The sequence below is a fragment of the Esox lucius genome, chromosome 21 (assembly GCF_011004845.1).
Source record: "Esox lucius isolate fEsoLuc1 chromosome 21, fEsoLuc1.pri, whole genome shotgun sequence".
NCBI classification, from domain to species: Eukaryota; Metazoa; Chordata; class Actinopteri; order Esociformes; family Esocidae; genus Esox; species Esox lucius.
This window is the reverse complement of record NC_047589.1, coordinates 13,944,264-14,046,969: the sequence shown is the minus strand read 5'-3', so window position 1 is coordinate 14,046,969 and position 102,706 is coordinate 13,944,264. Positions and strand designations below refer to the sequence as shown.

Genomic DNA, 102,706 nt, shown 5'->3' with positions numbered 1-102,706 from the left:
ATATTTATATTTATTTATATTTTTGTTTTACTTGTCCTGGACCAGCGTTAATGTCAAGCCCTTGAGAATATAGCCTAGGCCTATGGGCGAGGTAAACCTAGGCGTAATAACCTTCTGTTAGTCAGGTCAAGGTGCCTAATAAATTTCCCTGCCATGTAGGGTACCACAAACAGGTTTTGTTTCTGTAAATACTCTCTCAATACTTTTGTTATCAAAGATGTGACATTAATCTGTTCAGCTGTATTTTCATGTTCCGGTGACTAGAAATTAATGAACTGGTATTGTGTGTTTTTAATGTTGCACATACTGGAAAAATTGTTGAAGGAAACAAAATGCGAACATTTAATTTTTAAATTATGGGGACTAATGCTGAAATTATTTTTCTTTTCTGTCCAAGTTCATGTATGCTGTGCACCTTGGGACAAGGCATGGATAGAATTAATCCAAAAAATAAACATCTCTCAATTTGAGAGTACAAAGAAATTATTAAAAAATATTCTGCGGTTGTCGATTTGAGGATTGGTCAATCAACTGTGAGACCTGTTATTCCTTTACCCTCGTTCTCAAATCCAAGTTGACTGGCACCACCTTTCACCATAGAAATCAAGTCACTGATGTTATCCTCAACCTGACATAGTGCTGTAGTGTGGCCCTTTGAAGAATTACAGTGGATTAGTAGGACGGCGTCCGATGAAAGTGATGACTGGAGATGGGCCAAAGTATGACTGCCTGGTGAGCAATGTTGGATGAGTTGCTAATTGTCTAATGTGATGATAGCAACATGAGAGCTTTAGGACCCCTCCCAAATGGCACTTTATTCCCTATACCAGTATGTTTAACAACTGTGTTGTTGTTGAATGATTATTGTATCGCCTTGGCAACCCAACCCCTCCTAATCCCTCGGCCATCACAGGCCATCCATCCTTTCATAATTTGCCTCCTGACTGATCTTGTTATTTTTCACCTGGGTTTGATTATCTTTACCTGCCCCCAGGTCAAGCCAACAACTTTTGACAAGGAACTGGTAGTTTCTCTCTCTGATGTTAATTAGCTCGCAGTAGCGCCATATTCCCTTGTGTCCCATATGGTGAAGCTGCTCCCACAACTGCTCAATAGGGTTGAGATCCGGTGACTGTGCAGGCCCTTATAGACAATACCAGCTGGCTGCTTTTCCCCCATATAGATCCTGCATGGTTTGGAGCTGTACTATGGGTCATTGTCCTGTTGTAGGAGGAAATTGGCATCAATCAAGCGCATACCCATTGGGTATTGCATGGCGTTGCTAAATGGAGTGATAGCCTTCCTTCTTCAAGATACCCTTTACCCTGTACAAATCTCCCACTGTACCATCACCAAAGACCATCAGATTGGCCACTAAACCATGCTTGACAGATGGTGTCGTTCAATTCCTCCAGCATCTTTTAATCTGGTCTGCGTCTCCCGAATGTTCTTTGCGATCTGCACACCTCAAACTTTGATTTATATGTCCATAACACTTTAAAAATAAAGTGTTCTTTTGCTCATCTTAATCTTTTCTTTTTATTGGCCTGTCTGAGATATGGATTTTCCTTTGCAACTCAGCCTAGAAGGTATTATTACAAAACTTGGTGGTTACTGTTTGGATCATCTCTATCCAATCCAAGGATCAAAACCAATTGGATTTCTGCTGTATCTAAGGCTACCTACATGTGGCCTGTCTTAGCCTTTCTGTCCACTTTGTTCACAGTTACCACTTTTATATTTCTTCTGCCAGGGTTACATAAAGTCTGTTAATGTTACCTCATTGTTTCGCATTTTGATGTTCATAGGGGACAGTGTTTGGGGGAGACCTCACCCTCCCTTTCTCTTTCCACGGCGTGTTTGAATGTTTGCTCTGTCTCCTGTGGGGTAAAGAATGAATCCCAGTGACTGTGGATGAAGAGAGGCTACAGCTGTCTCTAATAGACACAGCAGATACAGTAAAGCTGGCTGATGCCTTGATGTAGTTCACTACAAGGGGAATAGCTCACTGCATAGGGAATAGATTGCAATTTGAGGCTTTCTGCATTTGGTTCTGATGTAGCAACGCCATGAACTGGATAGCATAATGTTTTGGGTTGGCTTTGTTGCCACGGCGTGCAAAACGTTTCTCAACATTTTTGATAGTGTAATCCCTCAAAACAACTGCACCGCTTTTGTCTTCTCCAAAAGTCCAACTAAATACTGTGTGTATGAATATTGCTACAGCAGGCCAGATGGAAATGCTGACGTCTCCCCCAGGGATTTGCAACTTTGTGAAGAAAGTAATCTGTTTAAGTGAACCACAGGAACAAAATTGTTTTGATGCAAGTATGTTGAGGAATTGCATGGAGTTCCAGGATATGTCTGTGAGATAAGAGGGTTTTCCTTGAGACACTTTGAAACTCCTGTTCAAGCATCAGCATTGATGTTATACAGTTTTAAAACCTTTTGCGGAATGGAACGTGTTTCTCATTGAACATATTTTTGAAAGCCCTAGTTCCAGAACAATCCATGGGTACAGTATTCTCAGTATGGGAATGGAAGTTGATGACCTCCATAATCTCCCCACGCCACAATCTTTCTGGAGTTTTGTGCATTCTTAAGGTCTACTCTAGGTGAGGTGCTCACTGACATGATGGATAAAGTCAAGGAAGTGATTTTTGTCTGGCAGGTTTTTCATTATCTGCTTGCACTGTACATATAGCTGGTTTTGTCTGCCTCTGTTCAAATATACCAGGCTAAAAGCTTACATCAGTATTTAAACATCAACTCATTGGAAAAAAGTACAGGCTCTAGTGTGCACAGCTTCCCCACTATTCCCTTGTGGACCGTCTACTGTACTTAAAAATGGATGGCCTAGGTCTACCTGGAAATGCAACAATAGATTTATATCTTTGGACAAATCCTGATTTTTGTGGGTGTTCCAATCTTTCATATTTTCTGTTAACGCATAAAACCAGAATTGTATCCGGTATCTGATGAATTACTTAAAACTTTAGTTGTGGGTCAGGCAGTGTTCATTTCAACTCTGCAGTGACCTAGGACCAAGGCGGGGCGTCAGCCCATGAGAAGACGGCTCCTCTTGCAGTGGTGGAGGAAGAAACTACGTGCCTCACCGTGTTCTGCAAGCTCAAGGGCTCACAATAGGAAGTTGTTTTAATCATCTAGCTGGGGTCGCAGCTGGCTTGAACCCTAGACGTTCTCTGTGTAACTTTAGGTTTCTTCTCTGTCAGTCAATTGCTACATTATTCAATGATGTCATCGTAGCATGTCTCGGCAGCAATGTGGTCATTGGTTTAACATCAGACCTCACCATGTGGACCAGGCTTCTAAACATTACCCCTGTACCATGGCAACCACCGCTGTGGGATGTCCGTGGTGGGAGGAGGGGGTGTCGGTTCAGAAGGTGTGCGTGTGTGCGCCTCAGCCCCATCCAAGAACTTCCACATGATTTTTCAATTACTACATCCTCCCGAGTAGAAACAGCTCGTTTTGGGTGTCGACCAGACCTACACACGCCCACTATCCACAAACGGAATGCATAACTCAGCCCCTTAGGATTCACCTTCCCGCCTTCCATGCTTAAAGGGACAATCTGTGATTGAGCCATCCATTTCTATTGTAATTATTTGTATTTGCCAAGTGCAACAGAGCTCAATGGCATCTTACTCGCTGTTAATTCCAACACAAAAAACCACAGAGCAATAATAACTGAGAGGTTAGGACAACTGTACTAATTCTTTCTCGATGCGTATTTGTAATGCCTTATGCTCCTACCTCCTGCCGTATCGTATCGGAACCAAAAAAGGCCCTCATTTTACCCCAGGGCTTGTGAAAAGGACATGCTATGGGATGGGGGGTTTTGTGTAAGGGATTGTCCTGTGTAGCCAACCCTTACAGCCATCGTCAATGGCAATAATGCAAACAGACCTGAGACTGGCCTTATGTCTGACCCCCTGACGGGTAATGGCTAGGGAAGCTGGGAGGTAACCCAAACCTCTACTATACTGCCCATCAGGCCTTTGACAGAACAAATACCCAAACAATAAGCCGTGTATGCCCACTCCCACTGACCTGGGAGAAATCATCTGGCCTATTGTTAGCGGTTAGATGGATGAAATGAGGGGCGATATAAATCTGTCTAGTTGGTTATTGGTTTGGGGGAGGCTTTACTCTGGATTGGTCTGTCATGGTGACTCATGGATGTTTAAGAAGAATGACGGATACACAGTCTGAAATGACTCACTGTTCCATAAGCAGTGGACTACTTTTGACCAGAGCCCCATAGCCTCTTGTCAAAAGGAGTGCCCTATTTAGGGAATAGGGTGCCATTCCGATTGCTATCTGTTTGGGAACAAGGAGGGAAGAGGGTGTCGGGAATTCCTGGTTTCCTCTCTGTTCTTGTTTTGCACTTTGCTTTTGCAGGAAACGATGCGTGCATCCTCATCCTTGCTTCATCTTTTGGTTCTTCCCTTTCCTAGACTGTCAGTACACTTTCACCTTTTCCCCGTCTCACTCTTTCGTTCTCTTTTAACTGTGTAATGACTCTTTTGAAGGACCCTGTTAAGCTATGTTTTATTGAGCTGCTCCTCTTATAGGTCAGGGTGACATAGCACTACAGTACATGCCAGAGTAACTGTTGTGTCCCAAATGGTTCCCTAGTCCCTATATACTACTGACTTGGGTCAGCCATGAGGTGGGCCGCTGAAGCCTCCGTTCTGATTTCCCTCTTTCTCTCTGCTGAGGGAAATGTTTGTTGGTTTTTAACATTATGTGGGGAACTGGACACGTTTGCCTGTTTTTTTTTTTTTTTTTTTTATTGGTGGTACTTGGCATCCCTCTCTGCTGTCCTCTCTTGCACTTTTTTTCTTTTTGTAGCTTTCTCTCTTTCTCTCCCCTGGACTGAATGGATCTTGGCATCCCCCTTCCCTCCTCAAAGCAAGACCCCCGAGGTTGAGAAGTTGACTGCTTGTTGTTTTTTTTTCTTGCCAGCACAAACCCCTCATGAAACACAAATAACTTAAGTCAGTTAAATGTTATGGCACAACATCTCAACTTTTCTGACATGACTGTTGTTATACCACCGTGTGCACATTTATCATTCTCAAACTGTGACTAATCATTTGATTTCTCATTCTGTTTACACCATATGACACACTGATTTATTTATACTTCATTCAAATGACAAGCTTTGAGACATTGATTGGGGCCTGTAAGTATTATAGTGTGTACAACTACTGCCATCACACACACACACACACACACACACACACACACACACACACACACACACACACACACACACACACACACACACCCAACCGATACTCAGGCGTTTGTGACTGGATTAATTGTTCATGTTAGTGAAAGGCAGAGTGTATGGGACATGAGACACGACACTAATGGACTCAGCTGTTTGTCTTTAGACTACAGCTGTTCTCATCACGTTCTACTGTTTGCCCTGTTGTCTTGTCAATGACTGATTGGTTCAGCAATAACTGCACTCTAGTCTCAGATCAGACTATACACTTACTTGACCAAGTTGTAAGGATACTTTTCAGTGTGTTCTCTAAATTCTCATTTACACATTTGAATTAGCTTTTTTATTTTTGGAAAAAAGCTATTTTAGAAAAAATCACAACGTTTTCAAAAGTTGACAGCATTATTGGAACCCTTTGGCTGCCTCAACACTGCCAAACCTGTTGGATCCAGTGACAAATGAGAGTGCAGACCCACACTACTTTGAATTATATCTGCTGACAAGATTTCTCACAGGCTCCCGCTGCTTAGCTGGCCTCATGTATCCCTGCCCCAAGCATAACATAATTGCTCCCCAGATCACCCATTCCACCACAGGGAATGTTCAGGACTGACTGCTTTGGTTACACCCTGGATAGATAGCTCAACACTTCTCCTCCCCATCCATCTGTGCTAAACGAGGAGCAGATTGGGCCCCCGACACTGTGGTGTTTGGGGTTCGTTGCTTTTGAACGTGTTTGTACTTCAGTGTGTATGCTTTAAGAGAATATGATTCTCAGGGCTGCCATACTCAGAACTAAGATGTGTTTGAGCATTGTGTGTGTGGTGGGACATAAAAACATGGTTCTAGTCTATAATTTCCTGTGTGCTGCTCGTGTCCATCTTCAAGCCTCGACTTTCTCAGTGGAGTATTTACTTAATGCCTTGTGAGTCAGTGGTAAGTTAGGAATCACCTTTCAGTCATGTTTGACTCTCATGACACACAGCGTACCTGTTTGATTGAGTAGATGCATTAGTCATGCTACTAAAACACACACACACCTGGCCCTGTTCATCGTTGCCCTTGGTTCCCTGCCGCCTCCAGCTTGCCTTTTATAGGAAAACGTACACTCACTGAATTCTCGGGATGCCAGATGTGTGTTTGTGTTTGTTTGTGTTTCTGAGAGTGGGTTTAATAAAAACTTCTACTTAATGAAGTGTTGCTGTAGAGTCAACCAAATTCTTATCTATGCCTCTTTTTCCTACTTCACAGCACCAAATATAGTGATGTTTTTATGTTTTGGGAAACCATTTTTTCCCGCTGATTCTTGACTTTGTCTTTGACAAGCTGTCAGCTGAAGATAAAGCTTAGGTCTTGTGAAGTGTTAGTTGTGTAATGCCCTTGTTTCCACAGACAGCAAAAGTGTTCATATTTTCATATTGCCTAAAGTAGAAAGAGATCTACTTGTTTTTGATTCTCTGATTGCTGCTCTCTGCTCTCTTATCTAAAAACCATTCCAGCAAGTCCGATAGCCCCTTAAGAATGGAGACGTAAGGTATTCTGTCTTCAGTGTTGCCAGGTCAGGATACAAGGCTTTTAGTGAGCGGACTGCCATGTTCATAAACTGTTGCAAACATTTTGTTTTCTACCAAAACGACTGTTCAATAACCTGTTCCCTTCTCCTAACTTCATCCCCAGGCTATTGCACATGGAAGTGTTCTGCTGAAAATAAACTCCTTTGTGTTAGATGTTTGAATCAGCATAAAATTTGCTAATCCAGTAGGAGTAAATTTAATCCATAACCTAGCCAACAGAAACCACAGTTAACCTTGAACCTGGAAGATAAGCTTTGTTTGCAACTGACGAGAACCGTGTCTGGAGACCATCTTGTCAGTTAGAAGTGTTGGCATCACTTCGTATGGGAAAGTTGTTTTCCCCGCATTCGTTAATGTTTTTCCCTTCTCTTTTTACTGTCCCTCTGTTTGGCTCGTCCCCTCCTACAGTTGACCCAGATGTCTCCTTCCCACTGTCCCTCCCCTCCCTCTCCATGAAGATAATTCTAGCCTGAGTCCTTTTGATATCTGTATTCAGTTCTCTGTGATAACAAGTTCCATGGGGCTGACAAATGAACCAATCAACACCTCCGTACTAAGTCAGGCCAGAGGGACACACGCAGCGGATTAGAATCCTGAATGGCATCCTATTCCTTACATGACTTTTGTCAAATGCAGTGCACTACATAGGGTGCCATTTTGGGTGCAACCAAACCCCTGTCACCGCCAAGCCCCTGTTACCGGCCTGTGGCTTGGTGGCTGGTGGAGGCCTTGGTTACAGGTAGACAGCTCTGGCCTGGCTCCACAGAGCCATTCGCAAATGGCTCATACTGCTCTGGTCAAAAGCAGTGCACTATATAGGGAGCAGGGCGCCAGTTGGGACGCGTCATGCTACAGAAGCGGCAATAAGTGTCTCTTCCAGTTGGTCAGGGGACCCAGTCCCTCCCGAGTGTCTCTCTCTCATCCATCTGGTTGTGGACACGGTCATATCTTCAGCCTGTATTGAAACGATGGCATTATAAAAGGTAGGCTACAGTCTTTCTGGTCACCATGGTTGCCGGGCATGGCCTCTTCATGCCATTCATAGGCGCCCTCCTGCTCTGTCTCTCTGCGTTACTTCTGTCTATATTTTGAGGCGAAATTGTGGTGCGCTGTGAAATCCGATGGATTTGCTGTGGCTGTTTCGGGGACTGCTGATCAAAGCAGAAGGCTGTGGTAAGATAGGAAGGGGGATCTGGTTTGTAGAACAGCGCTTTGGCCTCTTTTGAGTAAGCATTTGGGTCAGAGAGGGGCAGGGATGGTTTTGGGCCAGAAGGGGGGTTGTACAGTGATAAGTGGGGAGAGATGGATAACGAGAGCAGTTGGGCAGGTCAGGCCTGGAGTACAGCGCTCTGCCCTGGTACGTCTCTGACAGACATGGCTCCTAACACCTTCTTTCTCTGCCTCTTATCTCTGCAGTGTCAGTAGTCATTAGTGGTTGCTGTGTTTTTTTTTTTTCTGTTACCCAATTGTGCTGTCCACAGCATTTTTGTTGCTGTAAATGGTGAACTTACACATACAAAAAGTCCATCATGAGAGGTGTGTTATTGTTGTTCAGATGGGAGTGTATTAAGAATGCTTCGGCTCCCTGGTCGCTGAGTTAGCAGTCTCTCTAAGTGCACTTTCGAGTCATGATGGAAATGCTGTGTCATAGTCTTGATTTTAGTCTTAAGAGTAGTGTGTTTTCCATTGCATGTTAGTGGTTTATAAGTGCAAATATTTCCGCAGTGTCTTTGTTGTCATCTGCTTTGGGGTGGTGTTTGTGGAACCAAACTGAAGGTTAGCTAGGTAGTTGCTGTGTCTGTACAGTTTTTCTGCCTTTGTTGTACTGATTGTTGCTGTGTGGTCTACTCAACGTGTTTGTAATAAGTATTCTGCGCCAGCTGCCTTACAATAAAGCTAAATTGAAATCACATTTATCCCTCTGCCCACCATCTTGTGTCTCTTAGTCTTGATTAGCCGCTAAGGTGCTAATGCTTTCCCTCCACTTGCCGGAGAGTCAGTAGCTCTCCACTCTACTCTCCTGTCTCTTAACTGTTGCCAACCCACTGAAAGGAACAAAGCAAAGCACCTCACCGCTGAACAGCCTCAAAGCAGTGGCCTCATGCCCGGTCTCCCGGTTCTCAACCAACCAACTGACAAAACATAAATCACCTTCAAGGTTTGCTTTCATAACACGAGGATAAACAAATCAATAATGTCTGTTTTCCAATTGATGGGTTATTTTATGCTTGAGTCGGCAGTTGACCATAGAAGTAACGTTGAGGTGATTAGTCGTGTGAAGTTAGGAGTGCTGTCTCTGTAGGGGCTTCTCAGTCAGTACCTTTTGGTGAACACTAGAGGTTGCTGTTTATTGATAAAACAGTTGTTTGGAATGGCAGGTGAAAGAGATCAGTTCTTTGTTCTGATGAGTATGTTGTCTGTGTTGCTTGCTGAGTTATTTTCCTGGGATTAAAAGCCCTAACTTCATTGGTCTCAGTCATTGTCATCTTTGTTTCACCCCCCCACCCCCATGCTGGTTCATTATGATATTGGGATGAGCAACTGCCACTTCTGTTGGGTGGTTTTGAGGCTGGCATATTAGTCAATGTGAGTCTCGTGGTCAAGGCATCAATGCTTGGTCATTGGCCCACAGTCTGCCTTGGCAACAGGAAACATTTTCTGCTGCTCTACATCCAGAATATGCCCAAAACCAAATAGAGGACTGATTTAACCCACTGTAACAACCTGATACACTAGCTTCCATCATTTCCAATATGTAGATTATAACCAAAAATGATTCAGTAATTGAAATTACACAGAGCAAAATATAAACACAACATAAAAAGTGACAAGCTCATGTTTCATGAGCTGAAATAAAAGATACATGACATTTTTCCTCAATAACAAATGTTTACATTGTGTTGAGTCTCCTTTGGCAAGAAAATCTGTCCAACAGATAGATGTGGCATATCAATAACCCAGCCACTCCAAAACGTGTAGTTTTGTCAACTACCAAATACAGCAGTTTTCTCAGGTTTTGAGGGAGCGTGCAATTGTCATACCCAACTGCCAAAACGTTTACCAGATTTGTGGAAAGAGAATTCATGCCAGAGGATTGAATGTTAATTTCTGTACTATAAGTCGCTTCCAACATTGTTCAGACGATTTTGCAATACGTTCATCAGCCCTTGCAACCACAGACCACGTGTGACCACCACAGCTCAAGACCTCGTCATACTGCTTCTACCCCTGTGATATTGTCTGAGACCAGTCACACAGACTGCTAATGTAAGTCTCAGGGAAAATCATTTGCATGCTGGTCTTGACCTGACTGGGGTTTGGTGTTGTAACTGACTTCAGTAGGCAAATGTTCACCTTGGTTGGCCACTGGAATGCTGGTTTTTATGGCTGAATCTCGGTGTAACTGTATCGAGCAGTAACTCCTTAATATCTTCCATGGAAATTGTTGCGTTTATTTTCATTTAGTATTTTATCTGAATTTGTGAGCTTTAGCAACTATTTTGTTTCCTGCTGTGTCAATATACCGTATGTGTGCAACATTATTCTGTTTGGCTTCTTACAGTACTTTGTGGTTCTTATTAAAAATACATCATAAAGAAATCATAAGTGTTCTGGTACAGAAATCCTGTTTGTGTTCATTGGCTTGTTTTAGAAACATGATCCATTAACCTAACAGCGGAGGGTGAGAATGATGTGGGAGATCTGAAATGCGTGCTAGGGGGTGATTAATGCTACTCAGTGTCAGCATAGACTTTATTAAGAACCTTGCTTCAGCAAAGTACATGTAATAAAATCCTCATTCATGCCTCCAATCCCTTTTAGGGAATGTCCCCATTATACAGACATTTTAGAATGTAGTAATTGAAATATAATTGTAAAGGACTATACTATGTATATTACGTCATATTTAAACGTACCGTTTGCGGATAGTTTTTGTCTATAGGCAAACAAGGCAAGGCAAGGCAAGGCAAGGCAATTTTATTTATATAGCACATTTCATACACAATGGTCATTCAAAGTGCTTTACATAAATATCCATTTGACAGAGGAACTGTTACAGAAATAAGAAATAATAAAAACCATTAAGAATATAAAATCAAATACAGAACAGTGAAGAAATAAGAAAAATTAAAACCGTTAAGAATATAATGTCAAATACAGTTTAGAATAAAAAATATAATAAAATAAAGGACAGTGAAAACAGTCAGTGGCACAGTGCTCATTCATTAAATGCAAAGTAAAATAGATGTGTTTTGAGTCTGGATTTGAATGTGACTACTGTAGGAGCACATCTGATCTCTTCTGGAAGCTGGTTCCAGCTGCGACTGGCATAATAGCTAAAAGCAGACTCTCCTTGCTTAGAGTGAACCCTTGGTATTTCTAGCTGATGTGATCCTAATGATCTGAGTGTTCGTTTGGGTTTATATTCATTGAGCATATCTGCAATGTATTGAGGTCCTAGGCCTTTGAACGATTTATATACCAGTAGTAATACTTTAAAATCGATCCTATATGTAACTGGCAGCCAGTGTAAAGACCTGAGGACTGGTGTGATATGATCATATTTTCTGGTTCTGCTGAGAATCCTGGCCGCGGCGTTCTGTACGAGCTGCAACTGTCTTATGGTCTTTTTGGGAAGGCCAGTGAGGAGTCCATTACAATAATCCACCCTGCTGGTGATGAAACAACAACAAAATACCTAATTTAGGTTCTTGAATGCGCTAAAGTCCTTAAAAAATTTTCTTACATTTCACATGCAACTCTGAATTGTTCATTTTCAATATACCTACATTTTTATCCATTAAATGGTTCTGCAGATCTGTATAGTACTAAGAGCTTCCTTGGCCATGGAATCATGGTTTGAAAACCCCTGGGGTCATGATAGTGGATACATTTGTCAATCATTTTGTTTATGTGGTTACATTGATTGGGGTTCCCTTGTCACCCTCTCTCACCCTTAGTGTCACTTTTTGGAATTATTTCATGCTCTTAGTCACATGAAAAGGTCACCTGTAGGAAGTTAGTGCAGCCATTTTAGTCAAGCCACCTGGAAGCAAGCGGGAGGAAAAATGTTTCTGTTAATTGTAATATTTTTTGTAATCATGTTTGTCCAAAGAGAAGCTTTACTTTTCAGTGTTGTAGGGTGTATTGAAGAACATGTTGCTCAGAACCACAAGTAAAAAACGTAAAATAAATTTCCTGTCGTGGATCTTCTTTGAAGAATCTCAATACTACCTCAAGTGTTTAGCCATCGGGCCTTGTATGCTAAGCAGCGAATGATGGGGTCAGAATACCTGGTCCCAGTGAACTTTGTCAGAACAGACGTGATATCCCTGTCATCAGCCATATAAAAAAATGTCCCCCCCTTGACTTCACCCATTACATCTTTGAGTCTCATTAATGCTTAAGGCCTTGACTGATTTCAGCAACTTCCAGCCGGCTTGGGAGACTCTTAAGGTTGAACCACGGTCAACAACCATGATTGAACCTACGTGTGCCCAACCTGCAATTAAGTGTCCCTAGAGAGCAACGAGGCGGGGCTACCCTTGTCTGACACCATCCCGCAGACTGCTGTGCCACTTTGGATCGACACTGGCTAGGCCCCCGGGAATTTGTCGGTATGCTGTGATCGTCCATTAGCTTCTACTAGTCATTAATACATTGTCTCAGTCTTACACACTATCTAGTACTTAATCATCACAACATTGCTATAAATTACTAGATAGCTACTGTTGCTCTTTAAAGTGTTGATGGAAAGTATGTGCATTTTGGTTTGCATGTGTCAAGCTAGTTGGTCATCTGAGAGGGTATTGTTGTCCTATGACAGCTGATTTGATCCCTTTGAGTTGAGACTCATTGGGTGGGAGAAATCTATTTCTGGGAGATTGAGTGTTATCAAAGTGCCAGTGTTGAAGCCATAAATGGATGCTGGTGTATCCAGTTACACTACCTCCTGCTGCTTCTGGGCAGGGCCACTGTCTCCCCTGAACTGGAAGTAGCTGACCTCCAGACAATTTTGTCATTTGTACTTCTAATTTACTCTTCTTTGGCATGACTTGTTAGTCTAGGTATGTTTTGTTGTGTCAGGTGTATTTTGTACAATAAGTTTATGGACATTCCCAATTAGAAGTCCATGAACAACACATTGTTTGAATGATGTTGCTAAAAAAAATTACAAAAAATCTGCTCTATACTCTCATCTGCTTGGTCTTTCTGTGTTTGATTGATCTGGCCTGGCGTTGCCAGAGTGGGAAAGCACCGTTCTAAATTTATCGTCTCCCTAAATCATGTCTGCTGCAAATGAAGCTGCCACACGTGTTCCTGAGAGGGTGAGGAGGGTGGGCGTGGCAGGGTCTCCACTGGTGCTGGCAAAGCCTGCTTCATTTCAATGCAGTCAGTTGTGTTCCATTAGTCCTCCCGTTCTCAGCTGTGACCTTTCCCCATACCAATTGTGGAAGTATCCCCCCCCCCCCCCACACACACACACACACACACAAAACCTACACATTTACCACTTGAAGACCTACACCAACTCTAAGAGTTAACCCTAGAAGAACTGCTTCTACCAACAGACCTGCCACAACCCAGGCTGCTTCTACCAACAGATCTATACCTACACAGCTTGATTCTACCAACAGATCTATACCTACACAGCTTGATTCTACCAACATATACATACCAATGCAGGCTACTTCTACCAACAGATCTAACTGACCCAGACCTACACCAGAAGGTTTACCCCAAGCCCCCTGAACGGATCTGTTGCATCTAATATAGCCTAAGAGAGATACTTCAGCACGGTAAGTCATGAGTTGACTTGGGTGAAGTTTGAATGAAAGACTAGCTGAGCGTTTGTGTTCGGTTAAGAAGTAGTCAAATTGATATGATTTGATAGCTGGTCAATTTGTGATCTTGTTTGAGGAAGGGAGAGAAATTTGGATTTATTGAACCAAAATATCAGCTTGTATCCCTTTTTAGGTTGAATGGCAGCCTCTGTTTCAGTTTATGTAGTGCCCCATGAGTCTAATTCTTTGTAAAATGAGAACGATTCCCCTTTGGAACAAGGCTGATTTTGGAGTTGGTCAAATCACCCAACCAAACCGAGTCTTATTAGAAATAGATTGGCTCAAATATTTTACGTAAATCTTATATAGACAGTTCGTTGATGAACCTTTTGTATACTTGTTGTCGACTTGAATCAATCTTGAAGTTCTGAACATCTGATAACCCTGTTAAACCCAGCTTTCTCTCATGAGACGTTGCAGTTTCAACAACCACATCTACTTCAAAGGACTATATTATGATGTGAAACTTTAGAATTGGTATAATGGACGTTTGGCTGGTTTGTCAGCCGGTGATTGACCAGGGACTCACACATTGTATTGCACCTGTTCTGCTCTCCGAATCAGACCACTACACAGGACGTAAATAGAAAGCAACTGCTTAACATGTCACACACACACCTATAGTTGTTTCACACTAAAGGTCATAGTGTGCTACAATCACAACATTAACTAAAATAAACCACTGATCCATCCCTATACTTGGAATGTGATATTGACTGACCGTCAACATGCTTGATTATGGCCTGCGTGTGGCTCGGACTCAGTGACGTATCTGATATATTTAGATAGAAAGATGTGTCATCCTAGATCGGTACAGTGTTAACAAGGCTTTGTACAGAGTTGACCTGTGATCTTAAGTATGACTGACACCAGTGAGAGCGCTTCATGATTCAGTTAGGTGATTCACACGTGCTAACACCTTTGACCTCTAGCGATGCATGTGGCGTATCATATGTACTTACGTCTTGTTTGTCTGCACCGTTTGCCCACGTATTATTTAATTAGGGCTAACTGTTAGCTAAGTGACTATATTTAGCACAGTTCCATAAATACTCAGCCCAGTTTAAGCATTAATTGGCTGACTGATCTAATTTCCGGGTTGGTTCATCGCTTGGATGCAAAAAAGGAAAGAGTCCTGTTGCCATCCCTTTAGTCTGCTGGTTCCCTTCAGTTTCCCACATTTTATGTTATCGACTTAATTGCTTATTAAATCCCTAATACAAAACAAACATGTTTTAAGAAATTAGTGCCAATTTATTGAAAATAAAATACAGAAATATGTAAATTAGTATTGTTGATTTTATTTATTTGCTAGACTGCTTAAGCGGAGCTGGACAAGAACAGCGAATGTCTCTTAGTGGGTGAGTAGTGGTTTGAGACGCAGACTGCTATGTAGGCATTCGATCCTTGCCATTGACAAAACAACGGTCAACAGTCATTGTTTTCCAAACTTATGAACCAGCCATAGAGTGACTGGAGTCATTGTTTTCATTGTAGGTGCAGTACAGCTATTAGCTAGCCATGCATAATAATAATCTCTCTAATTTCACAGCTTGAATGTAGTGTAGCAACCCTGTTATTCCTGGATGTTCGCTAACGTAGGGAACTAGTATCGAGAACCGTGGAGTTTCGACTAATTGGTTTGATAATGCAGAAGTAAAGACACCACATCTCTACGTATGAATAGCACACTGTTAAAATAGTGTAGTGGTTAAAGACAGCATGCCACGTAGGAGACCACGGATCGAATCCAGCCACAGCAACAACATTCATCCCTTCGCCGGTCGGCAGAACTAGGATTGCCTGGTTCCTTTTCTTGTTCTAATGAATGTTTTTTTTCAGTACTTTGATTAGTCCTTCAGACTTCTTGTTATTCTGTTTACCTAATGCACTACAATGACATTAGGTATGTCTTCCGTGGTCAATGTCTTTTCTGTCTCTGTATCCAGGCACATTGTAATGAATGTAATATTGTCTGACCAAGGCTCCTAGTCTCAAATTCTATGATTACCTATGTCTCCTGGATCTATGGCTGTGTGCAACCTCATTTTAGGCTATATCAAGGTGGCAACTATCCCTTGTACCTGCATTCAGCACAAACTAGTGGTGTCATCTGTACAGTTGGGAAAGAATATCAGTTTGAACCTTGGCAATATAAAATCAGAACAACTCATGACATTATTGTGTACTGGTCTCTTAACTTTTACTCTATCTTTTATGACCCTTGTTTCCATATATACGATTCAACCTGATATTATTAACTGTTATTCCAACGACTGAGAGGTTTTTACTTGATATATTGCTAACACATCTTCCACACTATTCAGTACTTTGTAGAATTGACTTTAGCAGTGATCACTGCTTCAAGTCTTCTTGATTATGCATCTAGCAGCTTTGCAAACATGGATTGTGGGAGTTTCTCCCATTCTTCCTTATTGAACCTCTCAAGGTTTGTCTGTTTGGATGGGAGGGTGTTGGTGAAATGCAATTTTCAGGTCTCCCCACAGATGTTTATGGGATTCAAAGTTTGTCTTTGGCAAGTTTGCCACGTTTCTCAGACTTGTCCCAAAGCCACTTGAGTGTTTTCTTTGCTGTCTGCTTCAAGTCATTGTCATGCTGAGTTGCTGTTTAGGTTGTCTAAATGGATCTTTCTGTATTTTGTTCGTGTTGTCCTTCCCTCAATCCTTACCAATCTGCCAGAGCCCCGCTGCTGAGAAGTATCACCATAGCATGATGCTCCTACCACCATGCTTCTCCATAAGGATGGTATTAGTCAGGTGATGAGCAGTACCTTGTCTCTGCCTGATGTAGTACTTGGCATTCAGGCTGGATAGTTTTAATTTTTGTCTTCTCAGACCAGAGAATATTTTTTCATATGATCTCAGAGCCCTTGTTTGCATGTCATATGTCTTTTACTGAGGAGTGGCTGCCATCTAGCCAATTTAAAAAAAATCTGCCTAATGGAGGGAGTGCTGCAGAGATGGTTGTCCCTCTGGCAGGTTCTCCCATCTCTGCAGAGAAACTCTGGAGCTCTGTGAGAGTAGCCATTGGATTCTTAGTTCTGGAGACCTCACAGGGATGATCAAACAACAAAATTCCTCTGAGCTTATTTGGAAATGGTCTGAATACAATACTTAATTTTTTTTATAGCTTAGTACAAGTTTAAAAAAAAAAATGTTTTCACTTTAGGTGAAATAAAATGCTGATGCACACCTGGAAGAGCTCAGTGACCAAATGTATACAAACAGTGTTTTGATTGCTAGGGTTATCAAGGCGGTGGAGTTCAAATGAATGATTTTAGAAATGGGTAAATAGGTGTTGAATCTTGTGAAAGAGAACGAGATGCTCAAAGAACATTTAAGGTTGGAAAGAATAAATGAATTAGGATGTGAGAACGTAGGTTATCCAATTATTCTACAAGATTGCTGAGGATGGAAGATGTGGTTAATTGGTGCACAGAAAGAAATATTTAAAACAGAAATAGACAGGTCATTTAATTTGGATGTCTGCACACGAACCAACATTTTAGTGTCTCAAAGGATTGGGCAAAATGCATCAAGGCAAGAGTTACCAAAGATCTTTTGAATGTACCTAGACTGACGAGGGATGCCTTGTGGCCATGCTGAATAAGCACATGAAGTGAGCCAAGAGCGCGTATTTCCGAGGGTCTCTGCATGATACCGACTTATAAACAGGCATATGATGTAATAAGGAGCTTGCATACTCCACATTATGAGTTAACGTTAAAGGGAAACAAAGATTTACTTCCACTAGTAATTAGATTTTTTGTTCATTTATTTTATTTGAACCCAAAAGTTGTGAAGAACAATATTTAAGTCTTGTTTCGCAAAAGGCGAAACAGCAATTTTTTCAAGAAACTCATTCCTTTGTCTTTGCATTTTTTGTTTACTCCAAATGAGGACATTTTCGGTGGCAATTTTTTAAAAACAATTTCCAGGAACACACCGATCAGATGAAGGTGGTCACTTTTTGGCTGTTGTGATTAAAATTGAGAAACAAATTTATTTTAGTGAATCTGTATAGCTATTATAGTGCTACACAGAATGGGGAGCTGGTAACCATGGTCACACAGGGTATTTCAGAGCTACATCCCACAAGCTATGTGGAATTAATTTGGCTCCTGATGAATAGTTGGACAGACTATCTAAATACACAGTAACACATGGGAATTGCATCATTCAAGACTTCAACAGTTCTCCCTGACTGACATTTGGAGATCACTACTACTAATTCTCTTGGCTCCAACTTAATGGAAATCCTAAATCCAGGCTTGACTATTGGCTCTGCACTAATAATATTTAGAATTTAATATCGGACACTTCTGTCTCTTGTTCCCCACTCACCAATGACTATATGACATGTTAGATTCTCATAAAAATTGAAATTACATATTGTGTATGAATATATATAATATTCATACCAGTTGGTACATGGGGCTAATGGCAGTGCTTAAATAGCTGCTGTCTCAGTGGTGGCTGGGTTTTGTTTCTTCCCACTCCAAGAACACTTCAAGTGTTTACCCCAGGAGAAGTCCAAACATTTAAATGGATCATTCTGAGATGGGGAAAAAATATTTTTGATGTGTTGGTATCCTAGCATAATTAGGAATGCAAATAGTGTCCCATTGCAGTTAGTGTTGACACTGTGGCCCATTCCAAATGTCGATGCTACCCAGAGAGAATTACTCTACCTCTGCCATATTACTGAAGGAGTGAGTCAATAAAATCTGGTGATGGATGGGCTTTTTAGACAGGATGTTGTTTCCTCTGGTTCTGCCAGGAACAGAACCGGGCCCAGTTACCATGCATCTCTGTCCATTGAGGAGAAGACATTTTGCTGTGGAAAGGAGGACTCCAACACGACATGTCTCGTGTTGTTGACCGTCTCTTCATTTAACTTTGGGATATCTTTGTCATGACATTGCATGTTCCAATAGGTCTGTTATTAACAAGCCTAAGAGGCTGGTCTTTGTTTGGGTTGACATGCTTGTTTGGTCTTTCCAGCGATGAGTGCCCATAGAGTATTAGGAGCAAAATGTTAATAACAAAGCAGCTGGCCTTAAGGACAAGACAGACCAACATAAATGTTTACTGTGTACAATAAGATGAATAGTTAAGAAACAAATGGAAAATCTGAGGGCAGATGTGATAGAACACCACATCGCCACAAACACAAATGTAGGCTCTATTCTGTTTTGTGAAGTCTCATGTTCATACCAGGGTTGTCTGGTTAAAGACAGTTGGAAAAGATTGCGCATCTCCTTCAAAAAATGTATGGTTCCACTGTATTATTTGAAAAAACGATTTGTATTATTTGAATCGATTAGTCTGTCTACTTTAATCAGAAACAATACCATGGCTATCCAATGCGGTATATAGACAAGCAATGGGGAATAGTGAACAGTAGGATTGTACAGTGACTCTTATTCCAGGCATCAGCAAAAATGGGTCATGTATGGTCTGAAATGCAAAGACATTTAGGAACTTAGGAATTATGCATGAAACTTTCACAGATATTGTGAAAGAATAGATTGCTGCTTGCAAATATGACCTGGAGACCTGTGTTGTTTTTTTATTTTTTTTTATTTTTTAAATGCATCAATTTTACTTGATTTTATAGAATGCTGAGTCAGTCACACAAAATACTGTGTCTCTACTCTAAGGATTAATCCACAGATGAGTTGGGAAACCTATGAATATTTGCTAATTATTAATCTTTCAACTCACACATGGGATAGAAACCTTGTGAAAACCAATGAGTAATAGGGAGAGGTGGGACATGTGGCACGTAGAGCCTCTCAGATAGACCCAAGTTCTATTTGAGCGCCTGGAATAAATAGAGGACTATAGACACCTGTGGGCCATATGCACGCGAAGAGAAAGATCAGTCATATTGTATACAGATGTATGGCATGTGAGCTGTAGCACAGTCACACACTTTTAACTTATGCTCATTTTCTTACAGGTGTGGGTGCTAAGAGCAGAACAGGGGAAGTACTCTATCTTCCAGTGTTTATGTGATTTACCGTATCTCTCAGTATCCAGTGTCCCCTGGGGTTTTGCCTTACGTCTGGTCATACTTAACACAACACTAACATTACGATCATCACCGTCAGCTCAGCCACATAAATGTAACAAAGCCCCACCAGTTTCAGAGGATTGAACGCTTACTGGGTGATTGGGTTTTGGCTGCTCTCTGGGGGATTTCTCAAACTGGCCGTTGGAATGTACACGTATGATTCTGTTGGATTCTAGGTATTTTTTTTCATCTCATTCCACCGGCAGCTCTGGATTACGAAATGGCGATTCACTGGAGAGACTGAGATGGAAAGATGGGTCCTGGACCAGCACTATGGTGGGCTTGGCTGCAGAAAGCAGGGTGCGTTACTTATTCGGTAATCCGAGTTCTGCCAGGTGTTGAGTAGGGAACCCGTTGACCGGTCAGATCCGGTACATGACGACCTTGGCCGTTCTGTCTCTCCTATTGAATAATGCTTGTTACAGCCCATTTCACTCAGTGGGATGAGATCTAAGTAAATTCTGCCGAAGTTACCAGGCAAAGGTTCGTGGGATATGGTCCGTTTCTGGTAGAGAGCCTGTGTGACCATGTTTCTTCTGGCATCCTCTGTTTGGAACGCTCAATTTGTTTAGTACGTTTCCAATCGTTTCTCTGGGAAGAGGTGTTCTCTGTCTTTCCCAGCAGCATCTTTCGGTGATACAGTTGGTGTGGCATGCAAATGTCTGTCTCCTACCCACTGACCCACCTTGTGTTTTCTGACTGTTTTGGGCCTTCAGTAGATGGAAACAAGCATTACCAGGTTTGGCATTGTCTCGCCTTTTCCTATCCAATACGCTAAGAAGAAATGGGGTGACAGTTCCTGGGAAGATGGCCAGGTGGGAATGGAATGGGGTTAACACCAGGAATGCACTGGCAAAAGGGATCGGTAGAACTTTCCGGTGCCACTATATGTGTTCCACTTAATACAGCTGCCCCCATAACAGAGGGACATATGTTCTCTCCGTTTGTCTTTGTTCCTTTGGTTTTCTTGCTTTCTCTTCTTTCTCCTCTCCCCTCTTCCTTTTCTCATCTCTTTTTTTTCTTCGTATGAACTTGTGAGCGTTCTGCTCAGTCTCAGAAGAACATCAGTCCTGTTCTTCACACCACCCCCTTTGTATATTGTTCCTCAAATCATGTTCTCAAATGGCTGTTAAATGATCTCCAAAAGGTGATTGGAGTGACCAATAAGAGGTTTTGAGGAACCCTTTCGAGGCCCCCTTTGGCCATCAATAAACCACCATGGTCTCCTGGCTGTCCCTCCCCTGCGGGTCAGCTTCCACTCAGCCCAGTGAAAACTGTTCTCCCTCCTGGCAACCCAGTTGTGCAGCCAGCTCCCTCTTACAGCCAGGGCTGCAGATTCTCTGTCCGTTTTCCGTAAAGCGCCGAAAGGCCCATTTTTCTTAATGATTATCTAAAATTATTCAACAGCCCCCCAACTCCCCCCCCACACTTGCCTTTATAGAACTAACGCTTGTAATGTGTATGTCTTATTCTCTTTTTCCTCGCTCTGACTTTGATGGTCATTGAAGGATGTGTACTTGTGTGGTTCTCCCGCCCTGCTATCTTAATATAAATTATTAAAATGTTAATTTACAGAATTCCCCCACCGTTTCAATTTAAAGATCATCTTTACATTTTGGTGTAGTGTTGCTGTAATTATCTGACCACCAGGTTAATCTTCACGTATTCTATGTTCATTCTAAACCGACTTTTTCCATGAGCTATTCAAAGCCCTGTCTTTAGGTACACTTATCTGGGTTATTTTAGGATCTCCTTCCTGGTTGAGGACATGACTGGCGGTGTGTGTTTTGACACGGTTATCTTGGTCACCCTATTTGTGGCAGGTATGTTGAACAGGCTGTGGTACAGTAAGCAGAGGCCAGGGTCTTGCTGAGAAGTGAACATTCATGACAACGGTTTTGAACTGGGAGAGATACGAATTGTGTACTTTGGACCAATAATGTGCACCTGGATATTGCCTGTGTCCCAAATGGTGCACTGTTTTCTTTATAGTACACCACTTTAGACCAAGGCCTATCCAGGGCACCAGCCAATCACCATGTGGCTTTGTTAACCTTGACCGGTGACCTTGTTCTCTGTAGCCACCCAGTAATAACACTTGACCTTATTAGGCTACGTTTTGGTGTGTGTCTCTGACCATGTGCAGCTCTCTCTAAGGGCCAATGACTGTTAGACCAAGATAATGCCTTTACACTGTTTGCACTTTCAGAAGAAATGTTTTCACCCCGAATACCCTCATGACCATTAGGTCAAAGGTGACCTATGTTGCCATACTTTCAATTTCGAAACATTGGCTCTTCTGAAACACAATTGGCGTTAGCTGTAATGTATACCTCTTATCCTCTTCGTCAGCCCAGTTACATAAGCATGTATATTTTTATATAAATTCACATCTCTGTTGGAGCGAAGGTCTCAGTCTGTGCACCGGTATGTGTACAGAGACTGCATGGCCAGGCGTGCTGGACCCGTTTGTCATTACTGCATCTCCCACTTTCCTGTGGGAGATGCAGTAAATCTGGACTTTCTGAGAGGGTTAGTGAGAGAGAGGGACCTGGGCTGAGAAACTGAGTTCTGGGGCCAGTTTGAGACAGACCTGCTAATGTTTTTCCTTCTCCCACTTCAAATAATTTTCCAAATGGTGTAAACCTCCAGGCTCGCACGCACCACACACCTCCATCACCGGGCCTGAAGAGAGACTGCCGGGGTCGTTTATAGTGCAATGCCCTCATTGGATATATTTCACATGAATTGACTGTTTTCACTGTATAGGCTTTCATCCAATGCAAGACTCTGATGTTGTATAAATGTGACCCCGTCTTTTCCTTGCTCCCTCCCTCCTCCTTTTTGCTGCCTTTATCTGTGACCAATCAAGTAAATCGTAACATATTCATAAATAATTGTCTAATTTGTTAGGGCTGCATAGACTTGTATATCCTTTTCTAGTGGTTTACCTTGAAGATTTGTTTTGGGTTGCCAGATTGGTTGATGTTTGTCTTAAATGAGTTGTAATCCCATTCCCTCCTAATACGGAGCGACAAGGGTTTCCGGTCCCCATTTCAGTTGCCCGCAGTGTGATAGTTAACTGCCTGTGTGTGTGCGTGCGTGCATTGACACTTCCAACTCTTTTTTTTTTTGTTCATAAATACTGTTTTAGCATTAACTCTTAGCATAACATCCACCTCCCCGTCCTCTGGCACTGCTGGGTGAACAGATATATTGGTAGGCTTCACCGACGTGCCACTCAAGGCACTGAGTCCTCATACAACTATGTGATTGAGTCGTGTACTGAGGCATTTGTCCATGGGCTGGATGACTGCCTGTTGACTGGAAGCTGACAGATTATTTTATTCATAATAAGAATGTTTGTCTGCAGGTCTGGTATGTTTTCCAAGATAAAGGGGGGATTAGATGGTTCTTTTCTCCAGTTCTCTGTTTGGCTGTTAGCCTCACGAAGGCCCAATACCTCCTGGGTGCAAAACGTGTTGGTTTTCTTGCAACGATTTCAGCTGGGCTTGTTTAAAGTGACCTGATGGAATGGAACCATTGGCAAACAGTGGCTGTCTAAGAATGTCACCCCCCTTGGACTTTTCCACAATGTATTGTGTTACAACATGGAATCAAAATGGTTTTAATGAATACTCAGTTTTTGAGGGCGACTTGTTTTAGACATTCACAAGTTTGTCATATTTTCTCCATTTCTTAATAATAAACTTTACTGTGCACCTGGGGATATTCAATCCCTGGGATATATCCCACCTCGAATTGGTGCTTTTGAAGAACCTTATTCCGGGATTTGCTTTGTAAGTTACTTAGGAATTGTGCTAACCACCTGTGAGACCTCTCAAAGACTGGTGTATTTAACTTAAAATCATGTGAAACACCATATGCACACAGGAGGACTCCTGCTTATCATGTCACTTCAAAAAAAAACGCAAAAAAAAAATTCCATTTAGATTTTATGTTGCAACACAAAACAGGAAATAAGTGCAAAGGGGGTGAATACCTTAAGCCAGTGTACTATTTGAAGCCGGGTCTGGACCTAGATAGGGTCCATGTTGATGAATGTTAAGTGACAACACTGCTGCATATAGATCTGTGGCTGTTGGCTGTCTTCTGGTTGAGTTGCTGGCCTTTTGCCGTTTCAGCTGTCTACTGCCACTAGGTACACGAGACCTGAAGAGGCCTTGTTTTTATGTTGTGCACGGACTGGCCGCAACCAGCTGGTGTCCAAGTGTGTATTCGAAGCTACAGATTAGTTGAATAGAACTGATAAGAACGTCCTCCATTGTGTCTATGGTAAACAGGTTGGCCACGTGGAAGTGCTTTCTGAGGTGGAAACTTTTGGTGTATAGAAGGCGTGTGGGGTACAAACATTTTGTTTTCCTTGCCTAAATCTCAATGCCTCCTTTTAAGTACAGTCTGAACCACACCTAGGTTGAGTGTGGATAAGGATGCGTTTGTGTCGTAGCGGGGTTCAGTTAGCTTTTGGTCTGAGTGAAGTGTCTTAACGATTTGACTGGAAAGCACCTGAGCTGCTGAGTTTACGTTTCTCGCCTGTTCCTCATACTGCCTCTCTGTCTGTCTCTGCGTGCTCCTTTTGTCACTGCTGAGTGATGACTGGAATTTCTAATCCAGCTGAGCCGGTGTGTCTGTCTGACCCACTCCTGCTTTGTCACTGAGCCAAGGAAACGCGGCGGCACAGTCCATACTTCTTGACTCCCTTTATACCTTTCCCTCTTTCTGCGTCACCGTCAGCAGGAGGGAGAAGGACACCCATCCTCTCTGGACCTGTTTGGATAGCAGTGGGGCCTTGCCTGGCTCATTTCTCGGCTGTAATCAGATTAGCAGCCTCTGAGCAGCTTTAGTTACCCACTGCTTTCCTCCAGCACAGCCTGTCCGTTTTGCCATTAGCTGTTAGTCAGTTAGCGATTAGCCGTAGGAACTAGAGGGGAGTTGTCAGTAGACGAAACGGCCAGCTCCGCTCTGGCAGCCCAGAGACGACCAACACTGCTCTGCTGCTACTATGCACTTCAACTACTACTGTTGACTGGAGTTCTGCGCCCTCCTTCGCTCTCCTCTCTTTCTCTCCCTCTCTAACGCTACCTGACTCATTCCCTCCTTCCCTCTCCTCCCTTTCTCTGTGCTGAGTGCCGCTCGTCCCGGGGCATCGACTTACTGCATTTGTTTCTCTGCAGTCGGTTGCCTGCCTATAGATTGGAACTCAGCACTTCCCCTCTCTCTTTCTCTCTACCTCCCTTTCTCTCTCCTTATCCCTCTTTTTGTCTCAGTCCCTTGTACCTACCTGTTTTGGGAAAATGTATCGGAACGCAAACCCGTGGATCTCAAACTACCTGAGCCATGTCAAGATCTGCAGCCAAGGTAAGGGGCTCGGGCTCAGGCTAGGGCTGAAGATAGCGAGGCAAGTGGCTCTCTTTTAACTGCCCCCGTTTCCAGCTGTCCTTGCGCTGTCTGCAGCTGTAGCCTCCAAGGACGTATCTGCCGAGATAAGCTAGTCTCAGAGACTGCAGAAGGGGAGGGAGAGAAGGAGCGAGGGAGTGAGGGAGAATGGGGCCGATCTTTCAGTGCTCTACTTTGTCATGTTGATTTCGGAGAGTTGTGTCATGGCACGCTATGTGCATTTGTTCTGATGTGCAATTGCCCATTCCTCAGTATGGTATTGTGTGCGCGCATGCGGGCGTGCGTGTGGGACCAGAGTGCACATGTTGCGAGTGCTTTTCATTCTTAAAGATGTATTCTATTCTCTACTCTGGAATGCCAATGCACAGCTCACTAACGCAGGGCGGCCCAAACCTGTTCCTGGAGATCTACTGTAGCCTCCCTGTCCAACCCCAGTTGACTCACCTGATTTGAGTTTTTCATCCACATACTTATCTGGTTGGGTTTGGTGATTTGGCGTGCGGAGTACCTTCACAACGGTGGCTCTACAGGAACTGGTTCGGACGGGCCTACCCTAGTGCTGTTCGACTACTATCCAGAACTGAGTGTTGTCAGGGGGTTCTGCTTGGTTAAATGTCTGGGAATAGACGGCAGTTCCTGGTGCCCTGGGGCCATGGGTTCCCAGCCATTCAGGTCTGGTAAGATTAGTCTGTCTCCCAAATGGCACCTTATGGCCTATGTAGTGCACTCATTTTGATGAGATCCCTGGTACCCAGGACTCTAGGCCTCCATATATTTAGCCATCAGTCATTTAATCAACCTTTTCCTGTTAGTGCAGCCCTTACTAGTGAATTATTCCACAACTACATGTAATGCCCTTCCGGATAAAGGCTTTGTTTGCTGCTCATTGCCTTAATTTGTCTTTAATTGGCTTTTAGCAGTGGTATTTACTGTGTGCTTGCAGGGAGGGGTTTATGGCTTAATTGCCTCATGCTTAACCCTCCTAATGTTTCTGAATGAACTCTTCCTCCATTTCTTTATTTATTGACTGTATAAGCCCCTCAGGAAAAATCCTCTTTTGATGACCTTGTCTCTAAAAGACGCTGAGGGAGGTAATAGCGGGTGTCTGTGCGGGTGTGTATTCGGGTCTGCAACTTTACCACCATGCGTGGTGGGGCGGTGGTTGTCTGTTTTGGAACTTTGTGACGGTTGGATTGTGATGTAAGCGATCCCGTCATCGTTTTGGGCTCTCTCTAATCCCAGGCTGCTCTGCTCCGGGTAATCCCATCTCAGCGGGGACAGATGCTCTTGAATGGAGTGAGTTTTCTTCGCACACTTGATAGGCCCGAGTATTAGTCTGTAGAACATGTAGTATGAAGTATCTAAATGAAAGAGATCAGATGTTTTGTGATCGCTACATACAGCATCATGAAATACATCTGGGATGGGATTTCAACCAACTGGATGCCAAGATTAGCCCTGCCCATTGTTTGAGTCGAGTGGCTATCTTTGATGAAGTCGAAGCCATGGTCTGTTCATATGTCCGCTTTAGTAGTACGCCTATAAGATTCCATGACTCATGCAATCCCTCTATTTCCATGTTTTATTAGGGCCATTTAAATGGCTTTGCCTGCACGCAGGCCCAAGCGTGCATGCGTGCGCGTGTGTGTGAGAGAGTGTGTGTGAATGGGTGAAGAATTTCTCACATTCCTTTCAGCCTGGAGCATCAATAGCATCCTTTAGATTACAGATTAAACATCAAAGGGTTTGGGACATCTGGGATCATCATTTAAGTTTTATGGCTGCATGCATGCATGCATGCGTGTGTGTATTCCTGTTTCACTATCTTAGGCGATAGTAAAACAAGGACAGTCATGCAAAGTGAGGACATTTTGGCCCATCCCTAAGTTTAGGGTTACAGTTAGCCTTTGACATAAAGGGTTAGGTTTAGGAGTTAGTGTTAGGTAAAATAGTTGTTTTTCATGGTGCGTCAACTTTACAATTATTACGTTTTTGTAAAGGACTCTCTTCTCTGCATTGCTTGCATTTTGGTATGTAGGATGTTCTGTTAACACAGGACCGTCTGATTGCCCAACAAAATAACCCATTCAGCACCATGTACCACCATGATCTCAAAAACGAATGTTCTTTTAAGCTGCTGTGACACTGTATCAAATCCCAAAACTGTTGTGCTGTCTTGCCAATTTCTATTGTCATGCGATCAAAACAGCTATAAGACCTGGCTATGGATGAAACACCCTCGACCAGGAAAACAGCGCTAAAACAAAAGTCCATTCTTAAATGGGTACTTCAGAATGTTTTCATTGACGTCATACCAATTAGTGGTTTTCATTTGTATGTCTGCATGAAGACTTCCTGTCATCGCGCTAATGCTAAAATGCACTTGAACAAATGCTAAATTCTTCCATACACTCCCATTTTATCCATCAGCACTGACTCTTGGGAGATAATCATGACTTTTTCCCTTTTTACAATGGGGTATTCCGTTAAATTTATATAAATGTTGTCTTCGTGGCACCAGAGTCATTCGAAAAGCTGGTGAAAAATGACTGAACACTTCCCAGGTTGTTTGGACCGATAGTCAGGTGGGGTTGCTTTGGAAGTGACTGGCCCCCTCTGCCTTGAGATAAGGAATGCTTTTGTACCACCATGTATCTCAGTTCTTCTCTGTCACTTCATCAGCTGGTTAGAAGAGCGGTAAGCTTTCTGTACAAGGGGGAGGTCTAAATCCTGAGTCAGTTTGTCTTCCCCGGAAATTCTCCCCAGCTGAAATAATAGTAACGTCTTTATTGTCTTTTTGGTTCGCACTTCTTTATTATTAAATTGTTTTCAGGAAGTGGGGGGATTTTTCTACGTCAATCCAAACATTCTTACTAACTGTTCTGGAATGATGGTCACAGTGGGGGGGATGTAGTTGGAAAGGGTGTGATGTGTGCCCCTTAGGAGACCTTAGAGAGTGGCATGGGTGGGGATGGGCTGGGGTCCCTGAATTGAGAGCTGTTGGCCAAGTGGAAACACATGTTGTCTCTCTGTGTCCTAGACTGACTCAGTCAGTCTAGCCCTACTCTCTCTACTGAGTTTTAGAAGCGCCCCAAACATGAGGTTAAAGGTGTATTACTAAATCAATCACAGTAAGTGCCACAATAATATACATCCACTACTTATATAATGTCTCATGCAGCTGCGTTATCAGAGTACACGGTTACTTAACATTCTGACCTGATCTGTCTCAACCAGGTTTCTAATAAACGGCATAGACTGATAAGAGGGTAGTGGCATATCTAAATACAGCATATGGCTCTGATAAAGGCTTATTACGGTACCTGTTTTATGTCTGGATATTCTAAGAATGTTGCACACATTCCAGACTGCTGGTGTCTTTGTGGGAATGGTGATTTGCTGAGTTTGTCATCTGTCTAGAAAACATCAAGTGTTGCTGGTACTAGTTAAAACCTCTGATTAACGTGGGCGTAAGGACAGGTCAAAACCTCAGTCTCTAACACCATGTGCAAGAAGGGTTATCATGCATTTAATTTATGATCAGCTTTTTTCTCCTCTTTGTTCTGTGTTTGTAGAGAGTTATAGACATCCCTTATGTGTCCAAAATGATTCAATAAAACAGCTTTGGTTTTCCTATCAGTTCACTTCCCTTTTCCAATCAATTCACTCTCCTTAATGAATTTCCTCTGGGGTCCGGCAAGTGCATTTGATTGACGAGATTCAAAGCAAGACATTTCTGGAGATGTTGCTGAACGCCCTGCCTGACCTCTGTATTCCGTGTAATTAAGCCTGGGCCATCCTGAACTCAAGTGACAAACAACCAACGGGTGTTTTCCCCCTCCTGTAGGACCCGGGATCGAGATCCCTGCCAAACTTGGGAACGCCAGACTTCTACAGAAGAGGGCTCTCAGGTAAGATATACTCCTGGATAGTGTGATTTGTGTGTAGTGTTTGGGCTCCGTGGACAGGATCATTACGCACACGTTTCAGTCTCTTCAGGCCGTGGGCGTGAGTACATTATGCTGTAGCGGGCTTGTAGGGACAGTGTCCAAGCACAGTGAGAATGTGAAAGATACGGTCTCTGTTGTGAAGGCCAGTGCTGCGTTAGTGTGGCTGCATCGTCTCAGTTCTGGTCTGGTGTCATCCACCGTCTGCATTCCACAGCCGCATGAGGTATTCATCCAGTTCCATGCACTTACGCACTCTGTTAGTAAGTGAGGGGGTTGGTTGCCTCACACCGTTTCTAGTTAAGATGTTATAAAAAGGTGGAACCCGCAAAGTCAGGCACAGTTTACAATATGTGCAACCTTTTACTCCAATGACTAGATGCTTTATTCAGTATAGTCTGTAAGTATTTGAACTGTGACACAAGTTTTGTTGTTTTGTCTCTGTATTCCAATACTTAGGGTTTGAAATTATACAAGGATGATGGGGTTACAGTACAGACTGTCAGCATTAAATTCAGGGTATTTTCATCCTTGTCAAATGATCCATTTAGAAATACAAGCACATTTTGACTTCACAGCTCTCTTGTTAGGCAGATTTGTTTATTTGCATTAGTGCGTGTACAAGCATGCTGTCAGTGTATTGCCTTGATTTTAGGTTTTGCATTTGGGGTCGATTGCTGGTGTCTGACCGCACAAGGAGTGTCAATGCAAGGCAATCTGGCCAAAATGCTGCATATAAATCTATCAGAGACATAGCCAGAACATTAGGCATGCTAAAATCGACTGTTTAGTACATTAAGAAGAAAATACTATTCAGTTCAGAACTGGCAAGTGACCTGGTAGACCGAGGAAGACCTACTGTGGATGACCAAAGAATACTCACCAAAAAGAATCAGGAATCAACTCAAAACTGTCCGAACAGATAAGGAACACACTCAGATAAGGAACACACTCAGATAAGGAACACACTCAGATAAGGAACACACTCAGATAAGGAACACACTCAGATAAGGAACACACTCAGATAAGGAACACACTCAGATAAGGAACACACTCAGATAAGGAACACACTCAGATAAGGAACACACTCAGATAAGGAACACACTCAGATAAGGAACACACTCAGATAAGGAACACTCTCAGATAAGGAACACTCTCAGATAAGGAACACTCTCAGATAAGGAACACTCTTGTTTACTGCTGCTGGTGTCTATGGGTTCCATTGCTTGAACGATTTGCAACCAAGTACTAAATACGGCCAATTTTTTAAAGATTATTTGTCCTATTTACTTTTGGTCCCCTAAAGTAGAGCGGGAGAGGACTATGTATTGAAAAGGCTGTTATGGATGTAAATGGCCTCGAGTTAAAGCTGACTGTCTGCACGTTAACCTCGTAGTCACGGTTTGACTTAAAATCCAATGTGCTGAAGTACACAGTCAAAACAACAGAAATGGTGTCACTGTCCAAATATGTGTGGACTGCTGTATAAGTATGGGTGTGCCCTGTAATGTGCTAGTTCATCCCAACGGATGTGTTCATGTTTCCGGCGACCCAATGTCTGTGTTATTTTCTACCCTCACAACCGGTTTGTGGAATAATTGTTCAACCCAGTCTATTACAAACGGCCCCACAGGATATTTTTTCAAAGATATTATGTTACCATCCTAATGCTTTGCTTGAACACATTTCCTGTGTCTCTCATGGCGTTTCGTCAGTGTGAGTGATTAAAAATTCTACAACATTGCATGCATTCATTATTAGAATGATTACGTCATTTACTTTTAATGAATTTCTTGTTTTACTTGCTAATAGGAGTAACTTGGTCCATGATTCACTGGTCATCTATTTAAAAACAACCTTTACTTCCAAAGTTTCAAGCATTTTTACATCTGGATGTCCTTTTAACCTCTTAGAATCCAGATACTCTCCCAGTCGGCGATTGTTCTTTTAGTGCATTCCTTCACTGGGGCCCCGTCACAAATGGCACCCTATTCCATATACAGAGCAACACAGGTTGAAATGTCTGGGGTAGCGCACTGGGTATACAAGTAATTAGGGTTCAGTTTGGGATGCCTACTGAAACCAACCCAGTGAACATTGTTCTGACTGAGCTGTTCTGTTTGTCTCTCTGACCCCTCTGCAGCTTCCACAAAGAGTTCTCGTTTGAAGCGAAAGACGACCCGGCCAAGAACACCAAGGATCTAGATGTCAATCTGTTGGCTAACCTTCCCAGAGGTGACTCAGGGCTTTGTGTTTCAGCACGCTGTGCGTTGCTGCGTGAACCCCACGGTTCTGTCTGACAAAGGATCTTTTCCCAGGCTTGTGGGGAGGAAAGTGGTTTCCACTCTGGGATTCCTTGTACAATGAGCTATTCGGGATGTGACTGTGGTCATATTTAACACCAGCTGTCAGAGTGAGAGCTCAGGGAGCTTGACCTGCTGTAGCCGGTATCATCTCTTATTGGAGGGGTTGCTTGGCGGGGTGTCCACTGGGGAGCACCTGTCTGATGACTGCACATGTCTGCTGGACCATCAGGGTGTGCTTGACTTATTTACAGAGGCCTGCATGCTTTTGTGTGTGAGCAATGGGAAGCCAGATTTTTCTGCTTCACAGAAGCCTCAAAGCTCAGACAAAGCTTGGGATGTTTTATCTGTCATGTTTTTACTGGTTGTCCTGAGTTGTAAAAAGTTGTACATATTCAAACGTACAAAGATCTGTTACGCGTATATGGTTAATTAGGGGCGTTTTTAAATGCAAATGGTCAAGGTTGTATAAAAGCACTGAGGGTGGTCTTTACCAAGTGGTGATCTCCTACCTGTGTGCCTATGATGTTTTAGGATAGTTTTTAAAAAAAAATCTATGCGTAGACAATTCTGGATTGTTTTTGAATTGTACACTTTTAGTAGGGATTATTTTAAGATTCTCTTCTCAGACCATTGGTCAGCTTCAAATGTGTCTCTTGTTTTTGAAGTGGGGCCAGTCCTTGTGAAATTGTAGAACAACCACGTGTCACACAGTGTGGTCCTTATTTTGTGAAAGTCTCTGATTTCACAATAATGCACCCTGTACTTTTGTTCAAACCAATATGAACCAATTTTTTTTGAAGATTACAGCTCTGGGGAAAAATTAAGTGACCACTGCACCTTTTTCTTTCCTTTCCAAAAAATCAAAACGGATGGTTTTGAGTGAGGAACAAAATGGTTAAAATTAAGAGACCTCTGCAAATGGAACAGTTCCTCACTCAAAATCTTTCTTTTCGACTTTTTTGGAATGGAAAGAAAAAGGTGCAGTGGTCTCTTACTTTTTTCCGGAGCTGTATATGAGAACAAGAGAGAATTTCAGCCTTTGGGCCTATGGGGCTTAAGCTGTAACACATTAAACTGTAACCTAGTGGCATGTAATTTTTTTATTTCTTTTAATTTGAAATAAGGCACCTTTTGCATTTGATAGATTTTGAAGAAGTCATAAATAGTTTGTGGAGATTCAATGGAGTTTTAGATATTGTTACTGCACTTGAGGTATATCAAAAGGCATGAAGTAAAGAAATAGTGTGTTTCAACAACATTTTCTTTTAGCGTTAAGCTATTTTTCGCAAATGTGCAGTCTCACACAGGTCCTGGTCAACACCAGGTAAAGTGTTTAGTTACGGTTTGATGTGTTACTGCATAAGTCCCAAAGGCTTACATTTTCTCATGTGGTGGAGACCCTTAAATGTTGTCATGTAATCTTACATTTTCTTTCTGGGTTGCGCCATTGTGAAATCAGACTTTGACAAAATAAGGACCGCCCTAGTGACACAATGTTGTAAAGAACAGAGTATCCTGGATGAATTGTCACTTATATTTCACTAAAATTACGCTAACTATTCTTGCTCTAAATGCAGTATGTGACACTAGGCTGTCCCAGATCTGAACTTCGATAATCAGGGCTAATATGGGCTTAAACCGTCCAATCTCATCTGCTGTGATGTCTCATCCTATTGTTATAACTACTAAATGTAATAAACTTTAGCGACTACTTTTCAATTTCCTGTTTTCTCGTTTTGATGTCCCTGTGTTTCCATCCATCCAGTTTCAGAACTGAGGAAACGTTTTGAAAGCATAAGCCCAAGCACAAGCTGTGACCGGGAAATGAACAGGTAAGACCAAAACACTCAGCTTCTGAGCTAGGAGGTGGGCAGCAGTGTTAGTGATGATTGTAATTTGTGTGTGTGTTTCATACATAACTCTATAACAGGAACAAAAATATCCCCGAACTCTGGTTAAATCAGAAAAAGTTGACTCCTGGGGATATTTGTCCTGTCCCCATTTTAAAAAGGGGTTTAGCGTACAGACTGTACGAAGTGTTAGGGTTAGTGCAGAAGTTACAATTGTGCAATGGGTTTGAATTAGGGTTAGGCATTACCGGTTAAGTTTAGGAAAATATAATGGGTTATTCAGGTTAAGGTTCAGGTTAGGTTGAGGTTTAAATTAGGGCTAGTTTAAGGATTAGGATTAGTAAAAGTAGGATTTTTTTTTTAGGGCAATTAACTTTGGTGTCCCCATTTTGTATAAGCTGTGTGTGTCTGTCTGTGTGTGCAGAAAGGAGCGGATTGCCCGGCGGTTGGAAGGTATTGACAATGAGGTTCAGCCTGCTATATTGCCCAGCTGTCCTGGTCTGGTGACCAATCGGCTGCTTGAGGAAGACACGCCCCGTTACACACGTGCCTCGGACCCCTGTGATCCCTGTGTCGGTGAGGACACACACACACACACACACAGACCTTCCCACACACGCTCACAGACACGCACGTATTGCTGTCAAATCCTGCCGTCGAGGAATTACACACTAAGGCACCACAGAATACCATGTACAAGTCACATACTCTCTAAACAGCTCACAATGTACCCATTTCCTACATACTTTAGCTGCCTTGGCTACGTACACAGCCGACTGATTGCCAGTCCCCACTAGAGTTTAGCCCGGACTGCATCGAGCGAGCATGTTGTTATTATGGAAACCCTATCCACGCTTTTTCATACAAGTCCTATCCATATTTGCTTAGAGCATGAAGTCATTTGCCAGATATGCATTGACGCAATGCAATTCATGCTGAGCTATTGCTGCGATCCAGAGAGTCTGGGCTTGTGACGTTGCCTCTGTTTCCAGTCACCGTGCAGAGGTACTGCAAGGACAACATGGAGAATCCGGACATGAGGGCCCACCATGTGACGGCTCAGGAGCGGCAGTCCAGAGCCCGGTGCCGGCCCGAAGGACTGAGCGCCCGCGCCGAGCCCGTCTACGTCTCCGACCCGGCCAGCGCCAACTTGGATTCCAAGGCGGAGCGGATCGCCCGCTACAAGGCGGAGCGGAGGCGCCAGTTGGCCGAGCGCTACGGCATCTCTCTGGACCAGGATCCCGACACCACCGCCAGCCACCTCCTCTACCACGGCTCTTCCCGCGGACGCAAGGAGCCGGAGTGCTCCTCCGAGAGGCAACACGAGTGCTCCTCCGATCTACGCCGCCGAGCGGAGTCTGTCGGGGACGAGCCCCCTTACACGTCTGGCGGCTCCAGGGTGGGGAGGGCGCCCCCCCAGCCGCACTGCTATGCCGAACCAGGCCAGGGGCCGCCCAGGATGGAATCTTTCACGGAGAGGGAGCGGATTATGAACATGGAGAACCAGCGCAGGGCGGCCCAGCAGGAGAGGGACACCAAAGCCCCCGAGACGCCGTCTTCCTCCACCTACATGGACGTGACTTCGTCGTCGCCCTCGGCCATGGTGCCCGTTTCCAGGGACTGCACCATCACGGCGCTGCCTCCCAGCTCGCCCAAGATGGGGCGGAAGACGTCGCTGCCCGTGCCCAGGGAGGGGCAGTCCCCTGGGGGTTTGTTGATAGAGCAGCGGACTCACAACGTCCTCAGCAGACACGGGTGAGTGTGTGCGTGCGTGCGTGCATGTGTGTATGGGTTTCTGCGTGCGTGTTTCAGGTATAAAACGCTTCCCTCACGTGGTCGCCCTCTTTAGCCGAACCGCTGATTGTGTCCCAAATGGCCCCCACGATTCCGTACGCGGTGGGCTACTTGACCAGGTCGGGTTACCGTTTGGGACCGACGTAGGAACGCAGATGTGATCCCAGAGTAGCCGTCAGTCCGGTGCGGTTCTCACAATGCTTGGGCGGTGACAGTCATAGTCTCACCGGTTGTTGCTGCGTCCTGTCTGAGTTGATCCAAATAACAGCTGCCTATGTTGCTTTGTGGAGCAGTTGCACGTCCCCGTAACGTCATGGAAAGTCACCGAAAGCCAGCTTGTGAGACGGCCGACGCGACGCACTGGTACCGTATTTCTGACTGTGCTACTTGTTTTCAAATGTCCCCACCAGATGTGCAGTGCTGTCTGGTCTGGAGATATTATGTTCTCCTCTCCTCGGACCCTCAGTCCTTTTTTACGGCTTTATGTTAACTCTGTAAGGAGAACAGTTAGTTACGCGGTCTTGTAGCACATCCTGCCAGGCTTTTCTCTGTCTCTGTTTCGTTCTGTCTTGCCGTCTCATTCTCTCTTGCCTTCTCCCTCTCGGGTTTTAAAATCTGTGAGCTGGTGTGTCGCGTTAGCCGCGAGGCACGCTGTAAGGTTATAGGGCGCGCCGTGTGACTCGTTGGTCAGAACCGTGTCAGCATGGAGGCAGACAGCTGGGACTGATGAAAGCCAGTAACACCACACCACGCCCCTGCATGGGGAACTACTTGAGGCTGAAAGGCAAGCTGCCTTGGTCCGTTTCTCCGGAGTTCCTTTTTGCTGTTGAGTTGTCATTTTGTCTGGAACACCCGGAGATAAACACAACACTGTTGCCATGGAGAGAGTTATTCAGCCCAAATCCTTCCTCTTCTCCCCTCAGTCAACATTCCACAGGTTTCAAAAGGATGAATGTTATGCATGGTATCGTAATGTGCAAGTAGTTAGGAGCATGATTGACAAAGGACACACTGACACGTGCCCAGGCCTCCTGCTTTTCTTCCTTTTGTTCTTGTCCACAGATTGAGATTTTTATTTTACTTCAGAATATACACAAACACAGGATATACACATAAGGTCAGATGTCTGTTTGCTGTCCTCTATAACAGCAAGGTAAACCCATGTCCTGGGCTTTATTCATCCCATATTAACCTACTGAGTCGCACGTTGCCCGCTGCCTGGTGAGAGAGGGCCTGGCTCTGGATGACTGCTTGGACAGATAAGGGGATGCTGCCCTGCTTCCATGGACAGGATGACATGGGCATAATAGGCTCAGTGCCCTAGTGGCTCCATCAGTTGGATGTATATGTATACCCAGTGTGCATTGCAGTATATGCTGCTTTGTTGATCGGTATTTCCCACAATATCTATAAACCCCATATGATGCCTTTTCATTCTTTGTTTTAACCAACCAAAACAAGAGGATGTTTCGTCGTGTTTCCTTGTTTGTGGATATTGTCTCCCCTTACCAGAATCAGATCAGAGCTACGAAATTGGATGTCTCATGAGGCACATGGATGCGTTTCTCTTGGCCAAGCTCAATATAAAGTTGTGCGTGCGTGTGAATCGCGAATGAATCGCCTGAGTTGTGTGTCCCAGGTGACTCCCTGTAGTGAGCTACTTTTGATCAGAGCTACTTGATCTGGTCAGAAGTAGTGCACTGCATTGGTAACTGGGTCCCATTGTGGACGCAGCCCCCTAGTGTCACGATGTCTCACTGCATCTCCCATCCCATTGGTGCAGCCCGGATATGAAACCAACCAGTGATTGGTTCCTCCAGACCGATTCGGAAGGCAACACCAAGTCTCTTATCAACTGGCCGTCCAGGTACAGGGTGTGCCCCCCCCCCCCCATCCCTGCACCCCTCCACCCACCAATTTCCATCTCTTAACCCAGGCCATTATGAACTCTGACCTCATCCTCCGTCCATGTTAATGGGTGTTGCTTTGTTTGCATTTAACCCACCCCCGTTCATGTTGTCCAGTGACTCTACAGCGTCAGCTCCTTTTTCCACCTGATTTTCTGCAGTCTAGGCCAGAGAGAGAGAGAGAGAGAGTTCCTCGAAGTCAGACGGTGGTAGACCTCCCTCAGCAGATACAGTGGTGCTATTTGTCCTCCGTGTGATGCACAGAGAGAGAAGCATGAATCTGATCTGTGTCTGATCAACGTTTCACCCGATAGCATTGGCTTGTCTCCATTTTCCAGATATGAAAACGTCCCGGGATCTGGGTTTATCTCTGTAGTAACACAATGACAAAGCTGTCCGTTAGACTTATTCTGACTAGATATCTACGCTATATTCCTGACAGCGGCAGGAATCTTTTTATATTTTTTTATAGGAATATACCCCCCCCCCCCCCCCCAATTGTTTAAGTGAACACACAAACAGTACCGGAAATCTTAACCGAAATTGTGCTGTTGGTTAATTTCTAAACCACTAAATATTTTGTCAAGTTACAAAAGGGTTGTAAACAAACGGCCTCTAAAATGCCATAAGAGAGGGGCGTTGCAACTCAAGACTCCGTCTCCTGCGTTCTGGTTTGTCATACATCAGCCCAGAACCGGAAGGAACAGAATGATCACCTGATCCTTTTAGATCACCTGATCCTGAGACACCATATCAGCAAAAATCTATAACAATAGCGATTATATTTTGTTAAAAACAGCTGAGTAAAATTGTGCCATATTCCAATGCAGTTAAGACATCCTGCTGATTAAATTGTAATTAACATTAAGAAGTACCTTGATAACCTTATATATTGTTATCAAGGTAATTGGGTCCACTTATCGTGATACTGATTTTTGTTGATATCACCCAGCCTTAACCGAAAGCCAACTTTTCAACACCCCATGTCCTGTTAGCCACCAGATTCACACACAATCTAGGTAGAGCGTTCAAATAGGAGTATAGTGGTTAAAAACTTTGTAGGACGAATTAGAGAGGTCTGATGGGGTGAAGCTGTGGTCTGAGGGTTTGTTTGCCATCTGCCTGCCTTCCTACCGAGAGATTAGGCCTCATTGGTAGCTTAGCCTCATCGACCTCATCTCGAAATGTCACAAATGGCACAGTACTTCCTATATAGTGCACACATTTTTGACCAAGGTCCATAGGGCTCTGGTTAAGCCGAGTGCGTTTAAGGGAGCATTATCCCCAGCCACTTGATAACAGCTTCTACTTAGCCTAGCATGTTGCAGACTAACTAACCAACCAACACCCAGCAGTTTCAAATGTGTGGTCGGACCGTGTCCTGCAGCCAATTGATTCCATTCGTTGCCTCCCTCATGATTAAATGTGGGAGGTGACTGGATTTCCGGAATATCTTTGGCCGTGTTTTTAATATCTAATTTGGCCAATGATGGGCGCTGCTGTTTTAGTTTGCTCACAGATTGTGCTCATCTGATTGGTCTGACACGATTACATTGCAATGCTGTTCTGGGTTATGTCATTTTGACCACTGTCTCAAAGTGGAGCTGAACTATCCCATGACGGAGTGTGGCGAGGAGGGCCGTGGTAAGACGGATGAGGGAGTTGAAGTGCGGGAGGGAGGGGTCGAGGGGATATCTGTGGGAATGCTTTGGCCTTTCATCGTTAATTATTTCTCTGCTCTCCCTGTTGTAGTTTCAGTTCAAGCCGCTGTGTGTTGTTAACCCTCTCCGTCTCTCTCTGAAGGATCAGAGTTAGGGAGAGGCTAGCTAGGGAGGATGGAGTCCGCCCGAATAGTCCTGAGTTGGGCCGTCATGTCCCAGAAGCCCCCGTGTACAGGAGACAGCCCCAGCCCGCCGCCCACAACCCCGTCTACCAACATTACCCCCAGACTCACACCCACACTGACCCTTTAGGCCCCCAGCCGGCCTACTGTTACTCCCAGCCTCAGCTCCCCCGTTCTGGGTGGAGCGACGACCCTAGCTATCTGTCCATGGCCACGGGCCCCAGTTCCAAGGCACAGCAGCCCCCCCAGCGCCAGCCCGATGAGGGAGACGTGGATGAGGAGAAGAGGGGGCCCAGAGAGGGCCTCCCCGAGGTGCAGACGGAGGGACTGCTAAAAAGCAGAAAAGCCGTGTTGCCATCGGAGATCCGACGCAGGGAGAGGAGCACGGAGGACCCGCGTGGCTGCGTCCCCCGGAAGGACAGCAGGGTAGAGGATGAGGAGGAGGAGGAGGTTGGCTACAGCAGGACTCGCGGAGGACAGGGGGGAGAGGCTGAGTTTGAGGAACCCAGAGCCGGGTACGTCGGGGGACGAGTGAGAACCCGAATGAGACCGGAGGAACCGGTCAAGCCCCAGGAACACCGATCCTCCCAGCGGGCCACTGAGGACAGGGCGGAGTTTCGAGGCTCCAGAGAGGAGTGCACACAACCGTGGAACGACAACGCCATCTACGTCCAGAGACGGATGGCCCCAATCGCTGCCCACGTCCAGACCAGGGGAGGAGGCACCATCGACGCCTCCAGCCGCCCTGCGTCTGATGCTGGGCAGCAAAGGGCCCCTGGTAGCTGCTTTCCCAGGACCCAAGGACCAGGGCCACGGGGGCCAGCGGACCTGCAACGATCTGCGGAGGGCGAGATCCGAAATGGGGAACGGAGCTCCCTGGAGGCCGGTGACGCTCATATCTCTGTGGCCAAGCTTCGTCACTCCTACCTGGAGAGCGCTCTGACCGCTGCTGGACCGGTCGCGAGGACAACGGAGCTGTAGGTGGTTCTGTTCCTTAACGCTGCCCTGCCCTACAATGCATTCTGCTAAAAGCTGCTGCTTCGCCTGTCTGGAACTGACCCACCTGTGTACTAACACCAGCTGATCACCTCAGCCAGATCGTTCTGTAATGTGTTGCGTGGGCAATAGCGGCTGGCTTTTCTCTTGAACTCACTCGCTGCCCTGTACTGCCAAGCTAACCCCCAAACCCCTGCTGACTGACTGAGATAATGCGTGTTAATGTTCAACACTGCGTGATAATGCGTGATAATTTGCACACCGTGATAGTTTCCGGTTTCTTCCGGAAGTGTGTATTTGAATCATTAACACTACTAATGGAGCATTCCGTTTCGGGGATTTGATATTGGGGCTTAGAGCGTTGAGCTGCCTACCTGATGTCTGAATGATTGTGTGAGTGTGTGTTGCTCTAACACAGCATTTTGCTTATGGCCTCTGCTGTGCCTCCAACTAAAGGAAAATCCCGGATTGGGATTCCTTTGTGCCGTGACAGCTTAAAAGCACAGTGCAAGTTGCTCCATGTTGTCTCCTCTTTCTGTCCTTTTTCTCACCCTGCTTTCCTCCTCTCTGTCTTGTGCCTCCAAGGGAGGGGGAGTTAGATTGGGTGTATCCCCCGGGGGGTGCCGAGGTCCCCAGGAGTGGGGAGCGGGACAGTATGAAGGTCCTGTGGAGGGGCCAGAGGGACATGGGGCGCAGGCTCTACAGCTCCCCTGGAGAAAGTAGGAAGAGCTCAGAGAGATGTAGGACCCAGCCTGTCACCTCCGCCGAGAAACACCGGTCTGATAGGTACTGTCGGTTCCGTCCCATCAGTGCATGGCAGACAAAATGAATTGGCCCTGCTCTCCCCCTGGGGATTATAGAGCGTCTACTGGTTCAGGAACCGGTGTGTTTTCTCTCAGGCTGCATGCACTGTTCCCAATGACAAGTAGGCTGCATGAGAGTTTTCATGCATTGAGGGCGAACACCCGCACCCAGGTATGGGTGTCCTCCCTCTCCACGTCTCATGTTTATCAACAGGACGTGTGTTAGCGTGCTCTGACCGTTCTCTCTAAGTCCTGAGTACAGAGTCCGTCCGTGTCCTGGTCGTAATTGTCCCACGTGACCAGCGTTCGCTAGGGTGAATGAATTGCTCCCATTGTTTTTGTTGAGGTCCAGGAGTCCCCTCTCTCTCTCAGCCGACTGTTAGGTCTCTAATGCCTAATACTGGGCAACTCTCTCCATTTCAAACCGATTTCTGTGATGGCCTACCGAATGGCACCCTCTTCCCTTTATAGTGAGCTAGGGCCCAGGACAGAACTAGGGCACTATCCAGGGAGTAGGGCTCCATTTATGATTCAGACTGACTTCCTAACACCACCTACTGCATTGCACTAGGCATGTCGTCGCGGTTTGAGAAACCTAAAGCCGTGTCTCTCATGCCTCTCTGGGTAGCTGCGCTCACCAGCAGTTGTTTGGGGTCTTTCTTATGGCTGTGCGATTTGTTTTATTAACGTGTGATTGCTGATTGGGTTCTTTTTCTTCTGTTTCTGCCTTTTCTCCTGAAGGTCTGGTGCGGGCCCAGATCTAGCCGGTACTGAAGGTAGGCTTCTTTTGATCTTTTTCTCCATTGGTATACACAGAGAAAGGAGTTGTAACCTGGCTAACTTGAACTTAAATGACATGCCGTTAAAAGCTGTTAGTACGCTAAGAACAGTGTTTTGCGAGCATCCAAACTTTTTATTGACTGAGAGTCATTGTTGGTGCCCGCTTTAGCATAGCATATGGTGCGGGACAATATGAATCAATCCGGTCCTTTTTAAACGCAGACACATTTTAGCATCCACTTCTGCAGGGTCATCCTGCGTCAGTCAGACGGGTTGCTTTTGAACTGAAGTTGTGATGAAGTCTTGCTGTATATCTGTGTCCCAGATTGTGCCCTGTGCCCCATATAGTACTAGTGGCCCTAGTCAGCTTAGTACACTACATAATGGGACTTCTCCCGTCCTCCTCAGGTCATACCTATCTGACAATGTTTTTTCCCCCACGGTCACATTGTTCTGCACCCTTGTTGACCATCCTGATGATTAGGAACCCTGTAGAACTTCACAGCAGAACCATTGAGATCCATCTCCATCTGCAGCCATGGGACTAATGTACTTACATGGTACACTTCCATACTAGTAGAACATTAGGATTTATGTTGTTCAAGAAAGCTATTTCATGCTAGGAATTATGGGACCTCTTGTAGTTTGTTTTCCCAGAATGATCTCTTAGCCACTTTAACAGGATAGTTTTATTTCCTTGTGATATTCATCTCTCCCACTTGTTTTATCTGTTTTTTGTTGTTTCTTTTCCTTTTCTTTTTTTCTCGCTTTTTTACTCCTTTTAATGTATTTTTTCTAGTGGATGAAGAGAAGTTGGATGAACGGGCCAAGCTGAGTGTTGCAGCCAAACGTTCTCTATTCCGGGTATGAATGGACACACTGTTGCTTTGTTGTAACTCTCACCTGAAATTCACAGAGACAGAATTCATTCTGTGACTCAATTACTCTGCACGATAATATAAACTGGGCAGCCGACAAAAGCTTGGGTTAGGCAGCAACTTGTCCGATGAAAGATATGTGCTAATCAACTGAGCATAAGCAATGAGACAGATTTTCCATCTTTTGGCTGTCTCATGTGGTTTGTACTTTTCAACTGCATACCTCATCAAGTCATAGTAAGAACCCAGGATCCGCATTTTAATTTATAACATGAAAGTTCCATGAGGTTAAGCCACAGGGATCATGTGCTCTCTTTGATCAGTCGGCCTCATGCTTGCTTCTCGGGCCGCATCTTGATCTCTTTCACGATGTCGGAGACAAAGTCCACATTTGCCCTCAGTGCAAATGCCTCTCTGTTTTGATATTCCCAGTACAACCTTGCAACCTTTTCATCCAGGCTCTGGTTTCCAGATCTGACCTTTGTGTCGGGATTGTATTGGAATAAAAAAAAACTAAAATGAATTCCAATATTATTCCAGGATTTTTCTTATCCTGATTTGAGTTAATCTTTCTGTTGATTTGAAAGCCTGCCTGATTGCTCCGGTCTTGATACGTTGCCTCCCCAGGAGCTGGAGAGGAACAGGGATGGGTCTGCCCCGAAGCCCCCGTCCCGAAACGCCGCCGTCGAGCGGAGACTGAGGCGTGCCCAGGACCGCTCCCGTACCCAGCCCGTCACCACCGAAGAGGTCGTCATCGCAGCTACGTAAGTCCCTAAATCCCTGGATTACCCTTCACTCCTGTTCCCGCCCCCCCCATCCCTCCCCCCATCTCACTCAAGCTTCCTGTGTGGTGGGGTGTGGGGGGGGGGGTACGCCCCACCCGTGGACTGTAGTATTGCTAATTGTGACCTCAGCGTTTTGGGGTTGCGACACGCCAGGGAGCGGCGTAAATATGTAGCCGTCAAACCTCCAAACAAACCTGGGCCCTTTTCTTCCTGAGGGGAGGCTGTTGACACTGTTGGGTTAATAGGATTCAGATGTTATGTTAATTTAGAAATATTTCCATGTATTGTTCTCACGTCGGTCCATTTAGGACGTTTTATATACAATGCATCGAAAATCAGAGTATTTACCCCTCCAGTCCAGTCAGACAAGGTCATGAGTTTTGATGGAGAACATATGTGATTTGCCTGCTGGTTCCAGTCCGTTGGTTAGTACACAAACGATGGAGTGAGCAGCTATGTCACCTTTTCTCCTCATGTTGCCCTTATACGGCCTCAGGTTTTTCCCCAAGGGCTTGAAACTGACACATGCCGTATCACTGCATTTTTTTCCACGTCATTGCACTGAACAGCGGTTGTAATACAGATAAATCTTTCTCTTAAACAATAGCAAATGTGCCTGTGCACACTAGGGGGCGCTGTTTCCCCTTTCCCTTTTCTAAAATTGCATGATTTTCATTGCCACCTTAAAGAATCATCTGGATCTTTTCTCCTCCCTCTGCCACCTCCTCCTATGGTCACCCCCGTCTTTGTCCCCCTCTGTGACTCCTCCATCACTGTAAAGTGTCCCCGCTCCCTCGTCGCAGAGCACCTCGGCCCGTGTTCCCAGTCCCACTCTAGTCCCCGGCAGTCTGGCACCTCCCAGGTACGCGGGCATGAGCAGCCTGTCAGGGGTCACCACGATGTACAGACTCACCTAACTAGCCAGGTCCCTGAAACTCTTTGCACTGTCTTGGCGGGTCTCTGGCTCGACGCCGTCAACAGTTCTGGGGCCAGGCTATAACTTAACACCGGTTAAATGCATGACGATTGTGCTAAATCTCCCACCTCAATATAATAAAGGTTGGGTTTGGAAGCTAGTGTCTGCGTTCACTAACTTTTGCTGTGTGGAAATCTCAACCGTCGTCGCCAGGTCCCACCCGTTCTTTGGATGTCTTGCGCCCTCTGGTGTGTTTTGAGGGAACGGCCTGCGTGATAAATCTCCTGCCGATTCTCCTTGCATATTCACTCAGCTCTTATGGTTGGTGTTGTGGTGTCTGATATCTCTTAGTCTCAAATAAGACTGAGTGCTGGTTGGTCAGCCTGCCGATAGAGTGATGCTGTATTTGTGGGCGCACTGAAGGCCGTGCCCAGGACTGTCTGCCTGTTCTGTCTGTGGCATAGCATGGGCTTGGCCTGAATGGACTGCCCTGCATTCATGTTCTCCATTTGTGCTGGATGCGTTTCCTCCTCCCAGTCTGCAGGCGTCCTCGCAGCGGAGCGCTGCGGCAGGGGAGCAGGCCACGGAGGCGCGGAAGGCCCAGGATGCTTTAGAGTTCCAGAGGGAAGCACGACGGACCTCCTCCAAGCTCCTCCCTCCGGCCACCTCTCCCCTCGAGGAGACCCAGGCCCTGAACAACGTAGGTGTTGTTTTTGATGTATGTCGTGTTGTGTTCTAACCTAGTCAGTGTGTTGTCAGACATCTACTGGCATAGAACAAGAGAACCCGAATGGAAGTGTGCGTGCGTTTGTCTATATTCACTTTATTTCATTGGTTTTGCTTAAATCAGCATGTGTGTTGGGTTGGTGTTTTTGAACTTGTCAAATCCGTTCTGAATAAATGGTGAACCCGGCAGGGCCCGGGGGAAGCTGAGCCGGATCTGTCCACCCTCAGCTTGGCAGAGAAGATGGCTTTGTTCAACAGGCTGGCCCAACCCGCCCCCAGAGTGGCCCACACCAAGCCCGATCCCCGGGGCCGTCGAGCCAATCCCCGCTACCAGACCCAGCCCATCACCCTGGGTGACATGGAACAGGTAGCAGAGCGGGGATTTTGTTCATGTCCGTTAGAAGTCGTTGGAAGGGGTTCTAACTCGTTGTGGTGATCGCGTCTACTGTAACTGTGCCCAATCTATAACCCTTCTAGACCGTGTTATCTACTCCTGACTGATTCCAACCTCTTATCTCCATACTGATGACATTACCCATTGTGTGTTTATTAACCGTGTCAATACTAAGGACTCAGTAATTCACACACCTTAAAGTGTCGGACTTTGTGTGTTCTTTGGTCCAGGAGGCCTCAGACACTGACCCCTGTGACGAACAGGAGCTGTGTGACGGCGGCCAAATAGAACTCCCTCAGGGCTGGTGTGACGTCACACAAGTAAGGCTCTACCCCGCGGAACGTGGCTCCAGCGTCCCTGCATCCACCTGTCTGACAGATGGGGGGGGGGCTGACGCGACTGGGGCTACGCTCAGCTCTTAGCCCTGCTTGTCGTTGTTGACTGCCGAACACATGAGTACCGGGATTATGGGCTTGTTTGACATGGCAGCTGGCCGTCATCTACAACCCATCTTTCGCCATAAACGACTAGTCCCCATTAATCTCAGTGTAACCGCAGCGCTTCGCAGATTTAATACATTCAACCGCGCCGCCCATTGTCTTTGCACGCACGCCGGCCATGTCTGTCCGCTTCGCGTGAAAGCTGTGCGCAGTTCTCCCCGCATGGCTCGTCGACTTAACGGGACATGAATTCCGGGCTTTCACGTCCGCGGCTTCTGCTGCCTGACCCACATTGCCCCGGCACGTCACCTCAATGAAAAGGCCGTAGTGTGATTTCTGTGCATGGTGAAGTCTGAGCACAGCGTCGTCCCTAGCGGCGCTCTGTTCCCCATGTAGTGCGATCTATACACAACGGATGTAGCGCGCTAAAAAGGGAAATGGGTCACCGTTTGGGATTCGGGCCCGTATTTACTGCACTGCTGTTTGGCATGAAAGACGCCTCTGTGGTGGAGCAGATGGGAAGGAGAGAACAAAGGCCTGATCCCTCGTTCCTTCTCTAAATGGAGGGATGGACCGAGTGCAGTTGCTCATAAGCCATGGTTCTTCTCACTGTGATAGACACATGGTTGCTGTGACTGAGAGGGGGAACAATGAACAAGGCAACAGTAAATATGCCCCCCCCCCCCCTTTTCAGCCAATTAGGTTTGTGTGACTAATGAATGTCAGTTGACTACTCTAGCTCCCGCTGATAACTGAGATTTCTTTACAATTCTGTAACATACTGTAACTGAAGAACGGTCCACATTGGCCCAGGAGTGTCCGAGATCAGATGCAGCTGACCGTTGGTTTCTCTCAGCCAAGTTCACTCCTCAATGCTTTTCAAGTGTAAGTGCAGCTTTTTCAGACAAATCATTGAGATCTTACAGCTTTTGTTTAATCTGTTTAAAGCTGTACAGTCAAGTTGAGCAGATTTTTTTGAAGGATTTTTTAAAATAAATTTTAAGTATGTCCTAAAATGTGATTATTTGTGCATTTTTTGCGACTTATGTTCTTTACTGTCAACTAGGTTAACCATAACATGCACCTGTATGAATTGGAACACCATATTAAAATGACATACCACTTAGAGGAGAGGATTCTTGACATTGAAAAAAACATCCGTTATGACAGTAATTGTTTTGTGGGTGTGGAACTGACCTTTTCTGTCTCAATCCTAAATGAACAGATGATTGTGTCATTATTGTGTCTCCTCTGTGTTGAAAAGGCTGATTCAGCAATATTCACCAAGCATGATTCTGTGACTCACCCTGCCCTTCAGATGTTTGGCTGCAGCCAGGTCACATTCATTACCTGAAACCGTAGCAAAATGTTTTTGCAACAGTAACGAAAACTAGTGCTCATTCGGTTCCCACCCCGTTTGGGTGTGTTTTCCTCCATCTGGACCCAGGGAATAGGACCCGGAATCGTTACGCATTGTGGTTGTCAAGGGTGTGGGTGTGGGTGGTGTGTGTGTGTGTGTGTGTGTGTGTGTGTGTGTGTGTGTGTGTGTGTGTGTGTGTGTGTGTGTGTGTGTGTGTGTGTGTGTGTGTGTGTGTGTGTGTGTGTGTGTGTGTGTGTGTGTGTGTGTGTGTGTGTGTGTGTGTGTGTGTGTGTGTGTGTGTGTGTGTTGTGTGTGTGTGTGTGTGTGTGTGTGTGTGTGTGTGTGTGTGTGTGTGTGTGTGTGTGTGTGTGTGTGTGTGTGTGTGTGTGTGTGTGTGTGTGTGTGTGTGTGTGTGTGTGTGTGTGTGTGTGTGTGTGTGGGTGGGTGTGCATGACTGGTCAAGCATGTCTTTGTAACGTGGGTCGTGATTGGCTAGACATACTGCAGTTCTTTTGATGCCCACAGGACGTGCAGCCTGTGATTAGTCAGCGCGATTATCTGGAGGTCTATTGTGTCAGTATGTTAGCCTCCGGGATGGCTGACGCCTCTATTAGGTAGCTTTCTGTTCACTCCAGCTGACCTTTGTTTTTGTTTTTTATGTCACTCTACCTCCATCTCTCTCTGTTGCTTTCAAACTTTTCCATTTTCTTTCCGTCCACTCAGATCCACAACGGGGCCCGGTTGGATCTGACCACCTCCTCGGCCCTTAAACCGGGGGCCACAGTCTCCACGGAACACGCGGGGGACATCCACCTAGCCAGGGGGGCCGGGGCTGGCCCACCCGTGGATGCTCTCGTCACACCCGACCCTGGGTACTACGAAAGGTCTGCCCCCCGGCAACCCGGCTCTCCTTCCCAGATCCCAGAACCCTCCGGGGTTGTCTGGAGGTCTGTGTCCGCTCCCCAGCAGAGGCACCAGGCCGACCCCACTGCAGTCCTCCACTGCGGAGAGGAGGGCACTCTCGGGGGAGGCAAGAGGAAGCTGCCCTCTCCAGAGGGAGGTGTCAGACAGGCCCCCCTGCTCCAGCCTTTGGCCCGGCCTGGAGGGAGGGAGCGGGAGGAGGAGCAGCCTTTTGCCCGGAGAGGAGGTGCTGAGATTTGGGAGCCCCAGGACGCGCTGGAGCATTCCAAGAGCCAGGAGCAGATGGAGAATGTGAGACAGGGCCTCCAGGACCCAGACAGACACGAGTCAAAGGTCATCAGTGCTGGTGAGACAATCTTTGTCCTTCAGTTTCTCGCCCTCTGCTCCTTTCTTTCACTAGTGATTTAGGAAATTCACAAAATATTTCTCTATCTGTCTCTCCCATTGTCTTTTTCTCTTTTTTTCTATCCCTCTGTAGATTTCTTTGTCGGTCTCTTGCTTTTTCTATTTTCTATTTGTTGTGTCTCTTTCTCTCTGTTATAATTTTCAGGACCTGTCCAACCAACCGATGACATTAGTTCTATTAGTTCTCCCATGTCTGTCTTCCCTCCATGTTGCAGCTTGTACGGCTCCTGTTCAGTAGTAAAGCCTTCATGTACACGGTTCACCAGACAACCTCCACATAGCCAGAATGAGAGCACACCGCTGTTAAATGAGATAACAAGCTGTTGATCTACCAGCGGCTGAAACTGTCATAAAAAAAAAACGATTTCCTGTTGTGTGTGAATGTGTCTGTGGACTGTTTGCGCAAGGCGATTGTGGTTTTCTAGCTTTCCCTTATATGACATTTGATTAAGGATGTGCTTTCTCTCCCCTGTTTGGTCTCGTCAGTCTGCGTCAAGGCTTGTGCTCAAGCATGCGAGGGCACAGACCAATCAAAAGAGTTAGGAGGGCTGTGAGAGAGAGACTGTTATGGTTTGGATGTCTGTAAAGGGAGTTTACGTTACTCTTCAGAGGACTAGAAGCTTAACTCAGGGGAGGGTGTGAACACAGTGAGGACTCAGCATTTATCAGCTCGGTGCTTCTTGGTGTGTGGATTTCAATGTGTGTGGCTTTTGCTTTTGCCAGTTGTCATTGATTTTACTTGGGGAACTGTCCTAATGCCTGTGTGTGTGCGTGTGCGCATGCAGAACTGCCAGATCCCAGTGTGTCATCATCGAGAACAGCCGCGGAGCCTCTGAGGAGTGTCTCTCTGGTGCGGGAGCTGGGAGGAGCGGACACACAAACAGACATCACCAGCGGAGTGGGACACACACACAGCCTGGCCCAGGCTGAGCAGGAGGACCTGGAGCTCTCGGAAGCCATGTCAGCCAGACAGATGTCCATCAAAGACAGGTCAGTTCCCATTTTTTTCCCTCATGCATAGAAGCATTTGGGTTGATCAGGGCAGGCTGTTGTCTTAGGGCAGTTATTCCTGAAGTATACTGCTTTGGACTTTAACACGTTGCCCTCCTTCTCTGAATTGTTCTGTGCGTTATTCCAGTAATTGGGTCTGCAGTGTAGTTCATGTGTGTTGTGGCTTTGTTTCATTCAGTCAGGAATGGGCAGCCACAAGCGCATTCGTTATTCCGTTGACTTCTGATCTGCAGGGAAGTATAAGTCAGAACTTATTTAACTGGATTGCTGTCATGTTAGCCTGATGGTGATAAAGGAGACAGTGAGGGACTCACCTTGGCGTTAAATTGAGGAACGTAGGTTGTAAAGGAGAAGGTGACAGCTGAAGATGGTGTTAGGTGCTCTTGGAGTTGAATGGATGTCAGTTATGTTTTTTGTAAGCGTTAGAAAGTAGACAGATGGGGGGGGGGCGGGGGGAGACGGGACAGAAGTGGCTCTGCTCTGGAAATTAGGTTGTCTCCTGTTGCTGTTGTCACCACGGTAGTTAGTGTACCCCAGTGGAATTCTATTATTAGCACCTGGATAATGAAATTAAGTTTGACTGCATTTCGACTTGGTCTTGCCATGGGTCTCTTAACATGCCTATAGAGTAAGCTAAATGAGATGAGATTCTTGGCTCTATTTTAATAAACCAAAGGCAATGGGATATCTTAGGGGTAGCTGTGTAGGTTCAGAAAGTATCAGAAATGTTTGCTGTTTTCACAACCTTGGTGTGAAATGGTTGGGTTCTGATGAATAAATTACTTGTAAGGTATGTCAAGGCTTGACCCCCACAGTGGCCAATCAGACCAATGACTTAATGATGTGGTTACTTCACCCATCTTGTGTACTTACTGTGATTCATCTAGGTTGTTGCTGTGGAATTAGTCCAGCTGCAATGTCAGCCTATCCTGATTTCTTAAATAGCTCACAGAATGCAAATGAAATGTAGGCCAATCCAATCTTTACTAAATGTGATAACTTTATCTTGTTGCAGTCCACAATGTTCTAAGTATATTTATGACTTGAATATATATATATAAAATACATATTTTGTATTTTTCAAATTGGGCATTCTGTCCAGTTTGTCGTTATGGCCTTGCCCTGTCACAGCAACTCCTTAACAATCATTTAATTACATAAGTATGTTTCTGTCAGTTTCCCATGTCAACAAGCTGCCCATTGATTGGCTGTGGTGAACACGCCCCACTATCATTGGCTTTTGAATTGATTGATGACATAACGGAACAACACGCACTTCCAATGACTACCAAGCCTCGTGTGGGGTTCCGCATCCTTGCATGAAACCTCCATCATTGGCATCACATTTCACAGTTTTCATTGTGCCGTGGAACCCCTTTCCTCGAGGTCGGTGTGTGATGTAACATGCTCTGTCGGCAACGTTCTCCGCTGCTGATGTTCCTCTGAGCCCATTCATTTCTGCTGGTGTCACACTCTGGCCCCTCCCCTAAAGCAGGGTGTCCAGTCGTGGTAAAGACAGAGGGGTGTTTGTGCGAGGAGCAGAAGGCATCTCTGCCCCCAAGCTTTCGGGTTGCTTTGTCCCTACAGGCCCTGGTCAAAAGTAGTGCACTACAAAGGTTATTGGATGCCATTTGGGCCAGTGCCCTCAGGGTTACAGACTGAAGTCTGGCCTGAACTGTGGCTCTTGAGGGCTGCTTTCTCTGATGTTCAGCCTTTCAACTGACTTTTTTAACCATGCTTTTTAGGTCAGGACTTGGCTGAATCTAAGCAAGTGAAGCAATCCAATTGTAACCGCCAATTTAAGCCAGTGCAGGGGCGACTGGTAATTTGGGGCAGGTGGGGAACAGATCTATGAATATAGCATCTTCCTAAATTGCATATAATTTGTGTTAGGATTTTATTTCATGTTCATTGGTCCCTGCCTTGCTGCTTTAGACTGCATTCTGCCGATTCGAGTTTGCAGTTGTAGGCCATAGGCTAAGCGTAAATGTGGGGCTAGCCCCTCTCTCACAATGCAATGTACTTTGTACGTGTGAAAATATTAATATGCATGCTCAGAATGTTAGTGTGATCAATGTAGATCACACAAATTTGATGCCAAGTGGGGCTGACAGCTGGTAGCCCCACTACAGCGTCATTTCGTATTTCAGACCTGATTGGCTGTCTGTCTGGCGCCAAAATTAGTTGGCAAGAAGAGCAAGGAGGGTAGATTGTCTTAGCTAGCTTGTTAGTTTCACAAACGCCAGATAACTTGAGAAAATGGATGAAGTGGATTTCATACTAGAGCACTGGTTTGAAACCCATAATTTGAGAAACCTGAAGTAAACCGACATGGTGCCCATCAGCCACGTGATATTTTGATCACTCAAACTGCTGGTAAAAGTGGGTTTAACGTGGAGTGGTTTTTGAAGAAAAAGTGGTTAACGGTTAGCATACAAAAGAAGGCCCTCTTCTGTTTTCCATGTCTGCTATTTGGTGGAGATGGTACTTGGTCGAGGACGGGTTACAAAGATTTGAAACATCTTTCTGAGAGGATTGCAAAACATGAGAGCAGCGGGAGTCATCTGGACAATGCTGTGAAATTGAGTCGGTGGACTCCCTGAATCCTGGAATATTCAGATGCATTTTCGAGACTGTGTGAGGGTGATTCGAGACTTCAGAGGCACTATGACGCTCAGCCCATTTTCAAAGGGACATCCAGCATTGTGCAAAATGAACTGCTAGACTGTATGTATGAAGTGTACAGGGAGGTGATAGCCAAGCAAGTGGACAAAACATCATGTGTTGCCATACAGGCAGATGAGACAACTGATGTCTCCTATAAATCACAAATGGTGGTTGTGTTGCGATACATGTTGCCTGACAATAAAGTGACAGAGAGGTTTTTGGAGTTTGTGGATGTCAAAGATAAAACAGGACTCGACCTCTCTAATAGCATCAAGGGTGTGCTAGAACCACTGAAGCTGGGAGAGAAGCTGGTCACTCAGACTCATGATGGTGCGGCTGTAATGTGTGGAAATGTTCGAGGGGTACAGACACTAATGAAAGAGACCCAGTTTGTTCACTGCTATGCTCACCAGCAGAACCTGACCTTGCAGCAACTTTGTTCAGCAAGTATGAGCATCCTGAAGGTGTTTCTTTGCAGATTTAACTGCTTTTGCCACCTTTTCTCTGGTGCTCCAAAACATTTTGCGGCACTTGCTGAGGCAGCACAGAGACTCATTCCAAGGCCACCCGCTGTACGATGGAACTTGTAAAAGTAGAACTGTCAATGCAGTTTGGGAAAACCGTGCTTCGCTGCTCCTGTGTATGGAGGACATACGCACACAACCAGGTTGGGATGAGGCCACCAGACGTGAGGCATACGGCCTGTCAAAAAAACTCGAGCCTTTCTGCAACTGCTGGATTTTTTTTTTCTTCCTTAAAAAACCGAGCATTGATGCATCTGGGATTAGCATTGCGCTCACCCATTTCAAGGAAAAGTTGAAGACTGAGCTGACCACTCTGTACCGCCACACTGAGCTTCACACTGGTAAGACGGCCCGTCACTGTTAAGATCCGTCCATGAGACCATCACTCTGCTGAAAATTATCATAACACCTATGACGACATCCGAGTCAGAGAGGAACTTTTCCACCTTGAAGAGGGTAAAATCCTTCACTCACAATACCATGGGACAGCCGCGACTCAACGCATTGGCCATGTTGTCCATCGAAAGCCAGCTGATTCAGCAGGTACATGACTTCATTCCCAATGTCATCAAAGTTTTCCCAGAGGAAGAACCACCTCACCACCTTTCTCTTCAAGGGATCCCTCAGCCTTGGCAAGTGAAAGCATATTTTATCATCCTGCCTTTGTGATGGTCCGTGCATTGGTCATATGTTTGTGCTGGATCGATTGATATAGATGGTGACGAGTGTCAATGTGTCAGAGTGGTGTTGAGCTCATTGCTGTTCGCGTATGGCCCTGTAGGCACATTGGTTATGAGCTTGGTTGCATGCCTAATTTAGCTTTGTAAATTTTGGTTTGGTAATTTTACATGTGTGAGAGAGGAGAGCAATTACACAAGAAGTTCTCTCTCGCTCTCTCTCCAGTATGTGTACTACTACACCTGGCAGAAGCAAGCCGCTCTGTCGTTAAGTGTTTTGTGGAGCCACGCTGTTTGTTGATATGTTAAGTAAACACATCAGTAGCAATAGGGAGTTGTGTAGCTTTACTGGTATGTATCCTATATTTTGAAATGGTTTGTGCCTCACCAATTTTTACATATAAAAATGCCACTGAGCAAGTGAAGCAGCCCACTATATTAATCTGGTTTTCTGTACAACATGTCTGCCTTTACTAGTCAGCACTTTGTTAGTATATTTACAACTTCCAGTGTATGTTTGTCTGATAAATGTCCCTGAATACAGCAGGCCTACCTCTGGAGGATCTAATACTGCTATTCTGGTATACACCGATCAGCCATAACATTATGACAACTGACAAGTGAAGTGAATAACACGATCTCGTCATCATGGCACCTGTCAGAGGGTGGGATATACAGGAAGCAAGTGAACATTCTGTCCTCAAAGTTGATGTGTTAGAAGCAGGAAAAATGGGCAAGCGTATAGGACACTGAAAAGAAAACTGCCAAAGGAACGAGGCAATTTAACAATATTTGAGATATTTGCTTGAAATAAGTTAAATAATCTGCCAATGGAACAAGAAACATTACACAATATTCAATGCATATTTTCTAAAAACAAGCGGTATAATCTGGCATTTTAAGAAAAATATACCACATTTTAAGCATGGAAGGGTTTTTAACCTGAAAATAAAAATATAATTGATAATATATATTGATTGCAGTGGATCTGAGAGATTTTGACAAGGGCTGATAGAAAGGTGTCAGAACACGCAGTGCATCACAGTTTGTTGCGTATGGGACTGCATAGCCACAGACCAGTCAGGGTGCCCATGCTGACCCCTGTCCACTGCCGAAAGTGCCTACAATGGGCACGTGAGCATCAGAACTGGACCACGGAGAAATGGAAGAAGGTGGCCTGGTCTGATGAACCAAATTTCCTTTTACATCACATGGATGGCCGGGTGCGTTTGTGTCGCTTACTTGGCACCAGGATGTACTATAGGAAGAAGGCAAGCCAGCCGAGGCAGTGTGATGCTTTGGGCAATGTTCTGCTGGGAAACCTTTGGTCCTGCCATTTATGTCGATGTTACTTTGACACGTACCACCCCACTGAGCATTGTTGCAGACCATGTGTACCCTTTCATGGCAACAATATTCCTTAATGGCATTGGCCTCTTACAGCAGGTTAATGCACCCTGCCACAATGCAAAACTGGTTCAGGAATGGTTTGAGGACCACAACAATGAGTTTAAGGTGTTGACTTGTCCTCCAAATTTCCCAGATTTCAATCCAATCGAGCATCTGTGGGATGTGCTGGACAAACGGGTCCAATCCATGGAGGCCCCACCTCACAACTTACAGGATTTAAAGGATCTGCTGATAATGTATTGGTTTGCCAGATACCACAGCACACCTTCAGAGGTCTAATGGAGTCTATACCTCGACTGGTCAGGGCTGTTTTGGCAGCAAAAGTGAGACCCACACAATAATAGGCAGGGGGTCATAATGTTATGGCTGATCGGTGTATTCTCTCCACTAGCTTATGTTGGTGATACATTTCTTGTTTTGATGGCTCTTAAAAGAATCTTAAGCCTTTAGGTTTTCCACTGGGTGAGATCTGAAAGGAAATTGAATTAAACTGGCCATAGAGTCCCTGCTCTGTTTTCACCCTGACTGATCATTCCGAGGGTTGTTTAGTGGTCTGTGCTTCAGTTGTCCCCATCGGAGTGTGTTTGGCGACTGTCCAGGACAGATCGGAGTGCACGTCCGCTGTTTGAACTGCTCTGCTTACACTCAGCTTGGCTTTGGTTGCATCGTCTCAAATGGTAGCCTCTTCCCTATGTAGTTCATGCCTTTGGTGACATTTGGGACACACAGTTGGAAGAAACCCGTTAAACCCTAACATGGAGTTGTTGAGGCAGTCTGAGAACCTCGGTGCACGTAAATCAAGTAATGTTATTTATCAGAGTTCACAGCAGGTGGAGCAGGTGTTTATGTTCTCGGCCCCGTAATGATTTACCTTGATCAATGACCAATAACCAACTTGTTGCCGTACCACTGAAGCTATCACAGGAGTTGATCTCAACTAGGCGCCCCACTTTAACTATGCTAAATTCAATACGGCTGTTTGGTTAAATGAGAAACATATTCCTGGGTCACAGATGCCTACCTCTGTTTTGGTGTGAACCTAGTCCAGTGATGGCTTAGTTCTAGCTGCGTGGTTGTAACTGTAACCCCAAGCTAAGAGCATAAGATGAAAGCCGAAGCTATGGCTGAAGCCCGCGTCCAATCCAGTGGGGTCCGAGTAGCGCTCTTGCAGCCTGTAGTCATCGATCAGATTGATCTCATTGGACAGATGGCTGAAAGAATCCACGGTGTATTCTATCTAACGTGTCTTTGTCTTGTACAACCACAGCCTCCGGGCAGAATCAATCGAAATCCAGTTGACCTCTGTCTCTTCCACCCACCCCACTACTCTAGGCTGGCCCTGTTGAAGAAGAGCGGCGAGGAGGACTGGAGGAACCGGATAAATAAGAAGCAGGACGTAGTGAAGGTGGCCGTGTCCGAACGTCACGCTCAGTTGTGGGAGGTGGAGCAAAGCTTCAAGAAGAAGGTAACTTGACTCGTTCCTGTCGGTAATATACTGTACGCTCATTAATCAATGACAGCAACTGGTCCTTCTCTCACTCTCTACAGCACCGCTAAAAATGCTTCTCATGCACGTAGTTCAAGTCTTCACTGAACAGTCAGTCAGGGATAATCTTGGGCAAATAGCAAACCTTAGTTTGCTACCTACTTTACTTGAAAAAGTGGACCAAATGATGATAATTGAACTTGAATTGATTGTATGATTGAAGTATGATTGTATGATTGGTTTAGTGTAGACGGTGTAAATGCAGACCAAGACAGTTGTGGATATCTCTAAACAGAGGGGTTGTGTTTTGTCGTCAACATGGTCTCTGTGTCTGTCTTTTCCTTTTCATCTCTGTCATGTGGGAATTGATTAATGTGTTTTATTTTTATTTTTTTATTAGCTTATTGAGACAAATGCGCCAGATTGTCTTGCATATCTTAAACCGTATTTCTCAGAGATAATAGTAACTAGACTAATATAGTAAAATGAGTAAAAGCCTGTATCTGTATACTGTATTGACATTGGTACTATATTCTGTAATTCTTTTGTTGTTCAAGCTGCTAGCTAACCATATGTATTCTGAGAACATTTGTTGCTAAAACACCCAATTATGTATGCAAAATTGGTGTTATTCCCCTACATGAGGATTTTTTTTTGCTGGAAGGAAATGTCTGTGACATTTCCCATTGTGGTTTTCCAAATGCATTTGGCAAATATGCGATCCATACTTACATTTCTTTTTTGGCAAATTAATTTCCATTATTTTAAATGTGTTTTCTATGTTTTCTTTAAAACCTGCAAGTGTGTTGTTAATTCGGTCTCTTGTCTTTAGGCTACTTTAACCAATACATGTTTTATGTAACTTCTCCTTTTCAATCTGTCGTCTTGTCTGTTTGCATGTCTTTTTTTTAAATAAACCTTTTTTCTCTCAACCTTTGCATGTGCACTGTAGTTATATTGCCTGTGTGTTTTAAAGAGCGTCGGGGCGGGGGGGTTGTGGTTGGGGTGATGTCACACATGCCTCTCTGTTTAGAACCTTTCACCAACTGGTCTTTCCATTGAAGCAGGAATTCAATATTTTGGTTATCAGTTTAATTTGGCTGGCCAATCTTTGTTTTCACAGCTTTGTCAGCTGTAGTCCTTTAGGGACTACATGTCACAATATTTGACGTGATAACAGCAGGCCGGCACAAATGCACTTTCTCTCATATAGGCTGTTGCCTGGGCCTGTGTTAGTCAAGCCAGAAAGAGTGCTCTTCTAGGTTCGTTTTCACCTTTTACCTCTTAATGGACAAAACAATGACAAACATGGAGAGGCGGTCTCCCTCCTACCCCGGACCGACAGAAACACAGACGGCCCGTCTACAGACTTCAAAGGAGGTCAGGAGGTCGCATAGATGTTTTATCCTCCCGTTCCACCTTGACAGGAAGCTCAATCAAGACCGTTCTAAGATCAAACGAGATGCAGAGTAGCCACGGCACAGCAGATGTTAATGAGCGAGGACGGTCTGTTTGAGAGGGTCATCATTTGTAGGTGCTTACCATGTGTTTGAACGACAGTGGATGGGCTAACTGTAGAGTACACGAAACAACGCCAGGGACTCTAGAGTCACCGTTGGTCCTCGAAATGTTGCCCGAATGACCCCCGTGTGGGGCTGGGATTTCAAAGTCGTTTGAACGTTTTAGCTCCCGCCATGTGGATCACTACCTCGTCCGCAGACACCTTTTTTCTCCTGGTTGTGTTTTTCAGGAGGAAGGGACGATAATGGATGAGTTGGCTGTGTCTGATCAGCTTTGGGTAAGGCCAGTGTGTTAGTGGGGAACCTCGGGTGCTTGTGATTTCCATGTGAAGGCACTAGTGATGGCGGTGCGACCAGGGTTTCACCTAGGGTTGCAAAATCCAGTAACTTAAATCCAAAGTTTGAATGGTTTTCCTCGAGTCACGGTTGAAGGGCACCGGGATTTCCTGCCTGTTCCCTTTCTGATTTTGTAAAATTTCCAACTATTTATATCTAGGAATTTTAAGAAAGTTACTGACATTTTCCAACCCTATCTTTGTTTTTCCTGTGGTGTGTCCTGCTTTCCAGATGTCCGTCAGTCAGTTGTGACTTCAAGGCTTTTGCTGTGGTGTATTAAGTGGTGATGTCATTGGTTGCATCCCAATTTGCACCCTGTTCCCTGCATAGTTCTTTAACCCGGGCCCATAGGGGTTTTTCCATATGTAGTGTACTATGTGGGGAATAGGGTGTCATTTGGAAGGCAGGCATGGGTTCAGGTGTGATGTGGAAACTAATTTTGCTGCTTGTATTCCCTGTCTTATGCCGCCTATAAAAGCCCTTTGAAATGCGTTAAAAGCATTGCGTTCAATGAACATTGGTACGTGCAGGATATGATTCCAAACATCATTTACAAAACACTACCAAAGTACATTTGCGGGTGGCAGATCTATAGTATACAGTATTTGGTTGGAGAGAAATCCATCTACTGTGTAATCTTCATTAAGTCTGTACTTTTTCCACTTCTTTCAGGCAATCTGTTTACCTGCCTCTATTTTCGTCCTGCCTATCTGTTTAACCTGTCTGTTTGACCTCTGTCTTCCACGCCACTGCCTCGGTAGGAGCCCATCTTTTCCAGCACTTTCTCTCCACCTCCCGATCTCCCTGACGATATCAGTCAGAGTCTTGATCTGTACAGCCAGGTGAGGCCATTCATCTGATTTGACGGCTTGCACACTGTATTCCGCTTCAGCCTAGCTACTGCAGGGTGCTTTGTGCAAGTGTTAACGAGTAATAACATGCTTATTACCAAGCATTTATATATGGTATACTAAAGTAATGCATGCATTTGTAGGCCCGGTGATACCTTCAGCATGGGCAGCTGCTTCGTCATATACCCTATCCATTACAGAAAGGCGGTTCAGTCCCGCTCGCCGTTTCTCTCCGACCCCAGTTGTGACTGGTTTGGCTTAGCTTTTCATCCGGCTCCTTGTTAGAATCAGGTGTGCAAAATTAGGGTTGGAGAGAACCAGCCGGGAGGTAGCTCTCAAGGAACTGGACCAAGCAGCCCTGCATTATACTAAAATGAATACTCTAAGAGAAGCCCTGTGTTCTCCTGCACGGTAGATCTGGTGTTAAACCTGCCTTGCCTGTTGTTGTGCAGCACTGTATTGGTCCTTAATCGGACCGGGCCAGACGTTAGTCTGGAGACATTGGCTTGTTGTACTGCTGCTACTCCCAGTTATACCTTTGCCGTGAAATTCTGCAGCAATGGCATGATAAAGAATCTCAGAGCCTAGTTCTGCCTATGGAGAGCAGTAGCTGTGCATAGCTTCACATCTCTCTGACGATATGTGGCTTTGAGGCTAAATAGCTCTGAAGCTCAATGGAAGGGTTGTGATGACGGTTCACTCTTTCAAGCCCCTTTCCTCCAATCTGTCCTTGTCATTTCATCCCTTTCTCTCTCTCTCTCCTTTCCTTTCTCCATTTTCTTCACCCATCTTCCTGGTGATGTGCAGGCAACCAGTCCCCCTATGTCCAGAGTCGCCAGCCCCCCAATGTCTGGCATCTTCAGCCCCTCCACGCCCAGAGTGACCCGTCCCTCTATGGTTAGGGATGAGAGGCACCCCTGGAGATGGAAGGTGAACGGTTCACCCACTCCAGTAGTCGTCAGCCACTCCCATTTATACATGTTTTTCATACAGGCCTAATTTCACACTGCAGTGTTACTCATTGGCTTACTGCACAGACATTACATCTGCAGTTGAGAGTTTTGGTTTGTAGAGGATGTGTGTGCGTGTGCGTTTTTGTGTGTACACATGGGAATTCACTTGTTGTGGATGTTTCCACTTGTGCGATTGAGACTCTTAAAAGCGTGTGTGTGTGTCTGACGCGCCTGTGACGGATCTGTCAGGTGACTGGGTTGTTCTACGGTAAATTAGCTTTTAAAGGCTGCCCGTTCATGACATCCACTCACATCCGCTGTCCCCATTCTCTTAAATTCACTTCTCTGTTTCAAACCAGTCAATTCAGAGGGTAATAAAGCGGGGGGGACTGTGTAATATTATAGAGCAGACATGTTTGGAATGGGGTAGTCTATCTAATATAGGGTGAACACTATCAGAGCTGAGGTGTTTTGATGGTTGTTCAAATGTCCTGTCAACATTTAAACCTTTAACGTTTTGAACAATTGACCTCACTTAAATTGTGCTCTATTCCAAATGTAGGCCCGTGCTTTAGACCAGGGTTTAATATGTAGGAAATGGGCCGCTGTTTGAGAATAAGGTGATGCATCCTGTCCCTGAATGCACAGGGTCTTCCTAGCTCCATATTTGTGTTGTTGTTGTCCTAACAGAGGAGGGGTGGAGGCGAGGAGACCACAGAGACCCAGAGCCAGCGTATAGAGATGTCCATCCAGGAGAGAAAGCAGTTGATCGTGGCCCGGGAGGAGGCCTGGAAGTCCAAGGGCCTCGGCGCCGCCAATGACTCAACGCAGTTCACTGTGGCCGCACGCATGGTCAAGAAAGGTCAGGGCTCGCTTTAGAAGGTCTGGTACACTTGTGAGCCTGACCCGTGCGCAAAAAAACACCACACACCCTCCCGCCCCCCACTACAAAATCGAATCAAAGCCGGCTTCATAAAAACCAACGCTAGAAAGTGGAATAGTGTCAATTCCAATTCTCCTCGACTCCTTCCATTTAATTCAACAGTTATGGCAGCCCGTGGATATAATTCTCCCGGCGGCTGCATGGAGTTTCAGTCCCAGTGTGTATTTCACTCGGGCAGAACATGATATAATGACTCTCCTATTATCCCATTAACGGCAGTGCTGAGGGTCACGCTGGTTTACTGCTGACTGAGATGAAGGGAGCATGTTGGATTACTGTCAAAACTAAGGAGAGTTGAGATGGGCTAAATTCACACACAAGGCTGACTGCTACTGTTTCTGGTACCGCTGACAAGCTTTAACTCAATGAGTCAGCGCTGAACCCAGAGTGGAAAGAGGTTGGACTCGCCGACATAGGCCGACAATTCCTGTTACCGTTTGGCGGTCGACCTGGATCTGATGCCTGTGACAATTTGCCCGTCATTCACCATCATACTGTTGCAGGCTCAGTGTCGGTCTGTCAGAAGCCCTCTAGTAACCTTTTTGTCTGTCTGCCAGTCATGCAGATTTAATTTCCCTAGTTAGGCCATGGACATCAGGTTTGTTTAGTGGTTTCAAGTGCACTGCTGGTATTTTACTGTGTGGTATCTTCCTGTCTGTTTTTTAGGTCTGGCAGCTCCTTCTGCGCTCATCAACAACCCTGTGGCATCCCTCCTGTCCAAACCCAAGAACACTGCCCCTGCCGTATCCAAGCCCCTGGAAGGTTAGTAGCCCAGTCCTCAAAGTAATCCAATCATTGTTAAGCTAGCTAGCTTCTGTCCGTCAGATTAAAACAGTGTATACTTATTTCCAATCAAATTCCAAACAATGGTTTTGGTTTTCTTATTTAAGAGGTAGTGCGCTTTGTAGGGAATAGGGTATCACCTGTGATGCACAGGCGTTGAGTAAATCCTGCATGTTGCTTTGCAGAGATCGAGGCCAAACCAGACATGAACCTGGAGTCAGACAGGAAGTTGGATAAGCTGGAGTCCTTTCTGGGCAGGTTGAACAGTAAAGGTGAGTTTTCTCGGTTCATCTCGGTTGCAGATCTGTAAAGGGAATGGAATATGGTGGAGTCCTACATCATTTTATGCTGTTTAGACCTATCACCCTACAGATCTACAAAAACAGGGAGACCTATTTAGGTGTGAAATTGGCCCCTCTATCTTGTCTGTCGAGGCCTTAGCTGACCTGTCTTCCATGTCGTTCCTGTCATTAGGCGGCCTGCAGGAATCTACCATCAAAGTCACAGAGGAAAGGGTCAAAGAGGTCATGAACTTAGACGACGAAACGTTTGACAAGTTCTACCGTCACATTGCCCAGATACCTTTCAGCATGAACAGCAGCCTGGATGTTGACGACTTCGACGAGATCTTCGGCGGCATCCAGATGCCCAAGTAAGCACGGCATGTGCATGCAGCCACACACAACAGTAAAAACGCAACGGTCGCCTCCTGTTGACCTCTGACCCTTCCCCTCGCCAGGCTGACCTCGGCCATGGTGGAACACAAGCGGTCGGTGCGTCCGGTGCGCAACGTCCAGTCGTCCAGGAACCCTCTGAAGATGCTGGCGGCCCGTGAGGACATCAGACAGGTGTACACTGAGCAGAGACTCAACATCGGCCTGCTGGAGAGCAAGAGGATGAAGCAGGAGAAGAGTGAGAACGCCAGAGACAAACCTTAGGCTTGTTGTTATTTCAGAAGTGGGGGGAAGGAGAGTGAGAATGCCTGGCAGTTAACTTGGAAATACAGTCGAACCCAGTCTATATAGAGTATGTTGGGGTGCTATGAGAGGGGGCGCGGTACAGAATGTTAACCCTGTATTTGTGGTGCACGTACCAAACAGAAATATGAGAGTCTTCTCCTGTACTTCCCACGACACCAAACGGGAGCCCACTTTGAATTGTATGTTAGCGACTCCTTACTCCCTATCCTACAGTAGCAGAGCTGATTTGTATCAGGTCTCGTGGTTCTATAAATACACCGCGCAGTGCATTCTGGGTCAGAGAAACACTAAGTGTGACCTACATTTAAACCCCCGGCCTGCGACCCCACTGGCATCCTATCCCCAATGTAAGGCATTGCTTTCGGCCAGCGACCATAGATATTTGGTGAACTGCCATGCCTCAGTTTCCTGGCATTGTCCAAAGCAATACTCAAGTCCACTGTTGTTTTCCTAGCATTGTGAGTTGGGTAACATGCAGCAGACTGTGTTGTGGATAACAACATCACTTAAGCTGAAACTGAAAGGAGTATAACAGAAACCCTCCACCCTGGGTTTCTCAGCATTTCTGGAGTTCTCAGGAACACCTGTGCTTCAGACATGCCCGTTCCCAACCTCTCTACCCGTATCTGCCTCTGTTCCAGTGAATAAGAACAGTGGATTCTCTGAGGTGGCTTTGGCTGGTCTGGCCAGTAAGGAGAACTTCAGCAACGTCAACCTTCGAAGCGTCAATATCTCTGAGCAGATGTCCAACAACAGCGCGGTGCCCTACAAGAAACTCATGCTCATTCAGGTCAAAGGTGAGATGGGCAGATTACCTATTGACCTTTTAACCCTGTGAGGGTTAAACGTGTACAATGTCATGCTTGGGTAAGAGAGAATAAATCACGGAATAAAATGCAGTAGGCTACACACAGACACCCGCACCAGCCCTCACCTCTCAGCTCACCTTTTATAGGCATGAAATCAGCCACCGCGCCCCACCAACACACTCACTCACTCTGCCATTTGCTATGAGATCCAGAGGGATATGCCTGTCAACAATTCTCAACAAAATCGAGCTCAGCTGGAACCCCTATCACACATACAGCATTTCCCACATATCATACAGCATTTCCCACATATCATACTGTTTTTCACAGCAACCGCAAACTTATCCTTTCTGTGCAGCGTGCTGCGTTTGGTTTGTCCTCACAAAGGAAAGCCATGCGTTCCTGCACTGTCCTGTTTCGTGGAACAGAAAATATCTAAGGCTGACTCATTCGTTCCTGTTTACTACACAGCCCAATGCTTTAACTACCCAGCGCGAGGCTGCACTATGTTGTGAACAGGATGTGGTTCTTATTGGACAGATGTGGAGGGCAGCCTCCTGGAACTGACAGACGAGCAGCAATGACAGACTAGCAGCAATGGATTAGACTTACTGGGTTCTATAGCTGTTGTTCTCAAACCTCTCCTGGGAACCACCAGCCTTTTCTTGTGTTATGGGTATCCCAGAGCTAAGCACACCTGAATCAACTCCTCAGTTATTTATCAGGCCCTTCAGTTGACTCAGGTGAGCTAGTTGAAAGCTACAACAACATTATGCGACGGCCGGGTGGTCCCCGGGAGAGGATTGAGGGCCCTTGGTTTGTAGCAAGCATGTTAAGACTAACCATCCCGAATGGCACACTGTTCCCTATGTAGTGCCCTCACTTTGACCAGAGCCTTGTGGCAATATAGGGAATTGTGTGCCAGGCGGGGTGTGAAATGACTGGTGTTTGCTAATCATTTAAGTAAGGGCAGGAGACTATTGTTTTACGTTCTCCCCATCTAATCCTTAAAGGGATTAGCCGTATCTGTCAAAGCACTAACACATTCACTAGAGCTTTTTTTGTGCTCCACAGCGTTTTTAGATAACTGTTCTTCAAGGTTGTAATTTCCTAGAGGGTGTAATTTTCATTGTTACGCACATCACGTCTCTCCCCGGCTGGCCTCTCCCTTTCGACCCCCCCCACCCCATCCAACCCCCTAGACCAACCTACCGGACCACCTTCGGTGTGACTCTGATCCAAACACTGTTAGGTTGCATCCTGTTCCTTATATGGTGTGGTGTAAGTGCACTGGATCAGGATTATGGGTGGCCATTTTGGACACGGCCTTAGTGTGTGAATGGTTTTTTGGTTAACTGTTGACTGCCAAAACATCTTTCATCTGTGTTGTCTTGTTTCCGTCTGGTCCATAATAAACAGGCCGGCGGCATGTCCAGTCCAGACTAGTGGAGCCCAGAGTGTCCTCTCTGAACAGTGGGGATTGCTTTCTCCTCATCACTCCTCACCACTGTTTCGTCTGGACAGGAGAGTTTGCCAATGTAATTGAGAAGGCCAAGGTGAGTGTTTCTTAGCTAAATCACAAATGGGTTAAATAAACGTTATCCTAGCTTACGTGTGCAGTGCTTTCAAAGTGTTCAGCCCCCAACACCTTTTTCCCCCATCTGCATTTTGAAATGGATTCCAATAAGGATGTTTTACTAATGGTCTTCCCACTGAAGCTTTTAAAATGTTAAAAGGAATATGTTGAAGTGTCCACTTAAAGAGGTATTCATGTCCTTGTAATTGTATGCCTGCTTTTGCTCCAGTTGAACATTTTCCCACAACAAGTAACTTTTAGATACGATTAGATTCTACTTATCCTGTGTAAGAAATCAGTGGATTAATTGAATCTGCAAGGATGAATGCGACTCTCTTTGTATGGTAGACATTTTCGAAAGCAATCTTTGAAATGAAGATAAAAGAGCAGGTCAGGGTTGTGATTATAGAAAAGCACAAATCTAGGGATGGTACAGAATGGTTTCAAAGGCGCTGAACATACCGGAGATCAGTCCATCATACAGAGTCAATAGGAAACTGTGATGGTGCTACCTAGATCAAGGCCCTGTAAATCTAGTTACCGTACAAGATGGGCACTTCTTAGGAAAGCTACTTTGAGGCCAACTGCGACACTGATCGAGTTACAGAAGTCAGTTGCTTTGTTCATGTATCAACAGTCTCTAAGGCATTCCTCACAAAGGGCCTGAATGATAGATTGGCACGGAAGAACCCTGACTGACGAATACAAAAACCTATCCTTGAACGCAGAGTTTGCAAAATGTCACCTAAGATGCTGCAGTTCTGTGGCAGTACATCTTGTGGTCTGATGAGATTGAAAGCGGACTTGTGGTGTGTGTGGTTAAAACCATAATAAACATCAGCTAGTTGACACGATTGTGAAAGTAGGCCTTGTGGTTGCATGATATGTGCTGGAGATGCTTTTCCGCATCAGGCAATATTGTCAGGTTTACATGAGGATGAGTCGCATAAAATGCATAAAACTCCTTGAGAAAAAACCTGCCCCCCTCTGCCAAAAAGTTTGGTCTTGGCAGGACAATAGTCCAAAGCACACTGCTCTTGCCTCACTTGAGCGGATTAGAAGAAAATAGATGTACATGAGCCCTGACCTTAATCCCGTAAAAAATTATTTGGCAAGACCTCGATAATAATCATTGTTCCCTAACTAACTTGACAGAGCAATTTTAAAAGACGGCTGGGCAGATATTGCTCATCCCTGAGTGCAATGTCGATACCGACCTGTACTAATAGTGGCTGTAGGAGCTGCTGAACTGGCTCAAACAAGTACTGACCCAGTAGAATAGATTCTTTAGGAATGATGAATGGATTTCACTTTTTACAATTATTATTTTTATGGTTGGGGGGGGGGGGGGGGCGTGTTAAACAATGTGTGACTTACAAATAAACATTTCCCAATGCCTAAAAGTCCCTGGCTGTGAAACGGGGTAGGGATAGAATACCAATGAGGTGCATTAATTGTCGACATAGCTGTTGGTTAGGAGCTGGCGGTGTGTCGGGGTAGGTACGCACTGATGAACACATTGTAACCTGTTCTAACCAGTGGGATTTTAAAGGGACTTTGTAATCAGCGCCAGGTACTGCTTCATGTCATGAGTGACAATAAAACGTGGTTTTGGGCGGAAGTAGCCATGTGTCAACAGCAACACAGGAAGGTGTGTGTGTGTGTTGAGGAGAACAACTGCAGTAACAGGAAGCCAAACACTGACACAACATCCCAGCAAAGGTCCCATTGTTTTTAACCTGGCTGGAAGGATTGTTTTAAACCCTGATGTTTAAGGTCCATCTCAGGATGTACTTTTTAAGAACTGCTCTATGTAACCACCTCCGAACAACTATTTGTAGAATGAAGTGTCATTTATGATTGTGCTTAATTTAGGGGAGCCAGAGGTCTAAGCTGCTGTCTCCAGTCCATGTACTGCAGCAGCATTTGGGTCCAATCTGGTCTGATGTTAAATGGCCAAACATATGGCTTACTCTCTGAACTGTTCCTGCTTGTCTGTCTAAGGCTGCAGAGCTGGCTCAGTTCATCCAGACCAAGAGAGATCTGGGATGCCGTGCCAACTACATAGAGCTGATCGAGGAGGGCATCAACACGCACAGTTACGCTGCCAAGGAGTTCTGGAAGATTCTGGGCGGGCAAGCCAGCTACCAGTGTAAGGCGGTCTATTCGGTCATTTGTGGGGCAATGCTTATACTCTAGGTCCTCCTTTGTTGATGGCTATGTTCAGTAAGATTCTAAAGTCACGAGTTACTTTTATGTATTTATGACAGTGGTATGTAGTGGTTTTAAATGTGTATGGAATTTTAAATAGGTTCTCTACAAAAGCCCTACCCAGACAGTCTACTCTGGTTTTCTTTCCTGTAGCCGCCGGGAAGCCAGATGAGGACGAGCTGTACGAGAGCGCCGTCGTGGAAACCAACTGCATCTACCGCCTGGTGGATGACAAGCTGGTCCCCGACGATGACTTCTGGGGGAAGGTTCCGCGGTGCAGCCTGCTCAGCCCCACCCAGGTCAGACGTTCTACACCCACGACATTGTTGACGTGCAGCTAGTAAGGCAGATTACTGATCAACTTGAACAATGTGATTGACTGGACACCTGGAACCGAAGAGTTACCGCTAATTGTTCGGAACTTGAAAAGCAGGGTTAATAGTTGCCCGCTGACCCTGGCAGGTCCCCCCCTGTGATGCAGTAGGTCCTTCTGCTAGTTGGGTGTTGCCTCTGACCCTTCCGCTGTGCTGGACAGGTGCTGGTGTTGGACTTTGGCAGTGAGGTGTACGTGTGGCACGGTAAGGAGGTGACCCTGGCCCAGAGGAAAGTAGCCTTCCAGCTGGCCAAACACCTGTGGAACGGCACCTTTGACTACACCACCTGTGACATCAACCCCCTTGACCCTGGAGAGTGCAACCCGCTCATACCCAGGTACGGAGGTGCTCCGACCCCCTCGTGCCCCCGCTATTGCACGCACACACCTCTACAGCCCCTGGTAGGGTGGCTCTTTAACGAACGCGCGCACGAAGCGGAATGACAGCCATGAAAACATCTCTAGAAATATTGGAAAGTCCACTGCTGTCGGGTCTTTTCACGCAGCATTTCAGTTTCCACCCAATGTGCTTGTATTCAACGTACTCTGTCTATCTGCCTGTGTCTGTCGGGTGCAGGAAAGGCCAGGGTCGTCCGGACTGGGCTGTGTTTGGGAGGTTGACACAACACAATGAGACAACACTGTTCAAGGAGAAGTTCCTGGACTGGACAGACTCCAAGAAGAAAGGCACCACCAAGAATGACCACGAGCACCCCAACCAACACAACCAGGTACAACTCCTAACTGTGTGTTGGTGTGTGAACGGCATTCACTGTCCCTACACATCTCAATCTCCCTCCCCCAATCATCCCCTCAACTCAGTGCCTCCCTTTTTCTCCCCCCATCAGGAGCAGCAGAGCTCAGACCAGAACGCGCTGCGGGCCTACGATACATCTCTGATGCTGCCCCTGCTCCAGACCCCGGTGAGGACGGTTCTGGATGGGATGGACGTAGGCCGGGGCTATGGCCCGGTGCCAGGGGATGACCGGAGGCACTTTGAGATCAGCACCGTCGCCGTGGACGTTTGGCACATCCTGGAGTTCGACTACAGGTGGGTGTGTCGGGGCGTGGACCTGGAGCGAATGGCTCCCTGTTCACTACCTAGCGTACCACTTTGACCAGAACCCATAAGGCTCTGGGTGGGAAATGGGGTTGCCATTTAGGATGCATCCTGTCCCGTAATGGGGTCGGGATCAAGGAACTAAAGTGTCATCTACGTCCAACAGCCGGCTGCCCAAGCAGAGTATTGGCCAGTTCCATGAGGGAGACACCTATGTGGTGAAATGGAAGTACATGGTGAGCACCGCAGGTTAGTATCCGGCAGCTGTTGTCCACAACCCTACACCGTCCCTCCACTCACTCTCACTCTCTCACTCTCACTCTCACTCTCACTCTCACTCTCTCTCTCACTCTCTCTCTCTCACTCTCTCTCTCTCACTCTCTCTCACTCTCTCTCTCTCTCTCTCTCTCTCTCTCACTCTCTCTCTCTCACTCTCTCTCACTCTCTCTCACTCTCTCTCACTCTCTCTCACTCTCTCTCACTCTCTCTCTCTCTCTCTCACTCTCTCTCTCTCACTCTCTCTCTCTCTCTCTCTCACTCTCTCTCTCTCACTCTCTCTTTGTCTCTCACTGTCCATGTTGCTCCATGTCCGTTTATTCGTTCTTTATTCTGTTCGTTTATATTTTGCTACCATCCCTCATTCACTGTCCTGCTTATACCTTCCCTGCTCCCCCGGCAACATGCCTTAAGCGGTGCGGATGTATCGTATCAGGAGTTTGAGGGGATTATTAAGCTGGAGCCCTGTGGTGCTCTCTGAGGCTAAGCCAAACCGCTTAATGGAAACACACAGCTACTCTGTCGTAACGCCACAAAACGCGGTCGCCCGCCCATCGCCCGCCGTATGTTATGGTAATAATTAACCTTTACATAAACTGTTGGATCGCACCAAGCTGGCCTTTCACTGTGCTAACAAACAGTAATCCATATCACTTCTGGTGGGTGGGCTGATCCCGGGGGTTAGAAGCTGTATGTATAAACACTGTGTTGTTGAATGTAAGTATTGTCAGTGTGCTTCTGTGCAGGAGAAGGATAGGTGATATATTCATAGGGGATCATCTCTTTACATTGTACACTGGTACAGGCGCACTGACAGGAAATGCCGCACAACCTGCTGTTAAGTTGAAGACAAAACAGTCCTTAAATCCAGATTAGGGATATCAAGGATCAAGGATTTTGTTTTAAGGAATTATCCAAGATCCCCCATAATATGCCCCTCAGCTCAAACGTGTTTTTTGAACCGCTGCCTTTCAGAAAAATGCAAAGTGCTTTTGTTTTCTTAAAGTTGGTGTATTGAACGTTATTAAAACCAGATTATTATTTATTTTTTTATTTGTTAGACAATCTGTTTTAGACTGATTGTGTTCTAAAGAAATGTTTAGAGTGGTTGAATCCATGTCTCTGTTGATCCTGTTTAGGGTGGTTGAATCCATGTCTCTGTCTGTTGATCCTGTTTAGAGTGGTTGAATCCATGTCTCTGTCTGTTGATCCTGTTTAGAGTGGTTGAATCCATGTCTCTGTCTGTTGATCCTGTTTAGAGTGGTTGAATCCATGTCTCTGTCTGTTGATCCTGTTTAGAGTGGTTGAATCCATGTCTCTCTGTTGATCCTGTTTAGAGTGGTTCAATCCATGTCTCTGTCTGTTGATCCTGTTTAGAGTGGTTGAATCCATGTCTCTGTTGATCCTAGTTGGGAGGAGGCACAATCCAGAAGCTTTGAGGAGTGCAGGAGCTGGGAAGGAGAAATGTGCCTACTTCTTCTGGCAGGGACGTAACTCTACAGTCAGCGAGAAGGGAACATCAGCCCTGATGACTGTTGAACTGGACGAGGAGAGAGGGGCACAGGTGTGTGTGTGCGCGTGTGTGTGCGTGCGTACGTGTGCGTATACGTGTGTGTGTGTGTGTGTATACGTGTGCGTGCATATGTTCCTCCCCAGAGAGATTTGGCCAGCCCTCATTTTAACAAGAAGCTTTATCTGAGATGGTGTTAATTTTAGGGTTAAATTTAGAATTAGGCTTAGGTTAAAGTAAAGCTTAAAGGTTATGTCACCAAGGTTACATTTAGGTTAAAGGTTAGATTTAGGGTTAGGTCATTTTTTTTTTTTTATTATTTGTCAGGCCTCACCTTAATAGTGAATCGTATGTCTGTGGGTGTGTGTGTGTCTGTGTGTTTACATGCAAGTATATAACCACACTCTGCTCTCTCAGATCCAGGTCCAGCAGGGGAAGGAGCCTCCGTGTTTCCTGCAGTGTTTCGGGGGAGGGATGGTGGTCCACGCAGGGAAGAGGGAGGAAGAGGAGGAAAACTTCCAAAGTAACCACTCATCTACTTTCACAGCTTTCCCTAATCACATGCTTTTCGGCTTTCTCTGTCAGGGAAAGATTGCTATCTTTCTGTCCTATCAGCAATGACATCATAAGTGCCAGCCACGTCGGTTCCAGAGTCTCAGAATCAGCCGGTCTTCTTTGAGACGAGATGGAACGGGCTGTTAGCAACGTGAAGGTTTAGCAGTCCATTCCGCATAGACAGCCTGACGCCGTCAACATGAACCAACAACTGTCTCTACTGTCTGTTCCACAAGAGTACTCTCGTCTGACCTTTAACCCCCCCCCCCCCCCCCCCCCAGATGAATGGCGGCTGTACTGTGTGCGCGGCGAGGTCCGTGTAGAGGGCCACCTGCTGGAGGTCGCCTGCCACTGCAGCAGCCTGCGTTCCCGGACCTCCATGGTCCTGCTCAGCGTCTCCAAGGCGACCATGTACCTGTGGCACGGCTGCAAGTCCCAGCTCCACACCCGCAATGTGGGACGGACCACCGCCAACAAGATCAAAGAACAGTGAGTCGGCGGTCGCCAAGCTTCCCGTTGAGGGTCATTTTTCATCCGGAGGTGTTTAGGAGGCTCGGTCGGCATCCTGGTTGATCTCAGGGTCAGGGGTCGCTGCGTCGCACTGTAGGTGTTAGGAAGTGTTGACTCTTTGAAGGGGTTGAGGGGTTAGTTCCTGTTTCACTAGCGAGGTTAAGTGGTCGTACCGCTGTAATGAACATCTCAAAACGCCTGGGTCTGTGTTTTCAGGTGTCCGTTGGAAGCGGGGCTTCACAGCAGCAGTAAGGTGACCATCCATGAATGCGACGAGGGCGCGGAGCCTGCAGGATTCTGGGAAGCCCTGGGAAGGAGAGATAGGAAGGCCTACGACTGCATGTTGCAAGGTGAGTGGGTGGGGTGGGTGATTGTGTTAGAGAGGTTAGTGAGCCAAGGACATAACATTCAATCCTTCCACTGACCAACCCTTATCATGGCGATCTACGGTCTAGTACGTTTTCTCTCCAACTCTGATTCTTATAATTATCTGGATAAATACCTAGTCAAAACTAGTCAAAAACTGGGGTAGGAGAGAGAACCTACAGGATAGTCAGTGTCCAGGCACAGGTTTAGACAGGCACAGGTTTGGACAGCCTGGACTAACCATTCGATCAGCCGTCATTCTGTGCACTCTTGATTGGTGTCTGCTCTTTCAAAGCTAAGAATTACAAATAAAAGGAACACTCGGTTGTGTTGTGATCTGACCTTTCACCCCAGATCCGGGAAAGTTCAACTTCACCCCTCGCCTCTACCATCTGAGCAGTGCGTCGGGAGAGTTTGTTGCCGTGGAGTTCTTGTACCCAGCCAGGGTAGTGGACGAGGTCAACTCTCTGCCCTTCCTGCAGGAGGACCTGTATGCTGCCTCACAGCCAGGTATTGTGGGACACTAAGGTAACAACTCTTGCCGCGCAACTAAAAAGAGGATTGGTCATTACAGTCCACATAGGGTTAACCCCTGTCTGCGGGTCACTTCCTGTTTCTGTGTACCCAGCTATTGACATCACTTCCTCTTCCTTTAGCCCTTTTCCTGGTGGACAACCACCACGAGGTGTACCTGTGGCAGGGCTGGTGGCCCCAGGACAGCGAGACCCCGGGCTCGGCCCGTATCCGCTGGGACGTGGACAGGAAGTGCGCCATGGAGACGGTGCTGCAGTACTGTAGAGGTACCACTGGATTTGACAGTCGATAGGGTATCTTCACTTTGAGGTGGACGTTTCACCAAACTGCGTATACCATTGAGTTTCTCTTTTTTTGGTTCATTGGGAATAGGGCCTTGAATAATACCATGAGCTGTCTGATAGTAGCTCTAATGCTTTATTCCTTAAATGTCAGAGGAGCACTTCGCCTGGATGGCTTGTGATATTTAAATATATAATCAAAAGGTGAAGGAAATGTTTTATTTATACCTGCCGTTACATTGGCTACTCCCCTCAGAGAAAAACCAAAAGAAGCCTCCCAAGTCATACCTCATCCATGCGGGACTTGAACCTCTAACTTTCACCAACATGTTCCCCTGCTGGGATCACAGAGAGGACATCGCTGAGATCACTGAGAGGGTGGGTCACCGAGCACTAGCCTTCTGGTCATCAAATACCTAGAATACCAAACACATCCCTGTCATCCACCTTCAATAAACATATCACACCACACACATCCCTGTCATCCACCCTCAATAAACACATCACACCACACACATCCCTGTCATCCACCTTCAATAAACACATCACACCACACACATCCCTGTCATCCACCCTCAATAAACATATCACACCACACACATCCCTGTCATCCACCCTCAATAAACATATCACACCACACACATCCCTGTCATCCACCCTCAATAAACATATCACACCACACACATCCCTGTCATCCACCCTCAATAAACATATCACACCACACACATCCCTGTCATCCACCCTCAATAAACATATCACACCACACACATCCCTGTCATCCACCCTCAATAAACATATCACACCACACACATCCCTGTCATCCACCCTCAATAAACATATCACACCACACACATCCCTGTCATCCACCCTCAATAAACATATCACACCACACACATCCCTGTCATCCACCCTCAATAAACATATCACACCACACACATCCCTGTCATCCACCCTCAATAAACATATCACACCACACACATCCCTGTCATCCACCCTCAATAAACACATCACACCACACACATCCCTGTCATCCACTCTCAATAAACATATTACACCACACACATCCCTGTCATCCACCTTCAATAAACCTTAACTAATACCACTTTAATTAATTACAACTATCTGTTCCGGCCTACCTGAGGGCTACTGTCATCTTAAATGGTGGTGATAGGATTGGTTTGGGAAGTGTGTATGCTGACCATGGCATGGCATTGATATCCTGGGTCGCAGGAGGCGGAGGTTTGTAACCAGATCATCCTGGTTGAGGACGTGTTGGCCAGGCTGTGTAAGACCACCTACCCTCTGGAAGACCTGTTGGCACGGCCCCTGCCTGAGGGGGTGGACCCACTACGCCTGGAGATCTACCTAGATAATGAGGACTTTGAGGTGAGGCTCTGCCAAACCAATGTATTAACTCCAACTCAATACTTTTTATAAGTTCATCTTACCGCCACTTACATGGTGTGTGTGTTTTTGAGTCTGTGTTTTTGAGTGTTTGAGTGTGTGTCCTTGAATTGCATGAGTGAGAATCGATTTAAGTTTTCCACTATTTTAATAGTACTTTTTTGTCCAGTCCTCACCTACACAATAAAAAAAACGTTTTAGACTTATCGTGTTTACGGTTATGGGCCGAGACGTGGAGAAAATAGTTTACGGACAATACTTTTTCAATCCTCACTTTGATAGCAGTTGTGTGTATGGTTGGTTATGTCAGTAATTGACCTGAGATCAGAATGGAACGCTGTAAAATGGAAGTCATTGAAGACAAGTTTAAAACCATTCTTCTGGCCATGCGTTCTCTAAATTCCATTGAAGAATCGCACGTTCAGTCTTCTTGAACCTCTTGTTGTGTATTAATGTAAATGTCTTCCCCAGGCCTTCAGCCGTCTCTCTGTCTAACTTTCACCATGTTTTTAACTCTTCACTCCACATTCCAGGGTTTAGGGGTTTATGGAAAGGTGAGTTCTTTGAATTGAGAGCACAGCTGGCCCCAGACACACACACACATCGCATCTTTTGACCACAGCATCCTTTGACCATTGAACTACATCACCCATAATCCTGTGTGCCGCTTTCTGTTCAACCTCACTGTGTGTGTGGAACAACAAACTCTCTCACTCTGATCCGCTCTTGCATGGTTTGGTCCATTTCCAATGAAAATAAGTGGTATGGCATTTCAGTACTCGATGCTGTTGGACTGGACAGCTGACCCTTTGCGACCTCAAGTTTACTTTGGATTTTGCAGCTAATGCAGAAGTGATCTCACGTGTGTTTTTGTAATAACGGCAGTTTGGATGTTTGTTTGTGTAACGTCAACGTGTTGTTCCCCAACCCGCAGAAAGCCCTGGAGATGTCAAAGGAGGAGTATGAGATGCTGCCTGGTTGGAAGCAGGTCAACGTGAAGAAAGCCAAAGGATTGTTTTAGAATGTTGGACAGAACGACCGACCACAGCACGACTGGTCAGGTGCATTGTGGTCCAGTCGGATAGGGAACTCGCCACGGAGAGGTCTTTAGTTACTTAACCCTTTCAACTCCAGACTGGAGATGGCTTGGGAACAAACATTTCCGAGTACCCTAGGATGGAGGGATGGATGGATGGTTGGAGGGGAGCAGGAAAAGGAGATATGCAGTGGTGGAAGATGGGAAGGATTAGGAAAGATGTGCCGTCCTCTTGTAGTGTTTTTCTTTTTCCTTGGTTCTTTTTTTTTGGTTCTCTGTTTTGTTTTTGTAATTGTATAAATGAATGTTTCCAGCGGTGTGTAAGTGAATGGAATATTGAGTGGATGGCTTTAAAAGTGTGTGTGTGTGTGTCACTGCCTTACAGTCTATCACATAGCAGTCTGTCAGTCAATCTTGTAGCTGGACTGCCACTCTGCTTGCCCCATCCCTACCAGAACCTCTCTGTGAGCTGTTCTTTTGTGTTACAAGAAAGTATTTATATTTATACCTCCTACATAATAGGAATGAAAAGCCTTTTGAGTATTCAGTCTTTCAGAAAATAAATGAAATAAATTGTCTCGTTATTCATGTTGGGGTTGTCATGTTGATAAGTAGTTGAACAATAACCCCCTTTCCCCAGAGGCTGTACCTGTCGCCATCTTATTGAAGAAATCACCGGTCCAGTGCGTTCTGATGTCTGTTATAAATGCTCAGATTAAATGTAATTGTTGTATTTTACTGGCTTGAATTTACCGAAATAGAAAGAAATGAAAAGAATCCTTCTACAGTATGCAAATTCAGCATTGTATAGTGCCTTGCTTCTATGTACAGTTTATATGCGAAAAAGATATTTGTCTGCGTTTTAAAGACACTTTGTGATATTAGAGAAATAAACACTGAAAGTAAATTTGAATGTTTATTCGTATTTGGGTAAACTTTGTCTCAATGTCTGCATCCTAAATGACAACTTCCCTATATACTTCCACACACAGTAGTTTGGTGAAGCTGTTAAACCTTTTGGTCCTGCATCAGCCCAGTATGCTCAATAGTAGCAATAGGAGACCAACTTCTTTAATTGATTACTTTTCTTTTCAGCTTCTACCATCTTGTTTCCAAAAACAAATTGAGACACTGTGTGAAATGCTAATAAAAACAATGTAATTATGCGCAAATCATTTATCTCTACATTTAAATTAATATAGTGCAAAGACAACATATCGAATGTTGAAACTGAGAAATGATGTTGTTTATGGAGGAATACACCCATCAGCCATAACATTGTGACCACCTGCCTAATATTGTGTAGGTCCCCCTTTTGCTGCCAAAACAGCCCTGACCTGTCGAGGCATGGACTCCACTAGACCTCTGAAGGTGTGCTGTGGTATCTGGCAAACCAATACATTAGCAGGAGATCCTTCAAGTCCTGTAAGTTGCGAGGTGGGGCCTCCATGGATCAGATTTGTTTGTCCAGCATATCCCATAGATGCTCGATTGGATTGAGATCTGGGGAATTTTGTGTCCAAGTCAACAAGTTGAACTCGTTGTGTTCCACAAACCATTCCTGGAACATTTTTGCTTTATGGCAGGGCACATGCCATCAGGGAATACCATTGCCATGAAAGGGTGCACAAGGTCTGCAACAATGCGCATGTAGGTTGTACGTGTCACCTTAACATCCACATGAATGGCAGGACCCAACGTTTCCCAGCAGAACATTGCCCAAATCATTACACTGCTTCTGCCGACTTGCCTCCTTCCTATAGTACATCCTGTTGTGCCATGTGTTCTCCAGATAAGCGATGTACACACACCCAGCCATCCATATGATGTAAAAGAAAACATGATTCATCAGACCAGGCCACCTTCTTCCATTTCTCCGTGGGCCAGTTCTGATGCTCACGTGCCCATTGTAGGCACTTCTGGGCAGTGGACAGGGGTCAACATGGGCACCCTGACTGGTCTGTGGCTATGCAGTCCCATACGCAACAAACTGTGATGCACTGCGTGTTCTGACACCTTTCTATCAGCCCTTGTCAAAATCTCTCAGATCCACTGCAATCAATATATATTATCAATTATATTTTTATTTTCAGGTTAAAAACCCTTCCATGCTTAAAATGTGGTATATTTTTCTTAAAATGCCAGATTATACCGCTTGTTTTTAGAAAATATGCATTGAATATTGTGTAATGTTTCTTGTTCCATTGGCAGATTATTTAACTTATTTCAAGCAAATATCTCAAATATTGTTAAATTGCCTCGTTCCTTTGGCAGTTTTCTTTTCAGTGTCCTATACGCTTGCCCATTTTTCCTGCTTCTAACACATCAACTCCGAGGACAGAATGTTCACTTGCTGCCTAATATATCCCACCCACTGACAGGTGCCATGATAATGAGATTATCAGTGTTATTCACTTCACCTGTCAGTGGTCATGTTATGGCTGCTCAGTGTACATTTGATGCCAGCAACACATTTAAAGAAAGTTGGGACAGGGACATGTTTACCACTTGTTCTTGTTTTTACAATACTCTGTAAGCATTTGGGAATCAAGAAGACCAATTGTTGTAGTTTTGAAAGTGAAGTGTTTTCCCAATCTTGTTTGATATAGGATTGCAGCTGCTCGACAGTTGCAATCTGTCTTTATCGTATTTTCTGTTTCATAATGCGTCTCGTTTTCAGTGGGTGACAGGTCTGGACTGCAGGCAGGTCACTTTAGCACTCTGACTCTTTTACTCCGGAGCCATCCTGTTGTAATATGTGCAGAATGTGGTTTGGCATTGTCTTGCTGAAGGTCGCAAGACCTACCCTGAAAAAGATAAAGTCAGGATGGCAGCATATTTTGCTCCAAAACCTGTATATATTGTTCCTTAATGGTACCTTTCACAGATGTGCAAGTCACCCATGCCATATACTAATGCACCCCCATACCATCACCGATGCTGGCTTTTGTACTGTGTGCCGATAAGAAGATGGATGGTCCCTCTTCTCTTTAATCCGGAAGACACAGATTCCATGATTCACAAAAATTATTTCAAATGTTTATTTGTGAGACAACAGGAGAGTTTTCCACTTCACTTAAGTCCATGTTAAATGAGCTTGGGCCCAGAGATGGCGGTAACAGTTCTGGATCTTGTTTTTGTATGGTTTCTTTACATGGTAGAGTTTCAACTTGCATTTATGGATACAGCAACGTACTGTGTTCACAGACAATGGTTTTCGGCAGTGTTCCTGAGTCCATGCAGTGTTTTCCACTACAGAATTGTCTGTTTTTAATGCAGTGCCTTCTGAGGCCAATATTGGTTTTCAGCATTGTCCTTTGCACACAGAGATTTCTCTGGAATCTCTGAATCCTTTAATGATGTTATATACTGTAGATGATGAGATCCCCAAACTCTTTGCAATTGTACGTTGAGAAACATTATTCTCAAATTGTGCATTTTATTTGCTTGTGTAGTCTTTCACACAGTGGTGAACCCCTCCCCATCCTCACTTCTTACAGGCCCATTCTCTCTGGCGTGATCTTTTAATATCCAATCATTTTATTGACCTAATTAGTTGTGTGATATTCCACCAGGTTTAGTTTTTTTAGTCTATTGGTGCCTGAGTCTCAACTTTTTTGAAGTGTGTTGCTGGCCTCAAAATCCAAGTGGGCATGTATTTTCTTCAAGAAACAACAATAATGTTTCTCACTTTCAACATTTGATATGTTATCTTGGTACCTTTTTCTATTGTATATAGGATTTAAAAGATTTTCACGTCATTGCATTCTGTTTCCCTTTACATTTTACCCAGCTTCCCAACTTTTTTGGAAACAGGGTTGTATAACAACCTTCAAAATGGAAGTCCGGTATGTTTATGTTGAGGAATACGTATGTTCCAAACAGCTCATACCAGATCCAAATCCATCTTAGTTTGTCCAGGTGGGAAAACCATCTATAAAGCTTTGAAAACCAGTCACACGGGGCATTGGTTTGTGACATTAGTTATTCATATAGTCCAGGCCTAACCTACTCTTTCTGTAGATGTACCGTCCTGAAGGTTTTCTCTCCTACCCCATTTATTAATCTGGCCAGTTATAGATTCTGGGTGCGCTAGATTAGCTTTGGAGAGAGAACCCTTTGGTCAGTAGCTGAATACAGTTTGGACAGGCCTGGGCTACAGTTACTTCTTGTGTTGTGGTTTCTACTTGTGCCACTTTCCATATTTTATGCTCTGAACATAAATAACCCTAACCATGCACAGGGTCCAAACGTAGTTAAAAAGGTCACCCATAGACATTTATATCCCCTTTTAAAAATTCTGAACATACATCCATGAAGTTGTCATAGTGGTGTTGATTTATGTTATTCATTGTGTTGGATATGTTGTTGCACAGTTCCTCCAACAGAGGGCGCCTAAAGACCACCAGTAAGGTCTGTTCTTATCAGGTATCATAGAGTGGAAATTCCTGAATTTAACAGATGCGTAGAAGACATAAGATCTAATTTCCTTGACCACTTGTGTCCTCTCCCCTCACCTCCTCAAACCCCACTAGATAAGAATGTCCATGGGGGGAGAGTTCTTACCTTCTCAGGAGGTGAGGAAAGGGTCCCGACAAATCACGGAAGAGAGATTCACCCATCTGGTCACTGTTAGTCATAGGAGCCAGGTCTGGCAGCTGCATGAATCAAGTCATGTTGGGCCCACCTTACTAATGGAGTTACCGGGTAAAGTTCTGACTAACCCAACCACATTTTTTAGTCCGATGTAATAAATACTGTTATTATGCATCAGGTGAAATGTCCGCCTGGGACAGTTGTCATCGGTCTGTGGCTCACATCGCATGCAGTCAGACTAGAGGCCGTGCTTCTGAATGTCATCACAGAGCCTTAGCAGTCATTGCCTGTCTCAAGGCTCTGCTTATGCAGTCGCACACGCTCCCGCACACAGTTTCCGATCCACTGGCCTGTGAGTGCCCAGTATGCCGAGGGATTTTAATGGATACGTTTAAATGGCTTTTAAAGGTCAGACACTTGTGCGGCCGGCGCTCCCCTCCCCTGCTCTAATGGCAGTAAACGTGTGTGTTTTAAAAGCTAACCGCTATGTAGAAACGCTCCCTCCCTGTTTAGTGAGGTCAGTGGTAATGAATATTAATACAATAGCTAAATGGAGGAAAACAATAGCAAAGCTTCTTTCCATTTAAGATCTGACCTATCATATTCACCATCCTGTCTGTCTGGGTCAGTGTTTCCATCTGTCCGCCTGGCTGCCTGATCGAAGAACTACAAGGGCCAACTGGATTAAGTTTGGTGCAATAAAAGGAACGATCTACCACGCCAGCTGTTATTGTAGCTGGCTCAGTTCTGCTTATTGTGATCCCAACACTATTCTGTGTATTGTGGATCTGACACTGATATTCTCATTGTGCATCCAGAACTATTCTGCTCATTCTGGATCCAATACTGTTCTGTTCTGTTCATTTTGGATCCAACACTTTTCTGTTCTGCTCATTTTGGATCCAACACTGTTCTGTTTTATTATTTGTGAGGGCATGGCATTATTTCTTTTCAACATCACACCACCCTTCATTTCTCTGTTCTGCATGCAGGAAGGCCGTTTACTTGTATTATATACACTCACCTATAGGATTATTAGGAACACCTGTTCAATTTCTCATTAATGCAATTATATAATCAACCAATCACATGGCAGTTGCTTCAATGCATTTAGGGGTGTGGTCCTGGTCAAGAAAATCTCCTGAACTCCAAACTGAATGTCAGAATGGGAAAGAAAAGTGATTTAAGCGATTTTGAGCGTGGCATGGTTGTTGGTGCCAGACGAGCCGGTCTGAGTATTTCACAATCTGCTCAGTTACTGGGATTTTCACGCACAACCATTTCTAGGGTTTACAAAGAATGGTGTGAAAAGGGAAAAACATCCAGTATGCGGCAGTCCTGTGGGCGAAAATGCCCTGTTGATGCTAGAGGTCAGAGGAGAATGGGCCGACTGATTCAAGCTGATAGAAGAGCAACTTTGACTGAAATAACCACTCGTTACAACCGAGGTATGCAGCAAAGCATTTGTGAAGCCACATCACGCACAACCTTGAGGCAGATGGGCTACAACAGCAGAAGACCTCACCGGGTACCACTCATCTCCACTACAAATAGGAAAAAGAGGCTACAATTTGCACGAGCTCACCAAAATTGGACAGTTGAAGACTGGAAGAATGTTGCCTGGTCTGATGAGTCTCGATTTCTGGTGAGACATTCAGATGGTAGAGTCAGAATTTGGCGTAAACAGAATGAGAACATGGATCCATCATGCCTTGTTACCACTGTGCAGGCTGGGGGTGGTGGTGTAATGGTGTGGGGGATGTTTTCTTAGCACACTTTAGGCCCCTTAGTGCCAATATGGCATTGTTTAAATGCCACGGCCTACCTGATTGTTTCTGACCATGTCCATCCCTTTATGACCACCATGTACCCATCCTCTGATGGCTACTTCCAGCAGGATAATGCACCATGTCACAAAGCTCGAATCATTTCAAATTGGTTTCTTGATCATGACACTGAGTTCACTGTACTGAAATGGCCCCCACGGTCACCAGATCTCAACCCAATAGAGCATCTTTGGGATGTGGTGGAACGGGAGCTTCGTGCCCTGGATGTGCATCCCACAAATCTCCATCAACTGCAAGATGCTATCCTATCAATATGGGCCCACATTTCTAAAGAAGGCTTTCGGCACCTTGTTGAATCAATGCCACGTAGAATTAAGGCAGTTCTGAAGGCGAAAGGGGGTCAAACACCATATTAGTATGGTATTCCTAATAATCCTTTAGGTGAGTGTATATATATGTGTGTGTGTGTGAGTGGGGGGGGGGGGGGTTGTGTACTAACTTGCCCCTGTCACAGGTATGCAGTAGCAGCCCCAAATCTCTAGTCTGTTTTTCCAGGGCTTTGGTACTCTGCGTACCATCAGTCACACTGCGTTTCTCTCTCTCCTCCTTGTTTCTCCCTTTTTCTGTCTCCTGTTAATCTCTTTCACTTGACCTCTCTCCTGTTCATCTCTTTCACTTGATCTTTCTCCTGTTCATCTCTTTCACTTGATCTTTCTCTTGTTTGTCTCTTTCACTTGACCTCTCTCCTGTTCATCTCTTTCACTTGATCTTTCTCTTGTTCATCTCATTCACTTGATCTCTCTCCTGTTCATCTCTTCAACCCCCTGTCCCGCTCCCAACACACTTCCCTCTCTGTGTACCTGTCTACCATCCATACATACAGAAAGAAACAAGAACTGAAGGCGCTCCCAGATGAAGGTAGCGTCTTTGCTCATTCGTCTCACAGCAGGTCTTTTATGCGTGAGTGACTCTGTGTGTGTGTCTGTGGGTCTCTATGCTGTTGTTTATTTTTTTTACAGTCTACGCTCCTATGCATGAGTGAGTCTTTGTATCATAGCCATGAGTCTGTCTTGGCACCACGTTCAAATCATGTCAACCTGCTCAGGATAAGAGACTGTCTCGGGGTAAGAGCATTGGAGTGAATTATACATCAGAACACTAGAATGGAACGAAACCAAGCACTGCCTGCCACGCACGTTACTGTTACATCAAGTTTCTCATCAAAAGGACATTATTCTTTGCTTTTTATTTCATTTCTGTATCCCGCCCCCCAATGTTTTCACCGGACTAGAAGATTGAATTTATGTAGTAATTTAAGATATGGTTCTGTCCACAGCAAGAACTCCCAGAGGATTGTGGGAGAGTTGAGGATTATGGCAGCTTTCCTTTTGGTCACCTGATGAATGATTTTGCTTTCGTCAAGATCCCAATTTGCCAGAGGGAGTCATTAGAATGCGATGAGGTCAGGAAATCCCTGCAGACCAAGCCTCCCCACTACCACCAATTTCCATCGGTCGTTGTGTGTTCCTGTCAGCCAGTGGCACAATCAAGCCTGGAATCTAGATGGTGGCGGTCAGCGTGGTTTCAGCATCAACTACTTGCATCTTTGTTAACTCACTGAAGTGTACCTGCTAGGCTACATTCTAGGGTTAAAACGTCTTATTTTCTTTTCCAAACCAATGATTTGTTTGCAGGATGACACCAATCAGCAGGAATGATGTATGTAACTGATGATCACTTGTGCACTTTTATGCTTCTCGATTGGTTATATATTTCTCTGAAAACCTGTACATTGTAATGAGACTTTCATAGAGTTTAACTTTCACAATCTCCAGGGCCACACTAGTCCTGACATGAAAACATAAGCTTAATTATTCTACCTGTGAGTAACTTCTACAGTATACCATGTGTGGAACTGACACTATGAACACAGAGTAGTGGATGGACTGTAGGTTACATAATCACACTGTTTACCTGGCTTGACTCCCAAATAACATCCTACTCTTTTTAGTCCCCTACAGTTGACCATGACCATAAGGACCCTGGTTAATAATATTAGGCTATGTGGGAAATCCTCACCTTAATGTGGGCCAGGTGTCGGTTTGTTATTAATTATTATATTATGCTTGTGAAATCAGAATGTGTGACATTTTAAGGCCTAGGTCTTGCTGATCTTGCTGAACATTACTAATACACAAAATGTGAGCGGAAAAAATGGCAACCTTGATAGTGCACTTTGTTCCTACAGGCCCTCATCAAAAGTATTGCATTGTAAAGGGAATAGGGTGCCATTTAGGACAGAGGGAACATTTGGCAGGTATCTCCTTAATGCTCTTAACCATCTGTTGTTGCTTAGGCCTTTTCCACGGGAACATAATGTTTATGATAAGTGTTAATTCAACAAACAAGCTTAAGGTGCGAAGTAGCACAGTTGAGGTTTAGCACCTTTTATTTCACTATTACCATTTGGCCTACTGCCTCCTGTCTTTACTCCCTCTCCTCCGCTCTCTTTCCTCCCCTTTCTTCCCTCTCTAATACTTCTCTCTCCTCCCTCTCTTCATCTCATCCGTCTTTCCAAAATCCATAGAAGGCTTAGCATATATTCTTCCATGCTTCTGTTTTGCTGTTAGAGTCTCTGTTTATGTTGGGATTATCACTCTCTGGTTAAAAACCTCTTTGAGCCAGAGGGTTTCCTGTCCAGAAACTGAAAACTGGGTCCAAAACAGCCCTATAATGTGCGATAGGGCTCTGGTAAACAGTAGTGCACTATTTAGGGGACAAGGGTGGCATTTGGGATATCAAGCAAAGGAAAGCCACATCAAAGACCCTGAGCTGAAAAGCTGAAATGATTTATGGGAAATAAATGTTGAAAAAGGTCCCTATTTTTTTCCCCCTCCTGCCCCAGCTCCTGTCAGTCTTGTGAGCAGAGTGCTGTCCTTATTAACCCAGATTTAGACTATCCTGGAGGAGCACATAAAAACTGACTGGATTTACAGGACGTGGACCAAGACTGAACCGGAGCCTCCTGCACTCTTTGTAACTAACAGCACAGACACTCTATTCCCCGGTACCTAACCGTTTGTTAACCGGGTTGTGTCACCGGAATTCAGTTCAGCCCCCATTTTCATTCAGAGACTGAATTGAAGACGCTCTTGGTTATAACAGTTTGTTCTGTGCTGTAGGAGAAGGGCGGACGCGGGCCCTGGGCAGAGACCTGCATGTCAGCACTACGTGAGCAACAATGATGTTGTAGCTCAGACAAACGTGAGCAACAATGATATTGTAGCTCAGACAAATAGGCAAATTACGAAAACATCTCTGACAACCCGAGTGAAAACAGGTGGGCATGAAGAATGGGTTATGTAAGGACCTAATAGATACCCACAATGAATGCCTACTGCGTCTGTACCAAAAATGTTTGCTAAAATAAATACTCACAGCCATTTGTGATGGAAGTAAAATAAACAGGGACATGTAATAAAACAGGGTAAAAGTAATAAATGTACTATAAATAATAAACAGAATCTCTCGTTCCAACTCTTTAAATGATCTGCTCCATCACAGGTGATCATCTGAGTCATGTGTTTTTCTAGGACACTCCTCTAATGAATAACTAGGCACAACAAATAACACTAACTTTTATGTTACCGAAGTGTTTGTGTGTTACGTTATTCAGGTGGTTCTAAAAAGGTGCTCTTGTCCCCATCTCCTCTCCTACTTACTTTCTTCTACTCCCCCCATTGACCAAAATATTTTGAAAGATGTCTTCGTTTCAACATCCTTTCCACAGTGGGATGGTTAACATCTGGCTGATAAGAAGAGGGAGAGAAATTGAGGTAGAATGACAATGCGTTGCCTACAAGATACCTGTGTCTCTGGTGGATTTTAAGTTAATGATTAACTGTGCCCACCCTTTATTGTTTGCATCTCTTTACCAGTGAGAATCAACTTACGAAACTTGACAATAGCCGTGTTTTGGTGTGTTTTCAGGGAAGGATTGAAGAGAGTCAGGTACATTAATCCAAGACACGGGGAGCAAAACAAAATCACAAAGCTGTGTTACCAAGGAGAGAATGACTCAGGCCCAATCATTCCTCTTCTCCTCTCTTTTTCTCTCTGTCTTTATTGCCCTCTCTTCCTCCCCCTCCCTTTCACAGCCCATAGCCAAGCAAACTGAAACATTAACCTCCCTGCATGTCCCTGACCAACCGTGGCGGTTTGTTTTCAACATGATGCCCATTATTCGGTTCTGTTAGCGGTCCACGCACAGGGAGGACACTGTTGTGGTAAAACACTTCGACGTTTAACGCGTTGACCCGGTTTGCCCACAGGTGACAAGCCACCCCCCACAACACGCACACACATAAACACACACATCGCGGCATTGGTGAACAGCTGGTCTCTGTGCGACGCCTAATTAGTCTCTGATAAAGAGGATAACAAGGACGTAACCTCAAAACAGCCGGCTAGTGTCGCCTAAATTGAATTAGCCTGGGAAAAGATGAGCAGTGGGATCATCCAGTATATCGCCATGACCTGTTCTGGTCCCAATACAGTGTCTGTAGCTGAGAGGAAAACGTCCAATGTCAATATTTGAGAGGGGGGGGGGGCGTGTATCTCTACTCTGGAATCTACCTTGCCTGTGCCTATTGAGTCTGTCTTCGCTTTTGCCCCTCTTCTTTTCTCTTCTTCCTCTCTTCCCTCCATCCTTGTCACAGAGATCTCCTCCTCTCCCCTTGAAGTAACTGGAGTAATAATCTGTACATTATACATGAAGCAACACATGAATGTTGTCACGAATCCACTGAGGTGTTTTCTGTTTGTGTGGATGGGGTAATTCTCTGCGGTCCAAAATCACTGGGCGTTCTGTGACTAATGACCGTTAGACATTAGGGAGTTGCACATTTGCCTTCAAAATGAGCATGGGAAACAGTTGATTTCTAGAAGTTAGCCAATAGTTTTGGCTCGTACCACTGCACTACTCTCACCTGTGGTATGTGCTTCCTGATTGCATCTGGTCAAAAACTTTCCCCCGTAGGTGCAGCCCCCGTTATTCAAGTGTTCCGGGAGCAACCCTTCATAGAATTCAGAGGGGGAATTTAGAGGCATGGTTAAATTTACATATGCATGTGCGCATAATTAAGTGAAACAGCAGTATGACCGTGAATTAGGAGTTCAAATGGTTAATCGATGAAAGCTGAGAGAAGTGTGTCGTTGCTGAGGGAAACCTCCTACCCAGTTGAATCTGTCTGAAGAGGGAGGACTGAGACACACTATAAAAGGCTGTCAGGCCCTGTCAGACAGTGTGGGTAGTGGCAGGCTGCCATCGGGACTCAGAGGTTTATCAGACACTTTATGTGCTGCAGTCTGACAACAGTTGGTGTGTGAAAGGGGTTTTCTTCCACGTGTAAATAACGTCCCACTTTGGGGGTTAATGGTAATGAAGTCTACTCCCTCCTGAAAAACTCCACCCATTTAGGATATTTGTCCACCGTCCTGATAGCCTTATAGCAACAGGATTTATTCTTAATCCCGCTGGCCCGAGAGTATAAATAAATGAAAAGGATGTTAACTCCTACAACCCATAAAAATGATTAGTCCTTATTTTGTTGCTAAATCAGTGCCCTCCTCACAACTGAGTGTGATTTTCTCCATAAACCAGAAACATGTGATATTCCATGAACTCTTCCAGAATGTTTTTTATGTGACTATCAGGAAACGAAAACCACGAGGGAAAGGAGGGGGAAAAAAGTATAATAATCTGATACTCGTTCGTACGGATGTTATAGTGTGCTGGCTCAGGTGTGCTTCTACTGTGTGTTTCTGGCCAAGATGAAACAAGATATACAGGATTCATATATGGAGAACATTTTGATTTGTATTTACTTTTACAAGATGAATAGATAATAATATGGATGACAACATGGTTTATTCAGGCTTTAATTCAACCGTCATTAAACAAAGCCATCATGTAGGCCCATTACATTATAATGTATTACAGATTAAATCATGCACAACAGAGAGCTCTCTGGTAATTTATACTAGTAATACTATGACATAATGACATGTAAATATTGAATCAAGAGATTTCATTTGCACAAAGTAAATTCCTATAAAAACTGAGAAGGGAAAAATGTTAGAGAAAATTCCTTACTTCAAGAAAAACAATAGCTCTAGAAAAGCATTTCTAATTTAACATAAATCATCCTTTCTGTTGTCAAAGTGGTGTTTAAACTGCATCAGTATTTTTAGTCATAATTACACAGGTCAAAACAGACATATGGAATGGAATAACTATTTAAACAATGATTGTTTTCTCTAGCATTAAAAATAATCTCCAGAGTCTTTAGTAGGAAAAGGCAAACCAGGGATTGAATCTTATTTGCGGCCAGGATGCATTGCAGGTGTTGGTTAGAAGCTCTTCTAGTACAATGCAGAATGTCATCTCTGTTTAGGGAGACCTTACAGAAAGAGGTCTCTGGGGTGCCAGGACTGGAACCCTGGCTAGAGGCTAAACGGTGTCAGAACGCTTCCACTACCCACGGTGCATCACTGTCACACAGTATAATGAGGTTAACCAGTGTGTCAGTTGTTTCCTATGCCCATAAAATACTTTTGGTGGCGGTGCCATTACAGAGAAAATCAGGCGCCCCCACCTAGCCTATACCCCCCCCCCCATCTCCTCCTTTGCCTCACCTTCCCTATCGCTCCATCTCTTTCCCTGTGCTTCCTTCCATCTCTCTTTCTCTCTGCCTCTCACGCCCCCACACAGCGGAGGAGAGTGATGGAAGTGTTGTCTGTGTTCACCACAGGGCAGTGTTAGCCCTGAGCCCTCACTATCTAATAAACACTCCCTCCCTCTCTCTCTCACTGACAGATTGATCTGTTCTCAGCAGGCATGCTAGGAGGACAGACCAGTACCGCGCAGGCGACGCTGTCCTGTTTAGTCTCCCAAAGAACACACACACACACACTCCTCTCTCCCTCTCCAGCCTCAGTGAGAACGTGTGAAAGTGAATGGTTTTTGCTATAAAACCCAGGTAGACGAAGTGGACATCGCCACGGGCTAAAGGACGTGGAGAGAAGAGAGGTAGAATAATGCGGCGTAGGCCTTTTGTGTGGCTGACTGGCCGCCAGGCTGATAGCGAGGCTCACGTCCCGAGTGGCATCCTCTCCTTCGTTTAGTGCACTAGTTTGGGCCGAGGCCCCTGGGGTAGTGTGCTACGGAGAGGACAGGGTGGCGTTTGTGACGAACACCATGTCTCCTAACACAATCCAACACGAATCCCGGGGCTCTAATCTGTCTCTGTAGAAAGGCTAGAGACGGCGCTTCCGGACGAGGCGCAACAAGGCGCTCTTTCCCGTCTCACTCTTTCCTGTCTCACTCTTTCCTGGCTGCAGAAGTAAACCCCTATGGCTGTTAAGGGCACACTCCGCTCGTTCGTTGACGGCTCTCACGCGACCCCACAGAACTGTAAGTTGTCATCTTCCATCCTCCATTAAAGGAAGGGGATGACTTCAGACAACCAGCTAACCCAGCACACAATAGCACAGTCATTCGTTTGTTACCTTTCCCCAAAAGTATCTCAAGGATTTAATTCGTTTGCAAGGTCAGGGTGACGCGGACATCACATTTCACCCTGACGTGATGGAACAGAGCGCAGGTCAACACGATACCTGATCATTTTCAATCGGTTCCCCCGTCAGATCTCTCACGTCAGATCTCGGCAGAGCTCAACTCTAGTGTGATTTTGTCCGGTTCGTAATAGCGGCGCATTTTTACGATGATGGATTCAGTGCGCGCATTGGAGTTGTGATGGAGGATGTAAACCATTGATATTCTCCCACAACTGTCTGCGTGCATCTGGGTCTGCCATCGTCTGTGCTTCATGTTGGATAGCACAAGCCTCTCTGTTTGCTTCTAAATGTCAGCGGTTCCCAGACCAGGCTTGAACATGTGGCACGAGATGTCTTGCATCTCAAAACATGCGGACATCCAGAGAGGTGTTTGGGTTTGACTTTGCAGAAACTCGATGACGTGGTTATATCTTGTCCTTTTACGAGAACACTTGACCCCTGCAGTTGGTCACACAGGTCAGCAAACAAATACAGACATCATGACGCTGTCATATTCAGGTGCGGTATCCTGTCACTTTCTCTCAATTACCTGTCTGCCTCTCTCGGAGGGTTTGGAACATGCTGTTCTCTTGGTTTACTAAACAGAGAGGGTAGTGGAGGAATGCATTATTAGTTGTTTGTTTTTTGCCTTGTTTTATTCAGCCTCTTTGTACTCACGTTGTTCTGGAAGGTTGACAGAAAAAGTGTTTTGCAACTTCTCCCTCCCTCTCCCCTCCTTTTCTCTCTCTCCCACCCTCCCCCTATCAGTCCCTCTCTCTTGCTCTATCTCTCTTTCTCACTCCCTTTCTCTCTCTTCTTTGTGAAAACAGCCAGAAGTGCTGTTTATAAATGCATTGTGCCCAAAAGATTTCAAAATCAAGTTCAGAGGGGTAGAATAATGACCTGAGGAAAAGAGCTAAACCTGAGCGATAAAAACTGCCTCTTTATTTTTGGTGGGGGTGGGGGGGGGGTACAGCCTCTTAATCTTACCTTGAAAGCAGACCAGTGAAAGAGCTGGGTGTCTCCCTATGGAAAGAATAACAGGACTGACGATTATTTCCATTTGAAAGAACATGCCAAATTACAGAAATGTGTTTTCAATCGCTCTCTTTCACAAGCAGCAACAGATGGATGGAGGCTGGTCGGCCAGTTTGTGTATGTGCGTGGGACTATGTCTGTGAGCATATCAACCGTGTGTGTGTGTGTGTGTGTGTGTGTGTGCGTGTGCACGCAGGCTGGCAGCCATCTACAGGCAGCACTGTCCAATCCCAGGGTTGTTTAAATTGATACAGAATGAATGCATCATCGACCACAGAGTTGTCACTCACCAACACCATTGAAGAGGTAATGTATTTTAGAGTTTCTCTGCCGTATTCTTCAGCTGGGTTTCCAGCTGAAACACTGGTACTGGTTGGCTGTACTCTGAATATCTGAAGTGTCTCTATTGTATACTAAAGCCAGGCCAGTTCAGAACAACAGTTATACGAGACCTTTGCAAAATCCTGAAAGAGAACATTTTGAATTATCCTTTTTTTAGCCGATCTAACAGGGAGAATCGTAACATGCACAATAGACGAGGGGTTTTTCTCATGTCAGAGGATTAGCGTTTCAGATCATGTAAGCTGCGTATTTGGCACCCATAGCCTAGTCATTCTCTTTAGCGTTAAACATCAATTTATCTAATTTAGCCATTGCATGTTTCTCTCGGTTTGTATAAAAAGAAGTCAGTGGCCTGTACGGAGAACAATGTCCATATGTGCTTTGATGCAAACAAGAGCAAAACCAAGCATTCATGATCATTTGGTTGATCAGGATGATCACTAGATTAGATTCAACTTTATTGTCATTGAACAGTACGAGTACAGTACCACAAAATGATGTTAGCATCTAACCAGAAGTGAAAATAGAAGAGCATATAGCTGGCTAGCTTAGCTAACTAGCTTCTATAGTCTTCCATCCATTAATCTCAATGGTGTGTGTTGATTAATTGTCTTCTAGTTGTGTAGTTTTGCGTGTCAACCACACGTCTTCCTCCATACAAGCAGTCGCTTTTTTGTCACATGAACGGTCATTGAGCCGATATTACATGAGAACAACACCCTGTCCTTCGCGGGTTTTAGTAGCCCTCATGTGGTATCGGTAGTTTTTAAAACATGTATTTTGGTTAACCGAATACTTTTCAAATAACACATACTATTCGGATAGTAAAATATGGTCCGATGCACGTCCCTACTGTGTAGACACCGCTTGCACTGTAGGTCCACAATGGCTGGGAGCTGGGCACCAGTGATGTGCTGGGTGGTTTTCACCACCCGTTCTAGGGCCTTCCATCTTAACCTTATGACAAAGGTTAAGAAGATGATAATGATGATTGATGAATAGGCTCCTATGGGATCCTTTAGGGGAGGCTTTTGTTAAATGCAGTCCTTCATGTCTGATTTTTTGTTTTGCATATACCTGGCATTGAATTTCACTCACCTGGTGTCCCCAGGTCTAGTTTAGTCCCAATTTTGGAGAGATTGAACCCCAGTTTTGACCCTCCAGGACTAGATATCAATGACACTGCTTTAAGGATTTTTCTAATTGAAATTGTTAAGTAGCCATTTAAAATAATGTAACTGAATGGTTCCTCTAACATGTAGGGGTTCCACCAGAGTTTGACATTGAAGATCCCCTCAAGGATTCTGGCCTCACAAAGCTCCCAAACTCCTCTGAGTTACAGGTAATGCTGGGCGAATGCAGAGTTTAACCCATCCTTGCCCAATCAGTTGGCTTTGCAAGTCTAAATGGATCCTCCAGGAACCTTTTCTGGTTACAGTGTGATAACCATGACAATGGTGGTAATATTGATTAGAATGATGGTGATGAAGTGATTACACACTCCTGTTCCCCACTGTCAGAGGACACAATCACCAGCCAGAAGCCTTGCCTCTATGAGTCACAGATGAGGCACGGTAAGAGGGAGTGAGAGTTCCCTTCTAGGCCTGAACGTAGAGGAGGGCAGCTGTTGGCAGTGAGGGTGGAGAGGTTACCATGGAGGCAGGAGTAGGGTGGAGAGGTCAGCATGATGTCAGCATGGATGGAGAGGTCACGATGAAGAGGCGTGGAGAGGTTTCCATGAAGACAGAAGGCTGGAGTGGTTTCTTAGAAGACAGGAGGGTGGAGAGGTTACCATGAAGACAGGACGGTGGAGAGGTTACCATGAAGACAGGAGGCTGGAGTGGTTTCTATGAAGACAGGAGAGTGGAGAGGTTACCATGAAGACAGGAGGGTGGAGAAGTTTCCATGAAGACAGGAGGGTGGAGAGGTTACCATGAAGACAGAAGGCTGGAGTGGTTTCTATGAAGACAGGAGGGTGGAGAGGTTATCATGAAGACAGGAGGGTGGAGAGGTTTCTTAGAAGACAGGAGGGTGGAGAGGTTACCATGAAGACAGGAGGGTGGAGAGGTTACTATGAAGACAGAAGGCTGGAGTGGTTTCTATGAAGACAGGAGGGTGGAGAGGTTATCATGAAGACAGGAGGGTGGAGAGGTTACCATGAAGACAGGAGGGTGGAGAGGTTACCATGAAGACAGGAGGGTGGAGTGGTTTCTATGAAGACAGGAGGATGGAGAGGTTACCATGAAGACAGGAGGGTGGAGAAGTTTCCATGAAGACAGGAGGGTGGAGAAGTTTCCATGAAGACAGAAGGCTGGAGTGGTTTCTATGAAGACTGGAGGGTGGAGAGGTTACCATGAAGACAGGAGGGTGGAGAGGTTACCATGAAGACGGGAGGGTGGAGAGGTTACCATGAAGACAGGAGGGTGGAGAAGTTTCCATGAAGAAAGAAGGCTGGAGTGGTTTCTATGAAGACAGGAGGGTGGAGAGGTTAACATGGTCTCAGGCTATTATGTACAGTAATATTGGTCGGGTTTCCCTCTCCTGAGGAGACTGTCTGTCCCTCGGTTCCCCCGAGAAGCAACGCCCCACCTGAACTCTGAACCCACCTCCTCCTAACCACACACTTTCTGAGGGATGGGGGGAGGAGGGAGGGAGGGATGTCAGAAAGATGAACTGTTTTGTGAGAGGACATCTCTTCCCAGTGGCTCGCAGTCTGCTTTTAATTATTCAACAGACGTGGCATGCCCCCTCTACCCCACCCCTGATCCCTCTCCTCTGTCTCCTTCACTGCTCTTTTGCTCTCCATCTCCCTCTCTCCTTCTCCCTGGCCTCCCTCTCTCTACATCTCCCTCTTCCCTCCCTGGCCTCTCTCTCTCCCTCTCTCCTTCTCCATGGTCTCTCTCTCTCTCCCACTCAGTCACTTTCTCCTAAAGGCTTCATTCAGGAGCTGTAATCAAGGAGCTGTCAGACTGACCAAGGCCATTAGATCAGGTGAAGAGAAAAAAGATGGGGACATCCAGACCTCCTCCTCCACCTCCTTCAGCGAACAGATGCAGAACGTCCCCTCAGGTTTCCACTTCATCATATCCAATCAATGGCACCTTGCCTGTGTCCCAAACCGCACTCTATTCGCTATATAGTGTGTTGCTTTCGATCATAGGGTAGTCCACTGTGTATGGAATAGGGCTCCATTTGGGAGACATCCCTTGGGAGGACTCAGACCAACACAGACACTAGATGGATGTACAGTAAATGAAACCAACCTGCAACACACTGCCATACCCGTTATGTATTGAGACTACCGAACATACAGGATGAAAGCCCTTTACGATGCTATAATACCATGTTGTTTTATTGCAAGAAAACAGTCAGACAGCTACCATTTTTTACACACTGAGCAGGTCACCGGACAAGAGGGAGCTCGAGGGAACCACCTGTGTGATGAAAATAAGAAGGACAATATCCAGTAAGTCCTTGTCCCAAATTACTCCCTGTTCCCTACAGAGTACACTATGTCAGACCTGTAAACTTAGCTTTACCATTTATCACTATCAGGAGCACAGTACTGAGTCAAAGGTCTTACAACTAGCCTGGCCTCTATCTATATATCTATCTATCTATCTTTCTATTTTTTCCATCTCTCTCTCTCTCATTCACTCCTCCTCTCCTGTCTGTATCTTCAGCCCGGGAAAAAGGAGAGGGAGGCATTGAAGTCGATCCCACTGTGAATAAAGCCGAGGCTCTTCTGAATCTAATTTGTAAAAAGAGACATAGTCAGCAACATGAGAGACATACTGAGCAGGTAAAGGCAGATGAATCAGGAAACACGTTGCCTTTAGGTTTGAAAGATCAAAAGATTCACGGAAAGGCAGGAAGGCTGTTTGAGGTTTTCTGGGAGGTCTTTAGGGGTGTTTTCCACCTGAGCCTGGTCCCTGGTCTGCCACTTAGTCTGCCAGTTCTGCTGCTCAAGCCCAAAACTTAACGCACTCTGTCTGTTTCCTCAGGAGCCTCGGGTTGTTCAGAAGCCCTGGGCTGTTTAGGAGCCCCGGGATCTTCAGAGGGTCTTTATGCCAAGCTTTTTTTGAAGTATTAGCCATTCTGGACAGACACGTCTGGATCTAGTAATAGAATGCAAATGATAATTGTAGCGAATATGCGACGAATTCAGGTAGGACCAAAAAAGTCTACACGTTTTGTTAATCCGGTCCTGTTAATCCGGTCCTGTTAATCCGGTCCTGTTGGTCCGGTCCTGTTGGTTTGGTCCTGTTGATCCGGTCCTGTTGGTCCGGTCCTGTTGATCCAGTCCTTTTGGTCCAGTCCTCATTCCTGTTGGTCCGATCCTGTTGGTCCGGTCCTGTTGGTCCGGTCCTGTTGATCCGGTCCTGTTGGTCTGGTCCCGTTGGTCCGGTCCCGTTGATTTGGTCCTGTTGATCCGGTCCTGTTGGTCCGGTCCTGTTGATCCAGTCCTTTTGGTCCAGTCCTCATTCCTGTTGGTCCAATCCTGTTGGTCCGGTCCTGTTGGTCCGGTCCTGTTGGTCCGGTCCTGTTGGTCTGGTCCCGTTGGTCCGGTCCTGTTGCACCTGTCACATTGGTCCAGCCCAGACTATAACCCTGTCCATATTTGTCTTAAATGACACCCTATTCCAAACATAGTGCGCTGCTTCTGAGCCTACAGTGGGGAGAACAATTATTTGAATTGATATTGAGGGGAGGATGGATGGGGCCATGTATCGCGAGATCTTGGCCAACAACCTCCTTCCCTCAGTAAGAGCATTGAAGAGGTCGTGGCTGGGTCTTCCAGCATGACAACGACCCGAAACACACAGCCAGGGCAACAAAGGAGTGGCTCCGTAAGAAGCATCTCAAGGTCCTGGAGTAGCCTAGACAGTCTCCAGACCTGAACCCAATAGAAAATCTTTGGAGGGAGCTGAAAGTCTGTATTGCCCCGAAATCTGAAGGATCTGGAGAAGGTCTGTATAGAGGAGTGGGCCAAAATCCCTGTTGCAGTGTGTTCAAATCTGGTCAAGAACTACAGGAAACGTATGATCTCTGTAATTGCAAACAAAGGTTTCTGTACCAAATATTAAGTTCTGCTTTTCTGATGTATCAAATACTTATGTCATGCAATAAAATGCAACTGAATTACTTAAAAATCATACAATATGATTTTCTGGATTTTTGTTTTAGATTCCGTCACTCACAGTTGAAGTGTACCTATGTTAAAAATTACAGACCTCTACAAGTGGGAAAGCCTGGAAAATCGGCAGTGTATCAAATACTTGTTCTCCCCACTGTATATGCTCTATAGGGCACTTGATAGTGAATATGGTCCAATTTGTGTCCGTCCCGGAGGCTCTCTCATCAGAGCAAGTGGGTCAGTGAGGCATTGTGGGAGGGAACGGAGCCATCATCCATTGCCCTTGTATGGGCTTATCCCCTGACCTACAGCACAGCAATACACTGGAAGGACACCAACTACAAGATAAGGTCTTAGCATCCCAGAGGAGGCAAAGGATGAGAGGAAGAGTTTATAGGATTATTGAGGAGGTGAAATAGACAATAGGTTAATTAGAGGATAGTGTTATGGAATATGAAATTATGTCAAGGACAGCTACAAGACATGGGGTGTGTGTGTGTGTGTGTGTGTGTGCATTTAAGGGTGGGCAGTAACATTTTAAAGGGGCAGCACATTTAATGGAGGCACGGTTCCTTGTTATTCCAGTCAAGATCTAATGCACTGCTGAGTTGTCCTAGCTAGGTGGGAGGGGGACCACAGACACGCCTGGAGCGACACACACGCACTCTGTAGTGAAGCGCAAGCTGGGTGGGCTGTACAGACCCTGGAGGGCCGACACCACAAGGTCAGTCCGGTCTGATTAGGTGTTAGACGGTTACAAGGGTGCCAGTGGTTAGTTACCGTGTTTGTTCAACAGAACCCTACGTCCCTGTCTGGTAACTGCACAGGAAGTGGTGAATTAGAAAGTCTGCAGCCCCGGAATACTCCACTGGGGAACGTCACAGAGCTGTGGACACGACTTTATCATATTTACTTGTAATTCCTTTCTTGGGTCCAACACCTGATTATAGGGGTGCTCACGTTTTTCCCTTATCCTAAGAAGAGTAGGGAAACACCTGGACTGGACTGGAAGATCAAAATGGATGGATCATGGGAGCGTAACGAGTGTGAGTAGAGGAGAGAATGAGTGACAGAGAGAGAATAGAGGATGTGTCACCGAACAGCTCTTTAAATCCACTGAATCGTTTATCCCTGACCTGTAGTTGGACTGTAACAGTGTGGCTCCACCCAGGCCCAACCCAGGTCCCTGTCTAGTCCCCGTTTAGTCCCTGTCTAGTCCCCGTTTAGTCCCTGTCTCCGTTTAGTCCCTGTCTAGTCCCCGTTTAGTCCCTGTCTAGTCCCCGTTCAGTCCCTGTCTCCATTTAGTCCCTGTCTAATCCCCGTTTAGTCCCTGTCTAGTCCCCGTTTAGTCCCTGTCTAGTCCTCTGTGCGCTTTGTTCTATGTACCAATGTATGTGCAAGACAAACATCCTCTCAAGGGCAATAAAGGCTTTTATGAAGTATTCTATAAAGCAAGGAGGTTTAATGCCTTAGCTAGTTAGTTGGTGAGAGAAATGAATAAGGCCTGTGATAAAAGGACAACTGCCTCAGAGCAATTACAAGAACAGGCTGAAAATATTCTACAATGCTGCATAAATTACATTTATAGATATAGATTTCACCAGATCGTATCACTATAAAACACTTTAATAGGAAACGCTAGAGTAGCCAGCAAGTGTGTGTGTGTGTGTGTGTGTGAGTAGATATATAGCAAATGTATTACTATAGTAACAGTAAAATTGTAACCCATGGAAAAAGACTGTCAGGATCACCTGAAAAGGCAATTTTAGGTTAGAGTTAGGATTAGTGTTTTGGTTAAATTAAGGGATCGGGAAAACATGATATTAAAAGGAAATGTATCCCCAAAAGGTTTAAGTATAGGTAAATGTGTATGCTTGCTACAAGATACTTGGAAAGACCAAAAGTCTCCACAATGACAGCCCCTAAAAACAGGACATTTGACTTTGATATGAGCCCTTAGGCCATATTATTGTACCTTGCCTCTTCCCCTCTAACATCTCTGGTCTCCTGGGCAAATGACACACACACATACACACACCTTTCCTCCACGCTATTCTCTACACATAAGCATCTCTGGATGCCACCAGTCAGAGGAACCAAGGTCTTATAAAGTGCTCTATGGTCATTCATTGAAAGGTGATCAGATTTCTGGTAGCAACAAGGACACCCACTGATAATAAAAAGTCACAACCGTAACAACAGATTGCTCTGCTACTACACAATCCAGTTATTGCTTTGAGAGAGGGACAAGGGAGGGATGGGGGAGAGGACTGAGGGAGGGACCTTCAGCTGTCAGCTAGCTAAATACAGAACAACGACAATCCAATCACACTCACCTCCATCCAAACATTTGGTATGCCTTCCTTGACCGATGCACGAAATTGACAGTAGAGGTGGTCTGATGGAGGAGTTCTGATGAACGGTTCTGTATTTCTGTGTTAATGTTTCTATGATAGGTGGATGTGTGCATGCTCTGTGTATTGGCTCCTTGAATTCATTAGTACTGAAAAACAAGGAATGGTGGATCTGGGTGGGGTTTACAGTGTTTACCTCAGTCAGTAGGGCTGTAGACCGATTGAACAGGATTTACTTTTTATGTGTTTATTTGATCAACACTCAGGGCTGGAGCTGCTGCGATTAAAGTGGTCTTTATTGTCCTGTATTGATTTCTCAAATGTTTCCTTTGTCCACATTAAAGTAATTTAACCAAGGCTCTTATCTTGGTGGTGAGGGAATACATTCTCATTCAAATTTTCAGATCTCGCGTGGGAATCGAACCCACAACCCTGATGTTCTTAGCACAGTGCTCAAACGATTGAGATACACAGTTGTTTTAAACCTAGCCACATGCTGTAGTCAATGAAACATGCATAGGAATAAATAATTTTTAACCCCCCCCCCAAAAAAAAAATTAAAATAAATATACATTACACATTTATTACACACAGGTCACACTGGATAGTGTACTTTCCGGTATTAAGTGTTTGAGTAAATGGACATGATGTTTTAGTGAGTATTTCCTGAGTCCCATTTTTTTCATCTCCTGTTCGCTTTTCTGTAAATTTCCCCCGGGACTTCGGCCGCAGGCTTTGGCTTCATGTCAGACGCCCAGCAGTGATAGTTCACCGGGCTTCTGGTTCATTATGGCTCCAGGGTGCCAGGTCCTCTTAGCAGCAGTTATAGGCTGAGTCCAAACCCTATTCCCTAGATAGTGCACAACATCTGACCCGGGCCTCTGTGGTGTAATGTAGTGAAGAAGATGCCATTTGGAACGTTGATACGGCTTTTCAATTTTCTTTTGAAGTGCTGAGCCCAGCAAAACTGGACATGTGGCAAAACCTGAGTTTGATAAGACTGATAAGACTAAAAACCTCTAGCAAATGGTCCGGCACGACCAGATTTGATACAGTACCTTGGGATTGTACCAGCATACATAAACATGCTTGCGATGGATATCAAAATCATAAAACGGATTCAAAACGGTTCGAATTACGGACAGCAGTTTAACATGATAGTGTGATATTCCTCTGTTCACTTCCCTCCCCCACCTGCTCTGCCGACACAATCAACAGCCCACTCTAAGTGCCAAACGTGACAGATTACTCTCTGGCTCGTTCACTCACTTGCTCACGCACACACACACACACACATTCTCTTTTTCACATTTATCATACCCACTTTCAACATAGACAAAGGGAGGCTCTGCTAAACGGTGAATCCCCTCCCACACAAACCCCCACACCTGCTCTCAGTGTTTTACCACAGATGTATTGTGTCCTGTCTCCATGGAGCTCTGGACACAGGCTACATCATTAAACCCTACTGAAACTATCCAGGGCACGCAATACATGTTAAGGTCAGAAACCAAGAGGCTGCAGTTTCAAAATCCAAGGAAAGGACAAGTTGAGCAATAATTAATTACAGACATTATGTTAAAGTGTGTTGAAATTGGGTGAACACTGATTACAGGGCACCGGCTCTTTGGGAAAATGTGGGCTAAGTTGACCTATAAGTTATATTAACACTGTCATATAAGACAACACAACACTGAATAATGGTAATACATGAATACATCTAAGGTATGAATCTAAGGTCTTTCATTTATAAGATAAGACCAACAAAATGTTCTTATGAATATTACATACAGTGTAGACAATTAATGTTGTAAATGACTATTGCAGTAGGAAACAGCTGATTTTTTATTTTAAATCTACATAGGCGTACAGAGGCTCATTATCAACAACCATTCCTGTGTTCAAATGGCACGTTGTGTTTGCTGTTCAATGTTTATCATTTTAAAAGGCTAATTGATCATTATACAACGCTTTGACGATTATGTTAGCACTGCTGAAAACTGTTTTGCTGATTGAAAAAGCAATAAAATTGGCCTTCTTTAGACTAGTTCATTATCTTCAGCATCAGCGTTTGTGGGTTCGATTACAGTCTCAAAATGGCCAGAAACAAAGATGTTTCTTCGGATACTTGTCAGTCTATTCATGTTCTAAAAAATAAAGGCTATTCCATGTGAGAAATTGCCAAAAAACTGAAGATCTCATACCACGATGTGCAGTACTCCATTCACAGAAGAGCGCAAATTGGCTCTAACCAGAAAAAGAGATGTGGGAGGCCCTGGTGAATAACTGAGCAAGAGGACAAATATATTTGTGTCTAGTTTGAGAAACAGACTCACAGGTCATCAACTGGCAGCTTCATTAAATAATACCCACAAAACACCAGTCTCAAGATCAACAGTGAAGAGGCCACTCCGGGATGCTGAGTTATTCCCTTGTCCAGTGTCTGTGAAGCTGCCAGAGGACAAACTAGATACTCTGATGTACACTGCTCAAAAACAATTAAGGGAACACGTAATCATCACAGTATAATGCCAAGTCAATTAAGCTTCAGGGATATCAATCTATCCAGTTATGAAGCATAAGTGATTGTGAATCAGTGTCACCTGTTTTGGTACAAATGAAAGTGACAACAGGTGCATTGGAGAGGAAACAGCAAGACAATCCCAAAAAAGGGAATGGTTTTGCAGGTGGTGGCCACAGACTATTGCTCTCTCCTTATCCTTCCTGACTGATTCTTCTCTAGTTTTCCATTTTGCTAGTGTACTTATCACTACTGGTAGCATGAGGCGATACCTGCAGCCCATTCAGGTTGCACAGGTAAACTGATTCCTCCAGGATGGCACATCCATAGGTGTCATTGCAAGAAGGTTTGCTGTGTCTCCCAGTACAGTCTCAAGAGCATGGAGGAGATACCAGGAGACGGGCCGTTACACGAGGAGAGCTGGACAGGGCCAAGAAGGGCATCAAACTAGCAGCAGGACCGGTATCTGCTTCTTTGTGCGAGGAGGAACAAGAGGAACACTGCAAGAGCCCTACAAAATGTCCTCCAGCAGGCTACTGGTGTGCATGTTTCTGACCAAACTGTCAGAAACAGACTCCATGAGGGTGGCATAAGGGCCTGACGTCCTCTATTGGGACCTGTGCTCACAGCCCAGCATCGTGCAGCTCGATTGGCTTTCGCCAGAGAACACTAGAATTGGCAGGTCCGCCATTGGTGCCCCATTCTCTTTACAGATGAGAGCTGGTTCACTCTGAGCATGTGACAGAAATGAAAGAGTCTGGAGATGCTGTGTTGAATGTTATGCATCATCCAGCATGACTGGTTTGGCGGTGTGTCAGTGATGGTCTGGGGAGGCATATCCTTGGAGGGTTGCTCAGACTTCCACGTGCTAACCAAAGGTACCCTCACTGCTGTTGGGTACCGGGATGAAATCCTCAGACCCATCGTCAGACCTTACACTGGTGCAGTTGGCCCTGGGTTCCTCCTGGTGCAGGACAATGCCTGGCCTCATGTGGTCAAAGTGTGTAGGCTGTTCCTGGATTGTCGTTGATGCCATTGACTGGCCCCCATGTTCCCCAATCCAATTGAGAACCTTAAGTGTTCCCTTTTTGAACAGTGTGTGTGTGTGTGTGTGTGTGTGTATATATATATATATATAATAGGAACTAATGTTTTAGTCCTTCATATCTGAGAGATTGTGGATTCCTGGCTGTGGGTTGGGTCTGTGGTAGCCGTCTGTTAGCTTCTTCCTCCAAGTTGAAGTGACATTCTGAAGTGTATTCTCTCTTCTTTGGTACAGGTTAAGTGTACAGTTCAGGCGATACTCCCTCTGTTACTCCCTCTTTCTTTCTCCTCAGAGACTGTTAGTTAACTTGGGTTCTTTGTCCCCACTTATGTACAGAGGTAGGTACTGATTCCCTAAAAGGTACTAATTTCCATAAATTATTATTCAATAGTTCTTCTTACCATGAAAGCAAAAGCCTCAGGGTCAAGGTCTACCTCATTGAGAGAGGACTGGCGACAGAGGGACCAGGAGAGAGCTGCAAACGCAAGATAGTGAGGTAGAGAAGAGCTGTTTTGTAGTTCCACAAGATCAAGTTATATTAAACCATGATCCGCACAACTCTGAATTTTATGACAATGTGTTTTGGGAAAAACAGATGTTATGTTAGATTCAATACTGTATTCTTTCAGTACAGTCAGATATACTATTTTAAAGGCATATCACCAATGTCAGAGAAGTAAGATAAGAACAGTGTTTGAAAATATAGTGTTCAAAGCAGAGACACCTGCAAGAACATTTAAGGTTCACAGATCTCAAATTGACCAAAAAGAATAATAATTAAAAAAATAGCCCCTGATCTATTCATCTATAATTCCAATTGCGCATTATGATATTGTAGACGTGTAGGCTGCTAGCGTGTACATCGACATTTTCCGTGTCTATATTCAAAACCCTGTACTTTCTGTCCCAGTCGGGGGACGGGGGGCTAAGCCCCGAATGTATTGTGATCCTAGTGACACCTCTGGTTCACAGTATTGGTCAGAGACAAACTTCAACTTCCTTATTCGGGGATTAGATCCACTTCTACAACCTTTTGATTACCGGTCAGGTGCTGTCTTGTCTACCATGTATCATAACAATTTGCACTTACAGTAGAATACCAAGGTTGTGAATTCGTTTGGAACAGTACCAGAATAAAAATAAATGTATGGAATCACTAGAGTAAGTCCCTCTGGATAGTTTTTCTAAATGAATGACGTAAATGTATCTGTCCTCCAGTCCAGAGAGTAACCTATGTTAGAGTATTGTATCATTTTCAGATCCTCATCAGACTATAGATTTTGGGTCCATTCCATTACTAATTCATGCTAAGGGTCGACCCTCCCTCTCGCCGCAAGAAACCTGAGCTAGATCAATAGAAATGACCTTGGGCTGGTGGGG

General features: G+C 45.2%; 1 protein-coding gene across 11 annotated transcripts; it reads left to right on the top strand.

The window, feature by feature from the left end:
• Positions 1-13,612: 13,612 nt before the first annotated feature.
• svila (supervillin a) lies at positions 13,613-75,796 on the top strand. 11 transcript variants are annotated; one of them, XM_013139565.3, is made up of 44 exons: positions 13,613-13,634; positions 29,044-29,107; positions 31,287-31,378; positions 33,215-33,281; positions 33,724-33,875; positions 34,292-35,054; positions 36,877-36,960; positions 38,804-39,820; positions 40,425-40,625; positions 41,384-41,418; positions 42,222-42,286; positions 42,928-43,064; positions 44,539-44,701; positions 44,918-45,094; positions 45,352-45,441; positions 47,645-48,188; positions 49,033-49,237; positions 55,869-56,001; positions 57,773-57,820; positions 58,640-58,720; positions 59,537-59,659; positions 60,373-60,544; positions 61,292-61,387; positions 61,594-61,680; positions 61,883-62,060; positions 62,148-62,320; positions 63,030-63,185; positions 64,617-64,753; positions 66,778-66,925; positions 67,138-67,283; positions 67,520-67,695; positions 67,935-68,088; positions 68,206-68,408; positions 68,584-68,666; positions 70,103-70,257; positions 70,621-70,726; positions 71,040-71,247; positions 71,485-71,618; positions 71,989-72,144; positions 72,291-72,434; positions 72,706-72,827; positions 73,680-73,835; positions 74,387-74,407; positions 74,788-75,796. In XM_013139565.3, exons 4-44 carry the CDS (start codon positions 33,274-33,276, stop codon positions 74,872-74,874), a joined length of 7,224 nt encoding a protein of 2,407 aa, XP_012995019.2. In that variant the 5' UTR covers positions 13,613-13,634; positions 29,044-29,107; positions 31,287-31,378; positions 33,215-33,273; the 3' UTR covers positions 74,875-75,796. The 11 variants fall into 11 exon arrangements, with proteins under 11 accessions (XP_012995019.2, XP_012995010.2, XP_012995013.2 ...); XM_013139556.3 differs by lacking the exon at positions 13,613-13,634 and adding an exon at positions 24,542-25,157; XM_013139559.3 differs by lacking the exons at positions 13,613-13,634; positions 36,877-36,960 and adding an exon at positions 24,542-25,157.
• The last annotated feature ends 26,910 nt before the right edge of the window (positions 75,797-102,706 follow it).

Coding starts and splice junctions, on each gene's coding strand:
- svila (XM_013139556.3), top strand. CDS start 25,094: ATGTATCGGAACGCAAACCCGTGGATCTCAAACTACCTGAGCCATGTC. Junction 44,702..44,917: donor AGACCCAGGCCCTGAACAAC/GTAGGTGTTGTT, acceptor TGAACCCGGCAG/GGCCCGGGGGAAGCTGAGCC. Junction 70,258..70,620: donor ACGAGGAGAGAGGGGCACAG/GTGTGTGTGTGC, acceptor CTGCTCTCTCAG/ATCCAGGTCCAGCAGGGGAA.